At 43.0% G+C, this 126,304-nt stretch overlaps 18 protein-coding genes across 18 annotated transcripts; 13 read left to right on the forward strand and 5 right to left on the reverse strand.

The window, feature by feature from the left end:
* Positions 1-5,955: 5,955 nt before the first annotated feature.
* Positions 5,956-11,132, forward strand: LOC143003618 (retinal Mueller cells isomerohydrolase-like). Its single transcript, XM_076154390.1, has 14 exons — positions 5,956-6,091; positions 6,686-6,768; positions 7,135-7,285; positions 7,501-7,608; positions 7,930-8,071; positions 8,194-8,341; positions 8,603-8,684; positions 8,881-9,013; positions 9,123-9,265; positions 9,530-9,659; positions 9,902-10,016; positions 10,241-10,335; positions 10,746-10,857; positions 10,942-11,132. Exons 1-14 carry the CDS (start codon positions 6,081-6,083, stop codon positions 11,130-11,132), a joined length of 1,644 nt encoding a protein of 547 aa, XP_076010505.1. The 5' UTR covers positions 5,956-6,080.
* Positions 11,133-11,167: 35 nt separating this feature from the next.
* On the reverse strand, positions 11,168-16,373 carry LOC143003645 (methylcrotonoyl-CoA carboxylase beta chain, mitochondrial). Its single transcript, XM_076154417.1, has 13 exons — positions 16,262-16,373; positions 15,457-15,558; positions 15,075-15,239; positions 14,726-14,922; positions 14,392-14,570; positions 14,137-14,217; positions 13,866-14,044; positions 13,493-13,706; positions 13,245-13,336; positions 12,991-13,147; positions 12,644-12,766; positions 12,228-12,452; positions 11,168-12,062 (listed from the first exon to the last, which is right to left on the reverse strand). The coding sequence occupies exons 1-13, from the start codon at positions 16,279-16,281 to the stop codon at positions 11,976-11,978; spliced, it is 1,821 nt and encodes a 606-aa protein (XP_076010532.1). The 5' UTR covers positions 16,282-16,373; the 3' UTR covers positions 11,168-11,975.
* LOC143003648 (transmembrane protein 69-like) lies at positions 15,798-17,905 on the forward strand. Its single transcript, XM_076154419.1, has 3 exons — positions 15,798-15,862; positions 16,555-16,599; positions 16,852-17,905. The coding sequence occupies exons 2-3, from the start codon at positions 16,555-16,557 to the stop codon at positions 17,641-17,643; spliced, it is 837 nt and encodes a 278-aa protein (XP_076010534.1). The 5' UTR covers positions 15,798-15,862; the 3' UTR covers positions 17,644-17,905.
* A 247-nt stretch (positions 17,906-18,152) lies between these two features.
* Positions 18,153-25,713, reverse strand: slc25a24 (solute carrier family 25 member 24). The gene is made up of 10 exons (XM_076154418.1): positions 25,295-25,713; positions 23,624-23,750; positions 23,437-23,524; positions 22,839-22,950; positions 20,782-20,940; positions 20,432-20,584; positions 20,024-20,131; positions 19,629-19,796; positions 19,349-19,499; positions 18,153-19,191 (listed from the first exon to the last, which is right to left on the reverse strand). Exons 1-10 carry the CDS (start codon positions 25,475-25,477, stop codon positions 19,010-19,012), a joined length of 1,431 nt encoding a protein of 476 aa, XP_076010533.1. The 5' UTR covers positions 25,478-25,713; the 3' UTR covers positions 18,153-19,009.
* A 1,759-nt stretch (positions 25,714-27,472) lies between these two features.
* Positions 27,473-38,394, forward strand: fam102bb (family with sequence similarity 102 member Bb). Its single transcript, XM_076154454.1, has 11 exons — positions 27,473-27,755; positions 30,943-31,063; positions 31,369-31,398; positions 31,846-31,962; positions 32,119-32,165; positions 33,044-33,138; positions 33,789-33,887; positions 34,772-35,006; positions 35,202-35,338; positions 35,812-35,881; positions 36,133-38,394. Exons 1-11 carry the CDS (start codon positions 27,610-27,612, stop codon positions 36,173-36,175), a joined length of 1,140 nt encoding a protein of 379 aa, XP_076010569.1. The 5' UTR covers positions 27,473-27,609; the 3' UTR covers positions 36,176-38,394.
* Positions 38,395-38,664: 270 nt separating this feature from the next.
* henmt1 (HEN methyltransferase 1) lies at positions 38,665-43,010 on the reverse strand. Its single transcript, XM_076154391.1, has 9 exons — positions 42,927-43,010; positions 42,171-42,283; positions 41,872-42,006; positions 41,545-41,727; positions 41,165-41,351; positions 40,486-40,702; positions 39,913-40,046; positions 39,360-39,510; positions 38,665-38,771 (listed from the first exon to the last, which is right to left on the reverse strand). Exons 1-9 carry the CDS (start codon positions 43,008-43,010, stop codon positions 38,665-38,667), a joined length of 1,311 nt encoding a protein of 436 aa, XP_076010506.1.
* Positions 43,011-48,114: 5,104 nt separating this feature from the next.
* LOC143003620 (trace amine-associated receptor 13c-like) lies at positions 48,115-49,346 on the forward strand. Its single transcript, XM_076154392.1, has 2 exons — positions 48,115-48,284; positions 48,545-49,346. The coding sequence occupies exons 1-2, from the start codon at positions 48,115-48,117 to the stop codon at positions 49,344-49,346; spliced, it is 972 nt and encodes a 323-aa protein (XP_076010507.1).
* A 4,191-nt stretch (positions 49,347-53,537) lies between these two features.
* LOC143003621 (trace amine-associated receptor 7e-like) lies at positions 53,538-54,770 on the forward strand. The gene is made up of 2 exons (XM_076154393.1): positions 53,538-53,707; positions 53,969-54,770. Exons 1-2 carry the CDS (start codon positions 53,538-53,540, stop codon positions 54,768-54,770), a joined length of 972 nt encoding a protein of 323 aa, XP_076010508.1.
* Positions 54,771-58,087: 3,317 nt separating this feature from the next.
* Positions 58,088-59,471, forward strand: LOC143003622 (trace amine-associated receptor 13c-like). Its single transcript, XM_076154394.1, has 2 exons — positions 58,088-58,257; positions 58,676-59,471. The coding sequence occupies exons 1-2, from the start codon at positions 58,088-58,090 to the stop codon at positions 59,469-59,471; spliced, it is 966 nt and encodes a 321-aa protein (XP_076010509.1).
* A 2,032-nt stretch (positions 59,472-61,503) lies between these two features.
* On the forward strand, positions 61,504-62,878 carry LOC143003623 (trace amine-associated receptor 13c-like). Its single transcript, XM_076154395.1, has 2 exons — positions 61,504-61,673; positions 62,083-62,878. The coding sequence occupies exons 1-2, from the start codon at positions 61,504-61,506 to the stop codon at positions 62,876-62,878; spliced, it is 966 nt and encodes a 321-aa protein (XP_076010510.1).
* Positions 62,879-64,703: 1,825 nt separating this feature from the next.
* On the forward strand, positions 64,704-81,891 carry LOC143003625 (trace amine-associated receptor 13c-like). The gene is made up of 5 exons (XM_076154396.1): positions 64,704-64,805; positions 64,897-65,066; positions 65,549-66,002; positions 74,595-74,598; positions 81,554-81,891. Exons 1-5 carry the CDS (start codon positions 64,704-64,706, stop codon positions 81,889-81,891), a joined length of 1,068 nt encoding a protein of 355 aa, XP_076010511.1.
* Positions 81,892-83,923: 2,032 nt separating this feature from the next.
* On the forward strand, positions 83,924-85,371 carry LOC143003626 (trace amine-associated receptor 13c-like). Its single transcript, XM_076154397.1, has 2 exons — positions 83,924-84,093; positions 84,576-85,371. Exons 1-2 carry the CDS (start codon positions 83,924-83,926, stop codon positions 85,369-85,371), a joined length of 966 nt encoding a protein of 321 aa, XP_076010512.1.
* A 2,032-nt stretch (positions 85,372-87,403) lies between these two features.
* LOC143003627 (trace amine-associated receptor 13c-like) lies at positions 87,404-88,853 on the forward strand. The gene is made up of 2 exons (XM_076154398.1): positions 87,404-87,573; positions 88,058-88,853. Exons 1-2 carry the CDS (start codon positions 87,404-87,406, stop codon positions 88,851-88,853), a joined length of 966 nt encoding a protein of 321 aa, XP_076010513.1.
* Positions 88,854-90,693: 1,840 nt separating this feature from the next.
* LOC143003628 (trace amine-associated receptor 13c-like) lies at positions 90,694-92,336 on the forward strand. The gene is made up of 3 exons (XM_076154400.1): positions 90,694-90,795; positions 90,887-91,056; positions 91,541-92,336. The coding sequence occupies exons 1-3, from the start codon at positions 90,694-90,696 to the stop codon at positions 92,334-92,336; spliced, it is 1,068 nt and encodes a 355-aa protein (XP_076010515.1).
* A 1,933-nt stretch (positions 92,337-94,269) lies between these two features.
* LOC143003629 (trace amine-associated receptor 13c-like) lies at positions 94,270-95,720 on the forward strand. The gene is made up of 2 exons (XM_076154401.1): positions 94,270-94,439; positions 94,919-95,720. The coding sequence occupies exons 1-2, from the start codon at positions 94,270-94,272 to the stop codon at positions 95,718-95,720; spliced, it is 972 nt and encodes a 323-aa protein (XP_076010516.1).
* Positions 95,721-96,825: 1,105 nt separating this feature from the next.
* LOC143003630 (trace amine-associated receptor 7e-like) lies at positions 96,826-98,048 on the forward strand. The gene is made up of 2 exons (XM_076154402.1): positions 96,826-96,986; positions 97,253-98,048. Exons 1-2 carry the CDS (start codon positions 96,826-96,828, stop codon positions 98,046-98,048), a joined length of 957 nt encoding a protein of 318 aa, XP_076010517.1.
* A 1,220-nt stretch (positions 98,049-99,268) lies between these two features.
* Positions 99,269-106,641, reverse strand: LOC143003701 (fibronectin type III domain-containing protein 7-like). The gene is made up of 13 exons (XM_076154490.1): positions 106,420-106,641; positions 105,957-106,217; positions 105,364-105,621; positions 104,546-104,806; positions 104,180-104,440; positions 103,564-103,827; positions 103,040-103,300; positions 102,574-102,831; positions 101,767-102,027; positions 101,216-101,503; positions 100,793-101,020; positions 100,306-100,365; positions 99,269-100,133 (listed from the first exon to the last, which is right to left on the reverse strand). The coding sequence occupies exons 1-13, from the start codon at positions 106,505-106,507 to the stop codon at positions 99,853-99,855; spliced, it is 3,030 nt and encodes a 1,009-aa protein (XP_076010605.1). The 5' UTR covers positions 106,508-106,641; the 3' UTR covers positions 99,269-99,852.
* Positions 106,642-108,047: 1,406 nt separating this feature from the next.
* LOC143003631 (fibronectin type III domain-containing protein 7-like) lies at positions 108,048-113,854 on the reverse strand. Its single transcript, XM_076154403.1, has 12 exons — positions 113,848-113,854; positions 113,404-113,667; positions 112,700-112,960; positions 111,850-112,107; positions 111,218-111,478; positions 110,671-110,928; positions 110,295-110,552; positions 109,684-109,743; positions 109,337-109,597; positions 109,119-109,168; positions 108,818-109,028; positions 108,048-108,331 (listed from the first exon to the last, which is right to left on the reverse strand). Exons 1-12 carry the CDS (start codon positions 113,852-113,854, stop codon positions 108,048-108,050), a joined length of 2,433 nt encoding a protein of 810 aa, XP_076010518.1.
* Between the last annotated feature and the right edge of the window lie 12,450 nt (positions 113,855-126,304).

Below are 126,304 nucleotides of genomic sequence, written 5' to 3' on the forward strand. Positions count from 1 at the left end.
AAGACCAAAAGGACAAAGGTTGAAGACTTTTAAACAGATGATCAGAACATGTAAGTGAGGTGAAAGCGGTGGTATGAGGGAAATATTCAAACAGGAAGTTTAACAGCTCAGCCGGCAGCTTCAGTCAAACTCAAAGCACCATAAGAAACTCTGGGTCATGAAATGTGATCACTGAGTTAACTGCCACTGCTGAGCTCTGACATTTGTGCACTATGAAGTGTTAATGTCCAGCATGAAGTCACTGAACATCAGGCTAAAAGCTCCAGCAGGTGGAGGTTCCTCTATGCTAGAGGAACACAGTGAAGTCACTCACACACAGGAGCAGAGGGGAAACCATCATATCCTCTCAGAGCACAGGAGAAGCTGTGTGCAGAAGAAGAGTCCACTGTCAGAGATGCTCCTTCATCACGAGTCTTCTGTCTACCCTTGAACCAAACGTAGTGAGGAGCAGACAGCTGAGGACAGCTGCTGACACACTTCAGCTCTGTGCTGGTAGGAGACAAGGATCTGACCTCCACATGCAGATCTGAGAAGAAGACACACACATGCATCAGTCTGTGTGGTATTTATGCTGCAATTGTATATTCATCAGTTTGTGTCCATTAGTACCTGTGACAGTCAGAGTTGGACCAGGTAGATCAGCCCCCCAGTCAAAGTTAAAGGATCTGTAATCTGTACTACTGGGAGTCTTCACTCAGGTCCTCAGGCTGTGAGGGACACTGCCACTGACCGTTCAGGACTGAACCAGAATGTTGAGATGAATCCACCATTAGCAATGACTAAAGTGGAAATGTCCACTGGTGTTTCTTGTGGTGTAATTATGGCTGTAACATCTTCCCAGTTCACCTGAAAGATGAAAACAGACTTTAAACACCAGATAGAGAAACTGTAAGCAAAATAAGAAATCCTGCTTCAGGAAATCTGAGTCTGTGTCTTTGTTTCCTTTTAAGTTATTATTCTGTAAGTCAGGATGAAAGCTGCAGCAGGTGAAGCTATGAAACATTCACTCACACACAGGAGGAGAGTAGAAACGCTCATATCCTCTCAGAGCACAGGAGAAGCTGTAGGAAAGACTATGTGTCCTTATAATAGTATGTCCTTCATCATCAGCCTTTTGTCCAGTCTGGTACCAAACATAGGAGGGACGAGCAGACAGAGGACAGCTGCTGACACATGTCAGCTCTCTGTACACAGAATACCCTATCCTTGAGCTCTTCACCCTGAGACCTGTAAAGAGCAGAAAGTAACACACACACACGGGTCATAGTTGTGTGTTTTTAGATATTTATGTTGAAGGTCTCCACTGGATTTACCAAAAGTCACATCATCCAAATAAAAGTGGTGGAATGCAAAACATCTATGTTTAGGGGAACGAAAACAGGTCAAAGTTCAAGCTCACTGTTAGGAGCACACACACACACATACACACACACACACACACACAATTAGTCCAGTCATCATAATATTGTTCTACACAGTACTGAGTCGGTTAGTACTGGCTGATGCACAAGCTTAAGCATATGGGCCCCCGCATCATTTAAGAGCTGTTGGTGACCAGCTGGTCCAGGTTTTATTTCATCATAAATCAAACGATGCACAAATAAATGGATAACATGGTCCCGTCAACACTGTAACTTTGTGTTGTGCACATTCAAAAGGTCACATACACACACAAATAACTGTCCACTAAAACACAACATGACGCAGCTTCAAAGAAACACATGTGAGTGTGCAGTGTGTGTTCATTAGTGAACTCACAGACTTCCAGTGTGGATGTATAGTGACAGTACCTGGTGCAGAAAGAGAGAGGAGGAGGACTCCACACACTGCTGCTGTTACACTCATAGCTGCTAGAGCTTCACACAGTCAAACTCAAAGCGATGGTGACTGGAAGAGCTCAAGATGAATTAGATGATTAGTATTTACAAGGTCCATTTTGTCAACAAATGTACAATTTAGTCAAGAAGAGTGACATCATTGTCTTAGTAACGATATTTTCTGTTGGACTGATCTGAATGAATGAATCTGTTGGATCAAAGATTTACAAAATCAATGTATATCTGACTTTTTCAATGTTTAAAAGATCAAGTTGTATGTAACTTCAGCATTTCCGCATGTCCGACACCAAACTTGATTTTGTGGCCCGCGGCATCGGTGAGCAAATCAAACACCAGAGAGCACATCGGTCTCCGATCAACGTGGCCGAAAGTAGCGGGGACTTTTCAGAGTGGCCAAATTAGGAGAGCTCTCCACAACATTGAGAGAAAATTGTATTTCTTTATCTATTATTAGTCTTTTCCTTCATCCTACCTCGCTTATGATTTGTGTAGTGACATTCGCTGATAAACAGCTGTTTGTGACTTATTGATTGAAGTGTCACATTCGTCCTGTGAGAGCCTGATGTACTCGTACCGCTCCGATCCACCGGGCAGGCGACACTCTCTTACCTATTTCGGGCCTTTGAGGAAGATAGCGGTGCACCAAAGCAGGAGATATGGCGTTAGTGCGGATACTTAACTTGCATGTATCATCATCATCATGTCACATCGGAATCTCAAGAAGGACAGTTACCGGCAAAGGAGAATAAGTTCACTTTCTTCACCTTCTTCAGCGTAGATGTGTCACCGCTTTAAGCCGGGCAAACAGCGTTTGTTACGAGGTAACTTTCTTTCTGATGTTCTTCTTAAATAACCTGACGCTGACGGCATCCAACAAACAAGCAACAACATTGACGCCATTCGGACTACAGGCAATGACGTCAAAGCTACGACGTGTAGAGCAGGGGTCGGCATATGGGTCGCAGAAGAGTCCTGAGCTGACATTGTTTAACACGCATGCGGCTCTTTGCCGGCTGACGTACGTCTCGGTATTCCTCTCTAATAATAACAGCATAACAGAAATTAAGTAAAAATAAAAGGAAGAACGGCCAAAAAGTGCATTCAGTGAGCATTTGGGGAATGTATGTAATAGCTTTTACAAAATCATTGTGGCCCCTCAGCCAAAACGTCTACCCATGAAATAAAATACTAATAATCTAACTCAACTTTGGTTCCTCCAGTAAAGTTTACAGAGGTCTTCCTCAGTGTGTCAAACATTTCACAGGGAGAATATGAGAGATGAAAACATCACTCAGCATATCTTCAAAGTGTTTTGCGTGATGGAGGACATTTGATGTTGGCCCGTGTAGTGAAACAGTCTCTTCTGTTTGTTAAAGGTTGATATTTTCCACTGCTGTTGCTTTTGATGTTGAAGATGAAGCCGTTGAGGCCATCAGGCTGCCATCATCCTTGTTGTATGACTCATTGTGTGCTATTGTCCCCTCTGGTTATCTGCTTGCACAGGGCACTTTGACACCTCTTGTATTGTACAATCCCATTGGTTTGGGCCTTATGTGTTTGAGCGAGTGAGAGTGGGATCACAGCAGCTTTGAGACCAGGCTACGTCAGCAGAAGACATGTGCGGACGGCTGCCTTCTGCCACTTTAAGAGGCACAAACTGGCACAGTGTCACATTTGCTAGTGATGAAGATGCAGAGGAGGATGCAGCTGACCTGGGATTGTCAAGGCCAGGATTCTTCTTCTTCTTGTCAAAGCTTAATAATAATAAGCTAATAAAGACAGAAGGGCGTTTGAAGGGAATTGTTGTATGTTTATGTAGAAGGACAAAATCTGCCACAGTGTGTCGTTCAAATTCAGTAAAAAGAAGCCAATATGCTCAAAGTGTGTGTTGCCTTCTCAGCTGTAGGAAACAGGAGTCAGATATGAGCACATGATAGTCTGTGTGTGGACAGAGAGCCATTCTGAGCATCTGTTCATCTAACATAAGTACACATGTGGGGCTGAAATACTTGGTGTGTTAACTTTGCATGATTTGATGTTTATCAGAAATACACTGAATTGTGTTTCTTCCTCCTCAGAGTCACCAGATGCCCAGATTTGTCCCAAGACTGAACATTTCTCACGTGTACAATGGGACGTAGCGTGCTATAGGACAGACGGTGTCTCCATAATAGGGCCACATCATGACAGGACGTCAGTCCACACACACACACACACACACACACACACGCACACACGCACACACACAGTAATGCTGACGTAATGTGCCAACGCTCATGTCATTAACATTGAGCAGTGAATAGCGACCTCCAGTGGCGCCAAGGAGAAATTGCAACACTTCCTAAACTGCAAGCGTTTTGTTCCTTGTTGACTGGTTTGTTTCCCATCCAAAAACAGAGAAGAGGTCCTAAACTCCTCTTCTCTGTTTCTTTGTTTGTTATCACCCACTTCCTAGAGGCACTACCTCATCGATGAGCTGATGGTTATACTTGTGTGTGGAATTGGTTTGCTGTGATTTGCCAGACCATGACTGAATACCAGAACACCGATCAGTTCCTTTTTATTTTATTTTTTCATTTTATTTTACATCCCAAACGGGCCAGGACGGGTTGTGTGAATGCGGGGTTGTGTGACTGTTGGGTTGGGTGGCCCTCTCTCTGTTTTTTTGTTTTTGTTGTTCTTTCTGTTTCACAACCTATGATGCGATTGATAGCCTATATTGCTGTTTGACATCATCCTGTAAAAACTGTATGTACCCTATGACATCATTGTGATTCCAATCTACTTGTACCCTACCCCAGGGTCTATGTATAATGTTTAACAACAATAGTAGTGATAATACAACCTTCCTTCCTTCTCTCTATCTTTCTCTCCTCTTTCCCTTCTTTCTATATAAAAAAATATCTCCTAAATATCTTACAACTGTATGCACAATGTCATGTACAATGTTTGCTTCAATAAAAACAAAGAGTGCCTGACCTGCTGCACTGTATTGTGCTTTATCTTTAATCATCTCTCTCTCTCTCTCTCTCTCTCTCTCTCTCTCTCTCTCTCTCTCTTTTACTCTTAGCTATTGGGGATAATATGTTGGAATTTCTTCTTGATATTCATGGTCTCCTGAGGATGAACCCCATGGAGTTTGTTGATCCTATTGCACCTGGACTGAATATGTTGCGTGATAGACTAGCTGTCATGACATTTGATCATCATGCAGGGCATTCCATCATGTATTGTGGGTATGCGAACAAACAGTGTATCCTCTTGGGACTCAGACAGAGCTCCTGTTTACTTATTTACACAGTTAGACTGGCAGGCTGGCAATAACATCGGTTGTAGTGAACTAGCAGGGCTGCGACCCATGTTGATGGATTACTGTTGTGTCCAAACCAGCCATTTTAATTCAGCCTTTTATTCTGTTCTTCTATTCAGCATTCAGCTTCCATCTCTCTCTCTCTCTCTCTCTCTCTCTCTCTCTCTCTCTCTCTCTCTCTCTCTCTCTCTCTCCTCTCTCTCTCTCTCTTTGTTTCTCTTTCTCTATGTCTCTCTCCCCCCTCCCTCCTCTCTCTCTCTCTCTCTTTGTTTCTCTTTCTCTATGTCTCTGTGTCTCTGTCTCTGTGCCCCCCCAACCTCCTTCCCCCATGTTTGTTGGATGTTTGTCGAGGGTGTCTGGAACTAATTAGTTAGCATTTTCCCTGTGGGTTTAGCAGAAATTCTCCTTCATATGCACACAATACACACACTGCATTCTTGTATTTTAAACAAGTGACCTATGCCACTTGTAGGTGTGTGTGTAGCATACCACTGTGTAGCATTAGTGTTTGTTTGCAGATTGAAAAATATCTTGTTTCTGGCCTGCAAGGAGCCAAGGGCCTGGTGGCTGAAAGGAGCGGAGACAAAGCTGGCTTGTTCAGTCGGCTAATAAGACTGGAAGATGAAGAGGAGGAGGAAGAAGAGGGAGCAGAGAGGTAAAAGCCATGAGGAAAAACAAGAGGTAGTGGGGAGAAGAGGAAAGTTATGTTGCAAGAGACACGAGGACAGGGGGAGAGGGGGGAAGGTAAGTAAGGAAATGAGAAGTGGGTGGATGTCAGAAGAGAGGGAAGGGGGCGGCCCAGCCTCTCTCTCTCTCTCTCTCCCTCTCTCTCTCTCTCTGTCTCTCTCTCCACAGGAAATCTGTGTGCGGTTTCAGTGCAGCCCAAAGTCTCTTTATGTGTTCACAGAAGTGTGGGCAGCGAACGCAGCACCATGGTCAGCCGGTGAGTAAAACGATCCCATTTCTTTAAGCAGAAAACATTTACGTTAGTTTGAGGAGGAAACTTAAGTTTGTTTCTATGGAAATTAAATAAGAGGAAGCAAATTCCAGTTGTCCCTGAGCTGCATTTGTTGTCTTCCTGTAAGAGAGGCAGATGATGAGGCAGCAGCTCTGTGGGTTTTGGATGAAGTTTTCCACCAAATCCGTTTCACTGGAAATTTTAGTAAAAGTGCGTAGTCTCCTCATCAAAAGCAACAACAGCAGCAGCAGTAAGTTAGACAGTCAAACCCTGTAGAGACGCCTGGCTGATCCGAATAAACAGAGAGACGCTTGGACTGCGTTTTCTACGCTCCTGTGATGTGTGTTTTTGTTTCTGTGAAGATAAATGAAGAATCTAAAAAACACATTTCTGAGGTATGGGAGGAGGAATGTGAGAGAAATCTGCTGTCAAACTTCAAAGATTTTCATGCTGTTTCCCCTCTCTACCACTTCATCATCACTACAGCCATCATTTGTGGTTCAACCACACAAAGACAAAACATATAATAAGCTAGAAAGAGAAGAAGATGAACAGTAGATTTGTATTGTATTTGGATAGTGTGGAGCATCCTGCTGCAGGCTACAGGAAGATCTTTGAGACGGTGGAGGAGCTGAATGAACCAATAACTACTGAAATTAAAGGTACACACATGCGCACACACCCACACATACACACATATACATATTAAATAAAAGCAATTCATGGGAATCTGAAATTCATCAAATGTTTTTACTGTGGCTCTTTAACCAAACAAATTCTTTAGTCCTGCTCCACATTTCCCCCGGGCCATGGGGGCTGTAATGCCACACCACACAGTTTGAGAACCATTGTGTTAAGGATTAGGATCAGGCTTGTTGTGTTTGTGGTTATGGTGTAGGTAAGCCCCCAGGGAATGAGTGTACGTCTGTAAAAGACCCTCACAAGTAAAAAAGCTGTGTGTGTGTGTGTGTGTGTGTGTGTGTGTGTGTGTGTGTGTGTGTGTGTGTGTTTGTGCGCGCGCGCGTAAGGTGATGTACCGTCATGGTTGGGTGGCAGTCTTCTTAGAATGGGCCCTGGTCTTTTCGAGGTCGGAGATGAACCTTTCCACCATCTGTTTGACGGATATGCTCTCATACACAAGTTTGACCTGAAGGACGGTCATGTGACCTACTACAGAAAGTAAGCACACCGCTCTGCAGAATGGACCAACGTACTGTACTGTACTGAACTACCTACACACTGCGCCATATGTCAGGCTCTTCAATACAAATACTCATTCTATAGATACATGTATATGATTGAAAACATAGGCAACACAATAATAATATGGATCTCTATCAATATTCTTGTAATGTTTGGCATATTAAGTGTGTGTGAGACATCTTCCTGCTCAGGTACCTCAAGTCGGACGCATATGTTCGTGCCATGACAGAGAAAAGAGTTGTCATCACTGAGTTTGGCACCACAGCCTATCCAGACCCCTGCAAGAACATCTTCTCGAGGTAACCGCTCACTCTGACCGTCAAAAGGAAACTTCTGTTGATGCGTTTGGTCCAGATTATGAAGAATTGCTGAGCGAAGTGAGCAGGAGGCCATGTGAGGCTCAGTGAGGTCACAACCAGAGGCTTTTATGATCAATACATCAACTAACTGATAGCCTGTATAAATTATGCAGAAAAGGCAAATTCAACAGCTCAGTTTTGAACACAGGAAGACTTAAATGGGAGGCAGGCAGTGACATGCAGTGCTCTGATTGAAATGATAGCTGGTGTCACCGTGGAGAGACCAACTCTGTCATCTAACTTCTTCACTTGTTGATGTAGGTTCTTCACTTACTTCAGAGGCATTGAGGTGACCGATAACTGCGTCGTGAACATTTATCCGATCGGCGAGGACTTCTACGCCGTCACTGAGACTAATTACATCACCAAGGTTGATCCTGATTCACTGGAGACCCTACAAAGGGTGAGGGACGATGGGCAGCTTGGCACTGAATCTGTAGGACCTTGTATTTACCAAACCTCCAATTTAATACTTTCACACATTTCATTTCCCATCATGTGTATTTGTGTGTATTTGTGTGTTAGGTGGACTTGTCTAAGTACGTCTCAGTAAACGGGGTGAGTGCCCACCCCCACCGTGATGCAGATGGTACAATCTACAACATTGGCAACTGCTTTGGCAAAAACATGAGTCTGGCCTATAACATAATCAAGATCCCACCTGCACAGACAGGTGAGGTTGACTGCACACCCATGGACTGTTATTACCTGAATGAATGGTGCAGTACATCAATATATTTATATTAGAGGTTGGAGGTCTTTATTTATTTATTTATTTATCTTGGAAATTACAATTTCAATTTCAATTTTCTGACTCTGAATGCAACACACAAAACCAGTGAGCTGTATCTACTAGTTTGTACATTTCAACTTGGATCAGATTTGTGGTGTCGTCACCAAACTCTGTGCTCGTGTTTTTGCTCTGTGTTTCCAGACAAATCTGACCCCTTTGAGAAATCCCAAGTCCTGCTTCAACTCCCCAGCAGTGAGAGGTTAAAACCTTCCTACCTGCACAGGTATATTGGTTTCTATTTTCCTCCTGAATGCGTGAATACACATGATAGAACGTGGATTTTATCCCTCACACTGATGGTTCTGAAGGAACATAACATGCGTCGCTGGAAATACTGCACAGAGCTAGCAAAGATCATCATCTGACATAGTTTGACTCATCGCTTCTCTTTGTCTGTCTTTGTGTCTGTCTGTGTGTAGTTTTGGTATGACCGACAAGTACTTTGTATTTGTGGAACAGCCGGTGAAGATCAACCTGGTCAAGTTCCTGACATCATGGAGCATCAGAGGAACCAACTACATGGACTGCTTCGAGTCCAATGAAACCATGGGGGTGTGTGTGTGTGTGTGTGTGTGTGTGTGTGTGTGTGTGTGTGTGTGTGTGTGTTAGAGCATATTTCTATCTATATCTGCTGACATTTGTGTTCACCTGTGTGTTGTAGACATGGTTCCACCTGGCCAAGAAAGACCCAGCAGATTATATGAGCAGCCACAAGTTCAGGACATCAGCATTCAACATCTTTCATCACATCAATACATATGAAGAGCAGGGATTCCTCGTCGTTGACCTGTGCACATGGAAAGGGTGTGTGAGTCTGCAGAAAAACTTCTGGTCCATATGAGGGGGCCCGAACGAAAAAGTTTGGGAACCACCGGTTTAAATGAATATTTTCCTTAACAGACTAAATTTGATTTGATTTCTATAAAGAGTGTCCCATTCTTTGGCATGTTTTTAGGTCGTCTATCTCGTAGGCTCATGTATACTCAGAGCAGCTACTTTCCACTGAAATTAATTGGCATAACTGTGCAAAATCATTGGTTTGTGTATAATTATCCTATTTCTCTGCAGGCATGACTTTGTGTATAATTATTTGTACATGGCCAACGTCAAGGCAGAATGGGAGCAGGTTAAAAAAGCAGCGCTGAGAGCTCCTCAACCGGAGGTCAGAAGATACGTGCTGCCACTGGACCTACACAGGGTGAGCACACACACACGCAGCAGGTCAGCTGGGTCAAGACCAGATTCACTTGCAGCAGTCCGTCTGATTGTGGAATGGAGGTGGAAATGTTGAGGATGTTTAAGCAAAATCCCTAGGCCTTACCCCGAGTGATTCTTCTGTGTGTGTGTGTGTGTGTGTGTGTGTGTGTGTGTGTGTGTGTGTGTGTGTGTGTGTGTGTCTGTGTCTGTGTGTGTGTGTCTGTGTGTGTGTGGTGTTTTCAGGAAGAACAGGGGAAGAACTTGGTATCTCTGCCCTACACCACAGCAACTGCCGTACTTCTTCGTGATGGAACAATCTGGTTAGAACCTGAAGTCCTCTTCTCTGGACCCAGACAAGGTGAAACACACACACACACACACACACACACACGCTTGGAATAACAGGTTTTACGTGCAGGTACAGGTTTTATGTGTCATCCTATATATTTGGATGCACCTTGATCAGTATGTCATGGAACCAAAGTTGTACTTTGAAGCAGATAAACTGAAAATCTCACGACATAGAAGATGACAAAACATCTCTCTCTCTCTCCCTCTGTCTGTCTCCCTCCCTCTCTCCAGCCTTCGAGTTTCCACAGATTAACTATTCTCAGTGTAGTGGAAAGAAGTATTCCTTCGTTTACGGCCTGGGACTCAATCACTTCATCCCGGACAGGGTAGGACTGCTTTAATATTGACAGGTCGATATGCATGCTGTTCTGATTGGCTGCCAAAGGTGAGTGGGCGTGGCTCAAACTGCTGTGAATAACTTTTTGAAATAGACAGACACAATAACTAACTGGAGGACTATTCAGTTTTTCATAGTGGAGGCTGACTGACCTCAGGTTCACTCATGGAAAAAGGATAAACACATTATTTTTTTATCAATGACAAACACACACACACACACAGCTTCTGACTAGCACCACATGTTTTTAGCTGTTGAGTAACTTAAGAGCGGAGGGCCTGGAAATACCCAATAACAACCAAACATAAAACGCAACAACTCAACGAGGCATAGTAAAATAATGTAGCCTGGTTTTGGGGGAGTATTGTTGATAATAATGGCTATCCATTATTGATATAGATTGTTAAGCTGAACGTGCAGACCAAGCAGACGTGGGTGTGGCAGGAGGAGGAGTGTTACCCCTCAGAGCCACTCTTTGTGCCAAGACCCGGGGCTACTGAGGAAGATGACGGTAAGACTCACACAAACAAAATGCTGATCAGTGATGATTCTCAGTTCATTTTTAATAATCGTTAACATGAACCCGCCGCTCTAGGCGTGCTGCTGAGTATCGTGGTGAAGCCGGGCGCAGACAGGCCGGGCTGCCTGCTGGTGTTGGATGCAGGAGAGCTGACAGAGTTGGCCAGGGCGGAGGTGGACGTCATGATCCCCATGACTCTGCACGGCACCTACAAGCCCGGACCCGGACCTTCATCCCAGCCAGGCCAGGATGAAGTCCACGTGTAAAGTTCACTTACTTCCGTATGTTTCGTTCCTTCCTGCTGAAGTAACTCAATTGTGATCTAGTTCCACCCCTGCTAACTTATACATGTATGAGCCTGACAGGAAGTGTGGAAGAGCTCTGACCTTTAACCCTGCAGAGACTATAGCCATATAAGATGTATGATATGTTATATTGTTTGTCCTTTGGTTTAGTAAAATATCAACATTTAGAGTGCATTGGTGAAACCACAAGCACAACAGATTTTGTACAACAGACATCTTTAGTTACCCTTTGAAATTTATTTACATTTCTTTGATTTTATACAAATAAAAACAATTACATGGCCTTGATTGTTATTACATTTAAAATTACATTGCCTCTAAGAGTGTAGAATTTTCTCTAGTTACACAATTACAAAGTACGTCAGTCAGTGCTGTGTTTTATAGCCGCAATTTGGAGAGCAGTTTTCAATATTTTATCACAAGTAACCTTGGCTCAGAATCTGTAAAAATCAAGTAAGTGCTCTCCTGAACTTGGTAAGAACATTTCTCAAGGCAGCTTTTGTTACAGTGTACACAATAACACCTTAAAGCAGATCTGTAGTGAAGGAATTGTGAGTGTGAAGTGCATCAACATCATTATCATATAAACAATTCCTTGTGACGGGCTCATGATGTTCATCTTTGACGATCCAAATCCTGGGGAAAGGCACCGCGCTGCTGCAGCCCCCACTCGTCCACTCACTCACCTTTGAGATTGGAACTGAAACCATCTCAATGTATGCGGTGGATAAATGGGCCTCAGCTGAAATTTGGGACGGACAGATGTTTGTAGCATCTGGAAGAAGGCTGAGGGGGGAGGTCTCTCTACATGCGCAGGAGTGGAGATCGTAGCTTGTGTGTGGACAGCTGATACTGCTGCTGTTTGATGATGTCCAGGCAGTCTCTGAGAACCTGCAGACGGACACCAGCAAGAAGAAAAAACAAATGGGCAAACGGCTCATTAGCTTGGTAGCCTTGTTGCCCCTCATTTATGATCTGTTATGGGAATAATTAAGCTGGTGGTCAGTGGTTGACCTTTGTGGCATGTCGATGCGTTCTCCCCAGTGTCCCATTTACCTTCCTGGTGTCCTGAGGTAGAATGACTCCGTCGTCCCAGAGTCGACCGGAGGAGAAGAAAGCCGAGCTCTCGTCCTTCAGTCTCACATTCATCTCCTCCTTCTGCTTGTTCTCCTCCTCCTCACCGCCGGGGGGCAACAGCGAGTCAGCATGACCTGGAGCCACCACAGACACTCTGGCGTTGGGCCACAGGAACAGGAAATTGGGGTCGAAGGCTCGTCCACACTAGGAAAAGAGAGGGAGCCAGAGTAAGATGACAGTACTGTGTACTATCACCCTGATTTATCACATGGTTGCACTATGGTTTACTTTAATTGCAGTTATTAAGTCTTGGCCCTTTAATTAGACCTGATACACTGTTTTTCATGGATTTTCTAATAAGAACTAATCCATCATGTAGTGATCTGGCCTCTCACCATTGCGTAGCTGTCGGCACCATGGCAACCACCAATCACCACGGTGACTTTGGGGACGGAGGCACACGCTACTGCTGATATCATCGAGCCCTGAGCCTTCAGACGGTTGCTGTTCATCTCTGCCTGAAGGACACACACACACACACACACACACACACACACACACACACACACACACACACACACACACACACACACACACACACACACACACACACACACACACACACACACACACACACACACACACACACACACACACTTTAGTCATTGATGCCTTTATCCTAATAAACTGAGATCCTAACAGACATTCGATCCCGAGCAGCGTCTGTGAGTTGGATCAGTACCTGTGTGGTGGAGAGGGTCAGCGCTGGTGTGGGTGCCGTGTTCTGGAGGAAGAGCAGCGGGACGTCTCTCTGGTCACACAGCTGAACAAAATGGCTGCCTTTGAGCGCCGCCTCATAGGAGAGCTGCCCGTTGTTGGCTAAGATGCCCACCAGGTGGCTGACACAGTACATAAATGTATGAGTGTGTGTGTGTGTGTGTGTGTGTGTGTGTGTGTGTGTGTGTGTGTGTGTGTGTGAGTGTGCCTGCGTCTTACCCATGTATCCTTGCAAAGCCTGTAACAAGTGTTGTTCCATATCTTGCTTTGAACTCCTGGAAGCGACTTCCATCCGTCAGCCTACTGATTACCTGAAGAACCAACAATGATTCATGAACTGCCACAGGGGCCACAGACTGTATGTCTGTGTGTGTGTGTGTGTGTGTGTGTGTGTGTGTGTGTGTGTGTGTGTGTGTGTGTGTGTGTGTGTGTGTGTGTGTGTGTGTGTGTGTGTGTGTGCGCTGTACCATCTTCACATCTATACTGTAGTTGTAGTTTAGTGGAGCCAGCCCCAGAAGCTCCTCTGAGCTGTACAGCGGCTCCTCCTCTGGCCTCTTCTTCCTCCCCTTCTCCACCTCCTCCTCCTCAGGCAGCTGGTAGTTGAGCGTAGATATGATGTTTCTCGTGTACTCGTACGCCTCCCGCTCCTCCCTCGCAAAATGGTCCACGCAGCCACTCACCCTAAAAGTTAATTCGGCGTGAATCCTCATAAATCCAGTATCACGAAAAACCAAAAACATTCAAAATCAAACAAACATAAATGCACGTTAATTCTGCATGCATGTGTGTAAATTCTGACACAAGCGCCTTGTGTGACGTCGACTCGTCTCCTGGACCTACTCGGCGTGAAGTCTCGCTCCTCCCAGGTCCTCCGGTGTGACCTCCTCTCCTGTGGCGGCTTTGACAAGTGGCGGTCCGCCCAGAAAGATGGTCCCTATCCGATGCACCATCACCGTCTCCTCTGCCATGGTGGGGATATAAGCACCGCCCGCCGTGCACGACCCACACACCACCGACACCTCAGGGACACACACAGATTCACCAATGACGCTTAGAAATCCTGTACCTTGATTGTAGACATATTTCATTTTGTTGAATTGTGTTCCTTTACCTGTGGGATCTTCATGGCAGACATGATTGCTTCGTTGTAAAATGTCCTTCCTCCTTGGTTCTTGTCAGGAAAGATCTCTGACTGGACACACACACAAACACACACACACACACTCAACAGTTATCATACACTCATGCAACATTTATTTGTCTTGTTATTTGGTTCATCTTCCTCAAAGAAATCCATTTAAAAGTTAAGGAGCGTGTGCGAGTGTGTGTGGGCGTGTGCGTGATCCTGTATGTGTGTGGGCGTCACCTGCAGGGGTAGGAAGGCACCTCCGGAGTCGACGAGATAGACGCAGGGCAGGCGGTTCTGGATTGCCACTTCCTGTGCCCGCAGCTGCTTCTTCACCGTGATTGGATAAGCCGTGCCGCCTTTCACTGTGGCGTCGTTTGCAATGAACATACACCACAGGCCATTGATCTTGCCTATGCCTGGTTGGACACACACACACACACACACACACACACACACACACACACACACACACACACACACACACACACACACACACACACACACACACACACGTTTTATGTGGCTTCAAGTTGGTGCTGCTTATAACAGGTGGTGGTTGGTGGGTTCTGACCGGTCAGGCAGCCGGCTGAGGGGATGTCGCCGTACGCCAGACCTAAGCCCGCTAACGGTGACAGCTCCAGGAAGTCCTCGTCGTCCAACAGGAGGCGAAGTCGGTCCTTCACCAGCAATTTCCTGTTCCTCTGGGTGTGTCTGGCGATGGCGTTGTCCCCACCCCCTTTCCTCACCTTCTCCCTCAACTCAGTGTACCTGAGAGAGAGAGAGAACTTTTGTTTATGTGTAATGTTACTCACATGAGCGCCACAGTGTGATTTTTGTAAGTATTCAATACGTTCAAAACAACAACATATGGTGGATTGTGGAGAGACAGAGTTGTTAAGAGCTGGACAAGCAGAACCTACCGTTTGTGGCAGGTGGCGCTGTTGCGTAGGTTTGCTTCATATACGTGCTGGTGGATGGGCTGCAGGGGCTGATCCAGCACCGGGAAGGCGCTGGGCAGAGCTCTCCTCCCCTCTGCTGCAGAGCTCAGGAGGCGGACTGAACACTGCCAGCGCCGCTCGGCCAAACTGCAGCAGATTCAAGACATGAAGTTTTGTTATAGTCCAAGTCACCACGGCAGTTGCTGTGGTGTAGGGCAGAGATACCAAGTTCTTCCCCTGTTCTTCCTGAAAACACAAACACACACACACACACACACACACACACACACACACACACACACACACACACACACAAACACACAGGCACACACACACACACACACAATAGTGTAGTAGTAGTCACCATTGTTGACTCTTGTCTCCTGTGTGTCTGAGGTTCCATGACGGCGAATGGGAACACGGCAACACAAATGCAGGACACACTATCCCACCACCACACACTCTCCTGAAAGACAGGTGCGGAGATTTAAAGAGACGTAAACAAAAACATGAAGAGGAACAAACAGAACAAACCTGCAATCACCAGGAAGAAACTGTGCTGTAGCTCTATCGTCTACTGTATCAAACACTCCTGTATGTCACTGTCATACAATTACATTTTTCCTATTTATCCTATTTTTTCCAACAATATTGAATTTGAAAAGGTACTGGATCTTCTGTCATATTAGATATTACCGCTAGGGGGCACTGTTAAATCCGTTTCCGCCCGCTCCTCTTCAGGTAGCGAGAGCTCAACGGGATCAATCTAGGTAACAATGCTAAATTTATATATTATATATAACCACTGACACACACGCAAAACTGACATCATCTTTCCATCGCTTAAACCTTGACACAGCTAGAATCTGCACGATTGTGGGCATTTGTACCCCTATAAATCAGTCTGTGTTAGCCATATTTAGCTAGCTTCTCGGGCACACCCATTAGGTGAAAGCTTTAAATGTTAAAATAATGCTAATAAACGCTAAGTTTGGGCGAAAAGTATTATTCTAGCGCAGGGAAGCATCGCCGCTACAAAGTGTCAAGTCGAACAACACAGCGACATCATCCAGTATGTGTGTGAAAGGTCGTGCAGACACCGTAGCCTTGTGTGTTGGTAATAAGTGTGTGTGTTAATGATATAAGGTGGAGGTGAAGTGAGCCCTTACCTTGTCATGCAGCGGAACATGTCTACGCGTCTTTATCACAATATCTAGAGTTTGTACAGGTTAATGTATCAAAACTACATAGTGGCTCAGTGCAACACCGAAAAGTGTTCGGCTTGAAACAAAACTGTGACGTCAGACCCGTCTGGGTTGTTTACTGTGACTAGAATCGTCCACAGGTCTCACTGCTTTTCGCTTGACCTCTGACATCTGTGAGAAAGTCTTTAAAGCGTCTCATATTTAAGAGCTTCTGCTCCCTGTTGCTCTAACATGATTTCTGTTTGTTTCCTCATCAGATGCTCTCTTTCATATTTAGGACAAACGCCCTTGCTGCCCAAAAGGTGAACATCTCTACAGCTGCTGCCTCATAATGTTCATATTCCAAACAAGGAAGCAATCAGGGAGAACAAACCTCCACCTAGGCCAAACTTTTCTCTCCCTAGTTGCCATGACACCTAACAACAGCATTTCTGCTCTGGTCTACCTCCTTGACCTTGAAACCTCCTCATAGAAATTTGAAAGAGAAATAGAAATGTTCCTCGCCCGCACCTCAGCTTGTTGAGTCTCATTTCTCTGGACTGTTTCCTTCTCAGGTGTGGCATCGGGCTGCTGCTCCTCCACAGGGATGCTGGATCTCAGCCCTGGTTAGAGCTCCTGATGCGGGAGGAGGCTCCCTGCAGCCCCGCTGGGCCTCATCAGGCAGGCTACCTCCCAAAGAAGAAGACGTAGGACTCACCCAGACCCCTGCTGTCCTTGGTCTCATGAGGACTGAGTTCCTCCAGAGGACCCAGACTCAAGTTGCTGGGTTGTTAATAAGGAACCAAGGTTTCCATTCTTCTGCAGTGATGCAGAAGAAGCGTGCCAAGTCTGAGCCTCCACCCAGAGAGCTGGACCTGCTGCGCTACGACATGAAGGAACTGGGGAAGACTCCCAGACCGGCCTTGGTCCTGGGCGCGGCCGGGCTGCTCCCCTTCGTCTTCCCTCCTCTACTCATGGCTATGACCGAGAACTTCTTCCCCGAGCTGGCCTACGCTCAGGTGGCCTACGGCGCCTCCATCCTCTCCTTCCTGGGAGGCGCTCGCTGGGGGTTTGCGCTTCCTGAGAGCAGCCCAGCCAAACCGGATTGGGTAAACCTGGCCAATAGCGGGGTTCCCTCTTTGTTGGCCTGGGTGGCCATGCTGATGAGTGACAGCGTGACTCCAGCAGCCATCATGGTCATTGTGGGCCTTGGCATCTCACTACACTACGACCTCGCCCTGCTGCCCACTTACCCCAGCTGGTTCAAAGCTCTGCGCGCCGTTCTGACCTTCGTGGCGTTTTTCTCTCTCGTTGGCACGCTCGTATTGAACGGACTGTTCCCGGAGAAGGTGTTTTTCACAAGTTAAAAATGGTGGAAAGTGTGATTTTGGTGACGTCTCAATGCAGGTTCAGGATCCTCACAATCCACTTTTCTGGTGTATGTTTGACTTCAGGAGGACGGACTGAATTCACCATCAGTTTAGGCCTTGACTCGTTTTGGTAGGAGGCTTCATCAATATATGGTTGTCTTCACTTTTGATTGTAAAATGTTAAAAATACAGAGGAATTCTCATCACCCGAGCCAAAGATGTTCAATTAAATGAGAATAAAAATCCATTTGACATTTGAGTCTGGTGAGTTTCTCTTTAATTGTCTTTCTGCTAAAAAAGAAAAAGGCCTCCTGTGTGAGTGTGTGGTTGATCAGCTCAGGCAGACGTACTGGCACGCTGGAAAATTAGGTGTTGCGCAAGATCTAAATTGGAGTAATCTGTGCTTAAGGCCTCAGGACGCCGTGTTCACACCGTCAAATGACCAAGAGGCCAGACAGCTCGTGATGAGTAAACGAAGAGACTCTGGGGTCAGACAGACATGAGAGTAGGTTCAGATGCTTTTATTCGTGTAAACACCAACATCTAATTGACAAAATATTGGAAAGAAAGGCAAGAAAAACAACATAAGGCACATTTCTGTTACTAATCATCATCACCCACCTCAAACACTTTACTGTAATGGAGAACTTAAGGAAACTGAAAACTTCCACATCAAGTGAACAGCAACAAATGCATGATTCGGTATTGCACTTTAACAATAATTTGACGGACTGGGCGAATTCTATATGGAAATAAACAAACATTGCTGCTTTTTAATTTGGGCTTAAACACATAACTCCCATGTGTGAGGTGAAAAGTTTTGAGGCGTATGAAGGAGCGAAATAAAAGATTCAACTTTTAAATGTGTCTGTCCTGCTTTTGATAAACAATCAAAAAGAAAAGGTAAAAAAAAACGACACAAATCTTGACATTATCACATTTTACCAGGCGATCATTGTCACTTTGATCACATACACACACATGGTGAAAGCAGCACCAACGCTTTAAAAAAGAATGATGATTATGATGATGATGAGCAAAGTAAAACGAAATCGACCCAAACTCAGCCACAGTGCATTTAAAGCTGTAAACACCAAGTGAGGACAAGAAACTGAACCGAGGGAAACGTTCTGGAAGTCTAGTTGTTGTGTATCGGCCATGTTTGTTTGAGAGTTTGAGTCTTATTGAAACTATATCAACACAAACGTCAGACTTCTATAACGGCTACAAACTTTGGTGACTTGGGGGGGACAGACCAGTGTCCCTCCTCAGTGTGAAAGGTAGTGTGTATAAAAATCTTGCACATCTTCGAACGCGCTCGCAGACACACACAGTTTCTCCCACACACACACACACACGCTTGTTACTTCTGAATACCTAAACCCGAGCGCATGTACTCGTACACCACGTAGCTGATGCTGACGGCCGGGATGACCTTCATGAAGTTGGGCAGGATCCCTCTGTAGAGCCCGAAGAAGCCTTCCTTTTCCAGAATCTTCTTCACCATGCGGCCCATTGGCTGCTGCTCCGAACCCTCCAGAGAAGCTGAGGGAGCGTGAGGAGAACACACTTTGTCACATTAGCACTATCACTCATTATAAAACTTTACATTTTTGCTTGATTTACAAACATAAGAACATTCATCTCTCAGTTGTCTTGGGAACCACTTTCTGAAGACTCTAAAGGTTCAGGAGGTGTGTACCTTGTGCCTGCATCCTGGTGCGGATCAGAGCCAGAGGGTAGCTGACCAGCTGGCCGCACGTGCTGGACAAGGTGCCGCACGCCAGCAGCACCAGGATGCCCGGGTTGGCCGTGTCTTTAGCGTAGCGAGACAACCACATGTTCTTCAAGCTCTGCTCAGGACAAAGAGACAACAACAAGAGTCTGTATGAGGCTTCATTAACAGAACATAATAAAGTCTTCATCATCAGAGTTTTGACATTGTTCAGTATGGAAATAACGATTTAGATCTCCAGATGTACCTCATACACTGCCAGGTCTATCCCAGCATAGGGGATGATGCCCAGTATGTTGGGCACGTAGCCTTTGTAAAACGCCTTCACTCCCTCCTTCTCCAGGATTTTTTTGGCACAGTCGAACATTCCGGAGTACTGACCCGTCTTCCTCAGGGTCAGACGGGTTTTCATCACCTGAATCAACAAAAAGAAAAATCATCGGTGAGGTGATGCAGCAACACATCAGGCACGTTGGCGTAGTGATACAAAGTCTCTCGCTCCTGTAAAGCGACAGGAAAGACTCCAGTTCCCTCATCAGCCTCAGTCAGTATGCTGGATGCTGTGGCTGACCAATCAGACTTAGACGTCACACTCAGTGGCACAATAGGAAGAAGATGTGTTCAATCAGAGCCTGTGCTCACCTCCATGGGGTAGATGGCCGTCTGCGCCGTGGCTCCAGCCAGCGATCCGGCCATGAACCTCTCGTGGGTCTTCACCTTCCCTGGTTCACTGGCCAGGATCTTCTTATACTGATGAAACAAAAAGTAAACAGACAGAACATTAAGGTTAAGTTTGATCTGTGAACTCTTTCCATCCGAACATACGTGTTGAAATATGAGATTAGATCACGTTTATGGTTCACACACTGAGAAGCCGACTGAGAAGGCGATGATGGTTTAATTTCCTTGTGTGATCTTGCAAAGTTTAGGAGCCGGTTAGTCGTGAATCTCCACCCATTATAAACACAATGATTACAAGTCGCAATCATAACAAAAGCAATGACAGAGCTTTGAATCTGAGCTCTCGTGTACGTAACTCCATGTGTTCACCTGCTCATAGGCTCCAAACTTAATGGCCGTCTCCGGGGCGATCTTCAGCACATTGATGCCGTTCCCTCTCCACAGCGACTGCATGCCTCCTTCTTTCACCATTTGCTTGAAGCCACTAACCAGGTTGATCTTGTTGGTCTTGGAGGAATGAACCTGTCAATACAATAAATACAACACAAATCAAATACAATATGTCAAATCGGTCTTGTTATTAGGAGACAGTTTTTTTCTGCATTTGAAACTGTTTGGATCCACCTTCTGACTCAAACCCTGATTCTCCAACGTTACAACAGCTGATGCAGGGACATGAAAGACGTTTGACAAGAACAAGTAGGCGTCTGCTTCCTCACCTGCATGAAGACCTTCATCCTGTCCAGAGGGGCGGTGCCTGTGCGGGACACAGCGCCCGCCATGGCCCCCGCAGACAGCTGCTTCCACCACAGGCCTGTCGTCTTCTCCTCCTCCGTGAACTCGTCCGGTATGGTGAGACTGTCACCGATGTCCAGCACCTGCACGCATGAATAGAAGAGATTTTATGATAACACTGTAAGGACTCATACTGTAGCTTTACTTAAAGGAGCATTAGCATAACAAAAGGCTCCAATTCAAACTCAACTCCCACGTTTATACTGTCAAATTAGAGAAACTGTAGCCTGGAGGAGGAGAGTTTGAGTGACTCAAACTCATGGGATTTGCATGCATGCAAGTTGTACAGTAAATGTCTCACTGTGTATGAATGAGAAGTTAAGTCTCAGTGTACATTTCACTGTGTCATCTCTGTCAATGGACCCTCTGCACATGGGGCTATTTAAGCAACTCTTTCACATGAATCTCCTCATCATCAGCATAAAATGTGCTATTTGATTACTTTTTCTACTTTGGCAACAATCTTTAGACGCTTTCAACAGAATGTAAACCAAAACAGGAACAACTGGCACGTGTGACATATGACACAAAATATAAAGGAGAAGCTTGTATTAGAATTCAGTGCAATGCAACAACTCCATCATCAACTATGGACATAAAAAGCATCATAAACCTGACTCAACATGTCCACAAACATCTGGGATTGTTTCCAAAAACTGTGAACCCGGTCTGAATTCACGAGTCCTGCAGACGAAATGACCCGGAGAGGCTGAACATCAGAACCTACCATGTCCACCTCTACCTCCACCTGGTAGAGCCCCACATCTCTCTCCTCCTCAAAGTCCAGGGAGAACCAGTCGTGCTGCTGAGGCTGCAGCAGAACCACGGCCATCTCCAGCCTCCGATCCAGGCGACGTCGCCCCGATTCAGACACTACCGCTAACCCGTCACTCAGAGACTTTACAGACACTAATACAGGGCCAGATAGGGGTCAGGGGTGGAGGGTGTGCAGATCCGATCCAGCTCGAGGGGTAAAACACAGTGTGCTGAGACCATCGGTGGTGAGAGATGGTCGCTGCCATACGTGAGCCTCAATGAAGCTTCATCTTGGTCGAGTGTCTCCTGTCTTGCTCTGATCCAGACTCACTTCCTCTCTTGCTGCCCCGTTCCAATCCACTGACCTGCTAATCTGCTCTCAGCACAGTCTGAAATGAGCTTACCTGTGCCCATCTTAGCAGCTAAAGGTTTACTGAGACTCTTGAGGATGTGACTGATGCAGCAAACGTCACAGATTAGCCATCGACTGCAACTGTGACTGTGTGTTTAACATGCAAACACTGATCATGTCTCCACGTACGGTTCCACACGTACACTCTAAGGAGACAGGCTTAGTTTCACTGGAGGCAAAAACACTTAAGTTGTTTCTTTATTTATTGTTATGTATATTTGACCATTCTAATTCAAATTGACTTTATTTTGTATTGTAATATTTCATAATAAAGTTCATATTTATACCACAAGACTAATAACCAATTTTAAGGGATACTTTATACTAAAATGGAATTCATGTAAATGTAATCTTTAAAAAAATCGTTTTAACTTGATAAAGTAGATAAATGGACTCTTTGCTTCTGTTGGACTCTTCTTCTCTCCTCACGCTGCGTCTGATCTGCTGACGTGGATGTGGAGCCACTGAGCTTCAGGTCAAATCCTGGATCAGCTGACAGTGTTTAACTGTAACTTTCGCCTTCACTGCGATGGTTCTTACAGGGAGATCAAGGACGTGCAGAGGCACAGGCTGGATGACATACAGGCCACCGTCTCATCAACTTTAGATGATATGAGGTTTGTACTTAGGAGGGAAGAACTCCAACTAGTCGGAATGTTTATTAAACTTTAATTGTCTGGATGGTTCACTTAACACAACACCCAAGTTTATCCAGACAGAGTAACTGGGATAAACGTACATCAAGCTGCAATAAGTGCAACACACACACCGACACACGCACATGCACACGCACACACTCCTTCTCTCTCTTACCGTGGAGTGTTTCCAGAAGCGGATGATCTCCTGCAGATTGGTGGCTGGGTTAAACAGGAAGTGTTCCCTCCATTCATTCCAGTCCACAGTCATGGTGCCGTCCACATCGATACTGAACAACAACAATGCAACAAGAATTTTAGACTTCTGGTAATAATCTGAACTTAATGACAAAAGATGACAGTAATTAATACAAAAAACACAAAATCCGATCAAGCTGACTGAAGATCTACGGTCAGATCGGCATAAACACAGAGCGAGTGTCACATCTGTATTGCATCAGCTTCCTACTTTGTTTATGCAAATCCACCAGCGCCCTGAGTTCACCTGGATCGACTCGTTTGACAAAGAGCCACTGGTGGTTTGGTGCCAGGATCCAGATAGAACAATCAGGTGATGTCGTTCCATTAAAAGCTAAAGTGATGTCAGCGGAACTCGAGATGTTAAAGGAATCCATCTGCATCTTACTTTGGCTTCCTAGTATAAACGTATCACTGTTATCATTGTGATCAGGCTTTCACACCCGACTCCACTGTTTGTTTCACAGGCATGAAGCTGGTTTCATAGAGTTTTTTGCCTTCAGCTTCAGCATCAGTACCTCTGGAGGATCTTCTCTGCCTCCTCCTTGCTGATGTCCAGCCCCAGATCAGCAAAGGACTGCTTGACCTCGTTGAAGTCAATCCGGCCTGTTAGGAATAAAAAGCACAAAAGCATTCAGTCTCTTTTCACATGTTGAGGGAGTTTAACAGTTTTACCATCGTGTCTATAACGTGACGGCTCTTTACCATCGTTGTTCTTGTCCAAACTCTTGAACGTCAGCCGTAATTTCTTCTCGTGTTCCTTCAGGTACTTTGTGAACTCTTTGAAGTCGAGTCCTTCATCTTTGTCTTGGTCTCCTGAGGAAACTATTTTCTATAAAAACAAAACAAAACAAACAAGCGTTAACAGAACATTAGTGACCCAGATGTTTGCGTGTTTCCGTCTTGTAGCATCTGTTACATAAGGAACCTTGTAGCTGAAACTGTATGCAGTCTGGTATCTCCTCCTTCACAGCAGGTTTTCTGAACTATACCTCCTCCAGGCAGCATAATGTTGACTCTTACATCTCTTCATATCAGCTGTGATTGTCCTCATCAGCTTGCTTTAATTTATTTCCTTTATTTCCCCGTGAAAATGATTTATTTTTAACTCCTTTATAAATACAGCTTATGATTATTGTTATTAAATGGAGGCGATACCTTTGAAAAAAGAAAAAATTGGAATGAGCCTTTATTGCCCTGAAGGTAGACGATCTTGCACAACAGGGGCGTTGCTTGAGCAGGTGGTGTTACTGGCCTTAGTAAAACCTCAATGTGTCGACTTTGGATCAGATTAAGACCTCAACAGCTGCAGAAATCAAGAAGCGAAACAGACAAACCTCAGAATCAATACTCCTGATCTGATTGCACTTTGCCTTATTATCAGATAATTGTCTGAATAGGATGTTTCTGTTTCCTTCTTCGTGCCTCCTAGTAACATACAACAGTAACCTAAGAGACCTAAGACACACCTGAGCGTCCGCGCTGCTAGAGGAAACTTCCTTAAGCTCCTTCCAGGACTCAAACTGAACAGCTCTCAGGCTGCCTGATGGGACTGAGGTGTGTTTGATCAGCAGAGGTGTGAGCCTCCTCTTCAGGTCACAGCCCACAGTAAAGCCTCACCTGCCTGCACTGGTTGAACTTTGAAACAATTTCTGAATTTGTCACAGACTTGCGCTCTGACCTCATACTACCACACCTTCACCTGCCTGGAGCCTGGAGCCTGGTGTGAACATCTGCTGCAGTATGAATGTGTGTGTGCATGAAATACTGTGAGCCTGCTGATGTCCACTGTGGACATGTGACAGGGTTCCTCATGGATTTCACCAATTCCCTCTTTAAAAGCCTTTTGAATGACATCATAGTAAACAGGTATGTGTCCTATTTACCTGCTGGACCTCAGCAGCACTGCAGAGATAAATAAAGCGGTCAGCTGTGTTTTGATTGTTCTTAGGTGTCAAAACAAGTCTGCAGGCCTCCGGTGAGGTAAACAAAGCTGCACCTCTGTGTTTCATTACATACAATTTGTACACATTCTTCTACTAATACATACACTTCAATACTCTTACATACTCCTCTAAAAGGCTCTCTATGGAGTCAGATGAGACTTGAGATTTGGGGAACTTGGGCTGCAGGAAGTCTGGTTACTGTAGTTACTACTTCTGAGGACAGATCCCATCAAAACAGACCTTAGTGGACCTCAAAGGGACACTGGAGACAAACTAAAGTCTCTGTGGTAAGAATAAGTGACTTCATTCAAGTTGCATCTGTAGCTGTTCCTGCACAGTAATTTAGCAATACTGCATAGTCACTGAAGACATGGAGACTGATCTGTCTGTCTGTCCCTGTCTGTCTCTGGGGCCTTTGCATCGTCCCTACCTGAGCAGCCCCTGTCCCGGTCTTGATGCCCATGGCAGCCAGTCCCGCCTTCAGCTCGGACACGTCCACTTTTCCATCCTTGTTGGCGTCCAACTTAGCGAAAAGCTCCTCGTAGGTGTCGGAGGCGTCGGACTGACACTGACAGTCCGAGAACAGCAGCTTCCTCACGGCTCTGAGGGACATGGTGGCGGTAGAGGAGGAAGACGAGGAGGAGGAGGAAGATCAGGCCCGCAGAAGCCCCACGACTCAGCGAAGGAGGAAATGATCGGACTTCTGTGCGCTTTGAGGAGGAAAAGTCACACAAACACACATAAATCCGCGTAGAAATGCAGGAAGTAAACGATCGGATACAAGCGGAGCAGGAGGGTGGAGTGTATGTGTGTGTGTGTGTGCCTCTGGCCTGAGAAGACCTCCTCTTTCCCTGCACACAGACACACCCAACGGCAGGAACAACACGCCACACACTCTACACACACACACACTCTCTCTACACTGCTCTATCTGTACATTCATACGGTCTGTGTTTGCATTGACGGAGGCATTATAACAGAACTGCGCTGCGTTTCTCAACAATGTCGTCTTAGTTTCATTTTGTTTTGTACTTATTGAGGTTTTATTTGTAGGTTTAACTCTGGTTTAGTATGCAGCCGTAGTAGCTTGCGTCAGTAGTTTGAGGAAGATGACGTTCTGATGGTTTAATGTGAGGAAATATGTTGTCTACACACATGTAAGCTTTGCTGCACTGTGGTCTTTGGTCTGTTTGTGTTCAGTGACTCATACTCACTGGAATCCGACAGCTGGTCAAACCCCCAAGTTTTTAATGGGGGGTTTGTGTTTTTGGCAACATAGATTCTTAGTCATTACACTTGGAAGACGTTGCCAGCTTGAAAAAGTAGAATCTGATTCACTGTATCATGTGAATAATCTTTTGAATTCAACCAAATCCATCATAATCATTCTTGTGTGCCCAAAACTTAATTGGAAATTCTAGAGGACCCAAATGTCCAGAGATATTTCATATGTTATGATGAATTTGGTCTAATGGTGAAGATAAAATTATCCACAAGAAATAGTTATTTAAATGTGATGTACCACTTGGGTTTTAAAATTTCACCCAATGTAAGCATCTCAAGAGCTACACAATTTGTATTATTTGTATGTGTTATTGTTAAGTAATGGAAATACTTATAATGAAACAATTGTGAAATTTGAGGGGATTAAGATTTGAACGGTCCTTGATAACAGACCTACAGTAGTAGCACAATCGTACCACAAGGTGGCACTATAACTCAGATAACGACAACGATCCTGGCTTTGTTATGTTAATATCCTGTCCAATTGCTGCCGTTCTCCCAAATGACCACCAGAGGGCAACGGTGAGCGGAGGCGCGCTACCTTCAGCTACCGTCAAGAGTACCATTGTTCATTCACAATTCACAACTAAACTTCCGTTTTAACTATGGTTCTTTCAAAATAAAAATGACGAAGACGGACTTTTTAAAACGCGTGTCCTGTGTGTAGGAATTCGATTAATAATGGCACACGGGGGAGTTGTTCGGTGTACTTTTGCTCACGAAGCGTAAATTGTAAAAAATAAAAGAGATTTATCAAAAACAGCTACACGATTTGTAGCTATGTTATATAATGCACAAGAACTATACTTGTAAATTAATAAAATGGTAAACATTTGAGGAGTTTAAGATTTGAACGGTCCTTGAAAACAGACCTATAGTAGTGGCACAATCATACCACAAGGTGGCACTATAACTCAGATAACGACAACCATCCGGGCTTTGTTGATACGTTGATATCCTGTCCAACTGCTGCCGTTGTTCTCTCAAACTACCGCTAGAGGGCAACGGTGAGCGGCGTTTCAGCTACCGTCAAGAGTACCATTGTTCATTTACAATTCACAACTAAACTTCCGTTTTAACTGTGGTTCTTTCAAAATAAGAATAACGAAGACGAAGACTGACTTTTAAAGACGTGTGTCCCTCTGTGTAGGAATTCGATTATTAATTACACGTGGGGGAGTTTTTCGGGTGTACTTTTGCCCACGCAGCGTAAATTCTTAAATCATGTCGTCCTCTTTCAAATGCAACCAGCCACAAACACGTATGCTATTATATTGAAAACCATAAACGGAAGTATGTCCATTCATCGTGTATGATGGTGAATGATTGTTGTCACCAGATTAATCACCCACCCACAACAACACAACACTCCCGCACAATACGGCGCACAATGGGGCTGTAATGTCACCTGCGGGAGACTGAAAGCACCCTGCCGTTAAAGCGCGGACGCTCTGCTGCTGCATGGATCTAATGATGATGAAGAAGAAGAAATTTAAGTTCAAGGTGGATTTTGAGCTGGATGAGCTCTCGTCGGTGCCTTTTGTGAACGGAGTGCTGTTCTGTAAAGTCCGACTCCTGGACGGGGGCTTCTCCGAGGAGTCTACGCGGTGAGGGGGGCTCCGCTTCTTCACGCACATCATCCACGGGACTACGCTTCCTTCGCTCGCAGGCTAATGCTAGTTCGGGCTAAGATAGCTGTGCGATCGGCGCGATTTACACCAAACAACCAGCCACAGTTAGTTGTTCGTTGTGTGTCCGTGAATGCTCTTTGTTGTTGTGCACATCCAGGACCTGTTACCAGAGAGGGAACGTTAATTAGCTTTATAAATACGGTGACATCTGCTAAAAGAGAACTTAGCATCATTGTTTCTGCTGGACAGAACATTAGAATGGAACATCTCTGCATTTCGCCTCATATTTAGGGTGAAACCATGGCAACACTGACTAACTTGGCTCTTGTTAAAAGGCTTCTAGGAGATCGGAGTGATTTTTGTGTGCCATTGATCTCTGTGCCCTGGGCAGCCATCTGAAACGTTTAAACACTTATGCCATAAAGTGAAATTTGATGCCGTAATACAGATGATTGCTGTTTCATCTGCAGTGGCAGTAAAGTGCAGGAAGCAAAGGCACTAGAGAAGTAGGTGAAAGGTGTTACACTGACTAACATCAGGCTGTGGGTATTATCAATTTATCATCGATTTATTACATCACTTTGTGTGTTTGTGTGTGTGTGTGTGTCTGCATAGGTCCATCACACTGAATCATTAGACTGATGTGATATATGATTGAATGTATTTAGAGAAAGACTTTGTGAACTTACTTTTCTTCATTTTCTTCATTCTACATTGCACAAATAATCTAAAACAACCTAAAGTGACCTCTCTCTGCAGCAGCATGATGTCATGTGTGTAGGATTTTGCTGTTAAATGTCTGAGACAGAAGCTTTCATCTGAGCCGTCATGCCGGTATTCAATGTACGTAACGGAAAAGCTGTCATTCCTTTGACATTGGGATGAGCAAAACAATCCAGCGTATCTGATTTTAGTTTGTGATCCACAGTATCAGATTGTGTAATATATATATATATATATATAGAATTATCCAGGAGGTTTTAGTTATTTGAGAAGCAGCTTTTGTCTGTTAGTGGCACGTGTATTTTTATCAGCACAAAATTGGTTATTTTGAGGGAGAAGGTCAAACAAAGGAAGGGTTTGTGAAGCAGGACCTGTTTGTGAGGAACCTGTATGCAACCCTCTGTAGGGTTTTCTGATTTCTGAAGAAGTCGTATGCTTAGTTTGAGTCATGATCCAGAATTTTCTGCTGCACTTTGATTTGTAAGGCCTCCAACCTTTCCATTATTTCCTTGGATATTCTGAGTCATGCAGCTCAGCGTGTAGAGGAAGTGTGTGTGCGCGCTCTTGTTTTATGTGCCAGTGGGTTTTCATCCGGACTATTCCATTGTTTTCCCCTCATCAGATGGGTTCAGGTCGGATTCAGCTCTCGTGTGTCCCTTTGTAACAAGACGTGGGGAAGTCACGCGTAAAGCTTTGAGAGATGTTGCTTCTGAACGTCACGTCTGTATAACAATACATCTGACCCACGCAGAGAGACGAAAGACAGACAAACAGGCCAAAAAGCGAACAGGCTCCAGTTTTTCTGCTTCAAACCAATGTAATCAAGTCTAAATCCCCAAAGCCTACAGAGTCCAGCTGGCTGGGAGTTCCCTGTCTGACTCTGGGAGTTAACGCTCTGAGATTTATGAACCCCAGGATTTAGTCAGCGTTTGTGAAACATTGGTCACACATCTGCTGCTTTCATGTCGTCTGCAGAGCCAAAACTGCAACTAACACTTAACTGTCACCGCTGACTAATTTGTCAACTATCACACATTTTGTAGTAATCTGAGGTACGAAAAAAACATTCAAATGACAAGTGCACCTCACAAGTGAGCAGAGCCTAGAGGAGGTCTTGAAATATAACATTTACAATGACATGTTACAATGGCATAACACAGAAAAGCATTTTAAGAGCTGGAACCAGCAAATGTTCTGCAATTTCACTGTGTAAAAAGATCAAAACTGTCAGTTATTACTATTTATTTTCAATTGATCACCTTATCATTCCAGCACAGCAACAGAGTACAAGCCCTCTTTAGCTTTAACGTTTGTCCATCTCATCTCTGTCTGTTTTTCTCTCTAGTTCATATCTAAACTCCTGTGGTTCGCTCACTCGTTTCATGTTGATCTGCCACACTGTGACAGGAGGAAATGCAAAGTCAGTCAACACGAATTGGCTGGGGGGGGGGGGGGGGGGGGGGGGGGGGGGGTTTGGTTAGGTGAGTGGTAGAGGAGACGGTGCCAACAAACGAGGCCATCTGGGGTATCGCAATGCTGCACACGCATATGCACTCCTTTCCCTTTCACTTCATCTCTTCATTACTCCGTTTCCTTTCATACGACGGCCAACCCCCCCCCCCCCTTCCCCCCTCTCTCGCTCAACTGCTGGCAGCGTGTGAGTGTGTGTGAGAGTTGCGTTTGAGTCCTGCTAGTACATTCGAACACAAGTCACGCACGCTATTGTAAACACTGATTCAGTAGTCGAACCAATCGATACCTTGAATTGAGGCTGTAATCAATAACCTGGTTTGGTTAAGTACCTGGCCGATCGTGGAGAAGACGCGTTGATCATTATTTGAGTAGGCAGTCATCTATTAAGCGTTCCATCAAAATCATGACGCCTCCCACTGTTATTGGAAAGAGGAATGTGGTTGAAATGTTTCTCTGTCAGCTTCATTCATATTGCATGATGTTGCCTCACAAACCCCATCAGTGCTCCAGCTCGTCTTCACTAATTGATCGTAAACCAGATACTGACTCCTTTGAACCCCGAACCAGCCAACGGTCGTGCTCCAAGCAGCTCAAAGCGAGACTCTGTGCCCGATTTCACAGAATTCAATGATTTTCCGGTCTGAGCTCGGTCAGAGACATTGTGTTTGCGAGTTGCATCACGCTGGAGATGTTTGGCATCGTGTCCGTCATTATAGCATAATGCAGTTCTGTTCGGGAAGCTTGTGACACGCACTCCTTTGCCACAAGAGTCCATTCAAACTCCCCTGCGGACCTGGGAAGTGTTCACCATATATCTCTAAAGTGCTCCGACTCACGGGAAAACAATGCGAGTGACCTAGTTTGGATGTAGAGTACCTGCAAAGCATGATATTCTGTCAAATCACAGGCGTATAGCTCTGATCTTACATGCAGCGAGTAACGGGTACGTGTGACTTTCCCCGCACAGGGAGCCAGTGCAGGCCAACTGTGTTCGCTGGAGGAAGAGATTCTCTTTCCCATGTAAGATGAGTGCCAACGCAGGGACTGGTGTGCTGGACCCGTGTGTGTGTCGCGTGTCTGTCAGAAAGGTACAGTATGGAACTCTGAGCTTTAAAGTGAGCAACATGTTTGCGATTTCAGTATTAAACCTAACAGTTGCTGTAAGGATTTCCAATGTACTTGAATATACAGTAAATGGGTTTTACCTGCACACATTTAATGTTTTGGCACTGTGGATTCAAAACTCAAACACTTTTGGAGCTGACATGGATCTCAAACACGTTAAACAGGAAGGTGGTAACGACTGTATAAGCCATAGAGCCACACAAGCTTAGAGACTGGAGGATTGGAGTCATTTCCCAGGACGTGTTTAATCAGTTTATCTCTTTTTCAGGAGCTGAAAGGTGGGAAGGCCTATGCAAAGGTAAGTGGTGGCATGTTTTATGCTGTGTCACCCTCATCCCGCACACCAGCCCAACCTGCAGGCGGCCTAGATTTACAGTAATCAGTAGCGGTAACGTGGTCGCAGTCTTCAAACCCACAGCAAACAGATGGACTCCACTGCCCGCAGGACACCTCGTCATGTCATCATGTCATCATGTCATCATGTCATCATGTCATCGTGTCATCGTGTCATCGTGTCAGGGCAGCTCAGACACGGAACATGCTGAACTTGTTTCCCCAGAACATATACGTACACTTGTACACAAATGTGTGAAATGCAGATGGGGTAGACCGACCATCTAGACATGTAGTTCCTCCTATTCCTCCTCTATTGCATTAGAGATGAGGAAGAAAATATCCTCGGTAAGAAATCATCTTTCCAGGCAGAGTTTCAGCCGTTCACCTCGTGTCATACTTTCTTCCCCAGCTCGGTTTTGCAGATCTGAATTTGGCGGAGTTTGCCGGCTCAGGGAATACGACCCGCAGATGTCTACTGGAAGGCTACGATACCAAAAATACTCGGCAGGATAACTCCATACTCAAGGTAACAGCAGCCAGGCTACAGGAAACTGATTTATCTCCTCTGAGAGTTCACAGGCTTCATGCTGAAGTCAAGTCTGCTACTTTGCTAAAGGGTCGCTGCTTTCTTACCAAGTCCAAAGTGAGATGAATTCACTCTACGTCTTTTTTTCCATAACAGGTTATCATCAGTACACAGCTCATGTCAGGGGACCCCTGTTTCAAAACGTAAGTTCAATACATATGTTTTAGTTCGATTCGCAACATTTTTTTACTGTTGTATAAAAGTGTCCTGCATTATTTATTCCTCACTCTTTATACAGATGGGATAGATAATAATGATGATAGTGTACATTTAGTGTTGTAAGTGCCACTTTACACTTTGCTGCTGGCTATATTTGTTTGGGATCTGCTCCAAAATGCAGGCTGAAGGTGCGGCACCGACAGCTTGTGGCCATGACGTCACACCGGGGGGAAACTTTCAGCAGAGGAACTTTATTAGTTCATATGAATTGTTTCATCTTTATTGTCTCAACAACTGTAGTGTCTGAGAGCACAGCGTGTATTTAAGCATTCACAGCCCAGAAAATGGAGTAGTTAGTGTCACTGAGAGTTGCTTTAGGGCTTCGTCTACTTCCTCCTGGGTTGTTGGAGCCCTCGCAGTGGGAATATGTTTTTATGGTGGTTTAAAAAAAAAAAAAAGGAGTGAAATTCCATATCCTTCAGGCAAAATATGGTCTAAAAATATGCATCAGCTGTTATTTTAGTGCCAAAAGTCATGTGTTGGCTTTTGTTTCAGTGTCTGTGTGTGTGTGTGTCTGTGTGTGTGTCTCTAAATGTGTGCCTGTACGTGGAGGGAAACACAGGCGTGTCAAAGCCGCTGGTTGAGATATGAAGCTGTATTGTATTGTATTTTGAGGTTCAGCTTTAGTTTCACGTCTTGCCCTTTTCATTCATCATCCTTTTACATAAATACACTCTTCCTTTCCCCCCCCCCATCTTTCTGACTCATTTTTTCCCTCTTTTTTTATTGAAAAAATTGGCACATTTTTGAAAGTCAGGAAATGGGAAACAGTTGTTGTGTTGCTCTCCCCTCTTGTCGCCAGGCCTCCTTCCACCGCCACTGTGATTGGGATCCAGAGCGACGGAGAGAGTCTGCTGGAGGAGACGAGGGGAGGGAACTCGCAGACCGCCTGTCCTGGTGAGGTGCACCTTCCCGTCTGTGCTGGCGCGTGCCTGTGTGTGTGTGTGTACGTAGCGTTTACTGTCACTTGCCGGCGAAGTCTCATCCAAAGGGGTCGTTTCTTCCAGCCTCCCCTCTCCGCTGCACTTTCCTCCACAGCCTCCTGTCCTCTCTTTGTGTGTGTGTGTGTGTGTGCGTGCGTGCGTGCGTGCATGCGTGTGTGTGTGTGTTCATGCGTGTACACATTGCAGTCTTGAAGTCTTGTTCCTCCTGGAGGCTCCAGAGTGTAGCGCAGCTCTTTCATATGTATAATTTATAAACTAAGCTGTCTTCTAGATGGGCTACAATCTGCTCTGACCCTGTAGGCTCTCACATGGTTAAAAATAGGACTGTGTGTGTGTGTGGCTGTGCGTGTGTCTGTGTGTGTGGCTGTGGCTGCTGTACACGATGCTTATAGTGTTCTAAAGATATAAGACGGTTCTTGCTTTGAGTTGCATACATGTGAATGGCGTCTTTCAGTCCAAATGGTAGGTTTGGTCAATTACGCCTTAAAGAGGAAGGTGCCAGGAGTGGAAGTTATAATACCTTTATGCTTCGAGCCTTAGTTCCTTTCTGGACTGACTTAAACTATTGTCATCTCCTTTTCTTTTCTCTTTCTAACCCTACAGAGGGCAGAGAAGGGAAGTGCACCGTTGTTCCCGATGAGGTCGGGGGCTGCGGTCACTCCCGCACCTCCAGCTACGCCAGCCAACAGTCCAAACTGTCAGGTAAACCCTCTCCTGCTTTGAAATGAACCGAATGAAGCTTTAATTCCGGCATTCCGTTATTATCAGCGAGACGGGACGAGACAGGAACTCGCTCAGACCCCGGTGCAGATACATTTAATGTCAAAGTGACGAGAGGATGAAGTGAAACTGAAACTGCAGAAAGCTTCGTTGTTCCCTTTAAGGTTGTGGTGCGGAATGTGTTGAACTGAGCGATATGTGATGAAGCTATTTTCCAATGACACTCCGCAAGAACAGTTTATAGGCAGTTTAGAGTTTCCATTTCAGGCAGATCAGATGACTGTAATAAACGATATGAGAGGAAGTGGAGGGATGAACAGAGAGCCGCTCTAATGGCCTCCTCATCCTGCTCAGCCGCAATCTGAAGATGTAGTTTCTGCTGTTACCAAGGGATGATGACATCATGCACCAGATCATTAGTGCCTGGGTGCATGATGTAAAGTTAATGTGGGGATGAACATAGTAAGTATCAGAGGTAACCGCTGTTGGCACTTAAGACCTTTTCCCTCCATAGCTGCAGCCTGAACACGTTGCCTTTGAAAGCTGCCTCATGATGGATTTATTCTCAATGTCTCACTGGTGTGTATATGTGTGTGTGTGTGTGTTGGGGGTGGGGGGGATTTGCTCAATATAGCTGTAGTGCACTGATGCCCTGAGATGTCTCTCGATGTGAACAACCGGCACACACAGAGTAGCGCGTGAGTGCGTAGGTGTCAGTGCAACTCTTCCATGAATTCAGTTTCTGAATTGATGGAAGACACAAGCTAAAGACCAACATTCTAGATTTAAAGCTGTCACTGCCACCCATAGAGGTAAAAACTGCTGCTTTACGTTTAACGTTTACAATCACCGTGCGCCCCTGTCAGGCTACAGCACCGGCCACTCCCGCTCGTCCAGCATGTCAGAGTTCAGCCACCGAAGGAATCATTCTGTGGGCAGCACCTCCACAGGGATCGGCAGCATCCCAGAGCCCAGCGAGGAGCGGGACAGGGAGAGCCGGCCCTGCCCTGCCCTGCCCGAACACCCACAGCCCGTCACCTCCACCAGCAACCCAACGGGAACGCCTGTCCGGAGCGCCTCATCCTGTGAACGACTCAACAGGTGAGCGGCTCCTTTTAAATCGGACGACAAACAACCCAATCAACCCGCCAGCCGGAAGAGATTCCACTTTGGTTATATCAGGAGACTTCTGTTTCTCGTTTGTTAGCCACGCCTATAGAAGAGGATCAAATTCAGCATTAGCATCACAATGTTTTCAGATCAGTGACACTAAATCCCTGTGTATCCTCCCTGCAGACACCCGGTGAAACAGGACTCCATGGAGTCCCAGCTCAAGAGAATGGATGACACGCGGGTGGATGCTGACGATGTTGTGGAAAAAATTCTCCAGAGTCAAGACTTTACACCCAGCCTGCTGGACTCCAGTGCTGAAGGCAAGATACAGCTGCAAAGAGACACACACACCGGACACACACGCGCGCGCACACACACACACGCGCACACACACACACACGCACACAGCCACATTAGTCTGTAGGCCGGAATCTGTGAGCGTGATATTCTTAGACAGACGTTTGCCTTCTTGCGTCGCCCCTTCAGGAAAAATCAAGTAAAAATAGCAACTTGACAGATACAGAACTGATACTTAAATGAGTAAAGCACCAGGTTAACTGACTCATTAGAACGCTACGGTATCAAGCAGTCATTCTGTCATTTAAGGAGAAGGGCACTTCTTTCCCCTTTCCAAGGTCTCACCCAGCTAAGAGCGAAGGAAAAAAATCCCCGCTGTCAATACATGATTATTTTTAGATTGCCTAGCAACTGGCTGCTCCTGATCAGAAGAATTATTCAGGAGGATACGGCTGCTCTGTGTGCCGACCGAATCTTACAAGTGTGTCTGTTTCAGAGGAAGGCTTGCGTTTGTTCGTTGGCCCTGGAGGAAGTACGGCCCTCGGAAGCCATCACCTCCCGACCAGGTGAGTCTCCTGGCTGCAGGGCCGCCTCGCAACGTGACGCAACATGATGAACATCTCCTCTTAGTAGTTAAAAGAGGTGCAGTAAATATAACCCACATTCTCAAAAGCTGCTGTCTTGAGTTTGCAGTGACCTAAAGCTTTTCTTTAGCAAAACAATTCTTTACAATTTTAACGGATAACGTTGTGAGTTCAAGTCTGTGATTGCAGCCGCTCAGACGCGTGAGAGATGTTTGATGTTTGGCTTTTCTCAGGGTCGGCGCCGGAGCGTACGAGCAGGTGGTGATCAAGCGTTAGACCCTGCAGTCTCCCAGAGGCGGACCGACACCGCAAGCAACCGTGTCGTGTTTTAACGATCATCAAGGCAGCACACACACATTATCTGAGCGGCGCCATGTCTGACCAGAGCAGGCAGTGAGAGGTAGAAACCACAACAGCGCCCTCTTGTGTTCACATCTTCAACTAGCACTCCATGTATTGGGTACTTTGGTCACACGGTTTATGTATGGAAGATCTTCATGACAACACTGTCCATAAAAGGTTGTTTAGATTGATTAGGAAACAAAAACGCCAAATGAGCTTTTCCTCTGTAAAGGACAGCAGGAGGTTGAGCTCCGTGAGAGGATGAGCTCTTTACTGAAGGAGGATTCTTTGCATTTTCGAGACATTCCTTTGTAGTGTAGTTACTTGGTGATGAACTGTTGCTTTGGACTTCCTTTTTCAAATAAGTTCTATTTAATGGTCACCAATACGCTGCTAAAAAGCTCCAGCTGTTGAGCCAATGGGATTAAGCAGGTTCCTACTTCACAACAGAGACAAGACATCGACTTGAGCTCTTTGTGTTGTGTGAGCTTGCATAGGTGTGTGTGTGCGTGTGTGCGTGTGTGTGTGTGAATGCGTGCGTGCGTGCAGTCAGACCACTTTTTTTTTTTATTAGTAATAGCTCGAACTGTGTCATTTTAGGAATGTTGTTAACGATTTAGAGAAAATGGGGGAGCAGTGTACTCTTTTCTTATTTATTTGACACTAAAGAGGGATTGTTGAAGATTCTGCAGCACCGACGCTGAATAGGATTGGTAAACGTCTATGATTACTATCACTACAGACCGAAGCATAACCTGTTGTCAGAGGTTTGAAAGGCATATTCACTAAGCAAATGGGTTCAAACGACTCTTTTATTAACTGGGCCTGTCGACCGGGAGGCTCACAGCAGCCAACAAATGGACGATCCTGTGACTGCAGCAAGAATTAGATTCTGTCCTCTAACGCGTACATAAAGAGTAGTTTGTTTCACTTAGAACTGTACAGTTAAGTAGTTGCGTAATTGACCGTCAAGAAAAAAAATGTATAAATAGACCCAGAGTAATAACTTTGTGTGCGCATCTCCTCGAGACATTACATTTAAGAATCGTCTCCTAATGACGGACTGCGTTCAAATAAGTGAATATCTATTCCAAAACAGTCGCACCAACGCCAATGACTGGAATATCAGCCCAATACTGTGATGCATGTTATTTATTTGCATTTTTAGGCTAAAAGGAGAATAAAGGTAGAATTTATCGAGTCAAATTAGCCAAAGTATCAAACACACAGCTGTTATCTGGGGACTCTAGTCAGGTCTATGCATCTAACAATACCAACCAACGTTAACTAGTGAAAACAGACGTGTGTAGTATCTGTAATCTGTCTCCTGTCATAAGCCATAGCAGAGTTAGCACACCTGCCTATTCAAGAACAATTATACACATACTACATTGATGTGTGGTGTTTTAACTGTATGTCAGTGTTCTTTGTTATTGTCTTTGTTAGTTCTGCATGATGATGTCCTTTCGTTAACTGAATAGCTTCGACTCACGCAATTCCTTCTTCCAGTTCGTTTTCAACGTTGCCATCTTTTATTCTGCATTTGTCCATGTTGACGGAATAGTCCCGTCATAAATGTTATATGCCAACGTCTGCACAAATGTCAATGTACAGTGCGATAACTGTAACAGTGTTCTCAATTTATGTTTGTATGTTCAGCATGGTTTGTACGTCCATTTGGTGTCAAAATTCAACTATTACCATCACGTGTATCGGATATTATCTTTATATTTATGATTTACCTTCATTACTAATATTGTGCCATGTTTTTTGCTGAATATTTTAGGGTTTAGGAAATGTGTTCACTGCCTAAGTAAGTGGTAAGACAGTGGTACAAGATTCTTTGCAACCAACTTGGAGATTAGTGTTGGAACTTTATTTTGACAGCTAGTTTGACCTGTACGAGGCAGGTGTGTTCAGCTTGGTACTTTAACATGTTGTTACAAACATGGTTGCTTCTTCTCTTCTGTGAAGCTGTGTTTATATGAGACTGTAAAGTGTATTCTCCTGTAAAGTGATGTTCTGCGCTGTTCTGACACTGTCCGGTGTTTCCTGTTTTAGAGCCGTCCTTTCGACAAACATCTGCTTCCTTAACAAGTGTACTGTATGCTTCAAATGTGTACGTTGCACTGTTGAATAAATTGTTAAAATATTCCCTGTGTGCAGTTTTCCCCCTCAGCCGAAGTAGCGAAGCAGTTTCTATGCCAACACTTACCCATATTAGGATCTCTGGGTGTCTACAATGCTGTCATCAGCCAATACACTCACGAATTAGAGGTGAAACACTGTTTAATTATCAATGAAGACATTTCCTTTATAGTTGTGAGTCGTAAGTCCAGCAGTGACTGGAGGAAAAAAAATATTTCTTCTTAGTTATACCCTAATGAAATGGGTCACACACTTGCTTGTATTTCCCCTGAAGATCACAGATCGGCCTCCCAGTCCTCCTCTTGCACAGCGCCGAGGGAACAGTGGCTCATCTCCGTATACCCAGAATCCTCCAGGTCATCGTTGTCTGCTTCTTCCTGTTCTGGGAGCATAAATCAAGAACACGTGTCACAATACTTAAAACGATGGTCAGTTCAATACTATGGTCAAGAGTTGAACACAAGCAGCAGGTTAGATTTGTAGTGTGAATCAATGATTATAGGGGATGAGGGTAGGCTGTCACTACATGTATTTTCATCTTGCAAGCTCTTAATTTCAGCCACATGTGATTAATTAAGTATATTATAGAGTGAGGAGCACTCAGAGCGATGGTAGTGGTGTACTTGGGTAATCCTTCTATAATTGGAGAGCTTGTGTGTGCATGTGTGTCTGGCAATACAACGAGCACCATTCCTCCAATTGCCTCCAAACCTGGCGGAAACCTAGGCGCAACAATGCAAGTCTATTTCATTTACATTTTTATTTTACGTTTTTTTCAGCATAACAAATGATAGTAGTGAGAGATGGGAGACAAGAATGGACAACAATGAATGATGTCACAGTTGTTAATGACATCACTAACACACAGCTAACAACACAACATCACTAACACAACTTTAAGAACCGTGGATGATGTCGTCACAGTGGGGCGCCAGGATAAATTGAAGGTGGACTTGTTTATATTGCATACCTTGTTCCTTGTCCATTAGGCGCACAGCAGAGCCGTCCTGAGTCAGCGTTACTGAGGGCTCATCCAACAGGAGGTGTCTGAGGTTAGTAAGACTTCCACTCAGGGAGCTGACTTTGGGGCAGGAGGAGCACAGCAGGGCCAGGGGCACACACACACACCTACAACACACAGCAGCGTCAGAACATTATTCAGCAAAAATGACGAGTCATCTCCAGAATGTTCTCCAACTGGAGGCCAAGGCTGTGCAATGCTTAAATACCACCTTAACAGAAAGAAATATAACCAACATGGTTCTATTCATATGAAGCACCCACACTAAATCCACATGAAACAGCTGTTTGTACTGGCAGCAACAAAGACTACATACATACAAACATCATTTATTGTGAAATAGGTATTTGAAATTAGTTTTTGTGTTTTGTAAGTTCTTAATTAGTCTGTGGGGCGAAGGAAGTCGACACCCTCACAGGTCGGTGCATCACAAAGACCTGCATTCTGACCCATTGTGGTAACACTCTTCCTCCTCATCTCTCGTCTTCCTCCTCATCTCCACAGAAACATACCGTCGCTGTTTGGTCTCTTGTCCTCCGCTGTCTGTCCAAAACGCCTCCTCGTACACTCCCTCCTCATCCTCTGAAGCAGCTCCCTCACACCTTCCTGCAGATGTCTTCGTCTCTTCCTCACACGCTGTTTTGTGTTGTGGGAGTTTGAGCCATTATAAAAAAGGAAATATTTTATCAAAGCTATTGGCTAAGAATCCATCCTGGCGTTTCGAAATGCTTATACACATTTCAATATTTAGAGTCACTTTTTACGTGTCTTAATAAGAGGGTTGATTGATAAGTTCTAACTCTAGCAAAGAAATATTTAGGTCTTGCATTTACTCTCAACAGAGGCTTATCTACTTCTATCTCCACAAACTTCTACCGACAGTGCTGAACTGATTTCTATCCAAGTGTCAAAGAAGTTTTCCTTTTCATGGTTCCAAACCTTTTCTTAAATGTTTGGCAAAGGGTGAAAGGTTAGATCTGGTGAGTAGCCTGAGTGATGTAGTCATCTTATAATCTACCTCTGGGATTTAGGTTAAAATCACACAACGCCTACATAAATAAACAGTATCTTTGACTTCTGTCCATGTCAGGCTCCAAACGCTCGTGCATATTCTCAAACCCAAAACGCCTCTTAGAGAGCGTTTTGGAGAGAGTATAGGTTTCATCACCCCCATCAGTCTTCTTCTCCATCCATCCTCTCTTCAGCTTTTCTGCCCAGTAGAGCACCTCGCAGACCAACACCCTCCTCAAGATGTTGTTGTCTCTCAAGCTGGGATAGGTGACACTATACAGCTAGTGTGGAAAACATACATCAACATATAAGCATGTATATGATTCATTTATACATGCTTATTTAAATGTGTATATATATATATATGATAGTATAATGATATCTCTTATCTGTGGAGGAATTAATCAACAATTAGCTCAAGAGGACAGTAAGGATGAGCTGAAACATATGCCAAGAGAATGTCTGCCAATAATGCAATTCTTAATACTCACCAGCAGATAGCAGCAAAGGTCACTAGATTACTTGCTGTCCCTTAACTTTTTCATGTTCTGGGACTATTCAGTTTACATTTACTTTATAGTTGCTGACAGAGCATTATCCATGTTCCTGAGTAAGGGTTATGAGTCTACATGGGGGGGGGTATTTTCTAAGCATGTTCACGTGTGCTCTCCGACTATGTCCAAACTATGTCCATCTCAAACATTTCACACACTCCCACCTGTAAAAAAGAAAAATCTACTTACCAGTTTATAAGAAAACACCTGATTTGGATCATCACTGGACTGGACATTGAGGCCCAGCCTTCCTCCTCGCCTCTGAAACACAGCGATCTGGGAGCAGAAGCCAACTCGTTCCTGTTGGACTGGTGGTGCCTGTCCCACACCAGTGAACTGCACCTCATAGCCAAATTCTTCACACACCTTCATAGCCCTGGGGGGTGAGGTAACGTGGATGGTGATGTTTTACTGTAACAAAACTAATACTGTAGACATTTTTAGGCCCTGGAAGGATGCTGATGTGTGTTTGGGTGCATATACAGTAACCTCCTCACACATTCATCTTCATCTGCTGCTCCAACATGGTCAAAATGTCTTCAAACATATACATGTAACAAATGTCCTACCAAGACTGGAATTCAGCTCTGGTCCACTCAAACTTGTGATCACTGTGCCTGAAACCAGTCAGTCCAGGAAGCAGGGGGTTGAATTCAGAGTTTGGGGTACTGATGATGACCGACACGGGGGTCATGTAACCAAACACCACCTCAGAGAATCGCTCTACATCTGCGAGAGGAAGGTGCTCTATGCTGGAAGACAACCAGGAGGGAAAATGGGGAGAAGCAAAAACAAAAGGCAGATCCAGACAAATAAGAGTATGGAACACTACGTTGACAAAATACTTACAGACACTGTGTGTCAAAATAATATGAACAGCCCAAAGGACAACTTACAGCTCTACACTGGTCAACAGATCAAATCCTCTGAGGCGGGCATCTTTTTCTGTGACTGAGCCCTGGTAAAGCTCAATACTCAGCGGACTACAACGTGGCTGCAGATACTCGGTTGATAGAGGAGCTAGTTCGTGCCTGAAAATATAAATAATATCAATGTATGTTTCTATGCAGCCCACTAAATGAGTTATCAAACATTTAAGAGATGGTTTGGTTCAGACGACATGTTTTAATATACATCACATAAATTACACTGATCGAGGAACCAGTGTAAGCAATCATTATATAGACATACATACATCTTTTTGGTGACTTTTGCAAGGTTGATGTCCACTCCAACCAGCAACTCAATTTCACGGTGAAACCTCAGGTTTTTGATGAGACAGCACTTACTGCAGCCCAGATCCACCACCTAATGTGAAGAGGGACAAGTCATCAAACATGAACCAAACACACAACAAAACACGAGACAGAGTAAAGTGAAGTGAAGGCAGAGAACATGGCTTCTGATTCCAATTACCAAGTCTACCTTAATAGTGACAAAACACGATTTTCAGAGAAACATCCAAGGTACCAATAGCATGTCTGTATTGTGGCCATATGCTATTAAAAGCAGGTTCTTAACGAGGAATGTCCCTGCACGACGTCGTGAGATTCAATCATCAGTTTAGTAAATGTGAAGTTCTATTTCAAGGCATTTGTTTGTCGCTGTCCTGTGATACAGTGCCATCTATCGGTGATGTATCGCTTTTATGGTGACCAAAAGATTCAAATTTTATAAAACTAATAATAAATAATAAAAACACAAAGGACGGCCAGTCTCACATTTATATTAAACATGTCTTCGACACCAAAACAGTTATAAAACGTCACTTTTAAAGGCCAACGACCTACATTCTCAAGAAACGTCACAAACATAATTGGAGTTACATTGAATGTCTCCGCCTGCTAGCACAGATAAGTAGCTTTCCGAGTAAGCGCTACCTGGAAACGCTAAATTCCCCAATGCCGCTAAAACACAAGTGCTAAATGTTGACGCTCCTATCTTTGGCTACCTTTTTGGGCTTGTCTCTCTTTACAAAATCGATGATAAACTGGTGTCTCTGTCTGTGCAGCGGTGGGCTGAAAAGCGAGGCCATCTTGAAGCTAGTCGGGTAGTTTAGCCGAGCAGACACTAGGTGGCGCTGCTCGTCAGTGCGGAACCGCAATTTACGTTCTTTTTTAATGTAAAACTTCAAGCACTGTGACAGAAAGTGGCTACAAAAAACCACAGTTGACGCAAGGATCATTGAATGTGTGTAAAAGTGATAGTGAAGTGAGACACCCTAATGCATAAACAAAACAAATATGATAGACCACAAAATTAAACACCGATTGTTTAGATTTCCTGAAACACCAACATTAAACGAAACTGAATAAATGTTTGTGTATTCCCAGTGGCCACGGTTATGGGACTCAAACCGGCACAAGTTTTTCTTGTGTTTGATTTTATGGCTAAATATGAGTACATTCCCACAAAAAGAGTTCCACACGCTATCTCATGGAGAGCTTTACTCTGGAACGATGCTGACGTCACAATCCTATTAAATCTCCCAATCTTTCCGAATGGTATCACAAAAGTTTCAATGTAGGCTAGTGATAATCAGTGAAGATCCAGGTGCCTTGAATAATCTATGCATACCTTTCTCAAATTCCTCTCAGAGAAAATAAATTAAATTAATTTAAACCATCCCAAATACTTGTTTTCATCTTATTCTGTGGCAATAAAACTCCAGTGTATCAGGGTTAGATAGCGTTCACTCAATACAATAGATTATTTTGTATCATTTATCATCAGAGTAAAATTGTTCCAAGAGGATTTACTTGACATTTTTGCATTAAGTGGGTGTGGAAAGACATATATCATATCATACTGGGTAAGCAAAGCGTGTTAAATGTTAATTGCTGTTTTTTTTAGACATAAGCCTGTTTTATATATTATGTTTACATTTCACTAGTATTATTTGTGTCGTATTTGTGGCAAGTTACAGCTCTAATTGTTGATTAACACCCCTGATTAGGCCTCCAACTTTCACTGGTGTGCGTAAACACACACACACACACACACACACACACACATACACACACACACACACACACACACACACACACACACACACACCCTCACCCACACACAATACCTATGAGAGCATATTCCCAAAACAGAACACAACATGTCATTACCAATGATGAGCTATGTATTACAAAGGTCCCTCTTCACACCTTCTTGATAAATAATGACTTGTCAAACCACAGAGGCACTGGACCAATCAAGGGTGTTAAGAAAATATAACGTTAAAATGTAAACACGTCATACAAAAACAAGCTGATCTCATTAACACATGATGCAATAGTTTCGAAAAGAGTAAATTGTGTTGTGTATGGGTTGCTCCGCTTTTTTATTCTTTTATTCACACTTCCATAGGCATGGATCGAAGAGCAGGAAATTAATGTCAGACAAGGAAAAGTCTCATATGTTGTTGGCACCTTGTGACATTAGTATTATGAGGCTTTACCTGACACATACATTTGAAAAATACAAAAATAACCCTACGACAAGATACAGTAGTTTATGTGATGTGTTGTAGGGAGGCAGTAGCTCAGTGGGTAGAGCTTCTGCTTGGGAACCGTAGGATTGCCGGTTTGAGCCCTGGTTCGAGTCCCTGCCGAGGTGCCCCTGAGCAAGGCACCGCACCCTCAATTGCTCCCCCCTCTGCGAAGGGTGGTAAATGTAATGTAAGTCGCTTTGGATAAAAGCGTCTGCCAAATGCTCGTAATTTAATGTGTTTTCCACCTAAATGCCGGATAAAATGCAATGACTGATCTGAGTATTCATGCTATCATTATATTATTGTTAAACTACTGTAGGAGTGCAAGCCTGGGTTTAGGTGATACACAATTCCCAAATCTGGAATAAGTGCGCCTTACATCAGCAAGTTTCAACTATTGCTGTCACAGGGGCAGTCAGTTTCTGAGTGGTTAATACGAGGTCAAAATTCACCTGGGGCTCTCTGTGAGGAGTTCACAATTTCTCCTTGTGTGTGCATGGGTTACCTGCTTTAATTTAAGATGGTCTGTATTGTTATGGTACAAGTACAACAAAAGTTTCCCCTGCATTAAGGTCATCCTATTTATTGGGGGCAAAGTGTCAAGACTTAATTAGTGTGCACACTGCATCGCTACACACAGTACAATTCCCAGTGTTGGCTTATGGCAGGACATTCTCCTACATCAAGATTCGTAAAAACAACAACAAAACAGATTAATTCAGGTGTGGTTGTCACAATATGAGAATAGTACCCTGCTGTGTGTGAACCTGGACATGATAAGTATGTAATTGCTCTGAAGACAAGAGAGTTTGGCAAGATTATGTGACTATGAAGTGAGGGAGTAGAAGATCGAATAGGGAAGAGGAGAAGTCAGCTATAAAAAAAACAGATGGCAAGAAGTGAGATGGCATCAGGAACAGTGAAGAAAAGGAGAAACAAATGAGATTAATAAACCATCCCTCAAAGAGGTAAATCAGAGGGCTGCTAAACAACCCCAAATTCCTATTCGACACAGTGACACAGCTTTCGAACGAACCACAGTCTGATCTCGTACCGAACGACTTCATGGAGTTTTGTACAAACAAGGTTGATGATTTAAAAACATTTAAGAACTCTACTCTCGCTTGTACATTACTCTCTGATGTTGCCACTATGAGGGAGCCTCTGTCCTGTGCCCCAAATCTCTTTGAGATGGTTTCACTGGCCAGTTTTTCTAAATTAGTTGCCTCCTCCAAGCCCAATATCTGCCTGCTTGATCCTCTCCCAGCTAAAATTGTTAAGGATCTATGTATCTATCTATCTTTGCTCAATATTATAAATAAGTCATTCTCCACGGGGGTTGTGCATGCTGCTATTTACAGCTGCCATTAACCTCTGAATAAAAGCCTACATTAAACCCAGACACTGTAAAGAATTATAGACCCATTTTCAATCTTCCTGTCCTCTCCAAAATTTTTGAGCTTCTAGTAGCAGCCTACGGACTAGACTTGAGTCAAATAATTAATTTGAGCCTACCAATCTGGCTTCAGGCCCCTAAACAGCACTGAAACCGCTCTGACCAATGTTTCAAACGACCTACTTCTTACCGCTGCTTCTGGTGCTATTTCAGTTCTAATTCTTCTCGATTTAAGAGCAGCTTTTAACACTGTGGGACACAATACACAATACACCGAGGGGAGGCAGTAGCTCAGTCGGTAGGGCTTCCCCTTGGGAACCGGAGGGTTGCCGGTTCCAGTCCCTGCCGAGGTGCCCCTGAGCAAGGCACCGAACCCCCAAATGCTCCCCACTCTGTAATGGGGGGTAATTTAAGTCGCCTTGGATAAAAGCGTCTGCTAAATGATCGTAATGCAATATTCTACTTGATCCTCTCGAGAACCGCATTGGTGGTCTTGCACTTTGTTGGTTTAGATCTGACCGAACAAAAAAGATTAACTTTGTTTCACTAAATAATCCTAATTCGCCTCACTACCCTGTAAAGTTTGGCATTCCACAGGGTTCTATATTGGGCCCATTACTCTTACTCAATTCATATGCTCCCTCTTGGAAAAATAATTTGTCAGTTCGGCATAGATTTTATATGTGAACGACACATAATTGTATGTTTCCATAATTGTATGTTTCCATAAATCCCAATGTCACTCTGGGATCTCCAACTTGGAGTCCTGCCTTATAGCCGTTAAAGGCTGGATGACAAAAAATGTTGCTTCTTAATGTCAATAAAACTGAAATACTGATCTTAGGGCCAAAGAAGCACAGATTGAATTTTCAGAACCTCCTAGTTCACTTTGACGATGGCGCCATCCGTTGCTCCGCAAAGACAAAGAGTGTTGGTGTAACATTTGAAGAGGACCTAACTTTCAGCAGCCACATTAACAATGTGGCAAGGTTTGCATACTTCCATATCCGAAATATCCCAATAATCAGACTGTTCCTTAGCAAAGCAGATGCTGAAACACTACTTAATGCATTTTTTCACCTCCAGACTGGATTATTGGAATGACCTCTTTTCTAGCTTGAAAAAACTGCAGAATCTTCACCACAACTTGCAGATTCGATCACATCATGCCAGTCCTAGTGTCGCTACATTGGCCTCCTAAGAGTCCCAGGACTGATTTTAAGGTCTTACTTCTTACCTATATGATACTACATGGCTTAGCTCCAGTGTATCTTTCTGACAGTATTACCACTTGTGTTCCTGCGTGATCCTTAAGACTTTTGGAAATAGAGCATTTTCAGCATTTTCACTCCTTTTCTCTGGAACACCTAAAGACACATCTCTTTTCAGTACACGCCGATAACTGATGACTCACCAATGGGCAGGAAGCATAGTCTCATATTTGCAGGGGAGAGATTAGCCAAATCAGGTTTTGTTCAGGACTTAGATAGACTCTGTCCACTCTTGGTCAGTGATACTGTGAGTGTAGTCAAAGGATGGGCTACATTAGCAGATTTTCTCTTTCCATCCTTCCTTAATCTGCTCAATTTACATCCCATGAATGTATTTGTACTAATTACCTCTCTGGCCCATGAGTGTGGGGTCTACAGGTCAGCTGTTTTTCAGCTCTGTGGCTCCTGAGCTGTCTCTCAAGAGTTTGTGAGAAAAGTTATTGATTAATGTGATGACAAGAGCAGGTTGAAAGCTCAAAGGAGAGGAGGATAAACATGGAGAGAGGTGGTGGTTGATGACCTTGGGAAGGAGTGGGGTAGGGAGAGGTCCTATAAGTGTGTGTGAGTGCTTTCAGGAGAAGAGGGAAGGCATCAGATAAAGAAGCACTCCCACACCAAATTTCCACAATTATCAAATCATATAATTATAATTGTGAATTCTCACCACATCAATTCTATACCTTGTCCAACACTGTCCTGCAGAGTTTTCAGGACTTTGTGGGTTATAGAATGAATGTGGTGGCAGTGGCAGGTAGAAAGCACAAAGTTGTGAAGGACAAATGTGAAGTGAAGGAGTAGAAGATGGGATAGGGAAGAGACAGGGTAGGAGGAGTCAGACATCAAAAAGGGAAGAAGTGGGATGGCATCAGGAACAGTAATTAAAACGAGATACCAATGAGATAATTTAACCATCCTACAAAGTGGTGAATCAGAGTGCTGCTAAACTTCAGCAGCTCTCCTTTCATATCTATACTCAGTTCTTCTGAGGATGGTGGAGGGACTGGAGGGAGCTGAGCTCAATGTTTCTCTCCTCAACACCTCCTGCAAGCCAACTCCTCTTTCCTCTCAGGTCATTCTCATCGACACACTGCTGTCCTTCATTGCGCTGCTCACTGTGACTCTCAACCTGCTGGTCATCATTTCCATCTCCCACTTCAGGCACAGATACATTTCCTTCAATATAACTGGTGAAATACTGTGGAGCTGATACATAATATGGATGTTGTCATGTAGAATATCTGCAGGTGGATTTAGTTTTTCCATGTTTATATAAGATAATTGTGGATCTAACACTTACACAATGGGGATTATAATCATATCTCTGTTATACAGTGAAACTTGGATTTTCTTCATTCAAATCTGAATAAGCATAATAACAACCTATGACCTATCTTCATAATCATAATTTCCTACTGCAGGCAGCTCCACACCTCCACCAATTTCCTCCTCCTCTCCTTGGCTGTGTCTGACCTGCTTGTGGGCTTCTTGGTGATGCCATTCCAAATCTTCTCACTGCATTCCTGCTGGTCAAAGAGTGCAATCACGTGTAACGTTTTCATCTATTTGGGTTTTGTCCTCACCTGTGCCTCTGTTGGGACCATGGTGCTCATATCACTTGACCGATATGTAGCTATTTGTAATCCTCTTCGTTATTCTTACATCATAACACCAAGCAGAGCTCAAATGTGTGTGTGTATGTGTTGGTGTTTGTCTGTTTTTTATAACATTGGAATATTGAAGGATCAACTGTTGCAAGCACAGTTGTCTAATAATGAATGTGTAATTGTAATAAGCTACATTGCAGGGTCAGTTGACATAATTCTTGCCTTCATATGCCCTGTTACTGTTATGATAGTTCTCTATGTGAGGGTATTTGTGGTTGCTGTGGCACAGGCACGCATCATGCGCTTTCAAATTACTGTTGTTAAATTGAACACTGTGGTTGCAACTGTTAAGAAATCAGAGATAAAGGCAGCAAGAACTCTCAGTGTCCTCTTAGTTGTGTTTTTAATTTGTCTCTCTCCATATTATTTGCTTTCTCTTGGAGGGCAGGACACCACAACTAATGCTGCATCTGTTGAAACCTGGCTATTCTGTTGCAACTCCACTATGAATCCTCTCATCTACTCCTTTTTCTACCCCTGGTTTAGAAAAGCTGTCAAACTCATTGTCAGCCTTCACATACTGCAGCCAGGCTCCTGTGAGGCCAACATGATGTAATGAGGTTGGCAGAATTTACATTGTGTACAACATGAAGTTTTGTAAAATGTACACTAAGCAAGACAACTTTTAATGACTTTGGAAGTGTAGCACAACAAAACAAAGGGAATATACAAGAGATTACACTATAATGAGCTGGTTGGTGAAGATAATGGATCTATGACATATGGCCAAATTCCCCACAGGTATCCGAACAGTGTAAGTTTACTTTAAAAAAAGAATCTATCACAATGAATTAGGTGCTTGAGCAAAGTAACAGTTATGAATTAAATATCCTGCATGATGCAATGATTAATATTAGTGAAGTATGTATTAAATGTAATTGGTCATGTGTTCCTTTCAGCATATGTAAAGATTCAGATAAAGATGTTCATAATTGTGCATTTGTAGTATTCTGCCTCCTAATTAGTCATATGATCAATTGCAGCTCTGCCTTTTAAGTATCTATGCAACAAATAGCTGGAATAAACTTCCAGAAGATTTGGGACTTGCTCCAGTACTGACTACTTTTAAATCCAGACTAAAAACATTTATGTTCACCAATGCGTTCAGCTAAACTACAAACAATGTACCTTGATGTAATACACTTTCATTGTATTCTTTTATTCTCTAATTTAAATGATCAAATAGGTTTTGATTTGATTTGTTTGTTCTTAATTTAAATGTCATATACAATTTATTTGCAATTTATATGCGTTCATTTGTCTGAAAATATCTTTTAACTTATTTTTATGTGAAGCACATGGAGTCTCCCTCATGTTTGAAATATGCTCTATAGATAAAGTTGCCTTGCCTATCTTAAAACCATAATTTTTATTAGATGATGGTCTGGGGCTCAAAATGTTTTCAATTGTTCCCTTTTGTACACTATAGAAGATTATTGCTACATAATAAAGCTGCAAAAGAGTTTGTGCTCAGCTCTGACTCTTACTATCCTGTTTTTTTGTTTACAATGAATAACACAGATGTGAGTTTAAATTGTTATTAAGTCCACAGGCTTTTTAGCAACATAAGGCTTCCTGGCTGTTGGGTCATCATCTCAAAGAGGGCCTCTCCTCCCAATTTTACTAATGCTCATGCTGGACGCGCCTCAGAGAAGGTGGTGGTGTAGGCTTTATATTTAACCGGTCTCTCAACCTTGCTAACAAAAGATGCGCCAGCACAAACTTCTCATCTTTCAAGCTATTAATTCCTAACCCAGCACCCTCTAAGGCAGGCAATCAAATTTCCATTTCCATCTGTACTGTAGTCATCTACCGTTCTCTTGCACTTATACTCAACTCTTAGATGAATTCTCCATTTATATTACAGACATGGTGACTCATGTGGACAACATCATAATACTGGGTTACTTTAATATTCCTTTTGAGAGTCGAAACTATCCACTTACTAAAGCTTTCTCAACCTTGGTTGACTCAGTGAGTTTCTCCTTATACCTCAGAGTCAACCCACAGAGGTGGTCACACACTTGACTTAGTACTAGCACGTGGTCTAGGCGTGACCAGTGTGAAACTATTTCCTGTTCTGCCCACATTATCAGATGATTCCTTCATCATCTACCGCGTTGATGTATTGATCTGTGACAAAGGCAAGTCGAATGCTTACTTTAGCAGTGTTATAAGTCCTAGCATTATTAGTCAACTTGCTGAGGAACTACTGCAAGCTCTAAAGTCATTGAAACCTAATGAGGCCTCATTGGATTCCCTAACAAAAAACATGAATTCTTATCATCCAGCACTTTGGAGTCTATTTTCCCTTTAAAGCGAAGTTCACACAAACGGGACAAATTGCCTCATTGGTTCACAAGTGACATCCGTACACTTAAGCAGGCCTGCAGGCGGCTGGAACGGAAGTGGCGTCTGACCAAACTTGAAGTTTTTTGACTTGCCTTGTCTGATAGCTTTTTAGATTATAAATGAGCACTTTACTCTGCTGGAATTACCTATTGAAAATTTTTCAATGATTATAAACACAACCGCAAATTCCTATTCGACACAGTGACACAGCTTTCGAACAAACCTGTAGGCACAGTCAACTCTGAGCTTGTACCGAACGACTTCATGGAGTTTTGTACAAACAAGGTTGACAATTCAAAAACTTTTACGAACTCTACTCCCACTTGGACATCACTCTCTGATGTTGCTACTATGAGGGACCCTCTGTCCTGTGCCCCAAATCTCTTTGAGATGGTTTCACTGGCCAGTTTATCTAAATTAGTTGCCTACTCCAAGCCCACTATCTGCTTGCTTGATCCTCTCCCTGCTAAAATTGTAAAGGATCCATGCCTGGTGCTTGGGGATTCTTTGCTCAATATTATGAATAAGTCACTCTCCACGGGGGTTGTGCATGCTGCTATTTAAAGCTGTCAATAAACCTCTGTTTAATTTCCCCCTGGGATCAAAATAAAAAAATAAAAAAATAAAAAAATAAATTCCCTTTAAAAAGCCTAGGTTAAACCAAGACACTGTAAAGAATTATAGACCGATTTTCAATCTTCCTGTCCTCTCCAAAATTCTTGAGCTTCTAGTAGCAGCCTACAGACTAGACTTGAGTCAAATAATTCATTTGAGCCTACCAATCAGGCTTCAGGCTCCTAAACAACACTCAAACCGCTCTGACCAATGTTTCAAACAACCTACTTCTTATCGCTGCTTCTGGTGCTATTTCGGTTTTAATTCTCCTCGATTTGAGATCAGCTTTTAACACTGTGGGTCATAATATTCTACTTGATCCTCTTGAGAACCACATTGGCACTGGTGGTCTCGCATTTTGTTGGTATAGATCTGACCGAACAAAAAGGATTCACTTTGTTTCACTAAATAATTCCGAACTCGCCTCGCTATCGTGTAAAGTTTGGCATTCCACAGGGTTCTGTATTGGGCCCATTACTCTTGCCAATTTATATGCTCCCTCTTTTGGAAACATAATTTGTAAGTTCGGCATAGATTTTCATTTATATGTGGACGACACATTATTGAATGTTTCCATAAATCCCAATGTCACTCTGGTATCTCCAACTTGGAGTCCTGCCTTATAGCCGTTAAAGGCTGGATGACAAAAAAATGTTGCTTCTTAATGTCAATAGAACTGAAATACTGATCTTAGGGCCAAAGAAGCACAGATTGAATTTTCAGCACCTCCTAGTTCACTTTGACGATGGTGCCATCCGTTGCTCCGCAAAGGCAAAGAATCTGGGTGTCACATTTGACGAGGACCTAACTTTCAGCAGCCACATTAACAATGTGGCAAGGTTTGCAGACTTCCATATCCGAAATATCCCCAGAATCAGACCGTTCCTTAGCAAAGCAGATGCTGAAACACTAATTCATGCATTTGTCCACTCCAGACTGGATTATTGGAATGTCCTCTTTTCTGGCTTGAAAAAACTGCAGCTTGTTTAAAATACTGCAGCAAGACTCTTCACCATAACTTGCAGATTCGATCACATCACGCCAGTCCTAGTGTCGCTACATTGGCCTTCTAACAGTGCCAGGGCTGATTTTAAGGTCTTACTTCTTACCTATAAGATACTACATGGCTTAGCTCCAGTGTATCTTTCTGACAGTATTACCACTTGTGTTCCTGCGCCATCCTTAAGACGTTTAGAAATAGAGCATTTTCATACTGCACTCTGGAACACCTAAAGACACACCTCTTTTCAGTACACGCTGATAACTGCTAACTCACCAATGGGCAGGAAGCATAGTCTCATATTTGCAGGAGAGTCTCATAATTGCTGGTTCGGCAGGAGAGCCAAACCAGTTTTTGTTCGAGACTTAGATAGACTCTGTCCACTTTGGTCAGTGATACTGTGAGTGTAGTCAATTATATAATTATAATTGTGAATTTTCACCACATCAATTCTATACCTTGTCCAACACTGTCCTGCAGAGTTTGCAGGACTTTGTGGGATAAGTTATAGAATGAATGTGGTGGCAGTGGCAGGTAGAAAGCACAAAGTTGTGAAGGACAAATGTGAAGTGAAGGAGTAGAAGATGGGATAGGGAAGAGACAGGGTAGGAGGAGTCATACGTAAAAAAAAATCAGATGGGAAGAAGTGGGATGGCATCAGGAACAGTAAGTAAAACGAGAAACAAATGAGATAATTAAACCATCCTACAAAGTGGTGAATCAGAGGGCTGCTAAACTTCAGCAGCTCTCCTTTCATATCTATACTCAGTTCTTCTGAGGATGGTGGAGGGACTGGAGGGAGCTGAGCTCAATGTTTCTCTCCTCAACACCTCCTGCAAGCCAACTCCTCTTTCCTCTGAGGTTATTCTCATCGACACACTGCTGTCCTTCATTGCGCTGCTCACTGCGACTCTCAACCTGCTGGTCATCATTTCCATCTCCCACTTCAGGCACAGATATATTTCCTTCAATATAACTGACGAAATACTGTGGAGCTGATACATGATATGGATGTTTGTCATGTAGAATATCTGCAGGTGGATTTAGTTTTTCCATGTTTATATAAGATAATTGTGGATCTAACACTTACACAATGGGGATTATAATCATATCGCTATTATACAGTGTGACTTGGATTTTCTTCATTCAAATCTGAATAAGCATAATAACAACGTATGACATATCTTCATAATCATAATTTCCTACTGCAGGCAGCTCCGCACCTCCACCAATTTCCTCCTCCTCTCCTTGGCTGTGTCTGACCTGCTTGTGGGCTTCTTGGCGATGCCATTCCAAATCTCCACACTGCATTCCTGCTGGTTAAAGAGTGCAATCATGTGTAACTTTTTCATCTATTTGGGTTTTGTTGTCACCTCTGCCTCTGTTGGGACCATGGTGCTCATATCAGTTGACCGATATGTAGCTATTTGTTATCCTCTTCGTTATTCTTACATCATAACACCAAGCAGAGCTCAAATGTGTGTGTGTATGTGTTGGTGTTTGTCTGTTTTTCACAACATTGCAATGTTGAAGGACCAACTGTTGCAAGCACAGATGTCCAATAATGAATGTGTGTTTGTAATAAGCTACATTGCAGGGTCAGTTGACATAATTCTTACCTTCATATGCCCTGTTACTGTTATGATAGTTCTCTATGTGAGGGTATTTGTGGTGGCTGTGGCACAGGCACGCATCATGCGCTCTAAAATTACTGCTGTTAAAATGAACACTTTGGTTGCAACTGTTAAGAAATCAGAGATAAAGGCAGCAAGAACTCTTAGTGTCCTCTTAGTTGTGTTTTTAATTTGTCTCTCTCCGTATTATTTGAATTCTATTGGAGGACAGGACACCACAACTAATGCTGCATCTGTTGAAATCTGGCTATTCCACTGTAACTCCACTATAAATCCTCTCATCTACTCCTTTTTCTACCCCTGGTTTAGAAAAGCTGTCAAACTCATTGTCAGCCTTCACATACTGCAGCCAGGCTCCTGTGAGGCCAACATGATGTGATGAGGTTGGCAGAATTTACATTGTGTACAACATGTTGAATTAGTTTTGTTTATTGTACACTAAGCAAGAACACCTTTAATCACTTTGGAAGTGTGGGAATAGTGTAAATTCCTAACAAAACATTAGGAATATACAATAAATTACACTATAATGATCTGGTTGATGAAGATAATTGAACTATGACATATGGCCAACTTCCCCACAGGTTTCCGTATAGTGTAAATTTACTTTAAAAACAGAATATATCACAATGAATTAGAGGCTTAAGCATAGTAAAAATTATGAATAAAATAACCTGCATGATGTAATGGATAATATAAGTGAAGTTTACAATGTAGCTGCAGTTGCTCGTTGATTATTCTCTAATTTAAATGATCAAAAATGTTTTAAATAAATAAAAAAAAAAATTTAAATGCATTCTTTTGTCTGAAAATGTCTTTTTACATGTTTTTATGTGAAGCACAAAGATTTCCCCTCATGTTTGAAATATGCTCAAAAAATAAAGTTGCCTTGTCTATGTTAAAACCACAATTTTGTTTTGATGATGGTCTGGGGCTCAGAAACATGTCTACCATTGTTTATAGTTTCCCTTTTGTACACTGTAGGAGTTTATCACTACATAATAATGCTGCAAAAGAGTTTGTGCTCAGCTTTATGACTAACTCTCCTGTTTTTGTTTGTACAATGAATAACATAGAAGTGAGATTAAAATGTCATCAAGTCCACAGCAAACAGGCTTTTTAGCAACGTAAGGCTTCCTGGCTGATCTGTCAAAGAATGTTCGAACAAACAAAAAGCCAAGTATGCCAGCAAGGCACAACGAGGAGCTGCCCAGTGACTGCCAGCAAGAGCAGATGGGAAGAGAGTGAGCTGGCTTTTCCATTGCAACTCTACTGTAAATCCTTTGATATATGTTGTTTTACACCCCTGGTTTTGAATAGCTGTTAAACTCATTGTCAGCCTTCACATACTGCAGCCAGGCTCCTGTGAGGCCAAGATGATGTTGTGACACACACAGTGTCCAGTGTCAATTTGGAATTTTGGTTTCTTTCAGCCTGCTGTAAAAACATGTTTATGTTTTGGCCAGTAACATGTGAACCTTAAGGTTTAAAGGGTTTTAAGGTTTAAAGAGTTTTAAAGGTTTTAAAGGTTTTAAAAGTTTAAAAGGTTTTAAGGTTTAGAGGGTTTTAAGAGCCACAGAACTGTGACCCACCCTCCCTCTATCCATGCTCTCAGAGGGACCAGCCATACGCCAGGTAAGGTTCATGGGTTCAGGTTTTAAGGTTGGTGGTGAATGAATAAATTGTAAAATTGCCAATATGTCTTGTTTCGTCCTTGTTACTGATAGACTTCAATCATCCAATCCACCAAAAAACACCAAACAAGAGTCAATAGCAACAGCAGAATAAGCTGTTTGGCATTGGCAGAGAAGATTTGGCAAATTTTTCATGAGCGCAACCCACATACTCAGCTGTGCTGCTCATCCCACAAATGCATGTTCCTTACAAATGGGGCCCCATTCAAAAGGGAACTAAACAGGCTTTCCAACGGTATAAAATGTATTGCCAAGAAGCATTGTTACAACAGAGAAATAATCTACCAAACACAAATTTCCGAACTTTTTGTTCGATGTTTATATATATATATACTGAATGAATATGGATATATAACATACATAGAATGAATAAATGAGTCAACTGTAACCAAATGTGGTGGACTTGGGAACTCAAAACGGGAAACATCAACCAACCTGATGGCAGCCCTATGACTACAACAGTCAAGGCCAATCCTAATATACCCCTTGACACGAACACTTAATCCTACCATTCATTTTTCGAGTGCAGCTTGCATTTCAACCTGCCCATCAGAACAAAGTTACAAAGTGAAGTGTTTAAAATCTTCCCCTAAGAAAGGGGCCAACCCAGCTGTGGTGATTTCTTTTGTGGTTGTCAGCAGCAAATCTGAGAAAAGAAAGAAAAAGAAGATGTCTTCAACCCGTATTGCCTCTTTCCTCTTCTCATTTAACACTGCTGTCCAGCATTGTGCTGCTCACTGTCACTCTCAACCTGCTGGTTATCATTTTCATCTACCACTCCCACAGATACATTTCTTTCAATGTAATTGGTGAAATACTGTGTAGCTGATACATGATAGAGGTTTAGTTGTTGTGCATGTGCAATGTATGCACAGTGTATGTGCATCAATAGTGTTACAAAATGTTACCATAATCCAAACTCTAATTTTAATTGGAAGCTCAATCAACTCAATAAGAACGACTACAAACTACGACCTACGATCTTCAATGTCCTCCTCCTCTCGCTGGCTGTGTCTGACCTGCTTTTGGGTGTCTTAACATCATTCCATATCCTCACCTCTGCATTCCTGCTTGTTTCTGAGTAAAATCATTTATCTTCTTCTAAACTATTTGGGTTTTATCCTCACCTCTGCCTCTGTTGGGACCATATAGCTCATAATACCGGTGTTCCTCCTCCTCCCCCTGGCTGTGCCTGTCCTGCTCTTGGGCCTATTAGGAATTTCAGTTTTCTCCTCACCTCTGCTTCCATTGGGATCATTGTGCGTCTTTGTGCATTGTCTATTGCTGTGTGGGTGTTTGTTAATGTGTTTGTGTCAAATGTAATATCTTCTCATTCTGAGGATAAGATTTGACCATTATTTGTGTTGCCTTTTCATGATTGTTAGTTCTGTAATGAAGATCGCTGCTGAACAGGTTTTTTTTTTTTACTATTCCATGTAGTCCAGTAGTTCCATGACAAGGGAAAGTACAAGATTTGATCTATGTCCTTTACAGTTATAAACACTGCTTCACAGTGGAAGGACATGCAATTGTCTGTTTGTGTGTGTCTCTGTGATTGTCTGACCACCCTGCACACTGCGTCTTGCCCAATGGCTGCTATGCCAGGATCCTACTCTGTGTGAACATGCACAGGACAAGTAAGTAATTGCAATAATGAGGCAATTGTCTTGGCCTACAGTAATCTAACACAGCCTTCAGAATTAAGTGGGAGAAGTTAAACTGACACAGGAGCAAAACTAGTGGCAGGTAGAACGCACAAAGGACAAGACAGGTGTGAAGAAGTGGAGAGGATGATGAAATAGGGAGGAGATGGGGAAGGGGGAGTTAGGTAACCGAAAAAATCTAAATGGGAAGGAGTGCCTGCTGAAAAAACAGAAAGGCATCAAGAACAGTCATGGAAATGAACAGGAGGCAACTGAGATAAATGAACAATTGCAGAAAGAGGTGAATCAGAGGGTTGCTAGAGATCAGCAGCTCTCTTTTCACATCTCTACTTCTGAAGATGGAGGGGGGATTGGAGGGAGCAGAGCTCAACATTTCTCTCCTCAACAGCTCCTGCAAGCCAACTCCTCTTTCCTCTCAGGTCATTCTCATTGACACACTGCTGTCCTTCATCGCGCTGCTCACTGTGATGCTCAACCTGCTGGTCATCATCTCCATCTCCCACTTCAGGTACTGATACAATTCTCACAAATTCTAAATACAGTTTAGAAAAGGAAGGGTTTTCATCTACAGTGCAACAAGAATACAAGCAAAAATGTGGAATGACAGCTTTATGATTATAATTACTATGCACAGACCAAGTTTAGCCAAGTTTAGCTCTCCGTCAGCCCTCAGACTCCACTGTGTGTTGCATGTAGCTAATTTGACCATTGTTTCTTCTTGCACAATGGACAATTCATGCTTCAGCCTTTTTTGTTTTGGAGCTGATATACAGTATGGCGGTGAAACTATGATGTAAAAGTATGTATATGTTTATTTGTCATGCATCTGTGTCTCCTTTAAAGTGTAATTTGGTCGTCCTGTAGCTCAATGTGACACACAGGAAAAAACCACTACTAATTTTCAAAATCATAATCTCTCACTGCAGGCAGCTTCAAACTTCCACCAATGTCCTCCTGCTCTCCCTGGCTGTGTCTGATCTGCTCATGGGGCTCCTGGTGATGCCACTTTCTATTGCCTCAATGCATTCTTGCTTGTTTCTAGGTAAAATCATTTGTAACTTTATGGACTTGTTGAGTTTTATCCTCACTTCTGCATCTGTTGGGAGCATGGTGCTAATATCTTTTGACCGATATGTAGCTATTTGTTGTCCCCTTCGTTATTCCTACATTTTGCCACAAAACAAAGCTAAAATGTGTGTGTGTTTGTGTTGGAGCTGCTCTGTTGTTTACAACACAGTAATGCTGAAAGACTACTTGGCAAAAGCGGATGTGACCGAATGTGTGGTTGTAATAAGCAACATCGCAGGGTCAGTTGACCTAATTCTTACCTTTATAGGCCCTGTTACTGTTATGATAGTTCTCTATATGAGGGTATTTGGGGTGGCTGTGGCACAGGCACGCATCATGCGCTCTCAAATTACTGTTGTTAAAAAGAACACTGTGGTTGCAACAGTTAAGAAATCAGAGATAAAGGCAGCAAGAACTCTCAGTATCGTCCTGCTTATGTTTTTGATTTGTCTCTCTCCGTATTTCTTTCCCACTTTGGGAGGGCAGGACACAGTAAATAAAAATGTATCTGTTGAAATCTGGCTTTTCCACTGTAACTCCACTATAAATCCTCTCATCTACTCCTTTTTCTACCCCTGGTTTAGAAAAGCTGTCAAACTCATTGTCAGCCTTCACATACTGCAGCCAGGCTCCTGTGAGGCCAACATGATGTAATGAGGTTGGCAGAATTTACATTGTGTACAACATGTTGAGTTAGTTTTGTTTATTGTACACTAAGCAAGAACACCTTTAATCACTTTGGAAGTGTGGGAATAGTGTAAATTCCTAACAAAACATTAGGAATATACAATAAATTACACTATAATGAACTGGTTGGTGAAGATAATTGAACTATGACATATGGCCAACTTCCCCACAGGTTTCCTTATAGTGTAAATTTACTTTAAAAACAGAATCTATCACAATGAATTAGAGGCTTAAGCATAGTAAAAATTATGAATAAAATAACCTGCATGATGCAATGAATAATATTTGTGAAGTATACATTAACTGCAGTTGCTCGTTGCTTATTCTCTCATTTAAATGATCAAATATGTTTTAAATAGATAAATAAATAAATGTTTTTGAATGCATTATTTTGTCTGAAAATGTCTTTTAACATGTTTTTATGTGAAGCACATAGATTTCACCTCAATATGTTAACCGGTGTTTTTAGTTTCCCTTTTGTACACTGTAGGAGTTTTTCACTACATAATAAAGCTGCAAAAGTGTTTGTGCTCAGTTTTATGACTCTAACTCTCCTGTTTTTGTTTGTACAATGAATAACACAGAAGTGAGATTAATATGTAATCAGGTCCACAGCAAACAGGTTTTTTAATAACATAAGGCTCCCTGGCTGTTCTGTCATCATCTCAAAGATGATGACAGAACATGTAAAAAGACATTTTTTATGCACACTGTATGTGCATCAATAGTGTTGCAAAATGTTACCATAATCCAAACTCTGAGTGTGACTTGCATTTTTAATTGGAAGCTCAATAAACTCAACATGAATGACTACAAACTACAACCTATGGTCTTCAATGTCCTCCTCCTCTCGCTGGCTGTGTCTGACCTGCTTTTGGGTGTCTTTACATCATTCCATATCCTCACCTCTGCATTCCTGCTGGTTTCTGAGTAAAATCATTTATCTTCTTTTAAACTATTTGGGTTCTATCCTCACCTCTGCCTCTGTTGGGACCATATAGCTCATAATACCGGTGTTCCTCCTCCTCCCCCTGGCTGTGCCTGTCCTGCTCTTGGGCCTATTAGGAATTTCAGTTTTCTCCTCATTTAAGATAAGATAAGATGAAAGTGTATTATCCCGAGGGAAATTACAGTTCTTCTGCCTCCATTGGGATCATTGTGCGTCTTTGTGCATTGTCTATTGCTGTGTGGGTGTTTGTTAATGTGTTTGTGTCAAATGTAATATCTCCCCATTCTGAGGATAAGATTTGACCATTAATTGTTTTGCCTTTTCATGATTGTTAGTTCTGTAATGAAGATCGCTGCTGAACATGATTCCTTTTTACTATTCCATGTAGTCCAGTAGTTCCATGACAAGGGAAAGTACGAGATTTGATCTATGTCCTATACAGTTATAAACACTGCTTCCCAGTGGAAGGGCATGCAATTGTCTGTTTGTGTGTGTCTCTGTGATTGTCTGACCACCCTGCACACTGCGTCTTGCCCAATGGCTGCTATGCCAGGATCCTACTCTGTGTGAACATGCACAGGACAAGTAAGTAATTGCTATGAAGGCAGAAGGTATGTCAAGCTGAATTGCTCTTACAGTAATAGCAAGCTATGAGGAAGTTTCTGACTTGTGATTTGAGAAGACAGTGTGAGATTTGACTCATGAGGCAAGTGTCTTGGACTACAGTAATCTAACACAGCCTTCAGAATTAAGTGGGAGAAGTTAAACTGACAAAGGAGCAAAACTAGTGGCAGGTAGAACGCACAAAGGACAAGACAGGTGTGAAGAAGTGGAGAGGATGATGAAATAGGGAGGAGATGGGGAAGGGGGAGTTAGGTAACCGAAAAAATCTAAATGGGAAGGAGTGCCTGCTGAAGAAACGGAAAGGCATCAAGAACAGTCATGGAAATGAACATGAGGCAACTGAGATAAATGAACAATTGCAGAAAGAGGTGAATCAGAGGGTTGCTAGAGATCAGCAGCTCTCTTTTCACATCTCTACTTCTGAAGATGGAGGGGGGATTGGAGGGAGCAGAGCTCAACATTTCTCTCCTCAACAGCTCCTGCAAGCCAACTCCTCTTTCCTCTCAGGTCATTCTCATTGACACACTGCTGTCCTTCATCGCGCTGCTCACTGTGATGCTCAACCTGCTGGTCATCATCTCCATCTCCCACTTCAGGCACAGATACATTTCTCACAAATTCTAAATACAGTTTAGAAAAGGAAGGGTTGTCATCTACAGTGCAACAAGAATACAAGCAAAAATGTGGAATGACAGCTTTATGATTATAATTACTAAGCAAAGATACCAAGTTTAGCTCTCCGTCAGCCCTCAGACTCCACTGTGTGTTGCATGTAGCTAATTTGATCATTGTTCCTTCTTGCACAATGGACAATTCATGCTTCAACCTTTCTGTTTTGGAGCTGATATACAGTATGGCGGTGAAACTATGATGTAAAAGTATGTATATGTTTATTTGTCATGCATCTGTGTCTCCTTTAAAGTGTAATTTGGTCATCCTGTAGCTCAATGTGACACACAGGAAAAAACCACTACTAATTTTCAAAATCATAATCTCTCACTGCAGGCAGCTTCAAACTTCCACCAATGTCCTCCTGCTCTCCCTGGCTGTGTCTGATCTGCTCATGGGGCTCCTGGTGATGCCACTTTCTATTGCCTCAATGCATTCTTGCTTGTTTCTAGGTAAAATCATTTGTAACTTTATGGACTTGTTGAGTTTTATCCTCACTTCTGCATCTGTTGGGAGCATGGTGCTCATATCTATTGACCGATATGTAGCTATTTGTTGTCCCCTTCGTTATTCCTACATTATGACACAAAACAAAGCTAAAATGTGTGTGTGTTTGTGTTGGAGCTGCTCTGTTGTTTACAACACAGTAATGCTGAAAGACTACTTGGCAAAAGCGGATGTGACTGAATGTGTTGTTGTAATAAGCTACATTGCAGGGTCAGTTGACCTAATTCTTACCTTTATAGGCCCTGTTACTGTTATGATAGTTCTCTATATGAGGGTATTTGGGGTGGCTGTGGCACAGGCACGCATCATGCGCTCTCAAATTACTGTTGTTAAAAAGAACACTGTGGTTGCAACAGTTAAGAAATCAGAGATAAAGGCAGCAAGAACTCTCAGTATCGTCCTCCTTATGTTTTTGATTTGTCTCTCCCCGTATTTCTTTCCCACTTTGGGAGGGCAGGACACAGTAAATAAAAATGTATCTATTGAAATCTGGCTATTCCACTGTAACTCCACTATAAATCCTCTCATCTACTCCTTTTTCTACCCCTGGTTTAGAAAAGCTGTCAAACTCATTGTCAGCCTTCACATACTGCAGCCAGGCTCCTGTGAGGCCAACATGATGTAATGAGGTTGGCAGAATTTACATTGTGTACAACATGTTGAGTTAGTTTTGTTTATCGTACACTAAGCAAGAACACCTTTTATCACTTTGGAAGTGTGGGAATAGTGTAAATTCCTAACAAAACATTAGGAATATACATTTAATTACACCATAATGAACTGGTTGGTGAAGATAATTGAACTATGACATATGGCCAACTTCCCCACAGGTTTCCTTACAGTGTAACAGAATCTATCACAATGAATTAGAGGCTTAAGCATAGTAAAAATTATGAATAAAATAACCTGCATGATGCAATGAATAATATTTGTGAAGTATACATTAACTGCAGTTGCTCGTTGCTTATTCTCTCATTTAAATGATCAAATATGTTTTAAATAGATAAATAAATAAATGTTTTTGAATGCATTATTTTGTCTGAAAATGTCTTTTAACATGTTTTTATGTGAAGCACATAGATTTCCCCTCAATATGTTAACCGGTGTTTTTAGTTTCCCTTTTGTACACTGTAGGAGTTTTTCACTACATAATAAAGCTGCAAAAGTGTTTGTGCTCAGTTTTATGACTCTAACTCTCCTGTTTTTGTTTGTACAATGAATAACATAGAAGTGAGATTAATATGTAATCAGGTCCACAGCAAACAGGTTTTTTAATAACATAAGGCTCCCTGGCTGTTCTGTCATCATCTCAAAGATGATGACAGAACATGTAAAAAGACATTTTTTATGCACACTGTATGTGCATCAATAGTGTTGCAAAATGTTACCATAATCCAAACTCTGAGTGTGACTTGCATTTTTAATTGGAAGCTCAATAAACTCAATAAGAATGACTACAAACTACAACCTATGGTCTTCAATGTCCTCCTCCTCTCGCTGGCTGTGTCTGACCTGCTTTTGGGTGTCTTTACATCATTCCATATCCTCACCTCTGCATTCCTGCTGGTTTCTGAGTAAAATCATTTATCTTCTTTTAAACTATTTGGGTTTTATCCTCACCTCTGCCTCTGTTGGGACCATATAGCTCATAATACCGGTGTTCCTCCTCCTCCCCCTGGCTGTGCCTGTCCTGCTCTTGGGCCTATTAGGAATTTCAGTTTTCTCCTCATTTAAGATAAGATAAGATGAAAGTGTATTATCCCGAGGGAAATTACAGTTCTTCTGCCTCCATTGGGATCATTGTGCGTCTTTGTGCATTGTCTATTGCTGTGTGGGTGTTTGTTAATGTGTTTGTGTCAAATGTAATATCTCCCCATTCTGAGGATAAGATTTGACCATTAATTGTTTTGCCTTTTCATGATTGTTAGTTCTGTAATGAAGATCGCTGCTGAACATGATTCCTTTTTACTATTCCATGTAGTCCAGTAGTTCCATGACAAGGGAAAGTACGAGATTTGATCTATGTCCTATACAGTTATAAACACTGCTTCCCAGTGGAAGGGCATGCAATTGTCTGTTTGTGTGTGTCTCTGTGATTGTCTGACCACCCTGCACACTGCGTCTTGCCCAATGGCTGCTATGCCAGGATCCTACTCTGTGTGAACATGCACAGGACAAGTAAGTAATTGCTATGAAGGCAGAAGGTATGTCAAGCTGAATTGCTCTTACAGTAATAGCAAGCTATGAGGAAGTTTCTGACTTGTGATTTGAGAAGACAGTGTGAGATTTGACTCATGAGGCAAGTGTCTTGGACTACAGTAATCTAACACAGCCTTCAGAATTAAGTGGGAGAAGTTAAACTGACATAGGAGCAAAACTAGTGGCAGGTAGAACGCACAAAGGACAAGACAGGTGTGAAGAAGTGGAGAGGATGATGAAATAGGGAGGAGATGGGGAAGGGGGAGTTAGGTAACCGAACAAATCTAAATGGGAAGGAGTGCCTGCTGAAGAAACGGAAAGGCATCAAGAACAGTCATGGAAATGAACATGAGGCAACTGAGATAAATGAACAATTGCAGAAAGAGGTGAATCAGAGGGTTGCTAGAGATCAGCAGCTCTCTTTTCACATCTCTACTTCTGAAGATGGAGGGGGGATTGGAGGAAGCTGAGCTTAACATTTCTCTCCTCAACAGCTCCTGCAAGCCAACTCCTCTTCCCTCTCAGGTCATTCTCATTGACACACTGCTGTCCTTCATCGCGCTGCTCACTGTGATGCTCAACCTGCTGGTCATCATCTCCATCTCCCACTTCAGGCACAGATACATTTCTCACAAATTCTAAATACAGTTTAGAAAAGGAAGGGTTGTCATCTACAGTGCAACAAGAATACAAGCAAAAATGTGGAATGACAGCTTTATGATTATAATTACTATGCATAGAGACCAAGTTTAGCTCTCCGTCAGCCCTCAGACTCCACTGTGTGTTGCATGTAGCTAATTTGATCATTGTTCCTTCTTGCAAATGAGAACCTCATTATGTGTGCGGTTTCCGTAAGGTGTCACATTTAACAGCAATCAAAACAAATTTCCATTTCTATGGACAATTCACTTCAGCCTTTTTTGTTTTGGAGCTGATATACAGTATGGCGGTGAAACTATGATGTAAAAGTATGTATATGTTTATTTGTCATGCATCTGTGTCTCCTTTAAAGTGTAAATTTGGTCGTCCTGTAGCTCAATATGACACACAGGAAAAAACTACAACTAATTTTCAAAATCGTAATCTCTCACTGCAGGCAGCTCCAAACTTCCACCAATGTCCTCCTGCTCTCCCTGGCTGTGTCTGATCTGCTCATGGGGCTCCTGGTGATGCCACTTTCTATTGCCTCAATGCATTCTTGCTTGTTTCTAGGTAAAATCATTTGTAACTTTATGGACTTGTTGAGTTTTATCCTCACTTCTGCATCTGTTGGGAGCATGGTGCTCATATCTATTGACCGATATGTAGCTATTTGTTGTCCCCTTCGTTATTCCTACATTATGACACAAAACAAAGCTAAAATGTGTGTGTGTTTGTGTTGGAGCTGCTCTGTTGTTTACAACACAGTAATGCTGAAAGACTACTTGGCAAAAGCGGATGTGACTGAATGTGTGGTTGTAATAAGCTACATTGCAGGGTCAGTTGACATAATTCTTACCTTTATAGGCCCTGTTACTGTTATGATAGTTCTCTATATGAGGGTATTTGGGGTGGCTGTGTTGAGAATAATTGCTCTGAGCACAGTGCATGCACCTGGTGGGGTAGCACTGAGAGGGTGAAGTTGTAACTACATGTGTTGCAGAACACCCGGCCTGATGTCATGTAGACGCCTGCTGCACCTGTTGTGTGAGAATGAATGGGTGCTGACGGATAGCTTGAGGTTGTGCTGTCACACCCCAGTAGGCACACAGTAACACTGCGATGGGAAGATTACCAGCAAACTCAGCCCCAGACCAACCAATAGGAAGAGTCCCAAGAAAGGCGAATCAGGGCAAGGCGATGCCATTACTGTTTTTGGGGTTTTCAAGACTGCTTTACACGATTAAGATCAAACGAGTCATCATAATAGTGGCAAGTACCTATAAATTTAGGATAAAGGGGAAGGGCCTGGGGCGTGGAAAACCCAGGTCCAGAATAGTATATAAGGAGAAGACAAAGAGACACAAGCCAGAGCAACCCCGGGGTATTCCTCTCACTTGTTTCATTTGTACTTTGCTGCAAATAAACATTTTACTTGGATCTGAAGACTGGTTTCCTCAACTGCTTTTAGACTATAGCTGAAGACAAGTTTTTGACTAGCCAGAACCTTTGAAGACTGATTAGAAGTGAACTATTGACGTACTATTGCCACGTCATTTGGCGAGCTAACAGCCAGGAGGGACGGTGCGGCCGAGGGACCAGTGGGGTCGTCAGAGGAGGTGGGACCAACCCAAGGGCCCAAAATCCACCAGAAAGGTGAGAAACAATTCCTTTTTTCTTTTTCCAAATTTATTGGGTGGTGTCCCTGGCCTTTGTCTGATCCCACGGTCACAAGGTATTGTCACCTCTCCCAAAAAGACCCAGATTTAGAATTAATGAGATAAGTATTGACTAACAAATAAGAGTTGAAAACTGTCGTCAGATCCAAGATTATGAATGACTGATTCTGACACGATGGGATGATGGATAAATGTCAAAGAGTGATATTTAATTGTTTGATCTGTATGTGGCTTTGTTTGTCATTGGTCTGTTGGGCTGGTATGATCTATGCGTTCGTGAAATATGCAGAGAAACTCTCAGAAGAATCAGTAAGAAGGAGTATGAATATGAGTGTGAATGGAATTTAAGCATTTATTGTTGTGAAGTTATTTAAGGGAAAAATCTATACCACAGGGATGGTATGAGATAAGAGTAAAAGTACCGCTGGAAGACGTCTGTCGCCGTGCCCTCTCCGGGGCGACTCCAAGCAGGGAAAAAGCAATGTCGCTATGCCCTTTCAGGGACGACCAAAGCTAGATAAGAGAATAAGTTATTTAACGTAGAAGTACCGCTTGAAGACGTCTGTCGCCGTGCCCTCTCTGGGGTGACACAAGCAGGGAAAAAAAGAAATCTGAAGAAAGTCGCCGTGCCCTCTCCGGGGCGACTCAGATGTAGAAAAGTACCGGGCAGGGAGCCCAGGGAAGTAACTGGCAGGAAGCCAGAAGAAGTACCGGGCAGAGAGCCCAGGGAAATAACTGGCAGAGTGCCAGGGGTAGTAACTGGCAGGAAGCCAGAGCATTTTGTTTTAAAAGGCCTTGTGTATATATGTGTAAATAGAGGATAAGGAAGGAGTAGTGGAGAAAGAAAAAAGTGGATAGAACTATAAGCAGTATACGCTACATTTATGCATGCATGTTATTTTTTAATGTAAATAGAAGTGGAAATGAAGTTTGAATAAGTTGCTATGTTTGGAATTGTGAATAATGTTGCTGTGTTCTGATTTTAGAAGGTCAGTTTAGATAGCAATCTTGCATACGGCGTGCAAGTAGTTTAATATTTAGAAGAGTGTATGAGTAACCAATCTAGAAATTGATCCATTTAGCAAAAGTTACTCCGCGTATAGGTTTAAAATAAGGGCTGCGAGCCTGTCTCCGTGGTGGGCATTTGTTTTAACGTATGAAGATTTATGTCAACACCTGAGGAAGAGTAATCGTCTCACAAAGACACCCCCTCACCCCGCTTTACAGTATTTAAATGCTCTGTGGGACACTGAAGTTGTGTGTGTAGGCACCAACGAACACCACAGGGAAAGGTGGAGAAACGGAGAGTGGTGGGAAGAAGGAGTAGATCCTACCCAACTGCTAAACAGTGAGTCACACACAGAAAACGTGGGAGCTATAACATGTGTAAGTGGGATTGATTGTATATCAGTGGACGCAACACACAGAGAAGGTTCCCCATTTCCAGAGTATAGAGGATTTGTTGAATGGCAAAAGATAATATTAGGACAGGACATTTTGTATGATAACCGACCAAAATACCCCGGACTCAGAGTAGAGAGAGTAGAGTGGGCAGATCATCATAGAAGGTGGTGTAGGGATACATACAAATACCCAGAGGTGAATCGGTGAGCAAAGTGAAGTCGGAATTGGCTGGAGCTGGAGGATAGTTGGCACAAGAAGGGAGTGCGTTTAAAATAAAGTAAACAGACCAAAGTGCAAGGTCATGGGGGTCAAGCTGAGTAAACAATCTGAAGAATTGACACCCGCTGAGCTTATCATGCTGCGTCATCCCACACAAAAAAGGAAAATTCAAAAGTGTATGGGCAGATGGAACAGGATCACAGCAGGCCATAATAAGTGGCCCGTACAGGGAACCTTTGATCTAAAAAATTGTGACAATGTGGAAGAGGAGCTAAGACGTAAAGATAAAAGAAACGACCAAAAACATCAGAAGGAGAGACTGAAGAACGCGGAACAGAAGGATATTCTGCAGTACTTTAAAATGGAGGGTACACATAGACAGATGTTAATGCAGGAAGCATCAGCCCCTCCTCCCCCGTATGGAAAAGAACATGGAGGACAGTACCCACTAATGACTGGCGGAGTAGATGGTAAAGTAACAGGAACATTAGTGGTAACAATGAAATCAGGAAAACAATCAGATGGAAAAAGAAAGGTCCCCAGGGAAAAAAGGAAACTAAGGTATGATGAAGAAACAGAAGAGCAAGACAACAGGTCACTGAACTCAGACTCTAGTGATTCCGGGTCCAGTGAGGTATTGGGAGCAAGCAGCCTGAAGGCAGGCATACACTCCAGTAAAGAGCCAGATCCAGAGCCAATACCGCGTGGCATGAGCCATGCTGTATCTGAGATGCTGCTGCCACTCGAAAGAGATAGCTCAAGAGGAGGAGCACACTCAAGAGGAGCCAGGGTCAGAGAGTCAGGAACATGCCTGACACCCCAAGAGATACACCATAGGACCACTAGAAGGAGTAGTCTGCCAGAAGAGTTAGCCTATAGGCAACTCCCGGAAACAGGAGACAGACAACAAGAACAATTAGAAAAGTCCAGAAGGGACATGTTAATAGAATGGAGCCGTAGAGAACAACAGAGGGTCAGAGAGGCTGCAAGCCTGACAAAGAAGGCGGAAAGACGCAGGACAGGACAAGTAAGGGTGGAACAAGACACGCGCCAGGTACAAAGGGAACAGTCACCCTACAAAGCCAGGGGGTCACCAGACATGAGATGGGCAGGGGATTCGGCAAAAGAGACGGAAAAATTACAGGACTTGATAGACAAGATGGAGCGAACAGTAGTAAATCAGATAAACAGAACACGCGAGTTAAGCGAATCATTTCTGCGGGAAGAGCTCGACAAGGAACGTGAGCTCAACGAAGCACGTCGTACAGACGGTTTTGATGATTATGATGACAGAGAGGAATGCGAAGTAACTGAACAACAGCTTATAGTGGATATAGAGTTATCAGAAGCAACTGGAACAGGGGAAATGGACCTGAGAAGCAGAAAAATACCCTATAAGCGCAATCAGACCACAAGGAAAAGACCCTATGCACACAAAAGGCCCGAGAGAGCAACACTTTGTCCACCCAGTAGGGCAAACAAGAAAGCACCTGCAGCAGAATGCCAATCAGAGGATGAAACAGATGATGACGGGAGCCACGAACGTGTCATGGGTCCACTGCTGGTAAAAGGACCTGGTAACACAGAGAGGTATGTGCCATGGGGATTTATGGACATCACAGGATTAATAAACCGTCTTCCTGTACTAACAGAAGGAGCTGATAGATGGATAGCAGCATTTGAAGACAACACGGGCGGGATAAAACTGGCTGCCGGAGACATCAAAGCACTACTGATGAAGATCACGGGTCAACATGTGTCGGGAGAGATCTTTGTAGAAGCAGGGGTGGTAGGACTGACAAAGAGCCACAATTATGACCACACCCCTTTTAACGCTATTCGGGGACAGGTATGGAAAACCTTGAGAGACAAATATCCTTCTAAAATGGATCCTTCAAAATTAGAAAAGGAAAGCTTGAAGGATGAAGACAGCCCTCTACAGTTCCTGCATCAGTTCCAACGGAAATGGAAGACAGAGACAGGCAGTGAATGGAATGTAAATGAATCATCAAAAGCTCTGTTTAAGTTGTATGTAAAGAATGCCATGCCAAAGGAGATACAACATAAGCTGAATGGAGTTGTTGGACTAATGAAGTTGGACTGGCCTGTGTTCACTGAACACCTCGTACACTACGTGGATGTCTACAGAAATGAGAAACGGGCTACTGAGGAGCAGAACAGAATGCTGGCCGGTAAGCTAACCCAGCTGCAGATAGGAGAACTGACGAAACAAAAAAAGGATCGTGAAAAGGTGAAAAACCAGGCGCCAGTGACGGTGGCTGCTCCTGAATTCAAGCCTGAGGGGACTACAGAAAAACAAACGGAAGTACAGGTGACACAAGCTCCAGTGTACACAACTACACTGGCCCCTGCCCAAGGACAGCAAATGATCCCCACTAACCCAGCAGGTTATCCTACAGGACAACAGCCTGTCCACGCACCCATGCAGCAGGCCCCTCCAATTCATGTGCACCTCAATCAGGGGGGACAAGGCAACTATCCGCCGCCCGGAAGAGGGAGGCCAATGCAGAATATAGGACCACCCCAGCGTGGAAGATGGAGAGGACCTCCGCCAACACGATATCAACGAGGACCTGATCAGACGTTGCACGACCAACAGCAGACACAATACTCCCAAAATGGTCCACCAACACCGGTAGGTCGACAACAGCTACAGTGCTGGGGATGTGGAGTGACAGGACACGTACAGAGAGACTGTCCTACCAACCCATGGCCGGGAGCATCAAATCAGGGCCTGTGGATGGGACCTGCAGCTCAGTGGCAATAGGGGAGCCCAGAGGAACAAGAGGGGGAAGTGATAACGCCTGTACTCACGCAACAGCCACAAAGTGAACCTACCATAGACGTTATAATACAAAATCGGCAGCATAAATTTATGGTAGACACAGGTGCCACATACTCATGCATAGGCAGAGATGGAGCCGGACTTCCCCTTTCGGCACCGAAAATACGAACAGTTGGTTTCTCTGGGAAAACACAAATAATACCCCTGACTGAACCGGTTCCAATGAAAATAGGAGACAAAGTAGTATGTGCACCTATGCTATATTCAGCAGACACACCAATCAATTTACTAGGGCGTGATATACTGTGCCAGTTAAATGCCACAATAATGTGTTCACCTAATGGCATATACTTTGATGTCCCAAATAAGGTCAGCCCTCACACAAGCCCCATGATGTCCCAAGTGGCAACAACAGATTTTTCACAAAATACAGGCCAAAGGAAAGAAGCACGAGTGTTTTGGATCAGGCTAACCTCACCAGATGCGTTTCTATCACATGCATGGGAAACATGGAAGCCGTTGATAATCCATCAGTTTGAGAAGGCACGAGAACCAAGTCTTCCTCTACATTGTACGATGCTATATGACGGAAATCAAGACCACGATGACTATGAGACGTGCTGGATTGAAGCAATGAATAACCATACGACAGTCCTCCAGTATGATGCCATCATTGTGGGACCCCAAGGAGTAGCTGCTGAGGTGATAGGTACAGAGGAGGTAAAAGAATGGTTCCAAGTACCGGGATCATCGCCACACATCACCTTGCTAATAGCAGAAAACTTTGAATCACACGATTTAGGACCAATGATGAAGAAGGCACAACTGGTACAAGAATGGACACCTACAGACTGTAAAGCCATTTGCATTTCCTCTGACGGGCAGTTCCTCAAGATCAGCATGACAAAAGCAGACGAGGCCATAGCGGAAGAGGTGCAGTTACCCAGACATGATAGGAAACAGATGATGGTTGCAAAAGAGCATGAAGCTTTGTTGGAGCAAGTTCCGCCACAAGTATGGTCAGCACACAAGACAGATGTAGGTCTCGTAAAGTCAGCGGAGCCCCTATATGTTCACATAAAACCAGAAGTTAGGTTACCAAGGCAAAAACAGTATCCTTTAAAACAAGAAGCTGTTGCAGGGATAAGGCCCATCATCTCAGGACTGGTAGAAGCAGGAGTTTTAGTAAAAACTAACAGTGCATGCAACACACCTATTTTTCCAATACGAAAGCCAAATGGAAATGACTATAGATTGGTGCATGATTTAAGGGCAGTTAATGCTGTTGTTGCAGAAGAAATACCTGTTGTTCCAGACCCACATACTTTACTGTCTAACATACCTCCAGGAACAAAGTGGTACACAGTGATTGATTTGTGCTCTGCCTTCTTCAGTGTTCCAGTTCATCCGCAGTCGCAGTTCCTATTTGCATTTACCTATGAGGGGGAACAGTATACTTATACACGTCTCCCTCAGGGTTTTGTTCACTCCCCGTCAATATTTAACCGAGTTTTAGCGAATGATCTCAGCCATCTGGACATACAATCTACCACCTTAATGTATGTGGATGACATTTTGATATGCTCTAGCAGCAAAGAACAGTGTGAAAAAGATTCACTCACAGTCCTAACAGTTTTAGCTGAAGGAGGACACAAAGTGAGCAAAAGTAAACTGCAGTTTTGTCAAACATCTGTAGAATATTTGGGCAGACAGTTGAGTGAGGAAGGAAGGCACATTGCCCCCTCCCAGCTGATGGCCATAAGTCAAGCCCCTAAGCCTCAAACAGTAGGCCAGATGTTATCTTTCCTGGGAATGACAGGATATAGCAGACCATGGATATGTGACTATGCCATTAAAACAGCTCCATTAAGAGCTTTGATACGAGCAGCTGGACAAACCCCACAGTCAGCGCAACTCCAATGGACTGAGGAAGCAGAAGGAGCGTTTCAACTCCTTAAGAAAGATATGCAGACTGCCCCAGTTTTAGCCAATCTCGACTATCGCAAGCCGTTTCACCTGTACGTAGCTGAAAGACAGGGACATGCATGTGCGGTATTGATGCAGGTGTCTCCTACCGGTAAACAACCAATAGCGTACTATAGCACCAAATTAGATAGGGTAGAGGAAGGGCTGCCACCCTGCTACCAGGGATTAGCAGCGGCTGCATTTGCCTACAAAAAGGCGTCAGTGTTAACCATGGGACACCCTGTAATACTATATACGTCTCACCAACTGCATGCAATGCTTACTGGCCCACGTTTTGTAATAACCCAGGCCAGGCGAACAGGCTATGAGGTCCTGTTGTCAGGGTCAGAGCTAACAATACAGCGATGCACCACGATAAATCCAGCAACACGAATGGTTTTGCCTACTGAAGGGGAGCCTCATGACTGCCTTAAAGAAACAGATAGTTTTATGCAAGTACGCGACAACTTGTACAACCAGCCGATTCCGTCGGACATAGTTTTGTTTGTAGATGGATCTTGTGTACGAGGAGACACAGGAACAAAAGCTGGCTATGGCATAGTTCAGCTCAATTTGGACGACACATTTACCCAAATACAATCAGTGAGCCTCGACCAACCGTGTTCTGCACAATTGGCAGAGATTAAAGCTTTAACAGCAGCATGCAAACTGGCTTCGGGCAAACGTGCCACCATTTACACAGACAGTGCTTATGGATATGGCGTATGCCATATTAATGCCAGCATTTGGAAACAACGAGGATTCATTCGTGCAGATGGCACGCCGGTGGCGCATGGGCAAGCAGTGATAGAATTGATACAGGCCATGCAGCTTCCCACTCAATTGGCTATAGTCAAATGTGCAGCACATCAGCTGAATGATTCACCGGTGGCAAGAGGCAATAATCATGCAGATGCTGCAGCAAAAGCGGCAACGGGACAGGCCACTCAGGGGCCCATACTGTTTGAACAGGATTGTGCCCCTATAACCAACATGGCTTCATTGATACAGGCGCAAAACAGAGTTTCTGAAGCAGAACAAAGGTTATGGCTCCAAAGGGGGGCCATACGAACGGCCACTCCACACAATGGGTTATGGAGGAGTAGCCATGGGCATTTTGTGTTGCCTTTGTCGTTATTGGTAATTGCAATCAAGACAGTACATGAACCTGACCACTGTTCCAGAGTTCAAGTGTTGAGAAAGTTGCAGGCTGTATGGTGGTCACCATACATGGCTGCGATGGTTGACAGAGAACTATCCATATGCCAACATTGTCCAAAGTATAATGTTAGAAAAATGTTCACTCATCCATTGGCACATATTCCAGTGCCTGAAGGTCCGTTTAAACACCTGATGATGGATTTTGTGGACATGATTGATAGGGTACAGGGAAAAAGATACCTATTGGTGGTTGTGTGTCGGTTTAGTAGGTGGGTTGAAGCTTGTGCGACAGCTAGAAATGACCATAAAGTAGTAGCTAAGTTTTTGTGTATGGAGGTTTTCCCCAGGTTTGGAATACCAGACACTATCTCATCAGATAGTGGACCACATTTTATCTCAAGGGTAATCAAAGAGATGTTCAATAGATTGGGCATCAAACAGAAATTTGGCTGTGTCTACCATCCGCAATCACAAGGCTCGGTGGAACGAGCAAATGGGGTTTTGAAAACTAAAATTGCTAAGATTGCTGCCGATAGCAACCATAAGCTTACGTGGGTGGATGCTTTACCAATTGCTTTAATGGCCATGCGCTCCCAAACTAACCGACTAACACATCTGACTCCCCATGAAATGCTTACAGGTCGCCCGATGCCCCTTCCACAACACAGAGGGCCGACGGAGGGGCCTCCATTGCAGCAGCTGGAACGAGAGCTGGGCGATTATCTGAAAGCTTTGTCTCAAATTCACAGGCTTGTGTTTCAACAGGTGAAAGAGGCCAACAGCAAAGACGACACACACATCCCAGTAGATGTCCGTGACATCCAGGTGGGAGACCAAGTGTATATACGGGTTTTTAGACGTCAGTGGAACGAGCCTCGTAGAGACGGGCCTTTTAAAGTGGTGCTCACTACGCCCACTGCTTTGAAAGTTGAAGGTAAGCCATTTTGGTTCCATCGCAACCACTGCACCCGCCATCGACCGCCTGACCCGCCTGGTCACTTTCCTGACCAATTAGGCACCACTGACTCACGGCAGCATGCTGAAGGGGACGCGCAACGCGGCCCCCAGACCACGCCCGCTAACACTAGCCCTGCCCATAGTAGCTCAAGTGACTCAAGCTCCTCTCACGCACAGCGACGGTCGGCCAGACTGCGGGCTCACCGTGAACACAGTAGTTCGAGCGGTTCTACTAGTAGTTCTGGCTCGACTGATGGACAGGTGTCGCCTGATCCTGCAGCAGGGGAAGTGCCTACAGGCAGCGGTGAAAGAGCAGTTGAGGACCATGCTGTGTCACGTACTGATGACGCTCCTGATGTGGACGCAGGGCCATCAGGAATTCAGACGTCTGCCGGGTCGCCGCTATCCGCCTCACCCGCAGGGGAGGTGGACCCACCGACACCAGACTACCCGCCAACGCCGGGCCACGATTGGTCTGATTCAAATTAGTTGGTTTGCCCTTACAGTGCTAACCTTGGGAGGGTTAGCAAGGGGGGAAGTTATATTAACCAACGCACACCAATCAAACACTCAGCACCCACTAGATGGATGTGCCATGGCCATGATTACGTTAGCAACTAACAAGGGCATAGTCGATAAAGGGGTAGTCACACCAACAGTGTATATAAAAGCAGACATCTATGAACATGTGTTAGCAATAGCCTATGCCACAGCCGAACCAGTAGGGAAGGAATGGCTGGGTTATCCGCTCAACGCAGAATGCCGGGGAGAAGGGATGGTGATCATTCAGGTAAAATGCACAAACATCGCATGCCAACATCAGGAAACAGGACAGGAAATGACAATAGGGGAAGCAAGAGATAAAATACAATTAGCAAACAAACGACACAAGAGGGATCTGGAAAAACTACGATCTACACAATGGAGTAGTAACATGTTTCAGACATGGCTTAGATTCTCAGCGGAGGAAATGGCTGCAGCCAAGAAAGAGAAACGGGAATGCATCGCCTGCTATAATGCGAAAAGAATTCCACAGTTCAAAATACTGCCAGGAAGCGCAATAGGAAGCTGCCCATATTTTAACGAGGGCAGGTGTTTCGCTCAGTGTGCAATGCATATGGCAGGGAAAACAAAGGGATGGAGCAAAGATGATGAAATTTGCCCACACCGGCTCCAATATACAGGATATGATGTTACCACGGTAATTCCCCCAGTAGTTCACAAACCAGATGGATTGATTTTTCCTTTCTGCATAGTAAGAGGGAGAGAATTAGAAAACGTCGTTAATGCAAAAACAGGGGCAATGACAGATGCAGCAGGACTGATACAATGCGGCATGGAAACATGGTATCCGATAATAGAGACAGGGAACACCACAACTACCACCAAGTTATGTACCACCAGGCCAAAAGCCCGCATTCAATGCAAGCAGGTGATACCCAATGGAGGTCGTGTAACTTACGAACAGAACTCCTCCTATATGGCTCAATACCGCCTGGCAGATTTTGGACAGGGTACAGAGCCACTAGGGGATATCTTCTGGATATGTGAGCACAATACTACACTATTGTCTAAATTACCACCCAATTGGACAGGTATGTGTGCACCATTAATGTTAACAGGTCAGCTATCTTTAATAACGCAACAAGACACTCTGGACCACCCCAGAAATAGGAGAGATACCGAGGACTCCAATGACAAAACCTATATGGACAACAGTCAGGAGCACGGCTGGGACTGGAAAAGTACTGATGAAGTATACATTAGTTGGGACCAAGTCCCATACGGGATCCCTGAAGAACACACTGCTATAGGAACAGAATGGGTAAAAAGTGGACGAGCAGTAGGATCAGTTCCATTTGTAGGACCCATCAACAATGCCCAGTACATAGCACGGAATAGCCGATGGGTGAATTACCTATGGTATAATCAACAGAGATTTATCAACTTCACTATAGTAGGGATAGGTCTGATAAGAGAACAACTGCATGTTACATCCATTATGACCCTACAGAACAGATTTATCCTGGAAGCAAGAATGGCTGCAGACCAAGGCGTTTGTGATGTTATTGGAGAAGAATGTTGTACCTTGATCCCGTTACATACAGGACCAAAAGGCAATTTGACGCGGGTCCTGTCAGAAATGAAACGCATGCGACATGAACACGTTAAAAATTCTAATTGGAATACACAGTTGAAAGGCTTCTGGGATTGGCTGGGAAAATTGGGATGGCTGAAATGGCTAAAGACAATTGGAATAGCACTAGGAGCAATAGTGCTGGTAGTACTAGTTGTAATTGGGTGTGTTATACCATTGATGCGCGTCCTAATCCTCCGCATGATCACAGGAGTAACGGGACAGTTTCCAGTAATCCAGATACAGGTAGACGCCGATCAGGTAGAACACATACACATGACAGGATATGAGCCCACTGAACTGATGACAGGGTATGAGCCCACTGAACTGATGACAGGGGGTGTGCCCGATGAAAAATGCTACGCTTAAAGTGAATCACCATCCACTCTCCCAAACGGTATGTAGATATGAAGAAAAGTAGATATGTAGAAAAGTAGATAAAGTAGTAAGTTAGAAATATAGTAGTGTATAATCATATAAGGTGTACATAGTAATTGTAAATATTTTCATCACAGACGGTGCCAAAAAATGGCGGAGGCATTCTATGCCAGCCAGCAGGCACCTCCAGATATGGACCCAGGGCAGAGCCACAGCCCAACTGGACCAAACAACACACCCATATATACAGAAACACCACACCCAGAGATAGATAGATATAGTTCACTTAGGCAACCAGGCCAAGACGGAGTGAGTCCGTGGCAGGAGGAGCAGCATGATTTTTCCATCCAGGTGCTGGAGAACCCCAGGAGAGTCCAGTACCTGATGCCCCCACCAGTGACACCATCGATGGGACCTCCTCCGAATCCATGGTCATCACCCATCATGGAACCAGAACAACGCTTCAGCCCAGAAAGCCCTGAGGACCCAGACGATCAAAGCCTCTCACCAAGTCCAGGACAGTCGAGCAGAGGCATCCCGCTGATACCCACTCAGAATCTACGCACCGCAAGGGTAACGCCCGAGGTCCGACAACATCCTGCCGCACCTCCACCTCCCGACTCCACCCCTCAACTTCCCAACTTCATGCCTCAACTACCGGCTTTCACGATTGACGATCTCAGACACATAACTAGGTTTGTGCCACGCCCGCTCAGCCTGCTTACCACCCCAGGTGACCTCCGGGAGGACATTTTGAGTATGAGCAAAGATGTGTTCACCCAGCTGCAAGCAGGCCTGTCTGACAGAGCACGAAGGTTATTATGTGCCACCAGAAGGGCTCTATACGCTCGTCGGAAGAGTCAGCGGGTGAGACAACTAGAAGCTGATAATCTGCGTCTGAGGCAGATCGAACGGCAGAGCCATGTATTGCAAGATCAGGCGAACCATCTGCAAGACGAGAATGACCTGATGCAGTATACAGTATCACAACTGCGCCGTGCCAATGCTTTACTGATCCACTTCTGTCAAGGGCGGCTGCGAGGGCAGACAGCAGCTCTCAGTGGACTGGAGGCCCAAATGAGGGGAAACACGATGGGAGGTGTTCCACCGCCGGCACGGGAGCAGGGCCAAGATTGGAGACGTGGACGAACATAAAGCCAATGGCAGATCAAGACATACTGAATGAAGCTGTACAGGCCGTTTTTGGCAATGACCAATTAGAAGAAGAAGACATGGTACTAGAAGACGATAATGTACCCTACGAAGTAATGTACATAAACAGATGGGAGCAATGGAAAATGCTACGTGACCAAAATGTTTTAGCTGGAAGGACTGTAGGAGGATGGGACTATGGTGATTTCTTGACTCCCAAAATCCAGTTCATAAACGAGCATACAGACATTGAATCCCTGGCCCCTGGACCCAAGGTAATTAACACCCTGGTGGGAACAGTGTCAACCCTTATCGATGTAAAGACTGAATGGCATGCGCCATGGATGACAGCATCAGATCCCGTCACGCCTCATCTATCCTGGGAAACGTTACCCAGCATCGAAGAAAAACAAAAAGATGTCAGGACAAGGCACCTGCACGAACTGTTTCAACAGATATTGGAGCAGGGTGACATGCAGTATTGGGATGAAGGGTTTGGAGTGTTAACCGGATATGAGCGAAGGCAGCCTATCACAGCGGTTCATCCACAATTGTTTGTACAGAAGTTGACATACCATGTATTTGTAATATATTACTTGTTTTTGTGGAAAAACCTGTATCCAGACCAGAGCAGAAGCCCTTTTACGGTGTACCCAGGGTCTAACGACACCAGATATCTGCTGGCTGCCTACAGCAAGAAAGTTGTGACAAACATTCTGGACGGAGGTCACAGAATCATTTGGTCTGACACAACACACAAAATGCGTCAGTGGCTGCATTTAATATCCCTCAAAGATAAAAGGGTGACAGACGTCATCCGGCCACATGGCCTCATGCGTCGTCTCTGTGCCAACGGAGAAGGGCTAGCGCCGTACAATGGGGAGTTCATCCGGAGAGCGGTGGAGTTCTATGATGCCGTAGAGGCAGAAAAGGCGGCGGAGTAGATAGAAACTTACAGTCAATGGCGAAGGTAAAGATAAATGTATGATCAAGACTGTAGTGATAATAATAAGACTTTAAAAGGACTTAGTCCTACTGATAGTTGCCAGGGTTGTTTTACTTTGTTTATCAAAGGCATTATCTTCTCACAGGATGTGTTTAAGCTACAACTCAGGCATGAAAGTAATAGGAGGTTGACCTGTGGTGAGAAGGGAGTAGGGACAGGCTGGGAGGAACCCCATATTATGGCTGCCCCAAGGCAGATATATATTTTTTGTACTATGTTAAAACAAAAAGAAAATCCTTCTATAAACAAATCCTAAAGAGGCAGTGCTCCTCACAAGTCGCGCCGAAAGGATTACTCCTTTCCGAACGCCCCACAGAGTCAACTGGTCAACAGTGGATATGGGATGATGCTTGTTGGAATGGGTAAAGCTCCATATATACCTGCATATATATATACATATATCGGTAGCAGTAGGTCACAAATCATAGAGCGCATGAGCACTTATGTTACCCAGATATATCATTGTGTTATTTTGTCATATGTTGCCCACATATACCATTGCGGTTACTTATGTTACTTCTGTTTATTTCTTTATGACTGGTTTGTTTTTGTTATAAGGCATGTGTACAATGACTGCTGGTTGGCCACCTGGAGAGGGTTTTACCTTGGCCAGATGCAATGGGAGGATGTTTCCCTCTCCATGTCGCTAGATTCAGCTGGAAGGCCAGACAAGGACGATCACTGCGTAGTCTCACATGGATTTAGTCCAGGAGGATAAGGGATGACAGTCGGTTGTGTTTTGCAGCTGAGTTGTCATCTGCTGCAGTGAACCTCATTGTCAGGAATTAGAAGAATCGGAAGGTGTTTGATTTCTTTATTATTCACATTGTACGTATTTTAGACTAGTCACTGTCACATTGCATGTATTTTAAGGTTTATCACCATCACTTTGCATGATTGCAGAAGGTATTTCCCATTTATCATTCATTGGGTGGTCCTTTCAGGACCAAAGGGGGGAGTGTTGAGAATAATTGCTCTGAGCACAGTGCATGCACCTGGTGGGGTAGCACTGAGAGGGTGAAGTTGTAACTACATGTGTTGCAGAACACCCGGCCTGATGTCATGTAGACGCCTGCTGCACCTGTTGTGTGAGAATGAATGGGTGCTGACGGATAGCTTGAGGTTGTGCTGTCACACCCCAGTAGGCACACAGTAACACTGCGATGGGAAGATTACCAGCAAACTCAGCCCCAGACCAACCAATAGGAAGAGTCCCAAGAAAGGCGAATCAGGGCAAGGCGATGCCATTACTGTTTTTGGGGTTTTCAAGACTGCTTTACACGATTAAGATCAAACGAGTCATCATAATAGTGGCAAGTACCTATAAATTTAGGATAAAGGGGAAGGGCCTGGGGCGTGGAAAACCCAGGTCCAGAATAGTATATAAGGAGAAGACAAAGAGACACAAGCCAGAGCAACCCCGGGGTATTCCTCTCACTTGTTTCATTTGTACTTTGCTGCAAATAAACATTTTACTTGGATCTGAAGACTGGTTTCCTCAACTGCTTTTAGACTATAGCTGAAGACAAGTTTTTGACTAGCCAGAACCTTTGAAGACTGATTAGAAGTGAACTATTGACGTACTATTGCCACGTCAGCTGTGGCACAGGCACGCATCATGCGCTCTCAAATTATTGTTGTTAAAAAGAACACTGTGGTTGCATCTGTTAAGAAATCAGAGATAAAGGCAGCAAGAACTCTCGGTATCGTCCTCCTTATGTTTTTGATTTGTCTCTGTCCGTATTTCTTTCCTTCTATGGGGGGACAGGACACCACAACAAATACTTCATCTGTTGAATCCTGGCTGTTCTATTGCAACTCCGCTTTAAATCCTCTCATCTACTCCTTTTTCTACCCCTGGTTTAGAAAAGCTGTTAAACTCATTGTCAGCCTTCACATACTGCAGCCAGGCTCCTGTGAGGCCAACATGATGTAATGAGGTTGGCAGAATTTACATTGTGTACAACATGTTGAGTTAGTTTTGTTTATTGTACACTAAGCAAGAACACCTTTAATCACTTTGGAAGTGTGGGAATAGTGTAAATTCCTAACAAAACATTAGGAATATACAATAAATTACACTATAATGAACTGGTTGGTGAAGATAATTGAACTATGACATATGGCCAACTTCCCCACAGGTTTCCTTACAGTGTAAATTTACTTTAAAAACAGAATCTATCACAATGAATAAGAGGCTTAAGCATAGTAAAAATTATGAATAAAATAACCTGCATGATGCAATGAATAATATTTGTGAAGTATACATTAACTGCAGTTGCTCGTTGCTTATTCTCTCATTTAAATGATCAAATATGTTTTAAATAGATAAATAAATAAATGTTTTTGAATGCATTATTTTGTCTGAAAATGTCTTTTAACATGTTTTTATGTGAAGCACATAGATTTCCCCTCAATATGTTAACCGGTGTTTTTAGTTTCCCTTTTGTACACTGTAGGAGTTTTTCACTACATAATAAAGCTGCAAAAGTGTTTGTGCTCAGTTTTATGACTCTAACTCTCCTGTTTTTGTTTGTACAATGAATAACATAGAAGTGAGATTAATATGTAATCAAGTCCACAGCAAACAGGTTTTTTAATAACATAAGGCTCCCTGGCTGTTCTGTCATCATCTCAAAGATGATGACAGAACATGTAAAAAGACATTTTTTATGCACACTGTATGTGCATCAATAGTGTTGCAAAATGTTACCATAATCCAAACTCTGAGTGTGACTTGCATTTTTAATTGGAAGCTCAATAAACTCAATAAGAATGACTACAAACTACAACCTATGGTCTTCAATGTCCTCCTCCTCTCGCTGGCTGTGTCTGACCTGCTTTTGGGTATCTTTACATCATTCCATATCCTCACCTCTGCATTCCTGCTGGTTTCTGAGTAAAATCATTTATCTTCTTTTAAACTATTTGGGTTTTATCCTCACCTCTGCCTCTGTTGGGACCATATAGCTCATAATACCGGTGTTCCTCCTCCTCCCCCTGGCTGTGCCTGTCCTGCTCTTGGGCCTATTAGGAATTTCAGTTTTCTCCTCATTTAAGATAAGATAAGATGAAAGTGTATTATCCCGAGGGAAATTACAGTTCTTCTGCCTCCATTGGGATCATTGTGCGTCTTTGTGCATTGTCTATTGCTGTGTGGGTGTTTGTTAATGTGTTTGTGTCAAATGTAATATCTCCCCATTCTGAGGATAAGATTTGACCATTAATTGTTTTGCCTTTTCATGATTGTTAGTTCTGCAATGAAGATCGCTGCTGAACATGATTCCTTTTTACTATTCCATGTAGTCCAGTAGTTCCATGACAAGGGAAAGTACGAGATTTGATCTATGTCCTATACAGTTATAAACACTGCTTCCCAGTGGAAGGGCATGCAATTGTCTGTTTGTGTGTGTCTCTGTGATTGTCTGACCACCCTGCACACTGCGTCTTGCCCAATGGCTGCTATGCCAGGATCCTACTCTGTGTGAACATGCACAGGACAAGTAAGTAATTGCTATGAAGGCAGAAGGTATGTCAAGCTGAATTGCTCTTACAGTAATAGCAAGCTATGAGGAAGTTTCTGACTTGTGATTTGAGAAGACAGTGTGAGATTTGACTCATGAGGCAAGTGTCTTGGACTACAGTAATCTAACACAGCCTTCAGAAATAAGTGGGAGAAGTTAAACTGACATAGGAGCAAAACTAGTGGCAGGTAGAACGCACAAAGGACAAGACAGGTGTGAAGAAGTGGAGAGGATGATGAAATAGGGAGGAGATGGGGAAGGGGGAGTTAGGTAACCGAAAAAATCTAAATGGGAAGGAGTGCCTGCTGAAGAAACGGAAAGGCATCAAGAACAGTCATGGAAATGAACATGAGGCAACTGAGATAAATGAACAATTGCAGAAAGAGGTGAATCAGAGGGTTGCTAGAGATCAGCAGCTCTCTTTTCACATCTCTACTTCTGAAGATGGAGGGGGGATTGGAGGAAGCTGAGCTTAACATTTCTCTCCTCAACAGCTCCTGCAAGCCAACTCCTCTTCCCTCTCAGGTCATTCTCATTGACACACTGCTGTCCTTCATCGCGCTGCTCACTGTGATGCTCAACCTGCTGGTCATCATCTCCATCTCCCACTTCAGGCACAGATACATTTCTCACAAATTCTAAATACAGTTTAGAAAAGGAAGGGTTGTCATCTACAGTGCAACAAGAATACAAGCAAAAATGTGGAATGACAGCTTTATGATTATAATTACTATGCATAGAGACCAAGTTTAGCTCTCCGTCAGCCCTCAGACTCCACTGTGTGTTGCATGTAGCTAATTTGATCATTGTTCCTTCTTGCAAATGAGAACCTCATTATGTGTGCGGTTTCCGTAAGGTGTCACATTTAACAGCAATCAAAACAAATTTCCATTTCTATGGACAATTCACTTCAGCCTTTTTTGTTTTGGAGCTGATATACAGTATGGCGGTGAAACTATGATGTAAAAGTATGTATATGTTTATTTGTCATGCATCTGTGTCTCCTTTAAAGTGTAAATTTGGTCGTCCTGTAGCTCAATATGACACACAGGAAAAAACTACAACTAATTTTCAAAATCGTAATCTCTCACTGCAGGCAGCTCCAAACTTCCACCAATGTCCTCCTGCTCTCCCTGGCTGTGTCTGATCTGCTCATGGGGCTCCTGGTGATGCCACTTTCTATTGCCTCAATGCATTCTTGCTTGTTTCTAGGTAAAATCATTTGTAACTTTATGGACTTGTTGAGTTTTATCCTCACTTCTGCATCTGTTGGGAGCATGGTGCTCATATCTATTGACCGATATGTAGCTATTTGTTGTCCCCTTCGTTATTCCTACATTATGACACAAAACAAAGCTAAAATGTGTGTGTGTTTGTGTTGGAGCTGCTCTGTTGTTTACAACACAGTAATGCTGAAAGACTACTTGGCAAAAGCGGATGTGACTGAATGTGTGGTTGTAATAAGCTACATTGCAGGGTCAGTTGACCTAATTCTTACCTTTATAGGCCCTGTTACTGTTATGATAGTTCTCTATATGAGGGTATTTGGGGTGGCTGTGGCACAGGCACGCATCATGCGCTCTCAAATTATTGTTGTTAAAAAGAACACTGTGGTTGCATCTGTTAAGAAATCAGAGATAAAGGCAGCAAGAACTCTCGGTATCGTCCTCCTTATGTTTTTGATTTGTCTCTGTCCGTATTTCTTTCCTTCTATGGGGGGACAGGACACCACAACAAATACTTCATCTGTTGAATCCTGGCTGTTCTATTGCAACTCCGCTTTAAATCCTCTCATCTACTCCTTTTTCTACCCCTGGTTTAGAAAAGCTGTTAAACTCATTGTCAGCCTTCACATACTGCAGCCAGGCTCCTGTGAGGCCAACATGATGTAATGAGGTTGGCAGAATTTACATTGTGTACAACATGTTGAGTTAGTTTTGTTTATTGTACACTAAGCAAGAACACCTTTAATCACTTTGGAAGTGTGGGAATAGTGTAAATTCCTAACAAAACATTAGGAATATACAATAAATTACACTATAATGAACTGGTTGGTGAAGATAATTGAACTATGACATATGGCCAACTTCCCCACAGGTTTCCTTACAGTGTAAATTTACTTTAAAAACAGAATCTATCACAATGAATAAGAGGCTTAAGCATAGTAAAAATTATGAATAAAATAACCTGCATGATGCAATGAATAATATTTGTGAAGTATACATTAACTGCAGTTGCTCGTTGCTTATTCTCTCATTTAAATGATCAAATATGTTTTAAATAGATAAATAAATAAATGTTTTTGAATGCATTATTTTGTCTGAAAATGTCTTTTAACATGTTTTTATGTGAAGCACATAGATTTCCCCTCAATATGTTAACCGGTGTTTTTAGTTTCCCTTTTGTACACTGTAGGAGTTTTTCACTACATAATAAAGCTGCAAAAGTGTTTGTGCTCAGTTTTATGACTCTAACTCTCCTGTTTTTGTTTGTACAATGAATAACATAGAAGTGAGATTAATATGTAATCAGGTCCACAGCAAACAGGTTTTTTAATAACATAAGGCTCCCTGGCTGTTCTGTCATCATCTCAAAGATGATGACAGAACATGTAAAAAGACATTTTTTATGCACACTGTATGTGCATCAATAGTGTTGCAAAATGTTACCATAATCCAAACTCTGAGTGTGACTTGCATTTTTAATTGGAAGCTCAATAAACTCAATAAGAATGACTACAAACTACAACCTATGGTCTTCAATGTCCTCCTCCTCTCGCTGGCTGTGTCTGACCTGCTTTTGGGTGTCTTTACATCATTCCATATCCACACCTCTGCATTCCTGCTTGTTTCTGAGTAAAATCATTTATCTTCTTTTAAACTATTTGGGTTTTATCCTCACCTCTGCCTCTGTTGGGACCATATAGCTCATAATACCGGTGTTCCTCCTCCTCCCGCTGGCTGTGCCTGTCCTGCTCTTGGGCCTATTAGGAATTTCAGTTTTCTCCTCATTTAAGATAAGATAAGATGAAAGTGTATTATCCCGAGGGAAATAACAGTTCTTCTGCCTCCATTGGGATCATTGTGCGTCTTTGTGCATTGTCTATTGCTGTGTGGGTGTTTGTTAATGTGTTTGTGTCAAATGTAATATCTCCCCATTCTGAGGATAAGATTTGACCATTAATTGTTTTGCCTTTTCATGATTGTTAGTTCTGTAATGAAGATCGCTGCTGAACATGATTCCTTTTTACTATTCCATGTAGTCCAGTAGTTCCATGACAAGGGAAAGTACGAGATTTGATCTATGTCCTATACAGTTATAAACACTGCTTCCCAGTGGAAGGGCATGCAATTGTCTGTTTGTGTGTGTCTCTGTGATTGTCTGACCACCCTGCACACTGCGTCTTGCCCAATGGCTGCTATGCCAGGATCCTACTCTGTGTGAACATGCACAGGACAAGTAAGTAATTGCTATGAAGGCAGAAGGTATGTCAAGCTGAATTGCTCTTACAGTAATAGCAAGCTATGAGGAAGTTTCTGACTTGTGATTTGAGAAGACAGTGTGAGATTTGACTCATGAGGCAAGTGTCTTGGACTACAGTAATCTAACACAGCCTTCAGAATTAAGTGGGAGAAGTTAAACTGACATAGGAGCAAAACTAGTGGCAGGTAGAACGCACAAAGGACAAGACAGGTGTGAAGATGTGGAGAGGATGATGAAATAGGGAGGAGATGGGGAAGGGGGAGTTAGGTAACCGAAAAAATCTAAATGGGAAGGAGTGCCTGCTGAAAAAACAGAAAGGCATCAAGAACAGTCATGGAAATGAACAGGAGGCAACTGAGATAAATGAACCATTGCAGAAAGAGGTGAATCAGAGGGTTGCTAGAGATCAGCAGCTCTCTTTTCACATCTCTACTTCTGAAGATGGAGGGGGGATTAGAGGAAGCTGAGCTTAACATTTCTCTCCTCAACAGCTCCTGCAAGCCAACTCCTCTTTCCTCTCAGGTCATTCTCATTGACACACTGCTGTCCTTCATCGCGCTGCTCACTGTGATGCTCAACCTGCTGGTCATCATCTCCATCTCCCACTTCAGGCACAGATACATTTCTCACAAATTCTAAATACAGTTTAGAAAAGGAAGGGTTGTCATCTACAGTGCAACAAGAATACAAGCAAAAATGTGGAATGACAGCTTTATGATTATAATTACTATGCATAGAGACCAAGTTTAGCTCTCCGTCAGCCCTCAGACTCCACTGTGTGTTGCATGTAGCTTATTTGATCATTGTTCCTTCTTGCAAATGAGAACCTCATTATGTGTGCGGTTTCCGTAAGGTGTCACATTTAACAGCAATCAAAATAAATTTCCATTTCTATGGACAATTCATGCTTCAGCCTTTTTTGTTTTGGAGCTGATATACAGTATGGCGGTGAAACTATGATGTAAAAGTATGTATATGTTTATTTGTCATGCATCTGTGTCTCCTTTAAAGTGTAAATTTGGTCATCCTGTAGCTCAATATGACACACAGGAAAAAACTACTACCAATTTTAAAAATCGTAATCTCTCACTGCAGGCAGCTCCAAACTTCCACCAATGTCCTCCTGCTCTCCCTGGCTGTGTCTGATCTGCTCATGGGGCTCCTGGTGATGCCACTTTCTATTGCCTCAATGCATTCTTGCTTGTTTCTAGGTAAAATCATTTGTAACTTTATGGACTTGTTGAGTTTTATCCTCACTTCTGCATCTGTTGGGAGCATGGTGCTCATATCTATTGACCGATATGTAGCTATTTGTTGTCCCCTTCGTTATTCCTACATTATGACACAAAACAAAGCTAAAATGTGTGTGTGTTTGTGTTGGAGCTGCTCTGTTGTTTACAACACAGTAATGCTGAAAGACTACTTGGCAAAAGCGGATGTGACTGAATGTGTGGTTGTAATAAGCTACATTGCAGGGTCAGTTGACCTAATTCTTACCTTTATAGGCCCTGTTACTGTTATGATAGTTCTCTATATGAGGGTATTTGGGGTGGCTGTGGCACAGGCACGCATCATGCGCTCTCAAATTATTGTTGTTAAAAAGAACACTGTGGTTGCATCTGTTCAGAAATTAGAGATAAAGGCAGCAAGAACTCTCGGTATCGTCCTCCTTATGTTTTTGATTTGTCTCTGTCCGTATTTCTTTCCTTCTATGGGAGGACAGGACACCACAACAAATACTTCATCTGTTGAACAATGGCTGTTCTATTGCAACTCCGCTTTAAATCCTCTCATCTATGCGTTTTTCTACCCCTGGTTTAGAAAAGCTGTCAAACTCATTGTCAGCCTTCACATACTGCAGCCAGGCTCCTGTGAGGCCAACATGATGTAATGAGGTTGGCAGAATTTACATTGTGTACAACATGTTGAGTTAGTTTTGTTTATTGTACACTAAGCAAGAACACCTTTAATCACTTTGGAAGTGTGGGAATAGTGTAAATTCCTAACAAAACATTAGGAATATACAATAAATTACACTATAATGAACTGGTTGGTGAAGATAATTGAACTATGACATATGGCCAACTTCCCCACAGGTTTCCTTATAGTGTAAATTTACTTTAAAAACAGAATCTATCACAATGAATTAGAGGCTTAAGCATAGTAAAAATTATGAATAAAATAACCTGCATGATGCAATGAATAATATTTGTGAAGTATACATTAACTGCAGTTGCTCGTTGCTTATTCTCTCATTTAAATGATCAAATATGTTTTAAATAGATAAATAAATAAATGTTTTTGAATGCATTATTTTGTCTGAAAATGTCTTTTAACATGTTTTTATGTGAAGCACATAGATTTCCCCTCAATATGTTAACCGGTGTTTTTAGTTTCCCTTTTGTACACTGTAGGAGTTTTTCACTACATAATAAAGCTGCAAAAGTGTTTGTGCTCAGTTTTATGACTCTAACTCTCCTGTTTTTGTTTGTACAATGAATAACATAGAAGTGAGATTAATATGTAATCAGGTCCACAGCAAACAGGTTTTTTAATAACATAAGGCTCCCTGGCTGTTCTGTCATCATCTCAAAGATGATGACAGAACATGTAAGAAGACATTTTTTATGCACACTGTATGTGCATCAATAGTGTTGCAAAATGTTACCATAATCCAAACTCTGAGTGTGACTTGCATTTTTAATTGGAAGCTCAATAAACTCAATAAGAACGACTACAAACTACGACCTATGATCTTCAATGTCCTCCTCCTCTCACTGGCTGTGTCTGACCTGCTTTTGGGTGTCTTTACATCATTCCATATCCTCACCTCTGCATTCCTGCTGGTTTCTGAGTAAAATCATTTATCTTCTTCTAAACTATTTGGGTTTTATCCTCACCTCTGCCTCTGTTGGGACCATATAGCTCATAATACCGGTGTTCCTCCTCCTCCCCCTGGCTGTGCCTGTCCTACTCTTGGGCCTATTAGGAATTTCAGTTTTCTCCTCATTTAAGATAAGATAAGATGAAAGTGTATTATCCCGAGGGAAATTACAGTTCTTCTGCCTCCATTGGGATCATTGTGCGTCTTTGTGCATTGTCTATTGCTGTGTGGGTGTTTGTTAATGTGTTTGTGTCAAATGTAATATCTCCCCATTCTGAGGATAAGATTTGACCATTATTTGTTTTGCCTTTTCATGATTGTTAATTCTGTAATGAAGATCGCTGCTGAACATGATTTTTTTTTTACTTTTCCATGTAGTCCAGTAGTTCCATGACAAGGGAAAGTACGAGATTTGATCTATGTCCTCTACAGTTATAAACACTGCTTCCCAGTGGAAGGGCATGCAATTGTCTGTTTGTGTGTGTCTCTGTGATTGTCTGACCACCCTGCACACTGCGTCTTGCCCAATGGCTGCTATGCCAGGATCCTATTCTGTGTGAACATGCACAGGACAAGTAAGTAATTGCTATGAAGGCAGAAAGTATATCAAGCTGAATTGCTCTTACAGTAATAGCAAGCTATGAGGAAGTTTCTGACTTGTGATTTGAGAAGACAGTGTGAGATTTGATTCATGAGGCAAGTGTCTTGGACTACAGTAATCTAACACAGCCTTCAGAATTAAGTGGGAGAAGTTAAACTGACATAGGAGCAAAACTAGTGGCAGGTAGAACGCACAAAGGACAAGACAGGTGTGAAGAAGTGGAGAGGATGATGAAATAGGGAGGAGATGGGGAAGGGGGAGTTAGGTAACCGAACAAATCTAAATGGGAAGGAGTGCCTGCTGAAGAAACGGAAAGGCATCAAGAACAGTCATGGAAATGAACATGAGGCAACTGAGATAAATGAACCATTGCAGAAAGAGGTGAATAAGAGGGTTGCTAGAGATCAGCAGCTCTCTTTTCACATCTCTACTTCTGAAGATGGAGGGGGGATTGGAGGGAGCTGAGCTTAACATTTCTCTCCTCAACAGCTCCTGCAAGCCAACTCCTCTTTCCTCTCAGGTCATTCTCATTGACACACTGCTGTCCTTCATCGCGCTGCTCACTGTGATGCTCAACCTGCTGGTCATCATCTCCATCTCCCACTTCAGGCACAGATACATTTCTCACAAATTCTAAATACAGTTTAGAAAAGGAAGGGTTGTCATCTACAGTGCAACAAGAATACAAGCAAAAATGTGGAATGACAGCTTTATGATTATAATTACTATGCATAGAGACCAAGTTTAGCTCTCCGTCAGCCCTCAGACTCCACTGTGTGTTGCATGTAGCTTATTTGATCATTGTTCCTTCTTGCAAATGAGAACCTCATTATGTGTGCGGTTTCCGTAAGGTGTCACATTTAACAGCAATCAAAATAAATTTCCATTTCTATGGACAATTCATGCTTCAGCCTTTTTTGTTTTGGAGCTGATATACAGTATGGCGGTGAAACTATGATGTAAAAGTATGTATATGTTTATTTGTCATGCATCTGTGTCTCCTTTAAAGTGTAAATTTGGTCGTCCTGTAGCTTAATATGACACACAGGAAAAAACTACTACTAATTTTCAAATTCGTAATCTCTCACTGCAGGCAGCTCCAAACTTCCACCAATGTCCTCCTGCTCTCCCTGGCTGTGTCTGATCTGCTCATGGGGCTCCTGGTGATGCCACTTTCTATTGCCTCAATGCATTCTTGCTTGTTTCTAGGTAAAATCATTTGTAACTTTATGGACTTGTTGAGTTTTATCCTCACTTCTGCATCTGTTGGGAGCATGGTGCTCATATCTATTGACCGATATGTAGCTATTTGTTGTCCCCTTCGTTATTCCTACATTATGACACAAAACAAAGCTAAAATGTGTGTGTGTTTGTGTTGGAGCTGCTCTGTTGTTTACAACACAGTAATGCTGAAAGACTACTTGGCAAAAGCGGATGTGACTGAATGTGTTGTTGTAATAAGCTACATTGCAGGGTCAGTTGACCTAATTCTTACCTTTATAGGCCCTGTTACTGTTATGATAGTTCTCTATATGAGGGTATTTGGGGTGGCTGTGGCACAGGCACGCATCATGCGCTCTCAAATTACTGTTGTTAAAAAGAACACTGTGGTTGCAACAGTGAGGAAATCAGAGATAAAGGCAGCAAGAACTCTCGGTATCGTCCTGCTTATGTTTTTGATTTGTCTCTCCCCGTATTTCTTTCCCTCTTTGGGAGGGCAGGACACAGTAAATAACAATGTATCTGTTGAATCCTGGCTTTTCCACTGCAACTCCACTATAAATCCTCTCATCTACTCCTTTTTCTACCCCTGGTTTAGAAAAGCTGTCAAACTCATTGTCAGCCTTCACATACTGCAGCCAGGCTCCTGTGAGGCCAACATGATGTAATGAGGTTGGCAGAATTTACATTGTGTACAACATGTTGAGTTAGTTTTGTTTATTGTACACTAAGCAAGAACACCTTGAATCACTTTGGAAGTGTGGGAATAGTGTAAATTCCTAACAAAACATTAGGAATATACAATAAATTACACTATAATTAACTGGTTGGTGAAGATAATTGAACTATGACATATGGCCAACTTCCCCACAGGTTTCATTATAGTGTAAATTTACTTTAAAAACAGAATCTATCACAATGAATCAGAGGCTTAAGCATAGTAAAAATTATGAATAAAATAACCTGCATGATGCAATGAATAATATTTGTGAAGTATACATTAACTGCAGTTGCTCGTTGCTTATTCTCTCATTTAAATGATCAAATATGTTTTAAATAGATAAATAAATAAATGTTTTTGAATGCATTATTTTGTCTGAAAATGTCTTTTAACATGTTTTTATGTGAAGCACATAGATTTCCCCTCAATATGTTAACCGGTGTTTTTAGTTTCCCTTTTGTACACTGTAGGAGTTTTTCACTACATAATAAAGCTGCAAAAGTGTTTGTGCTCAGTTTTATGACTCTAACTCTCCTGTTTTTGTTTGTACAATGAATAACATAGAAGTGAGATTAATATGTAATCAGGTCCACAGCAAACAGGTTTTTTAATAACATAAGGCTCCCTGGCTGTTCTGTCATCATCTCAAAGATGATGACAGAACATGTAAGAAGACATTTTTTATGCACACTGTATGTGCATCAATAGTGTTGCAAAATGTTACCATAATCCAAACTCTGAGTGTGACTTGCATTTTTAATTGGAAGCTCAATAAACTCAATAAGAATGACTACAAACTACAACCTATGGTCTTCAATGTCCTCCTCCTCTCGCTGGCTGTGTCTGACCTGCTTTTGGGTATCTTTACATCATTCCATATCCTCACCTCTGCATTCCTGCTGGTTTCTGAGTAAAATCATTTATCTTCTTTTAAACTATTTGGGTTCTATCCTCACCTCTGCCTCTGTTGGGACCATATAGCTCATAATACCGGTGTTCCTCCTCCTCCCCCTGGCTGTGCCTGTCCTACTCTTGGGCCTATTAGGAATTTCAGTTTTCTCCTCATTTAAGATAAGATAAGATGAAAGTGTATTATCCCGAGGGAAATTACAGTTCTTCTGCCTCCATTGGGATCATTGTGCGTCTTTGTGCATTGTCTATTGCTGTGTGGGTGTTTGTTAATGTGTTTGTGTCAAATGTAATATCTCCCCATTCTGAGGATAAGATTTGACCATTATTTGTTTTGCCTTTTCATGATTGTTAATTCTGTAATGAAGATCGCTGCTGAACATAATTTTTTTTTTACTATTCCATGTAGTCCAGTAGTTCCATGACAAGGGAAAGTACGAGATTTGATCTATGTCCTATACAGTTATAAACACTGCTTCCCAGTGGAAGGGCATGCAATTGTCTGTTTGTGTGTGTCTCTGTGATTGTCTGACCACCCTGCACACTGCGTCTTGCCCAATGGCTGCTATGCCAGGATCCTACTCTGTGTGAACATGCACAGGACAAGTACGTAATTGCAATAATGAGGCAATTGTCTTGGCCTACAGTAATCTAACACAGCCTTCAGAATTAAGTGGGAGAAGTTAAACTGACATAGGAGCAAAACTAGTGGCAGGTAGAACGCACAAAGGACAAGACAGGTGTGAAGAAGTGGAGAGGATGATGAAATAGGGAGGAGATGGGGAAGGGGGAGTTAGGTAACCGAAAAAATCTAAATGGGAAGGAGTGCCTGCTGAAAAAACAGAAAGGCATCCAGAACAGTCATGGAAATGAACAGGAGGCAACTGAGATAAATGAACCATTGCAGAAAGAGGTGAATCAGAGGGTTGCTAGAGATCAGCAGCTCTCTTTTCACATCTCTACTTCTGAAGATGGAGGGGGAATTGGAGGGAGCTGAGCTTAACATTTCTCTCCTCAACAGCTCCTGCAAGCCAACTCCTCTTTCCTCTCAGGTCATTCTCATTGACACACTGCTGTCCTTCATCGCGCTGCTCACTGTGATGCTCAACCTGCTGGTCATCATCTCCATCTCCCACTTCAGGCACAGATACATTTCTCACAAATTCTAAATACAGTTTAGAAAAGGAAGGGTTGTCATCTACAGTGCAACAAGAATACAAGCAAAAATGTGGAATGACAGCTTTATGATTATAATTACTATGCATAGAGACCAAGTTTAGCTCTCCGTCAGCCCTCAGACTCCACTGTGTGTTGCATGTAGCTAATTTGATCATTGTTCCTTCTTGCAAATGAGAACCTCATTATGTGTGCGGTTTCCGTACGGTGTCACATTTAACAGCAATCAAAATAAATTTCCATTTCTATGGACAATTCAAGCTTGAGCCTTTTTTGTTTGGAGCTGATATACAATATGGCGGTTAAACTATGATGTTAAAGTATGTATTGTTTATTTGTCATGCATCTGTGTCTCCTTTAAAGTGTAAATTTGGTCATCCTGTAACTGAAAGTGGCACAGGAAAAAAAAACTACTAATTTCAAAATCATAATCTCTCACTGCAGGCAGCTCCACACCCCCACCAATGTCCTCCTGCTCTCCCTGGCTGTGTCTGACCTGCTCGTAGGGCTCCTGGTGATGCCACTTTCTATTGCCTCAGTGCATTCATGCTTGTTTCTAGCTAAAATGATTTGTATCTTCATGGACTTGTTGAGTTTTATCCTCACTTCTGCATCTGTTGGGAGCATGGTGCTAATATCTATTGACCGATATGTAGCTATTTGTTTCCCTCTGCGTTATTCTTACACTATAACAACAAGCAGAGCTAAAATGTGTGTGTGTTTGTGTTGGAGCTGCTCTGTTGTTTACAACACAGTATTACTGAAAGACCACCTGGCAAAAGCAAATATGTACAATTACGATGAATGTGTGGTTGTAATAAGCTACATTGCAGGGTCAGACCTAATTCTTACCTTTATAGGCCCTGTTACTGTTATGATAGTTCTCTATATGAGGGTATTTGTGGTGGCTGTGGCACAGGCACGCATCATGCGCTCTCAAATTACTGCTGTTAAAATGAACACTGTGGTTGCAACTGTTAAGAAATCAGAGTTAAAGGCAGCAAGAACTCTCGGTATCGTCCTGCTTATGTTTTTGATTTGTCTCTGTCCATATTATTTTCCTTCTATGGGAGGACAGGACACCACAACAAGTACTTCGTCTATTGAGGTCTGGCTTTTCCATTGCAACTCTACTGTAAATCCTTTGATCTATGCTTTTTTATACCCCTGGTTTCAAAAAGCTGTTAAACTCATTGTCAGCCTTCACATACTGCAGCCAGGCTCCTGTGAGGCCAACATGGTGTAGTGACACACACAGTGTCCAGTGTCAGTTTGGCATTATGGTTCCTTTTAGCCTGCTGTAAAAACGTGTTTATGTTTTGGCCTGTAACTTCTGAGCCTGAAGCCACATAATCAGAATTGTCTAGGTCAATCAGCTTTATTTATATTTTCTTTGAAAATGTTGAGTCAATTGTAATTCAAATTTACAAGTAGAATGCCAAGGCTATGGTCCACAGGTTGAATCTTTGCCTTTGGATATCCCTGTTAGTTTGTTTATTGTTCTCACATTAACTTAATTAATTATTTAGCTGCATAATAATACTGCACACTGATAGTTGCCTAATAGTTCTGCACACATAGAAATTCTCCTAAGAAAGCCAAAACCTCACTTTTACTGTCTTAAGTAGCACTGTAGTTGTTCAATAATAAAAGTAACCCTCAAAAATACAATTCAGCTTAATAATTGTGCACACAGTGTATTTGTGTGTCTGTTTGTATGTGTAAGCCTTGCTTTTTGCCCATTGACTGCTGGGACAAAACACTGCTGTGTGAACTTGCTCAGAATAAGTTATTATTCTTAAGGCAGCAAGTATGCAAAGGTCAATATTTTATCACAATACTAAATGAGAACGTGCCTGATTGTTATGCGTTCTTCTCTGATGCCTAATTTTGATCAGTTAATGGCAACTTTCTACTTGAAATTAATAATAAATTCATTTTAAATTCATAATGGGTGAACATTTGTATTTTTTTGGAAAGCATAACAACCCGGAAAACAATCATGATAATTATCCACTAACAATATGTCAGCATTGTTGTGATTTAAGCAGGCAATGTGACTCACAGTTGGGGCCTGGACTCCCCTCAAGACATTTACCATCAAGAGTTTGTGGGATAAGTTATACAACTGATGCAGCGATCCCAGCAGGTAGAAAACACCAAGAGGGGGAGGACAACGATCGACAGGAGGAGTGGGAAAGAGTACCTGCAGTAGAAGTGGGATGGCAGCAAGAACAGTAAGGAATACAGGAGACAAATTAGATAAATAAACCATCCCACAAAGAGGTGAACCAGAGGGCTGCTTAACCTCAGCAGCTCTCCTTTCACATCTAAACTCAGTTCATCTGACAATGGTGGAGGGAGCTGAGCTCAATGATTCTCTCCTCAACACCTCCTGCAAGCCAACTCCTCTTTCCCCTACGTTCATTTTAATCAACACACTGCTGTCCTTCCTTGTGCTGCTCACTGTGACTCTCAACCTGCTGGTAATCATTTCCATCTCCCATTTCAGGCACAGATACATTTCTTTCAATATAATTGAAATACTGTGGCACTGACACAAGATATGGAGATTTGAGTGTCATGCTGTGTATATGCAGTTTATTATTACCATTTCTTATTATTATCATTTGTATTTCCATTGTATAGATTTGTCAATTGTACAGTTTTACAATGTTTATTATGGTCCAAAGTCTGACAGTGACTTGGACTTTCACATTGTAGGCCAATAAGCACAACATCATCTCCAACCATCTTAATCATATTTTCTCACTGCAGGCAGCTCCACACCCCCACCAATGTCCTCCTGCTCTCCCTGGCTGTGTCTGATCTGCTCATGGGGCTCCTGGTGATGCCACTTTCTATTGCCTCTATGCATTCTTGCTTGTTTCTAGGTAAAATCATTTGTAACTTTATGGACTTGTTGAGTTTTATCCTCTCCTCTGCCTCAGTTGGGACCATGGTGCTCATATCTATTGACCGATATGTAGCTATTTGTTGTCCCCTTTGTTATTCCTACATTATGACACAAAACAAAGCTAAAATTAGTGTATGTTTGTGTTGGAGCTGCTCTGTTGTTTACAACACAGTAATTCTGAAAGACTACTTGGCAAAAGCGGATGTGACCGAATGTGTTGTTGTAATAAGCTACATTGCAGGGTCAGTTGACCTAATTCTTACCTTTATAGGCCCTGTTACTGTTATGATAGTTCTCTATATGAGGGTATTTGTGGTGGCTGTGGCACAGGCACGCATCATGCGCTCTCAAATTACTGTTGTTAAAAAGAACACTGTGGTTGCATCTGTTAAGAAATCAGAGATAAAGGCAGCAAGAACTCTCAGTATCGTCCTGCTTATGTTTTTGATTTGTCTCTGTCCGTATTTCTTTCCTTCTATGGGAGGACAGGACACCACAACAAATACTTCATCTGTTGAACATTGGCTGTTCTATTGCAACTCCGCTTTAAATCCTCTCATCTATGCGTTTTTCTACCCCTGGTTTAGAAAAGCTGTTAAACTCATTGTCAGCCTTCACATACTGCAGCCAGGCTCCTGTGAGGCCAACATGATGTAGTGATACACTCAATCGAGTTTAATTACCCCGTTAAGGAGATTATGTTTTCAGACGTTTGTTGTTTGCAGGATATTTCAAAAAGTCATGAACAGATAGTAATGGAACTTGGGGAGCTGAATGGACGATCCACGGGAAAAACATGACATTCTGGTACCCTTCCGACTGATGCTGGTACTGCAATTTCCACTTCTTCCTTTCTGGTCTATAACCCTTGAACTGAAAGTCATAAAATCACTATTCTTTTAAATCCACGCTGTCCTTCATCGCATTGCTCACTGTGACGCTCAACATGCTGGTCATCAATTCCATCTCACATTTCAGTCACATTTCTCACATATTCTATATACAGATTAGTAGGATAGTTAGATTGCTGAATCTACAGCACATAATAGTACAAAATAAGGAATGACAGATTTATTATTATTATTATTATTATTATTATTATGTTTAGATACAAAATTAGCTGTCAGTCAGAGCTCCACTGTGTCTGGTGAAGCAGCACTATTAAATCTCACCTCATTGTGTGATTGTCTGATGCTAAACGTTATGTAGCCTGCTCAGCTAGGTTGCTAACTAGCTTGCTGTTGTGAAATATGATCAAAAACTTTTATGGCTGTTTTATGGAAATTTGTTTGTATGTTGTCATCGCGTGTGGAAATAAGTGGAGTGGTGGTTTCTTTATAGGGTATTTTCAATAGAACCACGGGAGATAAAAGCTTGAAACTTGTTTTGTGTGTTTGTAGCATTGTTCTGCTCATTTCCAAGCGTTGTTTCCATAAGGCTGCGGGTAATTTTTACGTTCTAAAAGTAAGAACAGCTGAAAATTGTGTGTGTTTGTGTTCGAGCACCTCTGATATGTGCTATATAGTCAGGGTTTTTCTAATGATTTCCATAGTTGATAACAAGCGTAAAACTCGTCACTGTTGTTATGTCCAGCGCAGATTAAAGCTTTGAAAATGACACAAGGCTTCATGGCTGTTCTGTTTGTCAGTCGAGTTGACATAAAGATGGAAGGTTTTTTCATTCCTGCAGTGAAAGAAATCACTGCAAGCACATTCCGTAAAACACAGCTGTATATATACTCAGACACACGCGTGCACACACACATCCAACTGTGCTGTGAGTATTCAAAAAGCTAAACTTGTCCATCCACACTGGTGTTTAAACAGGGTGATACTTTTTTCACAGATTCTTTATTGCTTCATTTGTGGGCTTGATAAAAAAGAGATCTCTGTCAAAGCATTCACAAAATGAGAAGTTATATAGTACATCAAAAGAAAATATACTGCATGGTTTTAAAAATATTGCTTTATAAATTACCAGTTTATTTGTTCACACTACTTTTTAGTTTAATTTGTACGTACATGCTTTCATTTAACAATCAGAGAAACTAAGATGCTTTAAAAGTCTTATGTAGCCCATCTCAAAAATAGAACCATTTTTGATAAATATAATTTCAGCAATACTTTCTCAGACAGCTATAAAGCCACATGCTGCTATTATACCAGCCACAATTACAAGAATGTATACAACCTATTGCTAAAAGAAACTCAAAGATTCATAAGCACTCCAATCTAAACCTGCTCTTCATGTTTGATCTTCATTTATTTGTGACAAGTAAGACATACCCCACGCATAACAATTTTGGCTTTTAAGTCCACTGAAGATTTTGTAGGACTGCAATTACTTTTTGCCAGTAACAATTATCTCTTATGGGCCCTACTAGGTGGAGAAGACCAGAATCACTCACTGCCACTGGTATCTTTGCTCAATTCAGTGTCTATTTAAGGGAATCTGGAGCATTTCATTTGAGGGCATCAGTGGTTATCCATATCGGTTCGGAGTATTCACTTTGGCCCGTGGTGTTCTTGGCTGCAACTCTGACAGAGTAGGTGGTTCCCGGCTTGAGATTACTCTCTACGTAACTTAACTTGTCCACGGTTTTATATATTTGCTCTGCGTCTTTTCCATTTTGTGGCTCTTCGATGAGGACTACGTACTGGGTTGCGCCGCCCACTAGCGCCCACTTCACGTGCAGGGAAGTTCTTTTTACAATGACTGTCACTTCTGCTGGAATGCTGAAGTCTGAGAGAGACAGAAAGAGAGAGAGAGGGACAGAAAGAGAGCGAGAGAGAGAGAGAGAGAGAGAGAGAGATAGAGAGAGAAAGGGAGGTTTCATGAGAAATTAATTGTTGTGACCAATCATTGAATCTTTGTAGCACCAATTACGATGCAGTTTATGGAATAATGGATTTACCAATCCCTGAAGTGCCGAAGATTTCACTGTCCCGCAAATCTCTTCTTCTTCGTTTTGATGCTGCATGAGGGAGATCAGAGTGTTCAATATGAATTCCAGAAACCTGATCCAAAATAGATGGACAAATAAAATGCCTAACTCATCTAAATTAACAGAAAATTGATTGTTCCAGTCAGGGCTTCCAAGCTAAAGAATGCCAAGTGAGAGGATCATGATATCCTGACCACTTCCTCCTCCTCCTCCTCCTCCTCCTCCTTGCGCGCCCCAACCCACCAAAAAGAGTTAATGATGTAGCAACTTGATCAGCTGTCGCCGCAGTGGGTTGTTTTATTCAAGACTGGTATTGATTGAATGAGACACAGCAACTGGACAGTGCTCCATTTTTGCAGATAGATTGAATCATAAACTTTGGTATTGCTGGGGTCTTGCAGCTATTGCTATATACTTGAACCAAGCAGAGCTATAGAGCTTCAACCCTCTATCTGACCTGTTATAGCGCTGGTAGGGATGCTCTCCCCCACGTCATTGCTGGCTGTCACTTCAGTGGTGGCAGGATCGAGGTTTGTCAGTGTGCAGGAGAGCCCAGTGGTATTGCAAAGCTCAACACGGTCTGCACCCACACTGTACACAGTGTACTTTGTGGCGAACAGTGACGTGTCCCAGGACAGCATGGACTGGCTGCCACTGTATTTTACATTCTGTGGAGGACAGGGGACTGGCAAGGAAACAGTGAAAACGGCATTAATGGCAGTACTGATTGAAAGGTTGGGCCAGAATTCACAGCTTCTTATGATGTCCTAAAACACACCATGTCAAATGATGCACTCTTCATAAACATATTCACCCCTTCATTTGTTTTTTATCACTCACTTACTCTTCACAGATGCGTACATTTAAGTTTCAAAGTTACCTGTGGTCCCACCAAAGAGACTTGACGGATCGCCGGCCCCTGCTGCGTTTCTTGAGCGTACAGTGAGGTTGTAAACTGTGCTGCAGGGTATTGGAAACTCAAAGTATGGCCGGGGCAACCAGTATGAGGAGATGTCCATCAGGGCCTCAGGGCTGTCTTGGATATGGCCTGTTATCGCTGCCAGATACTCGACATCAGGACAGCTGATGGGGTTCCATGAAATCATGACCCAGTGCTTATTTTTTATCCGTTGCATTCGAACTTTCACAATATTCGGCGGGCATGGAACTGGGGAGGAAGATGATTTAGATTTATTTTTGTTAGTAAGATAAGTATCTGCTGAAATGCACAGGCAGATGCATCAGACACCTGATTTCAATGAAACTTGGTGGGAAGTTAATAAGGCCCAAAAACATTAATCATATTTAATAGTTGGCTATTATTCTACATAATCTGCCTATATACTGTATGTGAAACTGAATTTCTCTGTACAATGCAATATAACTGTACACTGCTGTGGTTGGTTTGCCTATTGAGGCCTTTTTATTTACCTGCTCCGTCCTGCAGGGGTTCACTTAATGAAGTGTTGCAGATGCCGTTAGAGCCTTCAACTGTGAAATTGTAAATGCTGCCGCATTCCAGGCCCTGGATGGTGCAGGACGTGCCAAAGCTTTCACAATACAGTTTGTCTCCATTCTGAGATTCGGCAGATGCTATATACTCCACAGAACCCGGTCTGACGTCCCAAGACACGACGGCAGAGTTTGTCTCACACTGCATATCCACTTTGAGACCAGTCGGCTCACAAGGCACTGAGAGGAAAGAAGGAGGAAGCCAGAGATCAAACACATGGCAAGGTGCTATGCTTGTCTTGTCAACCACACTCTTATCACTCAACTGTGGTGACTCATTCATATCTCTAAATAGGCAGGGTGAACAGAGATGCAGAAGAGCACTATTAAGATCAATAGTGTCCATCTGCTAAACAGTTCAACTGCTCTAAATCTCTTGAGAATTGTGGATATTTTACCACGGGCTGAGTGCACAACAACTTTAGACTGGCAGAATGCAACGATACAGTTGCAAGAGCCTCAACCTACTCTATCTATGCATCTACTAATCTACCCATCTGGTGCAGTGCTTAAACTCCTCCCTTGTTTACTGAAGGTACCTTAATATGTCTGTGGGTCAAATCCGTGGGTTCATTAGAAGTGGGAAACATTACAAAAAATGTTTTCTATGCTTATGATCACAAGACTGGTTGGTGCATTTTTTTTACCCAAATCTTTGATCATATCTAAAAGCCCCTGAGACAAAAAGAGGTTATAAGTGTTGATAATATCCAATCGTCTCACTACCTGTTCTGAAGGGCACTACGGTGGGATTGCTGGTACAGTTGGCTGTGGTGGCAGTGATGTCGATGCGGTAGAGCTGACTACAGTGCAGTTCAGCCAGGTTGAGGTTGTTCACTGTGGTGTTGAAGGTCTTAACATGTCCATCAAATGATTTGGCTGTCAGGTGGTAGGTTGTGGGCACTGTGGAGGGAGCCCAGTGCACTACAGCACCTTTCTCCTCACATAATGGAATGGCTGTCACATTCTTTGGTACACATGGAGCTAAAGCAGAAGAAAACACCTTTAATATTTCTATATGTGTTTCTAATGCATTTCATCTGTAATGTACAAGGACCCTCTCAACGTTTACATCCATATTGAGGTAATAGTTGTGGGTTTCCTACCAATGAAGCACATATTCTGACAAGCGACATGAAATGTGTCACCAATCTCAATGACGTGCTTCAAGTATTAGTAAACAGAAGAATACCTGTATAAATCGACTTTGGGGGGCTTCTGAGGCTGTTGCACTTATCAGATGAAGATGATACAATGATGCTGTAGTGCATGCCACAGCTGGCATCCTCAAGTGAACATGTAGTGGAGCTGCTGTTACAGTTAATGATGGTTTTGTCATCACCCTCAGCAGTAACCAGGTAGAAGGGCACATTGGATGTCTTCTCCCATTCAACTAGGATGGTATTAGTGTGGCACTCTACCACGGCACTAATGGATGACAGAGCACAGGGACCTACAGGACAGCACACGTGACAAAAGACTTGCTTCAGAAATCACTCAAAATGTGCACCCAAAATTACATGGAGTACCTTTTCAAAGACAGTTAAGACATAACTGTATTCAAACAATGTGTTTGTGTGGTTATGGTGATAAGCACAGTGAACCTGAAACTTTCAGCCACTAGATGTCAGTGCAGTGGTGGTTTTTGTAGCCCCTTAGAGATCAAGGAAATGTCACATAATTGGAAACAAGAGAATAGAGATTCATATTGAATACCTGTCTCGAGGTCAAAGGAGGATGTATTGTGTATACTGTGGCAGTATTCATTGATAGAGTTGACGTAGAAGGTGTAGAGTGTCCCACATTTTAGCTCTCGGACATTGCAAGTAGAGGAGGAGGAATTGCAAACGACTTGGTGACCTCCAGCCTCTTCAGCCAGCACAGTGTAGCTGAGGGCCCCTTCTGAAATGTCCCATGTTACCCAGGCATCATTTGTAACACAATCCAGACTGCCCTTGGCGTTTTCAGGCACACATGGAGCTATGGACAGGGAAATGCAAAAGAATGAGCGCGCTGCTCAAAGAATGGAATAATGCCCTTAACTGGTAACAATCTGTATGTCACTCAGTGGCATTGTAATACTTCCTCTTTTTCAACTCCATACTTGATATTTCTTCTGAGGCGTACTCTCTATCAAAGAGGCACGCAATTGCGAAATAGGGATCAGACAAACTTTTGCGACTCTGCTAAATTAAAGGAAGGATAATATAGATAATATCTAAGGAATATAAGTAAGGATAATTGAGGATCATTTCTAATCTCCTTCCCTATTCTTTGACATGCAATGGGTAATTTTGACATTTGAACAAATGTTTGATTGCTTGTAGTTTACCTGAGGAGGCCACATTAACTGGGCTCGGTTTGCTCTCACAGCCACCTCTTACTGACACAACAGTAATGTTGTATCTCTGTCCACATATTAGATTGGTGAAGATACAGCGAGTGTCATCTGTGTCACATTTAAGTAAAGCTCCAGTGTGGCTCAATGCTTCTACATGAAACCTCTCAGCATCTGGGTTGGGTGACCAGGACACAACCATGGAACTTGAAGCACATTGTATCTCAACGTGCACATTCTGGGGTGTGCATGGGGCTGGGGGAGAGAAACAATAAGACAAAAATTAGATTGAATATCTTGAGATCAAACTTTTACAAAGAGGTTATAATGTCAGATCATGTCTGTTTCCTGCCTGTTTACCTGACTGAACTACAGCAGCATCGCTTTTCAAGCTTTCGCAGGTTTCGTCATTGGCGGACACACTGATGCTGTAGGTCTGTCCACAGAGCAGGTCGCTTAGATCACAGAAGGTCTCAGTGTTGTTACATTGGATCTGATGTCCTGTACTTGTGAAAGCCACTGCATCGTAGGAGAAAGCTCCACTGGCACGCTCCCATGTCACTGCAATAGAGCTTGAGTGGCACTGTAGAGAAGCCTTGACATTGGTAGGGCTGCAAGGCACTATAATAAACAAATAAGAAATCAGACATTAGATTCTTTCACGAATTTACGAAGCAGTGGCGGGTTGATTAAAATCTGGTACTTCGTAGAGTAGAAAGCTGAATCTGATTAACAAAGACAATTATATAATTATAAAAACCTCTTCATCAAATACTTCACTGCTCACCAGACTCCCTGAAATCTGAGTTATGAATGAGCGCCAATGAATTGTCATTCTGACCTCTCTCGGAGGTATATGGAAACATTATAACAGCATGCAGACAGACAGACAGACAGACAGACAGAGACTAAGCAGCATCTGACACACACCTGTGTCTCAATAAGGGACAAACACAAAACAGTACATTGCATACATCTAGACATTATTTTACTACATTAAAACTAAAGGATTCTTTAATTTACACATAGATTCATGGTGACAAGATGTTGCTTCCCCTACATACAATACCAACAATGTTCTGCTAAACTCTTGTTAGACTATGAAGTGTTTGCTTGTGATGGTATTTTTTACAAAAATGTCATCATACCAATTACATCAGTGCTTTGCCCACATTTACCTGACTGCAGGTTGAGGTAGGCATTGCTGATGTCACACCGATCATCCACAGGTGTCACTGTCAGGTTGTACAGCTGGCCGCAATGCATGTTGGTTAGCTGGCAACTGCTTCGGCTGCTGCTACACTGGATCATGTGCCCATCAGGACCAGCTGCCTTCACCAAGTAGCCAGACACGCTGTCTTCTTCTTCCCATGAGACCAAGCCTGTGTTCGTGCTGCACAACATCTCTGCTGTGGTCCTCTGCGGTATGCACGGCACTGCAGGCAGACAGACGGGAGGAAATATAGTCTATTAATTGTATCAACGCTATCTAAAACTGCTATCCACAAATGTACTGACGGGGAAGCGTAATGACTGTGAAAAAAGTGTATCTATTGTCAGAAATTGATATCCTGTCAAATACAGGCAAACCGCACCTTTCACACACATTTTGTCCAGATTTAGCAGCTGCTGAAACTAAATATGCAATGGTACCTTTAGCTCTGTCACAGTTATAACTATTCATCCACAGCAGTTTTAAACATGTTGTTATGGTGAATACATTGTGCTGTGCCACATTAATATCAGATTCTAAATGAAACCTTGAATGTACCTGTGTTGATCTGCTTAGCGTTGCTTTCAGCACTGGTACAGGAGTCATCTGAAGCGCTAACAGTGATGGTGTAGGAGAGGCCGCACAACAGCTGATCGAACACGAATGAGGCCTTGCTGCTGTTGTGTGTTGACTCGTAGCCACCACTGCCCTGTGCCAATACTGTGTAGTAATGTGCCCCTTTGCTTTGCTCCCAAGAGACCGCCACAGCACCGGACTCACACTGCACATTGGTCTCTATCAGCTTTGGCACACAGGGCACTGCACATAGAGAGAGCATAATGATTCATCATCGATCCAATCCTCTCTGACAGTGGACGATCATAGCATCATAGCTGGATTATTACTCTAATAATATTATAACCTGCTTATTTGGTGTAATTCTTAACGATATACAATCTGTTATCCAACCTATACAGTATGGAGTGCATCAAAAACGTTAAAGTAAAATTGCAAGGCTCACCTGATTCCAGCTGTATGATGGCACTCTCTGACACATTGCACACACTGTCAATGGCAATCACAATAACACTGTAGGTGAAGCCACACATGAGGTCTGAGATGACGCATTCCCCGGTGTCTGTCTCACAGCCAGTTATGTGTTCTTGCACACCATATGCTTGGACAATGTAGGAATCTGCCCCTCTGCTTCTCTGCCACTCCACACGGGCTGTGTGCGCAGAGCAGTCAAGGGAAGTCCTGACGGCCTCAGGAGGGCAAGGGGCTAGTAAAGGAAAGAAAATTGTCATAAATTCCTGCCTTGTTGAAGTTTAAAATTAAAAACAGATCATTTTTATTTTATGACAAATGACAATATAATCCCCCCTTCAGACGCCCACATTCTGCTACTTCCTTTGAGACGTATTAAACTTATTGAGTCCTTACTTGATGTCACTTGCAAACTGTCACTGGGCGAGCTGTCACACAGGTCATTTGAGGCCACAGTAGTCACAGAATATGTCTGACCACACTGTAGCTGCTTCAGCTCGCAGTTGGTGTGGTTAGTGGTGCAGGTAGAAACGCTGCCGCTAGTGGACTGAGCTGTTGTGGTGTATTTCACAGCGCCCTCAGTGACGAACCAGTCTGACAGGAACGATTTGGTGAAGCAGTCCAGAATCACTGAGCCCGCTTTAGGTGTGCAGGGAACTGAGAGCAGGGGTGAGGAAATGTAGGTCTTAAGAGTAACATTGGCACAGTACAGTGAAGCAGTAAGGCAAATAATGAACAGGCGTCCCTAGTGTCCCGAAGTGTCTCGCTGAGCAAAGATGCATTATCATAAAAAGCAGAGATTGTAATTATCATTTGGATTCGAATCTGCCGCTCTGTTCTGGCCAGAAATAGAGTGGATGGACCACTTGGTACAATACGTTTATTGGGAATTGGTGCAGAGCAAAAATAGAGTCAAAAATTCATATTTAATTCATCAGGTGGACAGAAACACCACACAGATTAAACACAAATGTTACTGTAATTCTGCTAGATGTGTAAATAGGGTTTTGTTAACCTTCCCATTATGAAAGAGCTGTGTGTCTGTCATCATATTTTGGAATTTTCCGCCCCCTAGTGTCCAAATAATAATCCTGGCAGTTTTAAATAGCATGACCTTAGATCCTGTTTGAGTTGTCGTACCTGAGTTTAATGTTTCAGCTGGGCTGGGCAAACTTGAACATATATCATCTCGTGCCACCACCTGGATCAAGTAGGTTTGTCCGCATGTCAGGTTGGTCAAGGTACACTGTGGGTCTGTACTCTCACAGCTGGACACATTTCCCAGAGTGCTCTGAGCTGTCACACTGTAGTCCAGTGCCCCTATGCTGCGACTCCAGTAGACTAACGCCGAATTTTCAGAACAGTCCAGCCTGACCGTCACATCCTTAGGAACACAAGGTGCTGAGAGAGGCAGAGGGAAAGGACACCGTTGTGGATTTACAACTGTTATGTTTGTAAATGGTGATTAAAAAAGCCCAATCTTGGTAGTAAAACAGACTAGGCTAGATAGACTAGGCTATTATTGGCAGAATACCTTTTCCAAAAATATAGAATAAAATAATCACTGTTCCAAACTGCTGATATTATCTGTCAGTATTGAGTTTAATTCTCACCTGATCGCAGTGAGTCAGGCTCACTGGGGTAAGAGTCACACTGTGACCCTGCCAAAACTGCTGAGGCAATGACATTGATTGTGTAGTTCTGTCCACAAGCAAGGTTGGCCATTCCACAGGCTGTTCCTTGTGACATGCAGTCATACTCATCGCCACCTTCCCCAATCACTTTAGCGGTGTAGAACTCTGCCCCTGCTGAAGCGGTCCATGATATCGCTACGATGTTGGAGATGCAGTCCAAGCTACTGGCGACACCAATGGGTGGACAAGGTGCTACGGAAAGGAAGGAGAGCAGAAATAGAGGCAACAATAATATCAATGTTAAAGGAAAGTGCCAACAACTTTAAAGAGTAATTGTGTTTTTAATGCATCTCTTTTATGTTGTTTGCTCTTTTCAATGTTTCCTTTTGTTTTGGGTGTTGGTTCTTTGTTGCCAAGAAACATTTGGGCCAAGACATGAAAATGTAATTCTCCAACAACAATCGTGGTTACAGTATATGCCAGATGACACGAGACTGCTTCTGAGGATCAATACAACTGAGATCTATGGAAAAAGTGTTATTGTGGTGATTATTCACAAATGGAATAGGGAATGTCCGTGTCAAAAATAGCCAAACTCGTGTGAACAATATGTACTTCCTCTCTCTATGTGGGTGTCAGTAATAAGAGTTCATGCTAAATTCTCAATTTAAGTGCGGCACACATAAATCCATAATGTTTGTCTTTATTCAATAGGTTAAGGTTCTACAAGCAATGTACCTGACTTTAATACTTCAGTCACGCTGGAGACGCTTTTGCAAACAGAGTCGGTGGCCTGGACAGAAAGGAAATACTCCTGGCCACACATTAACCCAGCAATGAAGGTGGAGGTTTCACTGGTGCTGAGCTCCACTTTGTGACCACCGTTAGTCTGTGCTGTCACAATGTAGGCATCCGCCGCTTCACTGGCGCTCCAGGTCAGATAGGCAGCCTTTAGAAGACAAGAGTGGAAAAGAGAAGAATGCTGTTCAGATTTTCTCGGGGGAAACTTTTTAATGTTAATTTCCAAATAAAACATTACCTTCAGCGAGCAGTTCATAGATGCTGTCACGTTCTGGGGTCCACATGGTGCTAAACACAGAAAACATAATTATTATCTCTCTTCCTTACCCTTAACCTATAATTTTCTATGAAATTGTATGACATGTAATTATTCTTGCGATAAAGAAGCTGACTTCTATCCTTAAGGTACTTCCAGGGTCATTTCAAAGGTGTACAGTAAAACCTTCTGGTGCTTACCCATGCGTATTTTGGTGCTGTTGCTTGGCTGGCTGCTGCACATGTAGTAATTGGCGATGACATGAACGGTGTACTGCTCTCCACAGTGCAGATCATCCCAGGCGCACATGTTGGTTTCTGAGACGCATTCGTGTGAGTGGCCGTCCTGTCCCACTGCAACAGCCATGTAAGACTCTGCCCCATCGGCTGGGGCCCAGCTGACCCTGCCCAGGTGGTCCTCACAGTGTGTGTTACTCTCTACATGCTGTGGCACACAGGGGCCTGAGCACAAACACAGAATGAATGGCATCATAACAAACATACTATAAATCATACTGGACAAACATTTAAACAAGACATAACCTGACCTGTCCTGAATTCTGCAGGCTCGCTCACAGGGCTGTCACAGCGACTGTCCTGAGCTTTCACTGTAAAATTAAACAATTGTCCACAGAGAAGAGGAATTTCCAACGTTGATTGATTGACTTGGAAGGCTATGGTGTATCCCAGGTCTCCTGTGACTGACACGATGTAGGCAGAAGCACTGTTAACTTCTGACCATTCCAAAAGCACAGTGTCGTAGTTACATGACCCAGTCACTGTCAGGTTACCCGCCTGGCAAGGTTCTGGTGAAAGAGCCAATCAAAGTTAAGTGATTAAAATAAAGTATGTCAATAATGCTTGTGAAAACAAAGTAAACACAATTTTGACTTTGCTTGGTTATAATTAACAAATACTTGTGGTTAATTGGATGGCCATAATAATGTCCAGTGCGACAATCATGCTAAATAGCTGGTGGCAGTATATGATTAATATATGGAGAATTAGGGCGATTAATTACCACAACGGAAGGCCAAGTCAATCTCTGTATGTATGTCCACAGCATAATAAAATATATGTATACATATTTCTAATAGCTAAGGAAGGATCCCACCACAAACAAGTCACCAGTCAATCAGCTGGTGATGATGCCTCCTACCTGTCTGAATCTCCACAGTGCTGCTGATGTCACTGTTGCAACCGTGACTGTGTGCAGTAACAGAGAAATGGTAGGTTTTTCCACATTTCAGGTCAGGGAACTTGCAGGTGGATTCGGTGGAGTTGCACTGCATTGTTTCCATGCCGTAGGTGGCAGTAGCCACATAGAGCTCGACTCCTTCTCTTTCCTCCCAGTATAAGTTGGCTGTACTGGTTCCACACTCTAGGTCCACTCCAACACGTAAAGGTTTACAGGGACCTGGGTAGCACATTTATTATATTATCAAAAATCCAAAAGAAACATAACAAAATACAAATCAGATTGAAATTAGCATCAGTAGTTGTGATCATTGAAATCAAGTTTTTGCTTAACTCACGTGAGCGGAAACTGACATCAGTGCTTGTGTCAGTTTGACAGTTACTGTTGAAGGCTGTGAGGCTAACATTATATAGCTGACCACACTCCAGCTCAGTCATGGAACAGTTTGGCAAGTTAGCACTTTGGCAGAAAGCCTGGTGACCATCACTTCCAGTGGCCGTCACCTTGTAGGATGTGACTCCAATGGCAGGGCTCCAGGAAATCTGGGCAGTGTTGCAATCAAATTCAGCCACCAGGTTTGCAGCGGCACAGGGAGCTACAGATAGACAAGAAGGTGTGAGGCTGAGCATTCCATTTTGTTTAATATGAATTTGCTTTAATACTCATACAGTATATTGGCTGCATATTTATTTGTTTACAGTTACTTTACAGTCAAAAATCCCAACAATGGTGCTTGTAGGACATTTATAAGCACAGCTTTCTTTATTTGCTCGTGGAGTAGAGAGGGTAAAATCACTGTCCATCTGTTTAGTGTCCCTGAATATCACAGAGTGACTGTTATTCTGCTTGTTTTCTGCATTAATAAACATCATCAGACATCATACCTGAATTCAGCAGGAAAATGCTGGAGCTTGTGCTGTTGAATTCCTGTCCGACTGCGATGACCCTGGTGTTGTAAGTGACTCCACAGTGGAGTTCATCCACGTCACAGAACGTGGTGGAGCTGTAGCAGGACAGCGAGTGGCCGTCGTATCCAGATAGATATGCCACATACGCCACTGCGTCAATACTGGGCTCCCACGTAATTGTGGCTCTTTTATTGTCACACCTCACACTGGCCTCCACATTGATGGGCGGGCAGGGCTCTAACAAGAGACCAAACTGGGGTTATTTTCATTGACAACACATAGAAGTAAAAATACATGAAGTGTGCAAGCACAAGGGGGTGACCACACGACACAAAAGTATCTTATATAAATCAGTATTAAATAAACAGACAACCAGTAAAATGTTGTAGAAATACCTCGTAAATTTTGCAGTTAATGAAATTAGGCAAAAAACACAAACAAAGTGAATTTTCAGTGCTTGTGTTACAGTCACATTTCAGAAAGTAGATCAGATACTCAAATGTAATCAAGACATACCCAAAACACAATCACACAATTACACATCATGCATTAATTGTATAGCCTAGAATGGTCAGGGCAAGTGGAACAGTCACGGTCAGTCATCTCACCTGTCTTAATGCTGACTCCCTCTGTCGACTTGGAATTCTCGCAAACACCGTTGATGGCAGTGACAGAGACCTTGTATGTCTGGCTGCATAACAGGTTTGTTATGGGACAGTAGGTGTCAGTCGTGACACAGGTACGTCTCAGGCCCTGATCGGTTACTGCCTCCACATTATAACTGACAGCACCCATGCTCACGTCCCACAGCACCTGGCCAATTGACAAGCTGTAGTGGGTGCTGATGTGCTGGGGGATGCACGGCCCTGACAGGGAAGACATTCAAGAGCATTTGGGAGTGTTAGTGACAGATTTTATGGTATGTAAATCCTTGCAGAAACAATGTCAAACTTTGTATTTAACATTATTTTTGTGTTCATGTGCACTAAGATACTATGAGAAGCAACAGCCCTCAATCAATTATCGCTGTTAAAATTATTTGCAAAAATCAAGGCCTACAAAAACCTTCACTGAAACTGCTCATAGCTTCAAAATCTGTTGAAAAATTACTCCAGAAGGCTAATAGGCTAAGTCTAATAGGAGGATTGACTGGTAAGTTCTGAGCTTAGTGCATACAGGCGCTATGTTCCAATGTTTCATATTATCTGTCATCTCACAAACTCACAGAGCCGTGGGTTTCTCCGGAACATGTAAGATATAAACTGATCTCTTCCAAAAGACATATCAATTGTTGCACAGTGGGAATACCTGAAACACTTCAAATAACTTGCAGGGAAAAATAAGAACAACTGAACTGATTCCATACATCTATTTTATATATACCAAAGTCATTTACTTTTAAAAGAAAAACACTTGAGTTTGCATGCAGCTCTGTTGAACTTGTGTCTCTGAGCTCACCAGTGGCCACCTGTCTAGTCATATGAGCGATGCTGTGGCAGGTCTGTCCCTTTGCTCTGACCGAGATGGAGTAGCTCTGGCCACACAGCAGCCCTCCCACTTCACAGTTGGTATCGGCGGTATCACACTTGAGGGACTGGCCTGATGCAGTGCTGGCCGTGGCTTCGTACATCACAGCTCCGTCGCTTGGGTACCAGCTCACCGTAATTTTCTGCAAATGGCAGTCCAATATAGCATCGATGCGGCTTGCTTGACAGGGAGCTGTGGTGCAAAGAGAAGGACAGGTATGAGAGTTATGGGATCTACAACTTTGGTGTAGATTTCTGAGCTCTCCCAGTTTCTATAAAGAACAAAGAAAGAAGGACAAGAACTGTTGACATACAATTGACATATTTGTAAAATTATGTCACTGGTGAATTCAGTGTGCAGACATGTTGCATTTACACTTGTGGCAGGCTAAACAAAACAAAAGCAATCCAGTGCCAGAATCGCCACAATGAGAGAATTAACATTCTTCTTTAGTCATCATTTGGGCCTTTTACCAACCTTTCCACTGCATCTGTTTGATTTGCTAAAATGTAATAAAAGGTGTAGTTTACTTAACATTAACCCTGCGCTATCTCTGGTTCAAAGGACAATCCATACATTGAATGGTAAATGGTTCAGATCCTGTTCACACCATATCACTTGCATCTCTTTCCTACCTGAAGGTGTATCAACCACAGCAGAGTGCGGACTGTCGCAGTATCCATCAGAGGAGATCACAGAGGCATGGTAGATCTGACCGCAGCTCAGTCCTGTCACATTGCAGGAGGTCTCGCTCATGGCCTGGCAGGTTGTGGACAAACCGTTACTGCCCTGCACGGTGGTTAAATAGGTGTCAGCTCCTTCGCTCTCCAACCAGGACACCGTCAGACAATTGTCCTCACATTTAATGTGAGAGGAGACATTTTGTGGGATGCATGGCACTAAGGAGAAAAGACAAAAGAAAAGTGGTCTTGAATGTGGTTTAATTATGTTGAAAAGCTTAATTAAAACCTAATTGATTATGACTTTCAAATAAACAGATTCTAGAAAAATATTTGTCAACTTGTTGTTTGACTTAATAAACCATTAATCAACCTTAATAAATTTACATGCTATTTTACTGTACATGTTTCGGAAATGATCATGTAGTGAATGTGAGTATACCGGTCTTGATCTGGACACTGTTGCTTGGATCGCTGGCACAGTCGCTGACCTCTGCCACCACTGTAGCTGTGTAACGCTCCCCACAGTGCAGGTCTACAAGGTCACAGCCGTTGTCAGTGGAGTTGCACTCATGCTTGTGGCCATCGGCAGCCACTGCCCTGACCCGGTACAGCTGACCACCGTCACTGCGGTCCCATGACATGGTGGCCACATTGTTGCTGCAGCTGAGGCTGGACTGGAGGTTCTCAGGAACGCATGGCTCTGTGGAGCAGAAATCTTCTAGCTTATAACTGTTTTTTTGACTTTACATTTAGTATTTATTTCATTTGTCTGCCAATTTTGTTTACAATGTTTTGAGGGTTGGATTGCACCACAAAAACATCGAGCGATAGTACATATACAAATATTCACTATATTCCCCTATTCCATCCCATACCTGTCCTGACTAGCTCTCCTCTGCTCTGGGAGCTGTTGCAGGTTCGTCCCTCTGCCACAACAAGCACCATGTACATCTTTCCACACGGTAGGCCTGTGATATTGCAGTTTGACCCCGAAGAGCTGCAGCAGGTGGTCGTCCCGTCAATCTCTTCCAGGGTGGCTGTGTATATCACTGCACCCGGGGTGGATGACCAGAACACACTCACTGTGTTGTTATTGCAGCTCGGGACAGGGCGTATGTTCTGGGGAACACAGGGAGCTGAGGAAGGATAATGAGTGTTAGACAACAATTAAATTAGGTTCCTAACTTTGACCCTTACTATAGAGAATGAATCCATGTTCCTATACCGCCAATGCGCCTGAACAACTGCTCTTAGTGTAATACGGGACTTTACTACTTGATGGTTGATGGTAAATAAAAAATGATTAATAAGATAATTATTTATTATTACATGACATCTAACCCCTGAAGACACTAAACAATTCTTTACCACTTCATTTTCAGAATGCTCCAATTTCGAAATTCTTAACTCAAGAAAAATATAACATTTATTAAAAGATTTTCAGAGGAAAGAAAATGCTTGTTTAAAATGTATAACCAGTAAAAAAATGTATTATCAATTTATTTTCTTCATCATCATCATTATTTATGCAATTGTTTTCACTATTATTGTGCTTTTCACTCACGTGTCTCGGCAATGTAAGAGTTGCTGGGAGCACTGGAGCACTGAGTGTTACGACCCTGAATGGTAAAGGTGAAAGTCTGACTGCACGGCATTAGCTGCTGAGCACACGAGTCCGTAGAGTTGCACTCGAATGTCAGGACAGCACCCGAATTATTTGTCGCCGTGACGACATAGCCTTCAGATCCAGCAGATGCGTTAAAAATCACAAAGGGAGTGCTTGACAGGCAGTCCATCTCCACTTCTGTCAGGTGAGGTACACAGGGAACTGATAGTAAACAGAGAAAGAGCAAATGTTAAAAAAGAATTGACTTTAATATAGACAACATGCTTCCTACCTCATAAATCATTTCCAAAGCCTTTTTGATATTTTGAAACCTGCATGTTCTAATATGATTGCTCCTTGCCTGTCTTAAGTGGTTGTGGGGGGTTCTCTGGCCCCACACATTCGCTCCTGGACGGTATGATGGTGACGCTGTAGTCCACCCCACACTCCAGTGTTGTCAGATCGCAGCTAGCTGAGTTTGTGGCGCTGCACTTGTGTTGGCGACCCGTGCCATCAATGGCCGACACCATGTACGAGACTCCCGGCACACCCTGGTGCCAGGATACAGGCACAACACCGGTGTCACAGTTCACAGTGGTCGCGAAGGACGTGGGAGGACAAGGAGCTGAGAGAGAAGGGATGTTATGGAGAAGGAAGAAGAGGGACAGGACGTGTAAAGTGAATGTATTGCTGGTGTTATTTAAAAACCTTCAGACAGAAATTACATGCTTTTCTCAACTCATGGTTCTATGATGTATGTAATGGCAGTAGATAAATCAATACCTATTACCACAGCAGCAATCTCGATCTCAGTCTTTACAACAGCTTTAATAAAGTTAAAATGTTCAAATGGTCAAAATCCAGGATCCATTCAGGATTGCAGGATGCTTATGAAGTCTTGAAACCCGACTTGAGATTAATACATGGATGCTTCCTTCATGCAATTCCATTTACCTGTAGTGACTTCCTGTTTGGCGCTGCGAGTATTATTGCATCCACTGTCTTGTGCCACCACCTCATAACTGTAGGTCAGACCACACTGCAAGCTGCTAATCACACAGTGGTGGTCAGTAGAATTACAGCTGCCAACTTCACCAGTGCTGCTCCCCACAATGACACGGAAATGGGTAGTGTGACCTGTCTGTTGCCAGGTAACATTGAGGTCACCAGATGGACAGTCCAGGTGATGTTTTATGGCGTGTGGCACACATGGAGCTGAGGAGGACACAAAAAAACGGTTGGAGAAACCATCCTGAAAAAAACTCATTGTAAGATGCATCAACTTAAATGATCCCTGTGGAGAAACTACTGCAGGTTCATGCAAAGACATGTATCAGGGTGTGTGTGTGATCAAAACTTGTGGTGAATTTGAATATGTTAACATAAATGTCCTCAGACACAAACAAAATTCCCAGTTAACTGGAGTCATTCAATCATTGTGCACATAATATGATGTTTGAATAAATGTGCAAAATTTGCGACACATGTGTGATTTTGTTTTAATAGACCTACCAGTACGATGTACTGTAATGTCACTTGCGTCCCCGAAACAGTTTCCGTCATTGCCGACAACATAAACCTGGTACTGCTCTCCACACATGAGGTTTTGTATCTGGCAGGTGGCGCTGCTGGTGTTACATGACAGCTGGTGGCCTTGTGCATTCTTTACCACAACCATATAGCTGACAGCACCCTGGGAGGTAGTCCAGGAAACAGAGATATCGTCTGAGTCACATGACGAATCCACCTTCAACTGTGTTGGGGGGCAGGGCACTGGTGAGACAGGTAAGACAGACAAAGGTCATTCGGATCCTTAGCAAGTATGTTCTGTATGCATTTTCCAGCTGAGACATTAACCATAAGGAGAAATTGTGTTTGCACTGTTGCATACTGCAGACACACTGTATGCATTAAACAGAGGGTGGTCAGCACTTCATTTTGAGGCCAATATGGAGCAGTGAAAAAAAAAGTGTGATAAAGTTTCAGCAGCTGATGTAATTTAAAAATTCAAAAAATCTGTATCCAAGCGTATCCTACCTCTGTGTGCACAATGACGCTGCAGCAGGGGAGAGTAAAAATGGATCAGTGTGGTTTTTGCTCATTAAAGCTTCATAAAGGTTTAAATTAAATTATTAAAGAGCATAGAAATCTGTTTAATATGTCCCCTTAAAATGAATCAAATGTACATTAAAAAAGTAGCTTATGAAGCATTTAGTCATGCAATTTGTTTTAGTACATCAGCCAACATACTGTATATGTAAGTTTTTATTTAGTAGGTTTTGAGTGATATGATTTATTTTAATCTTAAAATTGTCAGTCCTGTTGGGTTTAAGATCTATATAGTGATCTTTGTTTACCTATATTATATTATTTGTTGTTAAGTGCCTCATTGATTTTACCAAACAAATTCTTGTAGAAAGTGATGTTACCTGAACTGAATCTTTGCAAGTCACGAGCAGGACTTTCACATTTCTTCCCCTGTCCTGTGACCATCACCTTGAAGTTTTCCCCACAGGGCAAAGAGCTGATATTACAGGAAGCGGCATTGGTTGAGCAGTTCAACTCGTGTGAGGTCTCAAAGCTGGTTGCCACGGCATTGTAGGAAAGGATGCCTCTGCCAGGGGTCCAGGACACCAGAGCTGTGTTGGTCTCGCAGTCCATAGATGCCCTCAGATTACTATGAGGACATGGGGCTAGATGAAAAGGGACGTAGAGGGACAGCAATAGGAAATCCATCGAGTTAATGTAGTTTTAAAAAATAAGAGAACTGCAAATATAGAATTGCCATTTGCAATAGTTGTTTCATGTGTTTCATTGTCACATTAAACCTTAGCAAATTGAGTGTCTTCTGTCAATTCTGTCAAATACCTGGGTTTCACATATCTATTATGCATGTGGTGTCAGTAAAATATGACTTATTACTGACATCTAGTGGCAGCCACGTGTAGCTAAAATACTATCAGAACATTCATTTCTGTGTCATGTGATTCTTGTCATGTAATACAAAAAAGGTCTTCCACCCTGCAGACATGTGCTGCCTGTGCACCTGTTTATTTCCTCTTTTCAGTTAAGAGTGCTTTATTACCTGTTGTGAGATTAGCGTGATCAGTGACCGCACTGTCACACGGCCGATTGTGTGCCACCACTGTAATGTCGTAATTCTGTCCACACTCCAGGGTAGAGATATAACAGTTGGAGTCGGTGTTGGAACAGGTGACGTTGTGGTTGTGACCTTGGGCAAAGACAGTGTAACTTTCTGCACCACGTGCTGAATCCCAGATGACCCCAGTGATGACATTGTCACAATCCATTGATACCGTGAGGTGGGTAGGGATGCACGGTGCTGGTGGGGGGAGAGAGGTGTTGCAGAGTCAATTTCAATTTCAGTTCAATCTGTTGTAATTTCCTTACACACTCAAAGTTTTATATATATATATATATATATATATATACTGATAGATAGATATACTGATACACTGTGAGCTATGTTAGAATACTCATTTCTGTTAAGTTGTTACAAATATGTCGTAATCATATTGCTCAAATCTAATTATGTCACTATGAAATCAACAACTTTCGTTGATTGGGTTAATTTTTGTACTTTCTTATCTTGCTAAACTTGTTACAGCTTAAAATCATGGACCATTTACAGTCTCACTTATATGTGACACAGCACTATAATGTATTTTACTCATTGGGCTGCTACTCCTACTCCTTCTTTCTATTATTCTCTTATAGTCCCATTTGCAAACTGACTTACAAACTTCTACCCTCGAGCCTTCACTATGGAGTGTGATTCTGCATGAAGTCAAACTTGTGACTTTGGACATCAGTCTGTATCAAGGAGACAGGCCTTATTAAACTAATGTTTAAACCATGCTTAGGGTGACCATTTGTCCCATATTTCCCGGGACAGTCCCGTATTTAAGGTCTTTTTTCATACAGTGGCCCTGCTTATTCTAAATCTAAAACATGTATTTTTATGACTCAGGCTTTATATGGTTGCTGGTAATGGTAATGCGCTAACGCCTACTGCCAATAAGTCATAAGCGTTGCCACATCTGCAGCCAGTTAGCCGTGACTTCAACAAAGAACTCCAAAAAGAATTTAAGTTCGGAGGAAAAGTTTGCTTCAGACTCCAGCAAGGTAATTTGTGGTGCTTCTGCACTTCTCCAGGTCACAGTGATATAATGCACAAATCAACATGGAGAAGCACAAGGAGGCAGAGAGGAGTTAGTTATGCGGGCAACTACAATACAACATCAGATTCCAACCAAATTTGGAAAAGTGCAAGTGAAGAACTATTTGCTTATCACGTTGTTGTGCTAGGGCATAGTTTCCGATTCAGCAAATGCTGAGATAAACTGTTCAGAGGGATTTGGACAAATTTCCTTCCATCACAGTAATGCTCGGTGCGTCCAATAACAGAGACATCGAGCTTGTCTCCGTCCTTGAGGGTTACGGTAGACCAGAACACTTTGAAACTCGCTGAGCTTTCCTATCTGCCTGGTGAAACTGCTGAATTACAAATAAATTATTGTTTAATTTTGGAATGGAGTGCTCTGCTAACTCGTGAAGGACAAAGGCACCCGTATGAATGATTTCATCAAGTGTAAAATACTGTCAATGAGCCCAAGTAATTGTAAGTCATACTGTATAATATTATCATTTTGTCAACCTACTTAACAATAGCAGACATTGCATAGTGTAATTGTGATGTGCTAGTTATCACGTTCACTCAAATGGGCAATTTATACTTTCCAATGTACCTGACCTGCACGTTTTAGAATGTGTGGATTTCTTCTGCTGCACATTGGAGATGCTGTCATACTTTAACTTTGAAATACCTGTGACGAGCCTCTGGGTAAAGCTGGCCTCACTGCTGCACTTGTCTGCCTTGCCGACCACACCTATCACATAGGTCTCCCCACAGCTCAGCTGGGTTAACGTGCAGTTGGAGCTGGTGGAGTTACAGGTGGTGATCGTTCCTCCAATGTCCTCCGCTGTCACCACGTTGTCCTGGCCTGAGCCTGTGTTCTCCCACTGAACCACAGCTATGTTACTGCTGCAGTCCAGAGATGTCACTGGGTTCTCTGGTTTGCAGGGGGCTGATGAAGAACAGAGAAACAAGAGAGAAAATTCACGTTTAATGGCATTGATATTAGAGTAAAACGTAGATTACAAGTCCTCTTTAGGGGTATTTGTTAAACAAAACACACAATTACCAGAACTCATGTAAATTCAACCATGATTGTCCATTTGAGGAGACATCTGTCTTCCTCCCTCAAATGTAAGTCACTTATAGGAAGGATAAGATGTTGTACTGTAAAATGAATTAACTAATTGTACTTCATAAAGTGCTCTCCTGGCAACTACATGAATAATCGTAATTCATATCCAAAGGTGAAACTGTTCAACCATTGCTCTATTAAACTTTTGATACCTGACTGCATCTTGTATTCGGAGTCCTTGATAACACCACAGTTCACTGATGCCGTAGTAACGACGATGCTGTAAACGAGGCCGCAATCCAGGTTCTGGATGGTACAAGATGTGGTGGGGGAGTCACAGGTTTTACGGGTGCCATCACTGCCAATGGCGAGTGCAGTGTAAGAACTGCCACCCGTGTTTGACCGCCACGTCACCGAAAAGGAGTTTGAAGTGCAGTTCAGGGCTGCGACCACATTGTCAGGCAGGCAGGGAGCTGTAGCATGGAGGGAAGGGAAACGTGATTTTCTAACTTGTAAAACTTTCTAAACTTTTAACCTGTGTCACCTGTGATTGCCAACAAATTAGAAGTCAACACTATAAAATAGAGAAAATTGAATAATTTGTATGAAAAAAAGTTTTAAACAAAAAGAATAATGTTGCATAGTTCAGATTTCTTGGATGATTTCTATAAACTTAAACTTAAAACCTCAATTTTTCTTGGCTCTTGGCCTAAAGTACTACTAATGGGATGAACAACTACACGCAAAAATAAATCATATTTAAGTCAAGGACTTTGGTCTACTTCATGCAATAATTCACGTTCATTTACCTGAGTCAAAGGTTAAAGTGGCTCCTGTGATGCTGTTGCAGCTTTCAGAGTGAGCAATCACGACGGCTGTGTACTGGCGACCACAGTCCAGCTTCGCGGTGCAGGACGTAGTATTGGACTGACAAGAGGACACATGGCCGTGTTCACCAGTCGCTGTAGCTGTGTAGCGGAGAGCGCCAGCACTCGCTTGCCAGGTTAGTTTTGCACTGTTGGTGCCACATTCTGGCTGAGCGGTGAGGTTGGTAGGTGAGCACGGGACTGGCATGAAAGATTTAAGAAGAAATCATGAAGACACATAATCAGCATCATGTAGCTGCACACTAAGCTGGGAGTGAACATTAGTAATTGAAAGTATTCAGAAAACATAATTTGTAGATTCAAACTGTGTTTCATTTGCCAAACAAAAAGCTGCAATAAAAAATGTTCTGCAATTCATCTTTTGTCCACATTTTCCAAAATTAAACAACACCTCCCCCAGCTTTCCTTTTTGTTAGAATCATTTTTCTTATTTCACATATTTTTTCAAGAATGTATTATTTTGAGTGGCAAATTAAATCACGTTAAGCATTAAGCAATGAGCCATCAGATTTGTTTATTTCGATACTTTAAGTCTTCTGATCAATCCATCTTTTCAACACCAAATGTTAAGGACAGGAGTTACATTTTCTCACTTTGGAGGCTTATTGTTGCCATGGATAAATGATTGATAATTACCTGTTTCATTCTGTGACAACTCGCTGAGGGCACTGGTACAAGCAGAGTCTTTGGCAGTGACTTGGACCGTATACATCTTGCCACAGGGCAGCCCAGTGATCTGGTGTGACATCTGGACTGTGGTGTAGGTATTAGTGCCCATGTCCTCTACTTGGGAGTGCACCATGTAGCTGACCCCACTCCTCGGACTCGGGTTCCAGCTTACCATGACGTCGTTTGTCGCACAAGCTGTTTCTCCAGCCACACCGGTGGGCGGGCAAATGGCTGAAAGAGCGAGGGAGAAAGAGGCCATATCAAATGAAAAAAACTAAAAAATAAACAACAACAAAAAACGGCACTATAAATACCTTACAGATATAATACACTAAACTAATTTTTCAATCAAGAGGAAACATTCCTGTATGTAGTATATGTAGTCTTGATCATTCATTTTTGTAATACTATAGTTGCCATTTCTTCACCTGTTGTGAACGGGGCCGGACCGCTGGGCTCACTCTCGCAGCCTCTCTCCAGGCTGACCACAGTGATGACACCGGTCTCACCACAGTGGAGGTCAGTGAGTGAACAGCTGTTTTCATTGGAATTGGACTGGCAGATGTGTTCATGCTTATTATTATCAAGGAGTTTGGCAATATAGGAAGCTGCATTCAGAGCAGGCTGCCAGGTCACTTGGCCCACGTTCCCATTACACTGCAGGAGAGCCGAAACCTGTTCAGGAGGGCAGGAACCTGTGAAAGAGAGAGGGCGTGATCACTGTTATTGATATGGTGGTGAAATGGCCCTGCATACACATACATGAACAAAATGTAAATATCTCCAAATATGTGTGCATAAATGGTTTCTAATAATATATTTCTAATTCCAGCATGTGAAAGTAGATACAGACAACCTAACTTTTAGACCTCAAGGTCTGATTTCTTTTGAGATCTACTGGCCAGTACATGAACCATTGCTAAAATCACAAGTATATCAACTACAAGCACCATTTGTTCCTGTTGTAGTCCTCCTCACCTGCAGTGTACTGGAGCGGCATGGTTCGAATGCCCATGCAAGAAGTAGAAAACGGCGTGACAGTGATTCCATATGTCTCGGCGCAGTGCATGTGGGGAAGGAGACAACTGGTGGTGGTTGTGCTGCAGCGTTTCATATCGCCGTCTCTGCCCATTGCCGTCACATTGTAGTGCACTGCACCAAAACTGGGTTGCCAGTTCACCTCGGCTGTGTTGTTGGCACACACTAAGGAGGCGGTGACATTCTCCGGAGCACAGGGGGCTGATGGGAAAACAAAGTAAAGAAATATTTGTCAAGATACACAAAATATGCTTAACTAAAAGTCATATCAGAAGTTGAAGAGTAGAATTTCCTCGCTTCCTGTTTCTTCACTCTCCTGTTCCACCACCTGTCTTACCTGTCCGTATCTCTGCCACGCCAGGCTGGCTGCTGTTGCAGTGTGAAGCCACGGCCAGAACGGTTACGTTGTACACGTGACCACAGCCCAGTGAGGCGATGGAGCAGTGTGTCTCCGTCTCACTGCAGGACTCTGTGTGATCTTCAGACTGGATGAGTGCGTAGAAACTCTCTCTGCCCAAAGTCTGGTCCCAGCTCAGCATGGTGATGAATGTCTCGCAGGAGTATGTGTAAAGCACGTTTTGAGGGGTACAGGGTGCTGGGTGGTGACAGAGGAGAACATTCATGATACTTTCGCCTGCAAATCTAATACACATATGTGATTTTATTTTCTTATGTGAATATATATTGTATGGCTTAAGGGTTATGTGGGTTTGTATGGGATTTAGTATATTTTGGTGTTCTGTCTTGACCAGGTCTCCTGCTAAATAAGATTTGGGATAACGGGTTATATTCTTGTTCTAATTATACATTTATGATATCATACCTCATAAGTCAAGTGCACCAATTTCATGACTAGTAGGTAATCAAAATGTTGCCATGTGACTTTGAGCATTGCAAACATTCCATCCTAATCTAAACAGGATGATCCAGATAAAATTTTTTAGAATTAGAATTTAAGAAATACTAGTTAGTCTCTCTTATACATCTCCCTTGACCTGTCTGCATAGCAAATATTGCTGTCCATAATACGACAATCTAGAATAAATTGTCTATCATTCCACGGGTACCTAAATATATAAAATATAACCCTCCTTAACATAAAGCTAAGGTGCTGCACCCTATAACTATTAATACATTACATTATATTATATCTTACCTGAAACAATCTCAAAGGTGCTGCTGTGTTTACTGGTACACCCCCCTTTTGAAACAGCGTGGGCGGTGTAGGTGTGTCCACACAGCAGATCATCCAGAACACAGCTGGTGTTGGTGGTTGAACTACAGGACGCGGTGTGCCCCCTAGTGGAGACAGCGCTCACTGTCACCTCCTGGGCATCCTCATCCTTAGCCCAGGATACTGGGGCATGGTTTGAGGAGCAGTCTAGAGGGTGGCCCAGGATCACTGGCGGGCAGGGGGCTGGAAGCAGGATTGTCACACATTACTAACTTGCCTGTCAGAAGATTTAAGTGACACTAAATGTTCTGCAAATGAGGCTTTTAGTGCACTACGAGCTACATCAATTTGACTCGACACCGTGTCCTTCCATACCCGTCTTGATGGTGGTGTTTGCGAGCGTGGTGCTGTTACAGGACCCATCCCCTGCCAGGACAATCACTGTGTATTCCTCCCCACACTGCAGCTGGTTTAGCTGACAGGAGGTGCCGGTGGATTGACAGGAGCTGGTGTGAACAACTTCATTGGCTTGAGCCACGACAGTGTAATGTTGAGCTCCAGCACTGGCCCCCCAACTCACTGTCACCACGTCTGTGCTGCAGTCCAGTGTAGCAGCCACGGACGCAGGGTCACAGGGTGCTGTAAGGGGAAGCAAATGTAAAGTAGTTTAGTATATGTTAGAGTTGTTAACCATTTTAGTGTGCTTATGCAAATATACTGAAAATGTAGATTTACCAGTCATGACTGAGGCCTCACTGCTCTCAAAGCTGTCACACCCTTGGTTGACGGCCATCACACTGAATGTATAACTCTGAGCACACTGCAGCCGAGGAAATGTGCAACCTGGTTCAGTTACTTTACAGATATCGGAGAAGCCTCCAGCTCCTCTCACTGTGGAAGCGTAGGACAGCGCTCCGGGGGAGGCATCCCAGGACATTTGCAAGGTGTTGGAGGAACACTCCATAGCTCCATGGACATTAGCAGGAACACATGGGGCTGAGGCAGATGACACAGGTGGTGAACACAAGTGAGCACAAGGCAAAGAGAAGTTTTACTAGTCAACCAAGAAGCATCTTCAGTTCAGTTAACTGTTATGTCAGTTGTGAACGGTAAGATCAGAATTCGTCTTCTGACAGTCCCAAAGACAGAAAAAGCTTAAACAGCAAGCTGCCTTGAATTACAACTGCTATACATCCAAACACACAGTTGACCTCTACATACTTACGAGAGGGAATATTTGGCAGGGTTGTGATGGGTCCTTCACATGTGCTGCTGACCGCTTTGACCATAACAGTGTACAGCTGTCCACACTTTAGATTTAACACCTCACACGAGTGACCCTCAGAGTTGCAGGAAAGAGGAGCACCATCCCCGTTATCAGCTGTAACGCTGTAGTTTACCGGCAAGGATCCGTGGGCCCAGCTGATGGTTAAGGAGCTGGTGCTGCAGTCCACAGACTTTGTCACGCTATCAATGGCACATGGAGCTGAAACAGGGATGCAAAGGATGAGACAAGTTTGACATGTGATAAGCAGTTTCTTTACTTTATTTTGTTGGAAATCTGAGGCAGCAGGGGAAAAATGATCATTTTGCACCACAAACAGGAGAAGATGAAGAAGTTATATAGTTGTTAACGTTACGACTAAATATAACAGAAAGCTGTTCTACTACTAAGATTCTACTTGACATCTCACCAGTTGTACGGGCCACAGGGTGGCTGTCGGTGGTGCGACATTCGCCATCGGAAGCAGACACAGTAAAGACATACTGTGTGCCACAGTGCAGGTCGTTCAGCTGGCAGCCCAGCTCCATTCCAACGTCGCAGGGCACCGTGTGCCCATCGATGGACACTGCCTTCCCAGAGTAGCTCACCGCGTTGGCGCTGGCGTTCCAGCTTAACGTGGCAGAGTTACCCGCACATTCCAGTGAGACTTGCAGCTCAGAGGGAGGGCAGGGTGCTGCAGGTGGAGGTCATGATTTAAACTATGAGCTGGAAAGTAAGTTCTTACTACTGATACTACTGATATTTATTTAAGAAATATAAAAACCCTCGAAAGTAACATATTTATGTCTATCCTTACCTGTTCGCACCACAGACTCCTCACTCTCCCTGCTTGAGCAGTTGTCATGCACAGCAAACACGGTGATTTTGTAAACCTGGCTGCACCTTAGATCATCCAGTATGGACGTCGTGTCGGAAGATGAGCGCTCAAGGCGACGACGTTCATTACCCAAGGCAACTGCAGTG

The sequence above is a fragment of the Genypterus blacodes genome, unplaced genomic scaffold (assembly GCF_046128005.1).
Source record: "Genypterus blacodes isolate CSIRO-AG114 ecotype Tasmania unplaced genomic scaffold, CSIRO-AGI_Gbla_v1 ptg000062l_1, whole genome shotgun sequence".
NCBI classification, from domain to species: Eukaryota; Metazoa; Chordata; class Actinopteri; order Ophidiiformes; family Ophidiidae; genus Genypterus; species Genypterus blacodes.

Coding starts and splice junctions, on each gene's coding strand:
- LOC143003618 (XM_076154390.1), top strand. Junction 7,286..7,500: donor CATGTGACCTACTACAGAAA/GTAAGCACACCG, acceptor CTTCCTGCTCAG/GTACCTCAAGTCGGACGCAT. Junction 8,342..8,602: donor GATCCCACCTGCACAGACAG/GTGAGGTTGACT, acceptor CTGTGTTTCCAG/ACAAATCTGACCCCTTTGAG.
- LOC143003645 (XM_076154417.1), bottom strand. CDS start 16,281: ATGTTCCGCTGCATGACAAG. Junction 14,923..15,074: donor AGCGCCACCTGCCACAAACG/GTAGGTTCTGCT, acceptor TCTCTCTCTCAG/GTACACTGAGTTGAGGGAGA. Junction 12,767..12,990: donor TGACCCTCTCCACCACACAG/GTACTGATCCAA, acceptor TGTGTCCTTCAG/GCAGAGATGAACAGCAACCG.
- LOC143003648 (XM_076154419.1), top strand. CDS start 16,555: ATGCTCTCTTTCATATTTAGGACAAACGCCCTTGCTGCCCAAAAG. Junction 16,600..16,851: donor ACGCCCTTGCTGCCCAAAAG/GTGAACATCTCT, acceptor TTTCCTTCTCAG/GTGTGGCATCGGGCTGCTGC.
- slc25a24 (XM_076154418.1), bottom strand. CDS start 25,477: ATGTCCCTCAGAGCCGTGAGGAAGCTGCTGTTCTCGGACTGTCAGTGT. Junction 23,525..23,623: donor TTTGGACAAGAACAACGATG/GTAAAGAGCCGT, acceptor TATTCCTAACAG/GCCGGATTGACTTCAACGAG. Junction 19,192..19,348: donor CACCAGGATGCAGGCACAAG/GTACACACCTCC, acceptor ACGCTCCCTCAG/CTTCTCTGGAGGGTTCGGAG.
- fam102bb (XM_076154454.1), top strand. CDS start 27,610: ATGGATCTAATGATGATGAAGAAGAAGAAATTTAAGTTCAAGGTGGAT. Junction 27,756..30,942: donor TTCTCCGAGGAGTCTACGCG/GTGAGGGGGGCT, acceptor TTCCCCGCACAG/GGAGCCAGTGCAGGCCAACT. Junction 35,007..35,201: donor TCCTGTGAACGACTCAACAG/GTGAGCGGCTCC, acceptor TCCTCCCTGCAG/ACACCCGGTGAAACAGGACT.
- henmt1 (XM_076154391.1), bottom strand. CDS start 43,010: ATGGCCTCGCTTTTCAGCCCACCGCTGCACAGACAGAGACACCAGTTT. Junction 40,047..40,485: donor GGAGCCTGACATGGACAGAA/GTCAAAGATACT, acceptor AACACAAAACAG/CGTGTGAGGAAGAGACGAAG. Junction 38,772..39,359: donor CCTAATGGACAAGGAACAAG/GTATGCAATATA, acceptor TTATGCTCCCAG/AACAGGAAGAAGCAGACAAC.
- LOC143003620 (XM_076154392.1), top strand. CDS start 48,115: ATGGTGGAGGGACTGGAGGGAGCTGAGCTCAATGTTTCTCTCCTCAAC. Junction 48,285..48,544: donor ATTTCCATCTCCCACTTCAG/GCACAGATACAT, acceptor TTCCTACTGCAG/GCAGCTCCACACCTCCACCA.
- LOC143003621 (XM_076154393.1), top strand. CDS start 53,538: ATGGTGGAGGGACTGGAGGGAGCTGAGCTCAATGTTTCTCTCCTCAAC. Junction 53,708..53,968: donor ATTTCCATCTCCCACTTCAG/GCACAGATATAT, acceptor TTCCTACTGCAG/GCAGCTCCGCACCTCCACCA.
- LOC143003622 (XM_076154394.1), top strand. CDS start 58,088: ATGGAGGGGGGATTGGAGGGAGCAGAGCTCAACATTTCTCTCCTCAAC. Junction 58,258..58,675: donor ATCTCCATCTCCCACTTCAG/GTACTGATACAA, acceptor CTCTCACTGCAG/GCAGCTTCAAACTTCCACCA.
- LOC143003623 (XM_076154395.1), top strand. CDS start 61,504: ATGGAGGGGGGATTGGAGGGAGCAGAGCTCAACATTTCTCTCCTCAAC. Junction 61,674..62,082: donor ATCTCCATCTCCCACTTCAG/GCACAGATACAT, acceptor CTCTCACTGCAG/GCAGCTTCAAACTTCCACCA.
- LOC143003625 (XM_076154396.1), top strand. CDS start 64,704: ATGGGGAAGGGGGAGTTAGGTAACCGAACAAATCTAAATGGGAAGGAG. Junction 64,806..64,896: donor GTCATGGAAATGAACATGAG/GCAACTGAGATA, acceptor CTACTTCTGAAG/ATGGAGGGGGGATTGGAGGA. Junction 65,067..65,548: donor ATCTCCATCTCCCACTTCAG/GCACAGATACAT, acceptor CTCTCACTGCAG/GCAGCTCCAAACTTCCACCA.
- LOC143003626 (XM_076154397.1), top strand. CDS start 83,924: ATGGAGGGGGGATTGGAGGAAGCTGAGCTTAACATTTCTCTCCTCAAC. Junction 84,094..84,575: donor ATCTCCATCTCCCACTTCAG/GCACAGATACAT, acceptor CTCTCACTGCAG/GCAGCTCCAAACTTCCACCA.
- LOC143003627 (XM_076154398.1), top strand. CDS start 87,404: ATGGAGGGGGGATTAGAGGAAGCTGAGCTTAACATTTCTCTCCTCAAC. Junction 87,574..88,057: donor ATCTCCATCTCCCACTTCAG/GCACAGATACAT, acceptor CTCTCACTGCAG/GCAGCTCCAAACTTCCACCA.
- LOC143003628 (XM_076154400.1), top strand. CDS start 90,694: ATGGGGAAGGGGGAGTTAGGTAACCGAACAAATCTAAATGGGAAGGAG. Junction 90,796..90,886: donor GTCATGGAAATGAACATGAG/GCAACTGAGATA, acceptor CTACTTCTGAAG/ATGGAGGGGGGATTGGAGGG. Junction 91,057..91,540: donor ATCTCCATCTCCCACTTCAG/GCACAGATACAT, acceptor CTCTCACTGCAG/GCAGCTCCAAACTTCCACCA.
- LOC143003629 (XM_076154401.1), top strand. CDS start 94,270: ATGGAGGGGGAATTGGAGGGAGCTGAGCTTAACATTTCTCTCCTCAAC. Junction 94,440..94,918: donor ATCTCCATCTCCCACTTCAG/GCACAGATACAT, acceptor CTCTCACTGCAG/GCAGCTCCACACCCCCACCA.
- LOC143003630 (XM_076154402.1), top strand. CDS start 96,826: ATGGTGGAGGGAGCTGAGCTCAATGATTCTCTCCTCAACACCTCCTGC. Junction 96,987..97,252: donor ATTTCCATCTCCCATTTCAG/GCACAGATACAT, acceptor TTCTCACTGCAG/GCAGCTCCACACCCCCACCA.
- LOC143003701 (XM_076154490.1), bottom strand. CDS start 106,507: ATGTGTGGCTTCACCTACAGTGTTATTGTGATTGCCATTGACAGTGTG. Junction 104,807..105,363: donor CTACCTCAACCTGCAGTCAG/GTAAATGTGGGC, acceptor TGTTTATTATAG/TGCCTTGCAGCCCTACCAAT. Junction 104,441..104,545: donor TGCTGCTGTAGTTCAGTCAG/GTAAACAGGCAG, acceptor TCTCTCCCCCAG/CCCCATGCACACCCCAGAAT.
- LOC143003631 (XM_076154403.1), bottom strand. Junction 112,108..112,699: donor GACTAGACAGGTGGCCACTG/GTGAGCTCAGAG, acceptor CTTCCCTGTCAG/GGCCGTGCATCCCCCAGCAC. Junction 108,332..108,817: donor GACTGAAGTATTAAAGTCAG/GTACATTGCTTG, acceptor TCCTTTCCGTAG/CACCTTGTCCACCCATTGGT.